The sequence below is a fragment of the Sarcophilus harrisii genome, chromosome 3 (genome assembly GCF_902635505.1).
Source record: "Sarcophilus harrisii chromosome 3, mSarHar1.11, whole genome shotgun sequence".
NCBI classification, from domain to species: domain Eukaryota; kingdom Metazoa; phylum Chordata; class Mammalia; order Dasyuromorphia; family Dasyuridae; genus Sarcophilus; species Sarcophilus harrisii.
This window is the reverse complement of record NC_045428.1, coordinates 529,678,870-529,823,048: the sequence shown is the minus strand read 5'-3', so window position 1 is coordinate 529,823,048 and position 144,179 is coordinate 529,678,870. Positions and strand designations below refer to the sequence as shown.

The 144,179-nt window shown below is 34.5% G+C and overlaps 1 protein-coding gene across 1 annotated transcript; it reads left to right on the top strand.

The window, feature by feature from the left end:
- The first annotated feature begins 74,901 nt into the window (after window positions 1-74,901).
- RFXAP (regulatory factor X associated protein) lies at window positions 74,902-132,874 on the top strand. The gene is made up of 4 exons (XM_031961464.1): window positions 74,902-74,920; window positions 124,380-125,482; window positions 127,803-127,910; window positions 130,302-132,874. The coding sequence occupies exons 1-4, from the start codon at window positions 74,902-74,904 to the stop codon at window positions 130,413-130,415; spliced, it is 1,344 nt and encodes a 447-aa protein (XP_031817324.1). The 3' UTR covers window positions 130,416-132,874.
- Window positions 132,875-144,179: the final 11,305 nt, after the last annotated feature.

Sequence of the window (144,179 nt, the reverse complement as noted above, 5' to 3'; positions counted from 1 at the left end):
AATAGAGAGAGGGATAATATGGATTTGAGATTCATTATATTGCCCCTGAATTAAGATGTGAGCTAATTCCCATAGCAAGGTGTGACTGATTAAATCTCCAAATTGAGTATTATTGTTAACATTTTTAGTTTAAGATTGAATAATACTTTTATTTAGTGGATTTTAAGTGCTTGTGCTAGATAAGACTTTAACCATGAGTCTAGGTACAGAGCAAATATGTTTAAAAAAAAAAAAAACAATTGAAGATATTAAAATACGCCTGTGATTTCATTGATTCAAATATCTTTTGTAGTACAAATCACCACTCCTCCTCCATTCCTTCACAATTATCTTTCCATATATTGTTCACTAAGGATTTTCACAAGCCACTAGACATCTTAAGATTTTGGAAAATGAAGATCAGTCAAAAGTGAAGAAAAAACATCTGCAACAACATGATATAGCAGCACATATGGAAGATTTATATACAACTTATCAGGAATGCATCTTTGCATCAGTTTCACTCAACTAATATTTAGTTGTTACCTATTATGTGTTGGTTCACTAGCTAGGCATTGCAGATGAAAAGATGAAAACAAAAAATCCCTGATCTCAAGAGTTCACAATCTACCAAGATGCAACAGATATAAAGAGAAGTATAATTCAAGGTATTAAAAAGGGAGAAAGCTCCAAAAAATTAATGTATCAGGAAAGGCCTCAGAAAAGGAGCAGTTTCTCTGCTGGTGAGTCAATTCTCAATGAAATATTTAAGTGTAGCCATTTGGCCTTGAGCCCCAGCTCAGGATTTTCACTGAATTAGGATTTATACCATCTTAGGAGAATTTTTACTTTTATTAATGCAGGATTTATATAGTCTTGGTCAGGATTTTCTATAAAAAAGAGGGTATTGTTAATTTCATGCTTCATACATATACAAAGACTAGCCCAGAAATAATGAATACAACTCTTCTTCCCTCTATGGAAAAGCCCTCCCTGTATACTGAATGACATTCACATGAAGAAATTTCAAATCCATAGTAATGTCATGCAGTAGTCAAACCTCAGTGTCCACAACCTCAACAAGTCTTGGGTGATTGTTCAGTTTCTCGTGAAATCAAGGAAAAGTAGAAAATAAATATATGTACCAATCTCATTGCATCAAAGGTGTTCCTCCCTACCAGGGTAATAGTTGGCTCTCACACAAAGTCACACTGAATCAAAAGGCCCTGTTCAGAAAGGGCAGCACACACCACTGAACACCTCAGTCATGACATTTTCAGTGAGATTTCCAATTGTTTCTGTTTTTAAAGGAAGTTTCCGGAAAATTATCACTAAAGAGTTAAAGAATACAATTATTCACTTGTGAACTAATATCTCCTATTCATTAATATATGATGTGAAATTCAATTTTTGACTTGAGATATTTATAAATTTCATCTAGCTTGGTTAAGGACTACTTCAGCAAAAATGAGGGTAATTGACTACACTGAGTTTCATTTTTTGAGCAAAAGCTGGGAATCTTAATGGAGCATTCCTATAGATGAAACAGTCAGCCACATCAAATGTGAAAATTCTCCAGGAGGTGATATTCTATCAAATTACAGCAACTGTTTCCCTTGGTGAAAGGACTAAATGATCTCTTTTGCAAGAAAGTTGAATGGGAAGGTGATAACTCTTAATTTGCTTATATGAAATATTAGCAGTAGATTATTGTTAAATAAAAACCTAATTCTCAAAATGTCTTCTAGGAAGAATTAATTGAAGCAAAAAAGACATCTTATGGGATTGATGGAATATAGCACCACTGGGTATGATTTTAGCTTAATTTCAAGGAATGGCTACTCTTATTTTAAGAAATAATATTACTGTTGGGACTTCTGGCCAAGATGGTGGAGAGGACACACACACATCTAGCTAAGCTCCTTCTTGCTTTCAGAATACTTATTTTCATGACAAGGCCTCAGAATTAGGGCTTGACTGAAAAAACCCAAAAATGCATTACCAATAGAAGATATCCTCGAAATTCACCAGAAAAGGTTTGTTTTGCTCATGGGTACGGACGGTTAGATCAGGTGCAGACTGCAGGCAGGCAGTGAGAGCACAGCAGACAGGGAGAGCATGGCAGGCAGCTCACACTGAGCAGAACTGTAGGAGATGCATGTGATCTCAACCGTTTCTGTGGGGAGAACTTTACCACATTGTGGCTACTTTGCCCTGGCAGCAAGTCAGTAGATCAACAGAGAAACTATAAATACAGGGGGTAAAGGTTATAACCCCAAAAAGCTAGGGTCTCTCAGGACCTGGCCACACCCACCCAGAGTGACACAATACGCTCTCAGAGTCTCAGAATGCAGGATGCAGTGCAGCCATTGCTGTCTTACTAGTGCCTCACAGCTGCCCCCTGCAATCTGTAGAGGAAGCTTGGTAATACCATGCACACACACCCCACTCCGACTCCATTTGCTTTTTTAGTTAGTTTGTTTTCTTTGATTCTTCTTTGACAAAATGAGCAAAAAATTAAAATGGGCTCTAACAATAGAAAGCTTTTATATGGATAGAGAGCAGACTTTAAAACCTGAGGAGACTAAAAACAGACTGTGTCCAGATGAATCTCCAAATGGGGATATGATCTGGCCCTCAACACACAAGACTCTCAAAGAAGAAATTAAAAAGCTCTTACAAGAGAGCTAGAAGAAAAATGGGCAAAGGAAAGGGAAGCTTGGCAAGGCGGTCTGGATAAGTCATTCCACTCATTTAAAGATAGAGTAGATAAGAAAATCAAATCCTTGAAAAACAGAAATAGTGAATTGGAAAAAATAAACTATTCCAAGGAAAACAAAATTAGTGAATTGGAAAAAGAAAATAGCTCTCTAAAAATAAAATAGGTGAAGTGGAAAAAAACTCCATAGAACAAAACAACTCCCTTAAAAACACAATTGGACAATTAGAAAAAGAAATTTTAAAAGTGAGTGAAGAAAATAATTCATTAAAAATCAGAATTGAACAAATGTAATTGAATGACTGAAGGAGATATCAAGAATCAGTCAAGCAAAACCAAAAAAATTAAACAATAGAAAAAATGTCAAGTACCTTCTTGGGAAAACAATAACCCTGAAAAATAGATCTAGGAGAGATAATCTGAGAATTATTGGACTTTCTGAAAAAATATGATGAAAAAAAGAGCCTGGACACTATTTTCCAGGAAATTATCAAAGAGAACTGCCCAGATGTTATAGAAAAAGAGGGTAAAAAAGACATTGAAAGAATTCATCAAAAATATTTGGGAATCTATCTGCCAAAGGAAAATCAGGAACTATATGAGCAAAATTACAAAACACTTTCCACATAAATAAAGTCAGATCTAACCAATTGGAAAAATATTAAATGCTCTTGGATAGGATGAGCAAATATAATAAAGATGACAATACTACCTAAACTAATCTATTTATTTAGTGCTATACCAATCAGACTCCCAAAAACCTACTTTAATGACCTAGAAAAAATAACAACAAAGTTCCTATGGAAAAACAAAAAGTCAAAGGATCTAATGAAAAAAAAATCAAATGCCGTAGCAGATCTAAAATTATATCATAAAGCAATAGTTACCAAAATCATTTGGTATTGGCTAAGAAATAGACTAGTTGATCAGTAGAATAAGTTAGGTTCAAATGACAAAATAGTCAATAATTGTAATAATCTAGTGTTTGACAAACCCAAAGACCCCAGCTTTGGGGATAAGAATTCACTGTTTGACAAACACTGCTGGGAAAATTGGAAATTAGTATGGCAGAAATTAGACATTGACCCACACTTAACACCATACACCAAGATAAGGTCAAAATGGGTTCACAACTTAGGCATAAAGAATGAGATTATAAATAAATTGGAAGAGCATAGGATAGTTTATCTCTCAGACCTGTGAAAGAGGAAGGAATTTATGACCAAAGAAGAAGTAAAGATCATTATTGATCACAAAATAGAAGATTTTGATTATATCAAATTGAAAAGGTTTTGTACAAACAAAACTAATGCAGAAAAGATTAGAAGGGAAGCAATAACCTGAGAAAACATTTTTACAGTCAAAGGTTCTGATAAAGGCCTCAGTTCCAAAATATATAGAGAATTGACTTTAATTTATAAGAAATCTAAGCCATTCTTCAATTGATAAATGGTCAAAGGATATGAAGACAATTCTCAGATGAAGAATTTGAAACAATTTCAAGCCATATGAAAAGATGCTCCAAGTCATTATTAATCAGAGAAATGCAAATTAAAACAACTCTGAGATACTATTACATACCTGTCAGATTGGCTAGAATGACAGGGAAAGATATGTGGAAATGTTGAGGATGTGGAAAAGGACCAATTTGTTGGTGGAACTGTGAATACATCCAGCCATTCTGGAGAGTAATTTGGAACTAGGCTCAAAAAGTTTTCAAACTGGGCATACCCTTTGGTCCAGCAGTGTTTCTGCTGGGCTTATATCCCAAAGAAATCTTAAAGAAGGGAAAGGGACCTGTAAGTTCACAGATGTTTGTGGCAGGTCTCTTTGTAGTGGCCAGAAACTGGAAACTGAGTGGATGCCTATCAATTGGAGAATGGCTGAATAAATTGTGGTATGTGAATATTATGGAATATTATTGTTCGGTAAAAAATGACCAGCAAGATGATTTCAGAAAGGCCTGGAGAGACTTACATGAACTGATGCTGAGTGAAATGAGCAGAACCAGGAGATCATTATATACTTCAAGAACAATACTATATGATGATCAATTCTGATGGATGTGTCCCTCTTCAACTAGATGAACCAAATTAATTCCAATAGAGCAGTAATGAATTGAACCAGCTATACCCAGCAAAAGAACTCTGGGAAATGAGTATGAACCATTACATAGAATTCCCAATCCCCATATTTTTGTCTGCCTGCACTTTTGATTTCCTTCACAGGTTAATTGTACACTATTTCCAAGTCCAATTCTTTTTGTACAGCAAAATAACTGTATGGACATATATACATATATTGTATTTAACATACACTTTAACATATTTAACATGCATTTGGTCAACCTGCTATCTGGGAGAAGAGGTGGGGTGAAGGAGGGGAAAAATTGGAGGAAAAGGTTTTGTAATTGTCAATGCTGAAAAATTACCCATGCATATATCTTGTAAATAAAAAGCTATAATAAAAAATAAAAATGTAAATCTTGTCAGACTTCAACTTCAATGCATCTAAAAGTAAACTCATTATCTTTTCTGCAAAACCTAAAAAAAAAATAGAATTCATTGATCACCTACTGAAAGGGACCCTAAAATCAAAACTCCAAGAAATGTTGTGGCTAACAGAACTATCAGACCAAGGAAAAAAATACTACAAGTGGCTAGGGGGGAAAAAACAATTTAAATATAAAGGAGCCACAATAAGGATTAATCAGGATCTAGCAATATCCACATTCAAGGATCGAAGGTCCTGGAATCTGATATTCTGAAAAGCTAAGGAACTTTATATGCAGCCAAGAATGACTTACCCAACAAAAATGAGCATTTTTTTTCCAGGGAAGAAGATGGGCATTCAATGAAATAGGTGAATTTCATTTATTTCTGAAGAAAAAACTGGAACTAAACAAAAAGTTTGATCTCCAAATACAGGACTCAAGAGAAACCTAAAAAGGTAAAAAGAAATCTTGGGAACTATATTTCTGTTATAAAGATACATAAAGAACACATGTACAATTTGTTCTAGAAACTAGAGATGGAAAGGAAATTGTACCAGAAAAAGGGTAAAATGGGGGTACCACATCTCACGAAGAGGCAACGAAAACCTATTATATCTGAGAGAAAGAAGTGAGGGGGATGAACATAATTTGTATCTTACTCTCATCAGAATTGGCTTAAAGAGAAAAAATATTAGACATATTCGATTTATGGAGTAACTTCTCCCACCTCATTGAAAAGTGGGAGGGGAAAAGTGAAAAGGGAAGGAATATGCTAAGCAGAAGGGAATACAGAAATTGTGAGGAAAAGGGGTAAGAAAGGAGGGAGGAACTCTAAGGCAGGGGGAGAGATCCTAAAAAGGGAGGGCTGTGAGAAGCAAGTGGGGCTCACGAGTTTACTATTGGGGATGGGGGATAAGGGGAAAGGAAAGGAGAAAAGCATAAGCAGGGGTTAACAAAATGACAAGTAATACATAATTAGTAATTTTAACCATAAATTTGAATGGAGTAAACTCCCCCATAAAGAGGAAGCAGTTAGCAGACTGGATTAAAGCCAGAATTCTACAATATGTTGTTTACAGGAAACACACTTGAAGCAGGGCAATACATACAGATTAAAGGTAAAAGGCTGGAGCAGAATCTACTATGCTTCAGGTGAAGTCAAAAAAGCAGGGATAGCCATCCTGATCTCAGATAAAGCATAAGCAAAAATTGATCTAATTAAAAGAGATAAGGAAGGGCACTATATCTTGCTAACAGGTAGCATAGATAATGAAACAATATCAATATTAAACATATATGCATCAAGTGGTGTAACATCTAAATTCTAAAAAGAGATATTAAGACAGCTGTAAGAAGAAATAGACAGCAAGACCATAATAGTGGGAGATCTCAACCTTGCACTCTCAGAATTAGTTAAATCAAACCACAAAATAAATAAGAAAGAAGTCAAAGAGGTAAATAGAATACTAGAAAAGTTAGGTATGATAGATCTTTGGAGAAAAGTAAATGGAGACAGAAAGGAGCACACTTTCTTCTCAGCAGTTCATGCAAACTATACAAAATTGACCATATATTAAGACATAAAAACCTCAAATTCCAATACAGAAAGACAGAAATAGTAAATGCGTCCTTTTCAGATCACAATGCAATGAAAATTACATTCTATAAAAAGCCAGGGGAAAATAGACCAAAAATTAATTGGAAACAAAACAATCTCATACTAAAGAATGATTGGATGAAACAGCAAATCATAGACATAATTAATAACTTCACCCAAGAAAATAACAATAATGAGACATCATACCAAAATGTGTAGGATGCAGCCAAAGAGGTATTAAGGGGGGGGATTTTATATCTCTAAAGGACTATTTGTATAAAATAGAGAAAGAGAAGGTCAATAAATTGGCCTTGCAACTAAAAACGCTAGAAAAGGAACAAATTAAAAATCCCCCAGTCAAACACTAAAGTTGAAATTCTAAAAATGAAAGGAGAGATTAATAAAATTGAAAGTAAAAGAACGATTGAATTAATTAATAAAATTAAGAGTTGGTTCTATGAAAAAACAAACAAAAAAGATAAAGCCTTAGTAAATCTGATTTAAAAAAGGAATGAGGAAAATCAAATTGTTAGTCTTAAAAATGAAAAGGAAGAATGGGCCACTAATCAAGAAGAAATTAGAGCAATAATTAGGAGTTACTTTGCCCAACTTTATGCCAATAAATTTGATAACTTAAATGAAATGGAATACCTTCAAAAAATATAGCTTGTCCAGATTAACAGAGGAAAAAGTAAAATGATTAAACTGTCCAATCTTAGAAAAAGAAAGAGAACCAGCTATTAATCATCTCCCTAAGAAAAAATCCCCAGGACCAGATGAATTTACATGTGAATTCTACCCAACATTTAAAGAACAATTAACCCCAATACTATATAAACTATTTGAAAAAATAGGGAATGAAGGAGTCCTACCAAATTCCTTTTATGACACAGATATGGTACTGATACCTAAACCAGGTAGGACAAAAATGGAGAAAGAAAATTATAGACCAATCTCCTTAATGAATATTTATGCAAAAATCTTAAATAAAATATTAGCAAAGAGATTACAGAAAATCATTCCCAGGGAATACACTATGACCAAGTAAGATTTATACCAGGAATGCAGGGCTGGTTCTATATTAGGAAAACTATTAGCATAATTGACTATATCAATAATCAAATTAACCAAAACCATAATGATCATCTCAATAAATGCAGAAAAAGCATTTGATAAAATCCAACATTCATTCCTAATAAAAACACTTGAGAGTATAGGAATAAATGGTCTTTTCCTTAAAATAGTCAGGAGCATCTATTTAAAACCTTCAGTAAGCATCATATCTAATGGGGACAAACTGGAATCATTCCCAGTCAGATCAGGAGTAAAACAAGGTTGCTCATTATCATCATTATTATTCAATATTGTACTAGAAATGCTAGCTTCGGCAATAAGAGTTGAGAAATAGATTTAAGGAATTAGAGTAGGTAATGAGGAAACCAAATTATCACTCTTTGCAGATGATATACTTAGAGAACCCCAGAGATTCTACTAAAAAAGCTATTAGAAATAATTCACAACTTTAGCAGAGTTGCAGGATACAAAATAAATCCACATAAATCCTCAGCATTTTTATACATCACCAACAAAATCCAACAGCAAGAGAAACAAAGAGAAATTACATTCAAAATAACTGTAGATAGCATAAAATATTTGGGAAGCTATCTATCAAAGGAAAGCCAGGAATTATATGAGCAAAATTACAAAACACTTTCCACACAAACAAAATCAGATGTAAACAATTGGAAAAATATTAAGTGCTCTTGGATAGGCCGAGTGAATATAATAAAGATGACAATACTACCTAGACTAATCTATTTATTTAATGCTATACCAATCAGACTCCCCCAAGAATTATGTTAATGACCTAGAAAAAATAACAATAAAATTCGTATGGAAGAACATTTCAAGGGAACTAATGAAAAAAAATCAAATGAAGGCGCCCTAGTTGTACCTGATCTAAAACTGTACTATAAAGCAGTGCTCACCAAAACCATTTGGTATTGGCTAAGAAATAAATTAGTTGATCAGTAGAATAGGTTAGGTTCACAGAACAAAATAATCAATAACTATAGCAATCTAGAGTTTGACAAACCCAAAGATCCTTGGGTTTGTTTGACAAAAACTGCTGGGAAAACTGGAAACTAGTATGGCAAAAACTAGGCTGGACCCACACAACATCATACACCAAGAAAAGATCAAAATGCGTCAATGATTTAGGCATAAAGAATGAGATTATAAATAAATTAGAGGAACATAGGATAGTTTACCTTTTAGACTTGTGGAGGAGGAAGGAATTTGTGACCAAAGAAGAACTAGAGATCATTATTGATCACAAAATAGAAAATTGTTATTATGTCAAATTAAAAAGCCTTTGTACAAACAAAACTAATGCAAACAAGATCAGAAGGGAAGCAATAAACTGGGAAAACATTTTTACAGTTTAAGGTTTTGATAAAGGCCCCATTTCCAAAATATATAGAGAATTGACTCTAATTTTTAAGAAACCAAGCCATTTCCAATTGATAGTCAAAGGATATGAACAGATAATTTTCAGATGATAAAATTGAAACTATTTCTACTCATATGAAAGGGTGTTCCAAATCACTATTGATCAAAGAAATGCAAATTAAGACAATTCCAAGTTACCACTTCATACCTGTCAGATTGGCTAAGATGACAGGAAAAGATAATGATGAATGTTAGAGGGGATCCGGGAAACCTGGGACACTAATGCATTGTTGGTGGAGTTGTGAATGAATCCAACCATTTTGGAGAGCAGTTTGGAATTATGCCCAAAAAGTTATCAAACTGTGCATACCCTTTGATCCAGCAGTGTTACTACTGGGTTTATATCCCAAAGAGATATTAAAGAAGGGAAAAGGACTTGTATGTGACAAAATGTTTGTGGCAGCCTTTTTGTAGTGGCTAGAAACTGGAAACTGAATGGATGCCCATCAATTAGAAAATGGTTGGGTAACATTTTGGAGAGTAGTTTGGAACTATGCTCAAAGTTATCAAACTGTGCATACCCTTTGATCCAGCAGTGTTACTACTGGGATTATATCCCAAAGAGATTATAAAGAAGGGAAAGGGACCTGTATGTGCATGAATGTTTGTGGCAGCCCTTTTTGTAGTGGCTAAAAACTGGAAACTGAATGGATATCCATCAGTTGGAGAATGGCTGAATAAATTGTGGTATATGAATATTATGGAATATTACTGTTCTGTAAGAAATGACCAACAGGATGATTTCAGAAAGGCCTGGAGAGACTTACACGAACTGATGCTGAGTGAAATGAGCAGGACCAGGAGATCATTATATACTTCAACAACAATATTATATGATGACCAGTTTTGATGGACCAGGCCATCCTCAGCAACGAGATCAACCAAATCATTTCCAATGGAACAGTAATGAACTGAACCAGCTATGCCCCAGAAAAGAACTCTGGGAGATGACTAAAAACCATTACATTGAATTCCCAATTCCTATATTTATGCACACATGCATTTTTTATTTCCTTCACAAGCTAATTGTACAATATTTCAGAGTCTGATTCTTTTTGTACAGCAAAATAATGTTTTGGTCATGTATACTTATTGTGTATCTAATTTATATTTTAATGTATTTAACATCTACTGTCATCCTGTCATCTGGGGAGGGGTGGGGGTAAGAGGTAAAAATTGGAACAAGAGGTTTGGCAATTGTTAATGCTGTAAAGTTACCCATGCATATATCCTGTAAATAAAAGGCTATTAAATAAAAAAAAAATAAAAAAATAAAAAGAAAATGGTTGGGTAAATTGTGGTATATAAATATTCTGGAATATTATTGTTTTTTAAGAAATGACTAGCAGGATGAATACAGAGAGGCTTGGAAACACTTACATGAACTGATGCTGAGTGAAATGACCAGAACCAGGAGATCATTATACACTTCAACAACAATACTGTATGAGGATGTATTCTGATGGAAGTGGATATCTTTGACAAAGAGAAGATCTAATTCAGTTCCAATTGATCAATGATGGACAGAATCAGCTACACCCAGAGAAGGAACACTGGGAAATGAATGTGGACTACTTGCATTTTCATTTTTCTTCCCAGGTTATTTTTACCTTCTGAATCCAATTCTTCTTGTGCAACAAGAAAACTGTACAATTCTGCACACATATATTGTATCTAGGATATACTATAACATATTTAACATGTATAAGACTGCCTGCCATCTAGGGAAGGGGGTAGAAGGAGGAAAGGGAAAAGTTGGAACAGAAGTGAATGCAAGGAATAATGTAAAAAATTACCCATGCATATGATCTGCCAATAAAAAGTTATAATTAAAAAAAAGAAATAATATTACCAGACCATTGTAATAAATATCTAGGCTGTTTTTCTCGGAGGTTTTTTTGGGGCAAAATGTGAAGCTTTCTCACAACTAAACTCACATATTCTCAGCAGATTGTGTCGGATATAAAGATAACACATTATTAGGATATTTAAACTGCAGAATAATAAGCTCAAATTATTTATTCAAGGAGAGGGACCAATCTTGTTTTTTAACTTCAGTTTTTACAAGTTGATGGGTCATTGCAGTATCCCAGCTGAATCATGAAGGCTGTAACTAAGATGGGAGCAATGATAATAGAAAGGAAAAGATAGACTTGAGAAAGTATGATGATACAGTATTGACTGGACTTATTGACTGATTTGATGCAAGGAGGTAAGAGAGAAGAAATCTTACTTTGAAGTTTGAAATGTGGCTCACTGGCAAAATCATGAGGATATGAATAGAAATGGTGATATTTATAATCTCTTTGCAGCTTCTGACATAGCTGATCACAATTTCCTTCTGGAAATTCTTTCTTTCTTTGGTTTCTATAACCTTGCCCTTTCCTTTTCCTTTGGGAGATTATCATCCATTATGTATCATCTACCCGTTGTTTCATCTTAGGTAAATCCAAAAGCTTTGTCCTAGGGGTTCTTTTCTCCTTTCTCTACAATTTCTCTTACTGATCTCATCTGTTCTCATGGGTTCAATTACTATCTTTATGTAAATGAATTCTAAACTCTCTTGAACTCCAGCCCCACATCACCCTAGTACCTGCTGGACATCTTCACTTATGCCATTACTATCTCAGTCAATAAAACAAACATTTATTCAAAGCTTATTATATCTAAGCATTGTCCTGTGGCTATGGAGACAAAAATAAAACATCTTTTAACCTTAATGAGCCTGGGACCATGCACTTCTGGCTGATATCCATTTACCTTATCTTGCCTGAACCAAGGGTCACCATACAATTTCACAAACATTTTCATGCCATGATATGATTCATAGCAGGCTTCAAACGTCCAAAGAACTGAATCCCTTTTCTCCCCTGCTATTTGCAAAATGAGGAGCAATATGCCTGAAGGTTCATAGCCCCAACTGCTGTTTTCACAGAAATAAAGTAATAAGCTCTTGCAGTCTTGGAAAAAGCAGGGACTAAAGGTTGAAGAACATTCTCACCTCAAGCAAGATGTGATGGTGATATCATTCATAGTCTAATTGGAGGATTGGACAAGTTCTAAGAACCCAATCATTAGGACATGTGTGGATCTGTCCTTCTCAGTGGGTTATACAGAGCATGTGCGATATTTTTTGCCTGGCTCTATTCCAACACAGGGAGAATTCATGAGCCTTCTTCTGGCTATGAGAGACACACAGGCAACAATAGTATTGTGGTTGCCAGAGAACCTGAAAGAAATGATGATGGTGGCTGGGGATGAACTTAAACTAATCCTATACCAAAAATGTGAGATAATGCACTCATTGTTTCCATTTCTTTGTAGCTTTTGAATGAGGAAAAAGAGTTTTGTGAGCTACTAGGTGTGGATATGGAAGGGGGAGGAGAATGGAAACATCCCCCTCCATTTATTTTATCTCCTTTATATTTATTATTTTTCTTTATCTTATATGAATGAGAAGTCAGACATAATAAAGACTGGAAGAGGCAACACAGATATCTTCAGCAAGCAAACTTGATAGCAGAAATGAATGAAGTAGGTATTATTAGTAGCCCAGTCCAGGGAGGGACCAGTGTAACAATCAAGCAATATACTTTCCCAGCCTAGAAGTCAATTAATCTGTCAGCCAAGACACTTGGTCTAGAAAAGAGTCACCTCAGCTGAGCAAGTGAGTGACATTCATTGATAGGTAATGCCTTGCTTGAAATGAAATTGGTGAAACCTCTGAGAAGAAAGAAAAAAGTTCCCAGGACCAGAACTCCCAAGGTTGCCCATGTTCTCTAAAGATATGTCTCACTATCTTTGTAGATTAATTTGGAACCCACTCTCCCAAGGACCTAGAGTAGGCAGAGTGAAGAGTGTGCCCTCAGTTTGGCGAATGTTTTAAAAACATCCTTTTCCTTTATGTTTTCTGTAGATATTCCATAAAGGCTAATTGATTTCTACCAATGGATTGATATGGGGAAGGATCATGCTAGATGGAGACTCTTGGGTAATAATATTAGCCCCAGCCTTCAGAGTTACTTGATGATAAAGCCCTGAGACAAAAAGTAGTCAACTGAAGCTCTGGGGACTCATGCTACCAATATGAATAGTGGCTGGGAAGGTGAGATGAGAGAGAGTGCAAATTGGTACCATTTCAAAATAATGTTACATCTCATTAACTCTTGTTGTGTTGGATAGAAGATATTACTGACAGTAGTTACCCATGATTCAAGACAAGCTGAGAAGACATATGTGCTGTGAGCAAGCCTCTTGATGGTAAGATACATAGAAAGAGTATCTGGTATGTTAAGGCTGGAGCTGCTATTTCTGAAAAATAGCATACCTTGTTTTTAATACTTCCAGACTATTCCTGTTCTACTTTGCAGAGGGACAGCTGCCATGGTGAAATATAGTAGGGAGGGAGGAAGTATGAGGAGGTAAAATGACTTGTCTTGTTTACTGCAGAAACAAAGCAAGGCGTTTAGTTTTTTATAAAAGGAAATGCATGGCACCTTGGATTGGGAACATGATATTTTATCCTAAACAAGTAAAGCTATGTTTACAAAGGCAGTAAAATCTTTAATGGTGATAGTGGTGCTTGTCTTGTCTTTTTGTTTCAGCTGTTCATTTAACACATATCATCTACTCCCTTATATTTTAGTTATCATCTCTTGTATATACTTTCCAGCTCAAAAATAGATTGTTTCCTAAAATTTATTTGTAATTCAGGACACATTTTCTCATAGAAGCAACATTATAAATAGTGATCACAGTCTTAGACTGTCCTGCAAAAGTCCTGTAAAAGTCTTTCTCAATCATAATGTAGCTAAACTGTTTTTAGTGTATTGAGAAGTATAAAGGAAAGAAGGCAACATTGGAAGAAAGAGGACCTGAGTTCAAATTCCAGTTCTATAGCTTGCCACCTTTGGTGATCTATGATAAGGTACAAATCTTTAGATCTGTTCCATTATTTATAAAATGACAAGGTTAAATCACATTAAGGTCTCTTTCAGTTCCAAGGAGATTCCTCCATAAGAGGAATCAAGTGGAAAGAGTAATGGTTTTGGAATCGAAGAACTAGGGTTCAAATTCATCTGTCACTATGTCTGTTAACTTGGGTAGGTCATTTCTCTGTACCTAGTTTCTTCATCTATAAAATGTCAGTATTTGATAAGATGACTTTAAATAACCTTTCTTTCTAGTTTTAAATCTAAATTATCCTTTGCTCATTGATTTTCTTCTCTGGTGGCATGGCAGTGATCTTGGGATTACCAAGGATATAAAAGTTAAGAGGGCATATCTTCTAGGAATAAGGCTGCACAATGTAGAGACACATCAGCAGAATATGGAATGTTGTAATGTCCAGACTAGGTCAAAGATGGAGTCTGGAATCTGGCATCTTCTCTTGTGTCTGTGTCTGAGAGCTATGGCTGAGAGAGCGTTCCCGGTTGTCCCAGCCCTTAAATACTTCAGTACAATTATATCTCTACAACACACTGAGCCTGTGCAACCATTACATCACCATACTATGTAATGTTCTTTGTTAGTTTTCTGGAGATCTTAGAGCAGCCTTCCTTTCAGCAGAGTAATCACCACAAGAATAGCCAGGTGTTAAAGTCCAAAGTCTTTATTGTCTCCTGCCTGGGGCTGGGCAGCTTTCTGGAGAGCCTTTCAGATTGGCCTGGGTCTCAGTAGGGGAAGTGCAGGAGACCAAGCCTGCCACCACTGTGGTGTGAGATGGAGTGAATGAATCTGTCTCTGGGTCTGAGGGCTTGAGCTCCCGCCTCCAGTCCTTTGTCTTCTCTGGCTCTGACTCTGATTGAGTTTGTCCAAGCTTATATACTTTCTTACAATTACATTATCATAGGTGTGAATCTTGTAGAACTATATTAAGTACTAAGTACATGTACTGAACTAGAGAACTATTAAGCATTATGCTAAGCTAGATAACCATTGTTTTATCAATTCCACTGAGTTAACATCTTGTAAGAATCCTTGTTTCAGAGTTCTGGCCCATAACAAAACTAAGTACTAAGTAAATATTTAACTATAAGTACCATGCTGATTTAAGTACCCCTTTTCAGAGTTCTGGCCCTCTACAGAATGTCATTTATGAGAAAAGCAAAATGGTCCACTAGATTAAAATATAGCCTAGACCTTCTTGATCAGGGTTCTCCCTGATCATTATAAGTTTTAGGAGTATTAATTAAAATAATTTAAAGAGTAGAGAATGGATTAGAGAGGAGAGAGACTAATAGCACTCAATGAATATTTGTTTATCAGGACTTTTGTAATTGTTGTTCAGTTGTTCAACTCTTTTCAACTCTTTGTTATCCTCTTTGGGGTTTTCTTGTCAAAGATATTGAAGTGATTTGCCATTTCTTTCTCCAGCTCATTTTTACAAAGAAGGCATTTGAAACAGAGTTAAGTGACTTGTCCAAATCATACAGCTAGTAAAGTGTTTTAGACCAAACTAGAACTCCTCAAAATGAGTCTTTCTGACTTTAGTCCCAGAACTTGATCTACTGTGTCATCTAGTGACAGTATGAAGAATACTGACTCTCTAATAATAAGGACTAGATAAATCTCAAAAACCCTTTCTAGCTCTAAATCTTGTGATTTAAAAAAAAACCTTACTATGAAAGCTCTTGTTAGTGGCAGTCAGAGAAAGGATAAGAAATCAAATGAGAAACCACTATTTGGCATGTTGACTACATCACACATCAGAGAGTATCAAGAAATAAGTTCACACACTGGGATCATGATGCAAAGATAATGAAGAAACAAACAAAAGATATTTCACTCTTCTACTACCCATAAGCCCCCCAGCCAAAGCCCACAAAATTAATACTTCCTCAGCTGCTACATGAGGCTTCTGCATTTTTGTGGTTTATTTTCTTTTTTCTGAACTGATATGGAATTGTTTACCCAAGTAAACACTCTTCTATTTGATAACACAGAAAAACATCAGAGCAGGTGATGTGTAATTTCAAAAGATATGGATAGAGAAAAGAATAATTAGATAGGACTTAAAGTTTTATGGCTCATTTGTAGCCAAAACGTGGGAGGCAATTTCTCAGCTTCTATATACTTCATCTCTCATTTGACAAATAGAATAAACTAAGTTTTTATTAGTGCTTTGGGCTGATCATGACTATATTTTGGCAAACACAAGTTTGCTTTTAAGCTTTTGTGCTGGGAAACCTCTTTGCAAGGATTATGCTTCAGATTAATAAAAGATGACTGGAATAGCAAGATGTTTTCAGCACCATTTCTTGCATAAGTCAGAATACAGAACAAAAATCTTATTGAAGTGTAACAAAGCTCCTTATGGGCTAAATGATCACTTCAAAATCAACTAGGAAAGCTCCACTGAATGCTTTAGAACTAATGAAATTGTTTCTTAAAACAGAAAAATAAAGTAAATTGAAGTGGTCATGTCAGAATAAAATGTTTATTATATGCAAGACACCAATCGAAATAAAAGATGAAGAAGATACAGCTCCTGTTCTCAAGAAACTTATAATCTAATCATGAGAGAGGATACAGTAGAGTATGACTACTTTGAATATAGGAATTGGTTTCATTTTTGGCTTTTTATCCCTACCTCTTGGCACATAATAAGTGTTTAATAAATGTCTTATTGATTGAATATATACTTGTAACCATACATATATAAATGCATATTTGTGGGGGATATATGTAAAAGTAAATTTATAAGATAGGTGAAATGTATTGTGAAAGTTTAGAGAAGATAGAAAAAGAGAACTATCAGGTATGGGAGGGGAATCAAAAGTATTTAATGTTTGAGTTGGTACTGGAAGAATGGAAAAGATTTTATGATATAGAAATCATTATGGAAAACATGGACTATATTTCCTATGTTTTTGAAACATCAAGTATTTCATTTGGAGTGCATGTCAGATATCTAAGGATATGAACAGGAGTGGGAAGAGTTTGTGAGATAGATTTGAATTAGATCATGAAAATCCTTGAACATCAGTCTAAAGAGTGTGAACATTATCCTGTCCAAATGGAGAATAATTTAAATAGTTTAAAAGGAAAACAAATTGATTAGAACTATTCTTTTGGAAGATTAATCTGACACCAGGATAGAGATTATAAATTTGAAAGAATGGTAGGAATATCAGGGAATATATGAACTACTGCAATAGTCCAGGCAAGAAAAACTAAGATGGCAGCAGAGGAGATTAAAAGGATAGATATAAGAATACTGTTGAAATATAATTGATGGAATTTAGCAAAAAAGCAGAGCCAGTCCTCATTTCTAAAATATATAGAAAATTGACCCAAATTTATAAGAATACAAGCCATTTTCCAATTGACAAATAGTCAAAGGATATTAACAGACAATTTTCAGATTAAAAAATTTAAGCCATTTCTAGTCATATGAATGATTACAGAAATGTAAATTAAGACAACTTGGAGGTAAGACTTCACATCTCTCAGACTAGTTAAGATGACGAAAAGATAATTATAAATGCTGGAGGGAATATGGGAAAACTGAGACACTAATACAATGTTGATGGAGTTATGACCTCCAGCTGGGGAGCAATTTGGAACTATTCCCAAAGGGCTATCAGACTGGGCATACCCTTTGATCCAACAGTGTCTCTACTGGGTCTGTATCCCAAAGAGATTATAAAAAAGGGAAAAGGACCTATGTGTGCAAAAATGTTTGTAGTAGCTCTTTTTATAGTGGCAAGGACTTGTCAACTGAGTAGATGTCCATCAGTGGGGGAATGACTGAAAAGTTATGGTATATGAATATAATGGGATATTATTTTTCTATAAGAAATGATCAGCAGGATGATTTCAGAAAGGCCTGCAGAGATTTACATGAACTGATTCTAAGTGAAGTGAAAGAACCAAAATAACATTGTACATAGCAACAATAAAATTATGTGATAATCAACTATGATGGACTTGGTTCTTTTCAACAATGAGGTGATTCAGACCAATTCCAATATACTTGTGATGGAGAGAGCCAGTTGCATCCAGAGAGAAAGCTATGAGTATTGAATGTGAATCACAACATAGTATTTTCACCTTTTTTGTTGTTATTTGCTTGCTTTTCCTCCGCTCCCCTTTTTTCCCTTTTTGATCTGATTTTTCTTGCGCAGCATGTTAAATGTGGAAATGTGTTTAGAAGAATTGCACATGTTTAACCTATATTGGATTACCTGCTGTCTAGGGGAGGGGGAAGGTAGAGAGGAAGGAAGAAAAATATAGAATATAAGGTTTTGCAAGAGCAAATGTCAAAAACTATCTTTGCATGTATCTTGAAAAATAAAAAGCAATTATAAAAATAGGCTAAAAACAAACAAAAAAGACTAGAACAACAAAATGGCCCTTGAAATGCCAGTCTAAAGATTTTATTGGGCATGAAAACTTTCAAGATAAATGCATTTGTGGCTATCCTCTTGAATTTGTCACTGGAACAAGCACTTTAATTGCTTAACAATTTGCTGTTAACATAATAAATCTTATGAAAATAGTTTAAAAGGAATAGAAACAGAACAAGCATGAGGCAATTTGGACTCTTCCCTGAGTATCAACTTCTAGGGAAGATGCTTTATCTAAAATATGGGAATAAATATTTATTAAGTAGCTATTATGTGTCAGGTATTGCTAAATACTTTGCAAATGTTATCTCATTTGGTCCTCGCAATAATCCTGGGAAAGAGTTGCTATGGTTATCCTCATTTTACCAGTGAGGAAACTGAAGCAGATAGAAATTAAATGATTTGCCTAAGGTTGCACAGCTAATAAATTTCTAAGGCTGGGTTTAAATTCAAGTCTTCCTTATTCACTCACAGTCCAGTGTTCTATCCACTACACTACCTAGCTGCCTTCTGAGGGATTATGTTTCCTTTTCCCGGCAGAATGTTAATCTCAGACTATCTACTTTTAAATTGCTCTCTGATTTATGCTGCCTTCTCTCCTAACCCCCAATCTAGTTTCAATGGCTTTCATATTCTTCTTCAAAGTTCTGCTTAGTCAGTTGTTGATGAGCTAAGCCAATGGCCTAAAGTTTTTATGCATTGTAGCACACTTGGGATCAATAATAAGGAGCTGTCTAAAAGGCAATATACACCAGTATCCACTATCCCAATCCAATTCTCACATAGCAAATTTAGATCTATCTCTGCCCAATCACCATTCTCTCCTGCTCTATATCCTATGAACCTTTCCTCTATTGCTAGCAAATTCTCTGCATCCTTGAGATCTTCCCCTCACATTCATTTCTTCTATTTTTAGTGCCTAGTAAAAATCTAGTTTTCTGACAAAAAAGTGAAAGAAATTAATATAATTCTTGCTTCTTATTATCACTTTCAAAACCTTGTTCTCTCATCATTTCTTCTCTATAGATCACTATTTTGTGTCCAAATTCTTGTTGCTGTATTCTATGAATCTTCAGATCACTTCAAATAAATTCAGCACATGATGAGCAGTCTTATTCTCCATTCCAGTCCCTGATCTCTTCCAACACTATGGCCTCTTTGTTCTTCAATCTCTCCATCTTCTATGATTTTTGACTTCAGCCTACTTCAACTACCCAAAACAAGAGGGGTCACCATCCCTTAGACATCCTCATTTCTCCACTCCTCCAGGTGCTAGAATTCCTAGGCTATGATAGGAGGCAAAGGAAAGAGTCAAAGATGATTCTGAGATTTATAGCCTGAGGGGCTGGAAGAATGATAGCACAATGAACAAAACATGAAGAATCTATTTTAGAGAAAAGATTAGTTCAGATTGGGATATATAATGAACTTTCAGGGAAGCCTGGGCTTGTAGACGGAAATAGCTAGATGGTGCTATAAAAGCTAGTTTCCCACCTGAGAATTGGTACCAACACAGTAAATCTCAAGGGACTAGAGCCAGTAAAGAGTGGTCTAATGAAAAAAGCCATGAATTAAAGCCAGGAGACTGGGACTGGACTGATTTCCTTTACTCATTGACTTTACAGCCTTGAATTCATCTGTAAAATGAGAATAATAATATCTATCTCTCTTCACCTTACAAAAATATTGAAGACAGAAAGATAAGAGATATGAATGTGCCTTGAAAATAAAAGCATTATATAAAGCAAAGCATTATGTATGTAAAGTCATTTATTATGCAGGAACCTGCTTGTCTGATCTAGAGAATAGAAACTAACAGCTGTGAAAGCTGAGCTCCCCACCTGGGAAGTGAGAGTGATACAGCTTGCTGTGAGATAATAGCAAAAAAAGATTTGAAGGTGATATTGGGGAATAAGAAGCAACAGTCCTTTTCTGGGTCTTATGTATCATGAGATATGAGAAAAAGAGCAGCCAGTCTTCAAAAGCTTGTGTGGATTGAATGGGATAATATTTGTAAAGAAACACTTTTCAAACCTTAAAATTACTATCATCACATTATTGTGTTATATCATAATTTTGCTTTTATTTCTGTTATGCTTATTATATCATATGTTCTTTTGTTTTTCATTTGTTCTTGAAGAGGACCAATGATATCATGAGTATAATGCCTTGCCTGCATGCAAATTGGACTTGAGTGAAGCAAAGCTAAGCAAAATCATTAGCCTTGCTTTCTCCTCCAAGTCATTGGAGTTCAGTGCAGTTTTCATTTTTCATTTCTTAAAATATTGCTCTGAAAAATCCATTGTGTATATTATATTAAACAGTCAATAGAAAAAGAATAGAATAGAATATGCTTTGAAACTTAACCTTCCCAACTCAGGCTTTTCCCAAGCCAACTTTTCCCAAGCCTCCCTAAGCTACACAATCTTACATCTGCACATACTAAATTCTTTCATTTTGGAGTAGAAGAGGAGAAATAATTCTTATCCATTTTCACTGGTAATCAGGACAGAATTGTAGTTTCCTGGTTCCAAGCCAATGACCCTTTCATTAAATGACTTCCTTATCATCAAATCCTGCAAATTACCTAATTCCATAGTTTCATCGGAGTCTTCCTCTTCCTCTATCATTCTGCAGCATTGTGTTTCACAGTTGACCCACATCACGCTGAACATCCTAATTATAGTGAGGCATAAAGAGACAACCAGAATTGCCTTTCAGGGAGCTAGAACACAACTGATCATGTCTAGATGGGTTCCAGTGAGTGACAGGCTCACTTATGCCAGTTGATGCCCAGCAAAAGCAGCTCCCCAAAGCAGTGTCATTTATTTCTGTCTAATGTCTTCCTATTATGATGCACACAGGCTTACTTCCCCCAATTCTCCTGTCCTTCAATAAAAATTCTTCCCAGATCATTCCTGTTCCCAGCTTCCTTCCTAGTTCACAATTTTCCATGCTGACTTTCTCTCAAATTTCCCTTTCAATCATACAAGTCCAGATGTCTTCTATCATCAGATGGTCTCTAAAATGAGTACTATTGTCATTTCTAATTTCTTAACTTGACATTCTCAATCTTAGGATCAAAGATTCATATTTGGAAGAAGTACCACAGCCATCTAGGCAACCCTCATTTTATAAATGAAGAAACAAGGCCTAATGAAGTTAAATAAATCATCCAAGATCATACATGTAGTAAGGATCAGAGTAAAGAATTTGAACCCAAAACTCTGACTTAACATTCTTTTTTTCCTCCTTTTTTCTACTGTCATATTTTCTTTGTAGATGAGGAATTAATGATGAATTAAGTATATGTTGTTAAGTTTAACCAATGTGATGGTTTGCTTTTGCTTAAATATATTCTTTGCTACTAGAGAAGGTTTTATTGAGGAATCAGAAACTATCTTTGGACTTATGGCCAAGATGGCGGAGAGGAGGCACACAGCTGTGTAAGCTCCACATTTTCTCTCAGAATTCATTTCATGATAAGCCTCTGAATTAATGCTTGACTGAAAAAAACCCCCACAAATAGTTACCAAGAGAAGACATCCTTGAAATTCACCAGGAAAGGTCTGTTTTTGCTCGAGGGCAGGGACGGTTTTAGATCAGGGCAGGCTGAGAGCCAGTGAGAGTGCAGCAGGCAGCTCACAGCCTAGCAGACTGGAGGGGGCTACGGGGGTGATCTCAGCCATCTCTGCAGGGAGAACTTTGCTACAGGATTGGATACTTGGCCCTGGCAGCAAGCCAGCGGACAAGCAGAGAAGCTAAAAACACTGGGGGTGAAGAATACAACCCCAAACAGCTGGAGCTTCTCCCTTTCTCCCAACCTGGCCACCCCTTCCCCACAGTGTCTCAGCATGCTCTCAGAGTCTCAGAGCGCAGGCACAGCACAGTCCTGTTAGTGCCTCGCTGCTGCCCCCTGCAGTCAGTAGAGGAAGCTCAGTAACACCACCCAGCCCCTCCCCCCAAAAAAGCAGATTCCATTTGGGTTTTTTTCTTTTTTCTTTGCTAGTTTGTCTCTGATTCTTCTCTGACAAAATGAGCAAAAAATCGAAAAGAATCTTAACCATTGACAGCTTCTACATGGATAGAAAGCAGACTCTAAACCCTGAGGAGACTAAAAACAGACTTTCTCCAGGTGAATCCCCAAAGGAGGAGATCATCTATTCCTCAGCACAGATGAATCTCATAGAAGAAATTAAAAAGGCTCTCACAAGAGAGCTAGAAGAAAAATGGGAAAAGGAGAGGGAGGCTTGGCAAGAGAGTCTGGAGAAGTCATCCCAGTCATTTAAAGACAGAGTGGATAAAGAAATCAAATCCTTGAAAAGTAGGATTAGTGAACTGGAAACAGAAAATAGTTCTCTAAAAAATAAAATTGGTGAAATGGAAAAAAATTCCATAGAACAAAACAACTCAATTGGACAATTAGAAAAAGATATAAAAAAAAGTGAGTGAATAAAATGCTTCATTGAAAATCAGAATCGAACAAATGGAATTGAATGACTCGAGGAGACAACAAGAATCAGTCAAGCAAAACCAAAAAAATCAAACAATGGGAAAAAATGTCAGATACCTTCTTGGGAAAACAACAGATCTGGAAAATAGGTCTAGGCGAGACAATCTGATAATTATTGGACTCCCAGAAAAATATGATAAAAAAGAGCCTAGACACTATTTTCCAGGAAATTATCAAAGAGAACTTCCAAGAAGTCATAGAAACAGAGGATAAAATAGACATTGAAAGGATTCATCGATCACCTACTGAAAGGGATCCTAAAATCAAAACACCAAGAAATATAGTGGCCAAATGCCAGAACCCTCAAATGAAGGAAAAAATACTCCAAGTGGCTAGAAAAACCCAATTCAAATATAGAGGAGCCACAATAAAGATCACCCAGGATCTAGCAGCATCCACATTAAAAGACTGAAGGGCCTGGAATATGCTATTCCGAAAGGCTAAGGAACTCAGTATGCAGCCAAAAATAACTTACCCAGCCAAAAATAACTTTCTCCAGGGAAGAAGATGGTCATTCAATGAAATAAGTGAATTTCACCTATTTTTGATGAAAAAACCAGAACTTAACAAAAAGTCTGATCTACAAATATAGAACTCAAGAGAAACCTAAAAAGGTAAAAAGAAATCTTGGGAATTGTATTTCTGCTATAAAGATGTATAAAGAATACATGTATACCTTGTACTAGAAATTAGAGGTGGAAAGGACATTGTACCAGAAAAAGGGTAAAGTGGGGGTACTACATCTCACAAAGAGGCAAAGGAAACCTATTATATCTGAGAGAAAGAATGGAGGGGGATAAATATAGTGGGTATTTTACTGCCATCAGAATTGGCTTTAAGAGAAAAAATTTAGATATATTCAATTTATGGTGAAACTTCTCCCACCTCATTGAAAAGTGAAAAGGGAAAAGGGAAGGAATAAGCTAAGCAGAAGGGAATACAGAAACTGTGAGGGAAAAGAGTAAGATAGGGGGAGGAACTCTAAGGCAGGGAGGAGGGATACTAAAAAGGGAGGGCTGTGAGAAGCAAGTGGTGCTCACAAGTTTAATACTGGGAAGGGGGGTAAGAGGGAAAGAAGGGAGAAAAGCATAAACAGGCGTTAACAAGATGTCAAGTAATACAGAATTGGCAATTTTAACCATAAATGTGAACAGGGTAAACTCCTCCATAAAGAGGAAGCGGTTAGCAGAATGGATTAACAGCCAGAATCCTACAATATGTTGTTTACAGGAAACACACCTGAAGCAGGAAGATACATGCAGAGTAAGGGTAAAAGATTGGAGCAAAATCTACTATGCTTCAGGTGAAGTAAAAAAAGCAGGGGTAGCCATCCTGATCTCAGATCAAGAAATAGCAAAAATTGATCTAATTAAAAGAGATAAGGAAGGGCACTATGTCTTGCTAAAGGGTAGCACAGATAATGAAGCAATATCAATATTAAACATATATGCATCCAGTGGTGTAACATCTAAATTCTTAAAAGAGAAATTAAGAGAGCTACAAGAAGAAACAGACAGCAAAACTGTGGGAGATCTCAACCTTGCACTCTCAGAATTAGATAAATCAAACCACAAAATAAATAAGAAAGAAGTCAAAGAGGTAAATAGAATACTAGAAAAGTTAGATATGATAGATCTCTGGAGAAAACGAAATGGAGACAGAAAGGAGTACACTTTCATTTCAGCAGTTTATGGAACCTATACAAAAATAGATCATATATTAGAACATAAAAACCTCAAACTCAAATACAGTAAGGCAGAAATAGTAAATGCATTCTTTTCAGACCACGATGCAATAAAAATTACATTCAACAAAAAGCCAGGGGAAAGTAGACCAAAAAATTATTGGAAACTAAATAATCTCATATGATTGGGTGAAATAGCAAAACATAGACATAATTAATAACTTCACCCAAGAAAACGACAATAATGAGACATCATACCAAAATGTGTGGGATGCAGTCAAAGTGGTAATAAGGGAAAATTTCATATCTCTAGAGGCCTACTTACATAAAATAGAGAAAGAGAAGGTCAATGAATTGAGCTTGCAACTAAAAATGCTAGAAAAGGAACAAATTAAAACCCCCCAGTCAAACACTAAACTTGAAATTCTAAAAATAAAAGGAGCGGTCAATAAAATTGAAAGTAAAAAAACTATTGAATTAATTAATAAAACTAAGAATTGGTTCTATGAAAAAACCAATAAAATAGACAAACCCTTAGTAAATTTGATTAAAAAAAGGAAAGAGGAAAATCAAATTGTTAGTCTTAAAAATGAAAAGGGAGAACTCGCCACTAACAAAGAGGAAATTAGAGCAATAATTAGGAATTACTTTGCTCAACTTTATGCCAATAAGTTCGACAACTTAAATGAAATGGAAGAATACCTTCAAAAATATAGCTTGCCCAAATTAACAGAGGAAGAAGTAAATATCCTAAACAGTCCCATCTTAGAAAAAGAAATAGAACAAGCTATTAACCAACTCCCTAAGAAAAAATCTCCAGGACCAGATGGATTTACATGTGAATTCTACCCAACATTTAAAGAACAATTAACTCCAATGCTATATAAACTATTTGAAAAAATAGGGATTGAAGGAGTCCTACCAAACTCCTTTTACGCCACAGACATGGTACTGATACCTAAACCAGGTCGCTGAAAACAGAGAACGAAAATTATAGACCAATCTCCCTAATAAATATTGTTACTAAAATCTTAAATAAAATATTAGCAACAAGATTACAGAAAATCATCCCCAGGATAATACACTATGACCAAGTAGGATTTATACCAGGAATGCAGGGCTGGTTCAATATTAGGAAAACTATTAGCATAGTTGACTATATCAATAACCAAACTAACAAAAACCATATAGTCATCTCAATAGATGCAGAAAAAGCATTTGATAAAATCCAACATCCATTCCTAATAAAAACACTTGAGAGTATAGGAATAAATGGACTTTTTCTTAAAATAGTCAGGAGCATATATTTAAAACCGTCAGTAAGCATCATATGCAATGGGGAAAAACTGGAATCTTTCCCAGTAAGATGTGGAGTGAAGCAAGGTTGCCCACTATCACCATTATTATTCAATATTGTATTAGAAACACTAGCCTTGGCAATAAGAGTCAAGAAAGAGATCAAAGGAATTAGAGTAGGCAATGAGGAAACCAAATTATCACTCTTTGCAGATGATATGATGGTATACTTAGAGAACCCCAGAGATTCTACTAAAAAGCTATTATAAATAATTCATAACTTTAGCAAAGTTGTAGGATATAAAATAAATCCCCATAAATCCTCAGCATTTTTATACATTACCAACAAAATCCAACAGCAAGAGATACAAAGAGAAATTCCATTCAAAATAACTGTTGACAGCATAAAATATTCAGGAATCCATCTACCAAAGGAAAGTCAGGAATTATATGAGCAAAATTACAAAAAACTTTCCACACAAATAAAGTCAGACTTAAATAATTGAAAAAATATTAAGTGCTCTTGGATAGGCCAAATGAATGTAATAAAGATGACTATACTTCCTAAACTAATCTATTTATTTAGTGCTATACCAATCAGACTTTCAAGAAAATATTTTAATGATCTAGAAAAAATAACAACAAAATTCATATGGAAGAATAAAAGGTTGAGAATCTCAAGGGAATTAATGAAAAAAAAATCAAATGAAGGTGGCCTAGCTGTACCTGATCTAAAACTATATTATAAAGCAGCAGTCACCAAAACCATTTGGTATTGGCTAAGAAATAGATTAATTTATCAGTGGAATAGGCTAGGTTCACAAGACAGAATAGTCAATTATAGCAATCTAGTGTTTGACAAACCCAAAGATCCTAACTTCTGGGATAAGAATTCATAATTTGACAAAAACTGCTGGGATAACTGGAAATTAGTATGACAGAAATTAGGCATGGACCCACACTTAACACTGTATACCAAGATAAGATCAAAATGGGTCCATGATTTAGGCATAAAGAACGAGATTATAAATAAATTAGAGGAATATAGGATAGTTTATCTCTCAGACCTGTGGAGGAGGAAGAAAGTTGTGACCAAAGATGAACTAGAGACCAGTATGGATCACAAAATAGAAAATTTTGATTACATCAAATTAAAAAACTTTTGTACAAACAAAACTAAAGCAAACAAAATTAGAAGGGAAGCAACAAACTGGGAAAATATCTTCACAGTTAAAGGTTCTGATAAAGGCCTCATTTCCAAAATATACAGAGAATTGACTCTAATTTATAGAAACCAATCCATTTTCCAATTAATAAATGGTCAAAGGATATGAATAGACAATTTTCAGAGGATGAAACTGAAACTATTACCACTCATATGAAAGAGTGTTCCAAATCACTATTAATCAGAGAAATGCAAATTAAGACAACTCTGAGATACCACTACACACCTGTCAGATTGGCTAAGATGACAAGAAAAAATAATGATGAATGTTGGAGGGGATGCGGGAAAACTAAGACACTGATGCATTGTTGGTGGAATTGTGAACGAATCCAACCATTCTGGAGAGCAATCTGGAATTATGCCCAAAAAGTTATCAAACTGTGCATACCCTTTGATCCAGCAGTGCTACTATTGGGGTTATATCCCAAGGCAATACTAAAGAAGGGAAAGGGACCTGTATGTGCCAAAATGTTTGTGGCAGCCCTGTTTGTAGTGGCTAGAAACTGGAACATGAATGTATGCCCCTCGATTGGAGAATGGTTGGGTAAATTGTGGTATATGAATGTTATGGAATATTATTGTTCTGTAAGAAACGACCAGCAGGATGAATACAGAGAGGCTTGGAGAGACTTACATGAACTGATGCTAAGTGAAATGAGCAGAACCAGGACATTATTCTATACTTCAACAACGATACTGTATGAAGATGTCTTCTGATGGAAATGGATTTCTTTGACAAAGAGACCTAATTCAGTTTCAATTGATCAAGGATATACAAAAGCAGCTACACCCAAAGAAAGAACACTGGGAAATGAATGTAAACTGTTTGCATTTTTGTTTTTCTTCCCGGGTTATTTTTACCTTCTGAATCCAATTCTCCCTGTGCAATAAGAGAACTGCTTGGTTCTGCACACATGTATTGTATCTAGGATATACTGCGACATATTCAACATATATAGGACTGCTTTCCATCTAGGGGAGGGGGTGGAGGGAGAGAGGGGAAAAATTGGAACAGAAGTGAGTGCAAGGGATAATGTTGTAAAAAAATTACCCTGGTATGAGTTTCGTCAATAAAAAGTTATTATAATAAATAAAAAATAATAATAATAAATAAAAAAGAAACTATCTTTGGGAACTGAAAACAATGTCATTTTTTTTAACAAAGCATCAATATATTTAAATTAAATATCTCTCTTTCAATTTTACCTCCTTTCTTACATCTTTCAGATATCACTGGTATGTCTTATTAATTAGTCACCCTGTTACCAATCTTTCCCAGTTCCAATCTATGTGCAGTGGATAAACAGGTGGATCTGGAATCAGAAAGATTTGATTTCCAATCTAGCCTCAGATACTTACAAACTGTGTGACCCTGATTAAGTGCTTAACTTCTGTCTGCCTCAGTTTCCTCTACTATAAAATAGTGATAATAATATATACTTTAAAAAGCTGTTGTAAGGATCAAATGAGATAATAATGCATTTAGCACAGTGCCTTAGCACATAAGAAGTATTGTATGAATGTTTATTCTCTTCCCTTTCCCTTCTTATCTTTGTCAAAGTGATCTATACAGATATGATCACAATGCTGCCATGCGTAAAACCTTCCAGACTCTAAGATAAAAATACAAATTCTTTAACATGGCATTCAGAGCTCTCAATTTTCTGGCTCCAATCTACCTTTACAGATTTATTTCATTATTTTCATCTACTCTGTTCTCCAGCTAAATTAGGCTATTCTTTGTTCTTCAGAGTTGTTCAGTCTTCTGCTACTTTATCCATTGTCCCATATTCTGTGCCTAGAATGCCCCCAATCACCATATTTCTATCTATTGAAATCCTTTTCTCATTACAATGTCTAATCCACATGTCATTTTCACCACAGATCCTTACCCAATTCCACTCCAAAAGGTTTAAATTATGAACTAGAAAGTCATAAACAAACATAGATATTGTCAGAATTAAAGAAGACCATAAAGTGGACATTTTAACATGAAACCATGACCATGACTCCAGTGCATACAGTTTAATATATATTACATTTAATATAGTAATATCAGCATTCTCTACTCTTCAATATCCTCCTGTGAATCTCCTCCTCTGGTTTCTTCTAAATATATTTTATATATTTTGCTGAATTAGAGAGGAATGAAAAAGAAAGCAGTTATAATAGTTGGTGATCTTAATGTCCTTCTAACCTCCCCTGCTAGACTAGCAATAACAAAATATTTACCACTATAGGACTTTACAGTATTCATCCTCTTTGTATTCATCCTGCTAGTCATTTCTCTTTTTTTATTATTATAGCTTTTTATTTACAAGATATATGCATGGGTAATTTTACAGCATTGACAATTGCAAGACCTTTTGTTCCAACTTTTCCCCTCCTTCCCCTTACCCCCTCCCCCAGATGACAGGTTGACCAATACATGTTAAATATGTTACAGTATAAGTTAAATACAATATATGTATACATGTCCATACAGTTATTTTGCTGTACAAAAAGAATTGGACTTTGAAATAGTGTATAATTAGCCTGTGAAGGAAATCAAAAGTGCAGACAGACAAAAATAGAGGGACTGGGAATTCTGTGTAGTGGTTCATAGTCATCTCCCAGAGTTCTTTCTCTGGGTGTAGTTGGTTCAGTTAATTACTGCTCTATTGGACTGATTTGGTTCATCTCATTGTTGAAGATGGCCAGGTCCATCAGAATTGATCACCATATAGTATTGTTGTTGATCTCCTGGTCCTGCTCATTTCACTCAGCATCAGTTCATGTAAGTCTCTCCAGGCCTTTCTGAAATCATCCTGCTGGTTATTTCTTATCGAACAATAATATTCCATAATATTCATATACCACAATTTATTCAGCCATTCTCCAATTGATGGGCATCCACTCAGTTTCAAGTTTCTGGCCACTACAAAGAGGGCTGCCACAAACATTCTTGCTCATACAAGTCCCTTTCCCTTCTTTAAAATCTCTTTGGAATATAAGCCCAGTACTACTAACACTGCTGGATTAAAGGGTATGCACAGTTTGATAACTTTTTGAGCGTAGTTCCAAATCGCTCTCCAGAATGACTGGATGTGTTCACAATTCCACCAATAATGTATCAGTGTCCCAGTTTTCTCACATCCCCTCCAACATTCCACATTATCTTTCCCTGTCATTCTAGCCAATCTGACAGGTGTGTAGTGGTATCTCAGAGTTGTCTTAATTTGCATTTCTCTGATCAGTAGTGATTTGCAACACCCTTTCATATGAGTAGAAATAGTTTCAATTTCATCTTCTGAAAATTGTTTGTTCCTATCCTTTGACCATTTATCAATTGGAGAATGGCTTGATTTCTTATAAATTAGAGTCAATTCTCTGTATATTTTGGAAATGAGGCCTTTATCAGAAGAAAGGTAAAGTTTTTAAATATAGGCTCCTCAATCTTTGAAAGCAGGAACTGTCTTCTATCTCTTTTTGTATCCCATTAAGCACTTAACAAATGTTTATTTATTAGTTGAAGATTAATAGGGTAATGAACTTGAATTCAATTACCAGAAAAATATCAGAATATATTATTCAAAAGATGACTGAAGAGATTTATAAAAGCAAATGTGATTTCTATGAGATACTATGAGCTCATAAGGAATAAATCAAGTCAAACTAATTAATAGCAGTTATTTCCTGTCCTTCCATCTCTCCATCTATCTCTCCCTTCCTAAACTTATTTTTTGATCTTCAGCATGATTTTATTCCATCTTCACCTTTCTGTTCTCCTGTGTTTATGATTATTAATTAGCCATCTTACAATATTCACTGTCCCTCATCTTGTATAAAGGTTGCCAATCAATTAATTGTCATTCTTTATTGATTGTACTTCTAAAATATTCCTCACTTCTTCCAGTTTATACTATGATGACCTTACTTTCCTCCTTTTAAAATCTTTTTCCATGTAGTTTAAGTAATTAAACTTTGTTTCTCTACTTTCAAATCATTTGCCCTCTTTATATTGTCATTTATGCCAGGCCAAATCCCAGTCCTTGATTATTCCTACTATCTGCTTTCCCCCCCCCCAATTCATATGCTACTGAATGCCATTAGAAAAAGTAATGTGACAGTGATGACTAAATCCACTATAAATTTGTCTAACTTCATTTAGGTCCTCACGGCTGCATGGCAATCATTTATTTTTCCATGATCCACTCTATCACACTCTCCAACACAAATATTCCAAACTTTTTCTTCTCTCCTCAAGCCTTTTATGTCATCTTCTCTCTTTTCCTTTCCTCAGAGATGTGTTGGAGTCTATTCATACTGGCTCTCAAAACCCAACTGTTAAATTTTCATGTTCAATGAACATGTAACTTTTACAATGGAAAAATAATACAAATCAGGGTTTGACTATTTTGTTGATTGTCTAGACTTTAAAAGTGTTGGACAAAATATTAATAATGCAGCTTAAACTTTTAAAATGTATCTTGTGTACATTTTTCTTCCAAAGAACAGGTTGTTAAACACTTACTATTTACCCCATTGTCCTTCCATACACACACCCATTCCATCCTCAGCACAGCACTTCAGCTCCTACTTTATTGGGGGGGAAATTATGTGCCATACAATTTGAACACCCTCTTCTTTCCACTTGCCATGACTTAAAATCTCATTAATATCACCCCCATTATCTCCTTTGCTTCACTCTCTAAGGAAGATTGATGACCTTTTCCCTTGCTCTAAAGTCTCCTCCAGAATGTTGTCCTCATTATCATTGCCTCTATTTTTCTCATCCCTAATCTCTCAATATCTACTAGCTCCTATTCTGCTATCTATAAATATTTCCAGTTCTCTACCATCTTTAAAAAGCTTCATTTGATCCTGTGATTCCACAAGTTGTTGTCTTATGTATCTTTTCCCTCTTACTGCCAAAAACCTAAAAAAGTTATCTACATTTATTGCCTCTATTTCCTCACTTCCCACTCACTTCACAGTCCCTTGCAATCTGGCTTCCAGTTCATTCAATTAAAGTTGCTCTTTCTATGGTTACCAATGATCTTTTAATTGCTAATTCTGTAGTCTTTTCTCAGTCCTTATTCTACTGAACTTCTGCAGTTACCGTGTTCTATTTGTATCACACAATGCTAAACCACCTTCTTCTCTGAGGTTCTTTCTTCTGGTTTCCCTGTCTACCTGAGTGATCCTTTTTATTCTCCTTTTCTTGGATTACCATGTATGTTCTGCCCCCTAATAAAGCTCTTCCCTAAGTCTTTCTTTTTTTTCTACATTGTCTCTCTTGATGACCTTTTGGGTTCAGGGATCATCCTTTGCAAATGACTTCCAACACATAAATATTGAGTCTTTTTTTTATTATAGCTTTTTATTTACAAGATATATGTATGGGTAATTTTTTAGCATTGACAACTGCAAAACCTTTTGTTTCAACTTTTCCCCTCCTTCCCCCCACCTCTTCCCCCAGATGGCAGGTTGACCAATACATGTTAAATATGTTAAAATATAAGTTAAATACAATATTAAATATTGAGTCTTGAAATTTCTTCTGAGATCTAATCTTGTGTTATCCATTTTGTATTATCTTCCTTCCAGTCACACTCCCAATTTGATATATCCAATTCTAGGATTTTTCCCAAGTTCAAGTCCAAAATATTGGATATTTTCAACTGGACGTGTTATCTATGATTCTGACTCAGCATGTCTAAAAGAAAACTCATTATCTTTCCCCAAAAATTCATACTTCTGAATTTTCCAGAGAGTTTTGAATGAATTGCTATCTTTTCAGTCACTCAGGTTTGTAACCTCAAAGCTATCCTACAGTATTCATTGTCCTTCACTTTATTCCTTAGTTACCCTTTCTTGTTCATTCTACTTCTATAATATTCCTCACCGCTGTCTTCTTCTCTTTGTTTACATAGCCACTATCTAAGCTATTGTAGTAGTATTCTAATTGGTTATCTTGCTCCAATTTCTCTTTTCTCCAATCCATCTTCCATACATATAAAAATAATATTCTTAAATCACAGATTTGATTTTACTACTCTTCTGCCTAATGAACTCTATTTATTCTTTTTTCTAAATGAACTCTAGTGAGTCTAAGATCATATATAAATTTTAGCATTTAAAGTCCTTTATGATCTGGCCTCATATTACATATTGCTTCCCTTCACATATACTCATCTTGCCATTACTTACACATGTGATTCTTCTGCCCATCTCTCTGCCTTTACCATATGTGCAATAAATTATCGATTTAAATTAAAAGCATTAAGTGCTAGTATTATGTACGGGGCACTGTGTTTTGTGCAGAGATTACAAATACAAATAAACAAAACTGTCCCTGCTCTAGAGGAGCTTACATTTTAATGGGGGGTGACTACACAAAAAGAAGAGCTAGAAAGAGGAGAGACTACACACTCGGTGGCATCTCTTGGAAATGACCTACAAATGAAGATAATGGACTCCCTTTGCACCACCACACACTGCTGCCCCCATCTCTTAGAATTTCTAGTTTTCTTCTTACAAGAGACCTTTGTAGATCCACAAAGGTGAAGTCTGTTTCTAAATTGTGAGGGATGGTAGAAATAGAATCCTTAAAAATTGTACCATATTTGATGTCCAAAGATGTGACTTCTTGTAAATATATTGTTGAATAAATACAGACAGATTGGTAAAGTCTAGTTAAGCTACTTCATCACAGATGAACCCTCCTCTTTTACTAGGTCAAGTGACAAATATTAAGGACTAGATATATTCTACTAGAGCTCTTTCCTTTTATTGGGTAATTTCAATTTCAAGAGGAAAGGATGTTAAAAGATTCTCTTAACTCTTAAACTCTTAGAGGCACCTCTCCACACTGTCAAGTAAGGGACTATTTTCTATAGCCCTGTAGAAAGAGCATCATTAACCTCATCAGGATACTGCAATAGTTAACCTGGAAAAGAAAAAAAATGTAGGAAACAAATGAGAACTATCTTCAATTATTTAGAAGAAGGGTTAAATTTGTTTTTCTTGGCCAAGGCAGAATACTTCTTATGTGATTTCTTAATAAGGGCTGCAAGAGAGGATAAAAGAGAGAATCTGGAACTCAAAATTTTAAAAACAAATGCAAAACATTGTTTTAAATGTAATTAAATAAATGAACTATTAAAAAAAAAGAAAATCCCCAATGGAAGGCATAAAGAGTTGGACATGACTGAAAAGACTGAACAACAACATGGCGAGAAGGGATAAAGGCTGCAAAGAAATGGAATTCAGAAATACATAAGGAAAAACTTTTTAACAATTAAAATTATCTAAATATGTGATATGCCACCAAGAAGTAGTAAGCTTCCTATCAGTGAAAACCTCCAGATCTGATAACTAGTTTTTGAGATGTCACAAATGAACTATTATCAGGGATGAGTTAGACTAGATTACCCCTTCGGTCCTTTCAGATGATCAGAGTCTATAACTTTGAATTATAAAATAAACATAGGCTCCCTGCTTTCCTGAAGCCAGATCTAGAGCCTATTGCTCTTATTTGTTCTTTGCAGAGAAAGATGAGCTCTTTTTGTTGCTAACTTAAGATGTAGAATTATAGAGCTGAGTGGGCCATACAGATCATAAAACACAACAAATTCATTTGAAAGAGAAGGAAACTGAGGCCTAGAGAGGGTAAGGGATATATACATCCTAGGTTGCACCATGTATTAGCACAGACAAGGTAAGAATCTTAGGATTTCAACTTCCAGTCCAACTCCTTTCCACTTTACCACAGCTTGTCATTGCCATGCTTCAGTTCATCTTCAGTAGTTGCTTGGATACCTAAGGTTGCCCATTAAAAATATTATTTGTAAAAATAGGTTTCTACCTCACAGATTTTTATGAAGCTTAGAATTTTCTTTCTTTTCTAAGTTAGGGATATTAGTCCAATCTTTGGGCAATGGCTAGAATGCAGTAAGGACTTTATTAATGCTCATTAATTGATTGATTGAATAAATATCAGGATTAATACTGCCTTTCCATGGTACAGTATTTTACATTTTATCCGCATCCTGTCATTTGAATCTCACAACAAACATGCAAGTTTTGAAGAACAGACTTATCCATATTTTATAGATAAAGAAACTGAGCCCAAATGTGACATTCAAAGTCATACTGCCATAAGTAAAGAAATGAAGTCCCAAGGCCAGATCTTCTAACTTCCAGTTCAGGGCAATTTCTCCTCCTATCTTTTTTTAAAATTCCTCTTATATATAAAAAGATTGAACTCTATTTATCCTTTCAATGTTCTATTTAATTAAATTTCCACTATTATTTTTTTCCCCTGGACAGAAAGAGTCCCATATGAGTTTAGGATTTTTTCACATTTCTAGAGCTAAATGTTTTATTTCAATATCCTTTTCCAGACTGGGTAACATGTTTATTACACAGAACAAGGTTTGGAAAGGGTAATTCCTGCAAGAACACATTATCATATGTCAATTAGCAAGTATTTGTTGAATTTCTAGGCAAGCTTCAAGAAAGATAGCTCTCTGAGGAACAGTTACCACGCATATAGGGATAGACAGCTAAAGCCCATGTGATCTGATATCCTATCTTCCCAAACTCCAGGACTTAGTACTGTACTAACAGGAAGAGAATTATAAGCTGGCTTGACTACCTCTACCTTACAAGGAGCCCACACTTTATTTGAGGCAATGGAATTATAGACCCTAAAGGAACAGGTATATCTTATATGAGCTCTTTAAGGAAATCAAATATGTTTTGTTTTTGGGTTTGGGGGAGTTTTTTGGGGGAAACTTCAACTTTAAGGGAAAGGGGTGTCAAATGTTTTACTTGAACTCCTTAAGGAGGCCTTCCACACTGTCCAATAGAGCAAGACTTTCTAAACTTTTCCCACTTGTGACCTCATTTTATCTGAGAAATTCTTACATGACTTGGGTATATAGGCATATGAAATAGGTAAATAAAACAAACATACATGGATAAGAAATCATAATTTCATTACCCCACATTCAGTTATACAATCCCATATGAGATCATGACCTACAGTTTAAAAAGCTGGGCAATAGAGAAATATTTTCTGGAAGGTAGTGGGTGGCCTATCAAGAATATCATGAAACCCATCTTGCAGGGATATTGACCCCAGAGAAGGAAAGACAGGGGACAAATGCATATATCTTGTTTGCACATAGTTATTTGCATGTGCAAATGCAAATGCAGATCCTCCATTAGACTGAAATCCTTGAGAGTGGGGACTATTACCTTTCTTTGTATGCCCAGCAGTTAGCACAGTGTCTAACACAAAGTAGGTACTCAATAAATGTTCACTTACTGATCGATTATCTGGGGAATTTCCATGGCTATCCAAGTTCAACATAACAGCAACAAATTGCTTGCACCTATATCTAGTACTAATAAGCTAATAGAGCAGTCAGGAATAATACATTAAATAGCAAATTCCTTAGATGAGATGAATAGCTAAATATTTAAAAGAGAAAAGTCAAGTAATAGTATAATTTTAAGCTCCATAAACACAAATGAAAATAATCTCATAGATTCTCATGTTGGTTGGTGGTGAAGGGTTTAGGCCCTCCTCCGAAAAGAAAATCCCTCTAAAATCCATGCTCTAAAGCATTAGGTATAAGCTTCAATGCTGTCTGTTACACTAGAGCTGGAAAATTCTCCTACATGAGTCTTCATGACTTTTCCTAGCATCCAATTTCATTTCTCAGTGCTTCTTGTGTGGAGTCCATTCACTTCTTTGCCACTTCCGCTCCACCTTACATCTGTTCCTATCAAGCTCTCCATTTGTTGTCCCTACTACTAAACTTCATTTCCATGCCTACCATCTATGGAAAAATCTGCTTCAACTGTAGCTATGACCCTCCTCTCCCACTCAAAAAATCCTACTCTCCTCTTAAATACCTTCTCACCTCATTTCAAATGACATCAAGTACACCAGTATAGTTATAGATCTAATGTCTGCTAACTTGTACTAGGCTTTAGGGTGACACACATACAAAAAAATGGAATTCTGAAACTTGAATCAGCTAGACCTGAGTTAGAATATGGACTTAGACACTTACCAGCTCTGTATCATCTAACAAATTATTTAATCTTTACTGCTGCTGCTTTTTCCTCTGTAAAGTGGAAGGGGGTGGAGAAATGGCACCTACCTTCCAGTTTGTAGTAAGGATAAAATACGATTTTATTTATAAAACATTGCAAATTTTAAAGCTATAAATCAGCTAGCGACTACTATTATCATTATTACTGTTATTATTATTGTAATTGAAGTCATAGTTTGATGATATATAATAACACAAGATCCATTTGGCCCACAAATTAGAATTGCTCACAGTATAGCAAACACTAAGTCACATATAAGTACATAGTATAGATTCGGATTTTATACAGTAGACTAAGCACAGAGATCTGATGTAAAAATAAAGTACAAAGTATCTTATAGAAAAATTAAATGTGGTAGACCAAACAGGTTGTAATTGGTGAAATGATCTAGACTGATCTATTTGTTTAGAATCAGTTTTGGAATAAAATGAAATACTTGTAGGTTTTTTTTAAACAGTTAATAAACTGAAGCTTATTTAGCCATAGTATTGCAAGGATATTCAACTGACACAATGTAAGACTAGTTTGGGTAGACATAGACTCTCTTGTTACTACATGGAAATGTAACTAGTTAACTCAATAGCATATGATGATCTGGAGGGGTTGCCTGCCAAATCCAAAGAGCCTGGGCCACCCTGCCAGTAGTCATCAGAAAACTGTCCCAAGGAAGGAGTTGTTTGAACCTCAGCACCTTAGGTTAATCAAGTTCAAGTGATGGCTCTAATTTTATCCTTATAACAAAACTGGGAGATAGGGACTATTTTTTCCTCCACTTTACAGAGGAAGGAAGGCAGTAAAGATTGTAATTTGCTAAATGTGTTGCCTCTAAGGGTAAAATAAAAACAAAAACAAAAACAAAAAACAAAAGAAACAAACTAGCTTAAACTATATGTAGGGGAGGGGGGAACTTTGGTAGATAATAGTCTTTAAAAGATAATATTCTTGAGGACTACGACTATCTTGCTTACTTGTATTTGCAATTTGCAATTTGTATCTGTAGCACTTAGTGTAGTAACTAGCTTCATAAATGTTTTTGCCTTAATTGATTTAATCATGTCAGAATTAAATCGTACATATTATATACATCCCACTAAAAGGTTTACTTAATGATGTGTGTGTGTATACACTGTGATGTAATTCTGGAGTATTATATGTCTTTTGTTCCCTATTCAGTAATCTCTGCAATTTTGTGGCATACTGCTTTCAGCCGTGCACTCTTATTATCTGCAGGGCAACTGACTACAATTCTAATCTATTAGACTGTGAGCATACTAGTGGAAAAAAGAGTAAGATTACAGGTCAAGTTGTCTCATGTGGCACATGCATAAGATATGTTCAGGCTTCAGCTGAAAATATTTCAGTTGAAAATTTCTGATTTTATGTCAGAACATTTGGTCCCAGAAACCTTAGATAAAGCATTTAATCATTAATCATTAATCCTCATATGTAAAATGAAGTTAATTTGGGGGCCTGTCTTTAAGAGTTTTTTTTTTTTAGCAAAAAAGATCATATAAATACAAAATAATTTATTCAATTTTTAGTTATTTAGATCAGAGAATTTTTTTGAAAGCCATCAAGGAGAGAGGGACTGAGGATTGTCTTTTCATTCAAAAGCTAGAAATTATTTCTACTTCACCGCCCCTCAGCTCAAGGAATTTGGTCAATGTTTATGTCATATGTCATTTTTCTTTGATGAATAGAGTTGACAGCTTGACAGTCAAGGGAGGCCCATTCCTGGTAATATTCAGTCACCAAGCGTAAGCACATAGTGACAAACAAATTCACAGAACTACTATTGAGTTAATTTTGGGAAAGCTTTCCAGGATATGACAGAGCACAAGGGCTTTTGGTCAACATTATGAATAAAATGTTTTCTTTGATGGCTCTAGTCTTATGATTGAGATAATGATTTCATGTAATTCATTCACAAACTATCTTTTTATATTTAACGCAGAAGCAGCTAGGTAACACAATTGAGCTCAGAGACAGGACAAACTGGGTTCAAATCTAGCCTCAGACACTAATTGTATGGCCCTGACAAAGCCATTTAATCTCTCAGTTTGAATTTCTTCATCTGTAAAGTGGGAATAATAATAGCACCTTCCTCACACTGTTTCTGTTAGGATCAGATGAAATAATATTAAAACCTCTTCAAAAATTACTAGATGTGACTTAAAATTTTTTTAAAATGATATAATGCAGCTGTGCATTATTGCACAGCTTTTTCAGTTGACTGTGATCTCATTTGGGGTTTTCATGCCAAAGATATTGGAGTGGTTTGTCATTTCCTTTTCTAGCTCATCTTAAAGATGAGGGACTAAGGCAAACATGGTTAAGTGACTTGCTCAGAATCATACAATTAGTGTCTGAGGCTGAATTTGAACTTAAGAGGATGAGTCTTTCTGATTTCAAGTTCCATATTTTATCTACTGCACCATCTAGCTGCCCCTCCATGTTTTAATATGGAGCTTAAAATCAAGAGAAAAAGAGTCTTTTCCACAGTTATTATGTGTATTATTTTTAGAATTCAGTAATATAGGGGGAAAATTAAAAAAGAGACAAAATTCCTTCTCTCATTTATAAAACATTTCTATTCCAAAGCTCTTTGTAATTCACATAGCTCTGTGATGTAAGGCAATATTAACACATTCTTTATGTTATGAAAGGAAATGGTAAGTGAATATTTAGGACAACTTGGGTTGTTATGTTTTGTTTTTTAGCTCTCTGAATTTAGTCCTGAGGTTGGGGGGAGGTTGATAAGAAATTGAGCAATGAAGATAAATCACAATCCGGTTCATTAGGCACCAGAAGGGAAAGATATTAGAAATTCAGAGCAATTGAAATTTGTCCAGGTGGTCTGGTTGTTAATGCAATACCCTGGCAACACAAAAAACTGCTGGGGTTTTTTATAACTTTTGCAGTTTCACACCTTGTGCTGGCATAAATTGAGAAAAATTATAGATCAAAGATAGGAAAAATATGATGGCTTACTTTTCTAGTGAAATTTCAAGAGAATAATTGAATATCAGTCTAATGAGCTTCATACCAATTGGTTGGCTAAAGCAAAGTCATAGAGGGCTTAGAAACATTACCCAAATAACTTGAGTTCAGGGAGATAGAATATGAAGGATGCCTAGCTTTTAAATCCAGACACAATCTCCTTCAGAGGACTTCAATAAATCCCCTACATACTTATTAAGGATATATTGACCATTTATCCTTATATCAGGTACAGCGTGCAGAGATATAACTAGCAGTGTTTTCACCACAGACAAGTAGTTAAGGTGGAAGGAAGATAGGATGAAATGAGGGTCACAAAATATGTGACTTGAAAGGAAAATGCACACACTAATACATTCCAAGATTTTCTATATAGATGAACGTTGCAATTGTGAAGGGATGCCATCTGCTGACATGAGCTGTATTCAATTGAGAAAGAAACATCCCAGTGGATAAAACTAGAGATGGCTGCCATCACTTTCAAGGTTAGAGAAAAGAAACTTCCCTTCCCCACAAAATTGTTGTTAACCTCTTCTCATTTTCCCCTTTAACAAACACCATATCTATCCCACTCTAGTTATATATTATTCCAGAGGATTTCAACCACCAGCTAATAAACATTTATTTATTATTCCCTATGTGTCAAGCTCTGAACTAAGTGCTAGGAGAGAAATGCAATGTAATAATAAATATTTGCACTCAAGGGGCTTCTTTTCTACGAGGAAATATACTAAAATTGGTACATATAAGATATATACAGAGTAAATTCTTTAAAAAAGGATTAAAGAGGAAAGTATAGTACTAACAACTGTAAGAGAATGAGGGATGATCTAAAAGAAAAACACCTTCTGTTTTGAATGGCTGTAGCATTCAAGTTTAGTACAAAAGGAAGCAAGAGATTCTAAGATGTAGGTATTAGGAAGAAAACATTCTGGGCATGGAGGAGAACAAAGTTTAGAAGTGTGGAGACAGGAAATGCCATTTTTGTGTGCCAGAAAAAAAAATATGCAGAATAACGTTTTAAAAGACTGGGAAATAGGAAGGGACCAGGTTGTAAAGGAATTTGAGTAATTAAGGAGTTTATAGTTTATTTTAGAGGGAGCCATTGGAGTTTATTGAGTAGGTGAGTGATATGGTTATACACGAGTCTTAGGAAAAACCACTTTGGCTACTGTGTAGAGAAAGAATTGGAGTGGCAAGAGATCTGAGGCAGAAGTCTAGTTGAAAGATTATTACAATAATCTAGATTTGAAGTGATAAGAGCTTGAAATAAGGCAATAACTGAGTGATTGGAGTGGGGTAGGAGGAGAAAGAGATATATTTAAGAGATATAGAAAAAAGAAATTATAAGAGAGCAGCCAGGATGGTAGAGTAACAAGAAGTAGAGCAGCCTAGCTTCCTCCCCTAGCTACTCCACAAAAATCTAGAAAATTCATCAGCTTATGTCTTGATCAAGAAGATATTTCACTTTCTGAATGGGGGAGTGTCATAGGTTTCTAGATTCAGGAATAGTCAGCTATTAGCTCTGTCTCTCATACCCTAGAATTGTAATATCAAGGAGATGTTACAGAACTGATACTGTATACTGGATAACTAACAGGAATAGGAGCTAGCAGTAGTTTGTGACTTTTACATACAAATGGAGTGAAGATTCAGATCCATCCTTCATTCTGATATGACATTTTCAGTAGAATAACTAAGGCAGGGAACTTAGATCAAAAGAATCCATAGTTTTATTGTTCTGAACCTGTAGGCCCTTTCAGTCTGGCAGTGACTTGAACCAAAAGCAGTCTACTTGAATTCCAACCGTGGAAAAGGCCATAAATGTGTTGCCCAAACACAAAACTAGGTCAGGAGCCTGCAGAGTTCAGATGAGGATAGCAACCTGACTACTATATCTTTGAGTACAGTCAATGATTCAGATTCAGAGCCTGAATTATCCATATTAAATTTGAACATCATAGCTCTCAATACCCTAAGAAAGCAGCAAGGCTCAGACATTTCCTCTAGAAATGCATAGATTCTGGCTCTGGTAAAAAGTCCCCATTCAAGTTTAATATAAAAACAAATAACTTCCCTCTCTCACCCCAAAAATAATTGCACCAAAAATAACTATTGCAGTGACAAGATCACCCAAGAAATAAATGCAGAAGAAGAGAATGACTCTAAAACAAAGCCTCAAAAATAGCTTGTACACAAGTTCAACAAGAATTCCTGGATGAAATTAAAGAAAAGGTTTGGTTTGGTTTGGCTTTTAAAGAGTATGAGATGATTTTATAAATTATAGGGAAACATGTAAAAAAATATTTGTAGCAGCTCTTTGTAGTAGAATGAAATTGAAAATTGAATGGATGTCCATCAATTGGGGAATGGCTGAATAAATTATGGTATATGAATGTAATGGAATATTATTATTCTATAAGAAATGATGAGCATACTGATTTCAGAAAAGTCTGAAAAGACATGAGCTTAGTGAAGTGAGCAGAACCTGGAGAACACTGTACATAATAAAAACAAGATTATGTAATGATCAATTATGATAGATTTGGCTCTTCTCAGTGATGGGGTGATCCAAGACAATTCCAGTAGATTTGGAATGGAAAATTCCATCAGTATCCAGAGAAAGAACTATGGAGACTAAATGTGGATGGAAGCATAGTATTTTCACCTTTTTCACTTATTTGTTTGATTTTTATTTCTTGTCATTTTTTTCCATTTTGGAACAGAAAATCTTACAAAAATGAATGTTGAAAACTGTTTATATGTATTTGGGGAAAATAAAATATTATTGAGAAAAACAAAATAATAAATAATAAATGATAGGGGAATGGTAGAAGAAAGGGGAAAAAGCAAATAAGTATTTTGGTGGAAAGATGTGGAAGGAGAATTAAAAGCTTGGCACAAAAATTACAAAACCTCACTGAATCCTTGAAAATCAGAATGTGCCCAGAAGAACTTAATGACACCAAGAAATCCTAAAACAAAATCAAAATTCTGAAGAAAAAAGAGGAGGGAAGGAGGGAGGAAAAGGAGAGAGGGAAAAGAGAGGAGGAGAAGAAAAAATGTAATATATCTCATAATAAAAGAATAACTGATCTAGAAAACAGTTCAAGTAGTGATGATTTATGAATCATTTGACTCCAATTCAAAAAAATCAAAAATCTAGGCATCATTTTAGCAAATCATGAGGGGAAATTGCACATTTTTCTTAGAACCAGAGGGCAAAGTAAAAACATAAAAATCCACTGGCTATCTCCTAAAAGAAACTTTAAAATAAAGATTTCCAGGAACATAATCAAAATTCAAAGCTTCCTGGTCAAAGTACCAAAACAATACCACAAGCATCCAGAGAGAATTAAAATATGAAGGAGTCATAACAAAGATTTCATGAGATTTAGTGGACACCAATTAAAGGTGAGGATAGCTTGAAATAGGATATTTCCAAAGGCAAAAAAAAATTCCTAACATGCAAGAAAACTATATACTTCTATGGTGGGGAGTGGAGTGAGGGATGCTCCTCTAATGAAATAGAAAACTTATAAGTATTTTCCATGAAAAAACTTCTTTTCTCAGGACGAAGGTAAAGGAATGTATTCAGTATAAAAGAACTGAAAAAAAAATGAAAATTAGCACACAATTAGCAATCACAATAGTGAATGTGAAAAGGATATATATATATATATATAATTGGTTTTAATATATACTATATATATTGGGTTATAATAAAATAATGGGTTATAAAGTAAAATCCAATAACATGTTATTTACAAGAAATGTGCTTGACACAGATTCACACAGAGTTAAAATAAGAGACAAGAGCAAAATCTATTACATTTCAGTAAAAGTAAAAAAAAAAAAAAAAGAAAAGAGAAGAAATAATGTCAAACACAGATTTGATAAAAGAGAGAGAGAGGGAGAGAGAGAGAGAGATAAACAGAGTAGCCACATTATGCTGAAAAGTACCATAGAAAATAAATCATTATTAATATATGATATATCTTTACTAAATAGTAGAGTATCTAAATATATAAAGAAAAATGTGAATGGAGTATAGGGAGAAATAGATAGTAAAATCTCAATTTACCTCTTCCAGAGTAAGACAAATCAATTTAAAAAGAAAGAAGTTAAATATTTAAACAGAATTCTAGAAAAGATGAAAGACCTCTGAAGGATTTTGAATGGAAAAATAAAGCATATTTTTTTTAGTAGAATATGACACTTTTCCAAAAACTGAACATATTTAGGGGCTAAGAACCTGACAAACAAATGAAGGTAAGCAGGAATATTAAACATCTTTTCATGACTGCAGTGTAATAAAAAAAATTGTATTCAATAAAGAGCTACAAAAGAAGTTATCAAGAATTAATTGGAGAAAAAGGAAAGAAGGAAGGAAGGAAACAAGGTAGGAAGGAAGGAAACAAGGTAGAAAGGAAGGAAAGAAGGAAGGAAACAAAGTAGGAAGGAAGAAAGGAAGGAATTATGCTGGGAAGTGTGGTCACTACTCCTCAGGTCTTCATTCTTCCCTTTACCCAGGAAGAACTCCTACATTCACAAACACTAGTGCTCCTTTTGGCCTTGGAACTGTGACCAGAGACTGTTCCATTGTGATCAATCACAAGCACTCTTCTTTGCTCTGGAACTATGAACCAGAACTGTTTATGGGCAATAAAGTTACCAAATCAGTGCTACTTGCATACTTACCAGTATAACACTACATGGAAGCACTGAAAACTTACAGACATCCAGGACTAGCTCTGAAAATAAGCTCATGAAAAAGCCTAAAATAATGCAATGCTTCCCCATCCCTAGGAGAGCAGAGCCCAACTTCAATATAAATTTTAAAGTGATGAAATAGATTGGGGAAAATTTTAAAAAGCAACAAAATGAAAACTTGATCATAAAAATCTACATGGTAGCAGAGAAGATTAAGACAAACTTAGAAGGCAATACTGTGAAAAGAGATAAAAGCAAAGCCTCAAAGAAAAATGCTAATTGAACCCAAGGCCAGCAAAAATTCCTAAGACTTAAAGAAAGTGATAAGAATGGTAAGGGTAAGATGACAGGAAAAAATAATGATGATTGTTGGAGGGGATGTGGGAAAACTGGGACATTGATTCATTGTTGGTGGAGTTGTGAACTAATCCAACCATTTTGGAGAGTAGTTTGGATCTATGCTCAAAAAGTTATCAAACTGTGCATACCCTTTGATCCAGCAGTGTTACTACTGGGATTATATCCCAAAGAGATTATAAAGAAGGGAAAGGGACCTGTATGTGCACGAATGTTTGTGGCAGCCCTTTTGTAGTGGCTAGAAACTGAAACTGAATGGATGTCCATCAGTTGAGAATGGCTGAATAAATTGTGGTATATGAAAATTATGGAATATTACTGTTCTGTAAGAAATGACCAACAGGATGATTTCAGAAAGGCCTGAGAGACTTAACGAACTGATGCTGAGTGAAATGAGCAGGACCAGGAGATCATTATATACTTCTACAACAATACTAGATGATGACCAGTTCTGATGAATCAGGCCATCCTCAGCAACGAGATCAACCAAATCATTTCTAATGGAGCAGTAATGAACTGAACTAGCTATACCCAGAAAAAGAACCTGGGAGATGACTAAAACCATTACATTGAATTCTAATCCCTATAGTTATGCACACCTGCATTTTTGATTTCCTTCACAAGCTAATTGTACAATAATTCAGAGTCTGATTCTTTTTGTACAGCAAAATAATGTTTTGGTCATGTATACTTATTGTGTATCTAAGTTATATTTTAATATATTTAACATCTACTGGTCATCCTGCCATTTAGGGAGGGTGGGGGTAAGAGGTGAAAATTGGAACAAGAGGTTTGGCAATTGTTAATGCTGTAAAGTTACCTATGTATATATCCTGTAAATAAAAGGCTATTAAATAAAAAAAAAAAAAAAAAAGAATGGTAAGGGAAGGGCAACTACATGGCACAGTGGATAGAGCACCAGCTCTGAAGTCAGAAGGATCTGAATTCAAATCTGGACTCAGACACTTAGCATTTCCTAGCTATGTGACCCTGGGCAAATCACTTAACCCCAATTGCCTCAGCAAAAAAAAAAAAAAAAAGTAAGGAAAAAATTGGGAGAAGAAATTAGTTATGCAGAAAATTATGATTCAGAGGATAAAATAGAAATTGAAACAATCAACTTGTCATCTGAAAGAGATTCCAAAATAAAAATTCCCAGGAATATTATATACAAATTTTAAAACTCCTAAGTCAAGGAGAAAATATTAGAAGTAGCCAGAAGGAAACACTTCAAATATTATGGAGCCACAATCAGGATAACAGAAGATTTATTAGATTCTACATTAAAGAAACAAAGGGCTTGGCATATGATATTTCAAAGGGCAAAGGAGCTGTGATTATAATCAAGAATAACCTATCCAGCAAAACTGAGTATAATCCTGTGGGTGAGTATGGGGCGATGGCCATTTAATGAAACAGAAGACTTCTAAGCATTCCTGATGAAAACACCAGAACTAAGTAGAAAATCTGACATTCAAATAGAAGATTCAAGAGAAATATAGAAAGGTAAACACTAACCAATAATCATAAGGGATTCAACCTCTACGGCAAAATGATACATATAACTCTTAAGAACTTTATCATTATTAGGTCAGTTAGATGGAGTCTCCACCATAAGAGAGCATGGTTATGAGTTGATTATATGTTAGGATGATTCCCCTCCCCAAAAAATGGGGTGGGAAAAAGAGATACATTGGGAGGAGAGGAAAGGGACAGGTAGAATGGGACAAATTTTCTCATATAAGGGAAACCCACAAGGAAGAATTTCAATAATGATGGGGAAAATGGGCAAGAGGTTGGTAGGCAGTGTTTGAACTTCACTTTCATTAGAATTGGTTCAAAGAGAAAGAATAGATAGATATTCAATTGGGCAATCTATCTTACCCAATAGGGAGATTGAAGAGGAATGGGATATAAGATATGGGGAGAGCATGATGCTGATACAGGGAAGAATGAATTGAAGGAGATAATGTTTGCAAACAAGATTGACATTTGAGGAGAGAGAAGATAAAAAAAGAGAGAAGAAAAAACAAGAAAATAGAATTAAATGAAATATACTATTAGTGAGCATAATTATTAATGTGAATGAATCTAAACTATAGAATGAAGGAGATAACAGAATAGATCTGAAACCAGAATTCAATAATATGTCATGTACAAGACAGAACCAGAGCTGAAATGAAGATCTGGAAATGAGTCAAATATGTTTCAGCTTAAGTGAAAAAGATAGGGATGGCAATCATAATCTCAAACAAAGCAAAAGCAAAATTAGATCTAATTAATAAAAAAAAATTTTCTAAAAGATACTGTAGACAATGAAGTAATATAAAATTACAACAAGTTTCTCTGATAAAGGCCTCATTTCTCAAAAATTTAGGGAACTGAATCAAATTTATAAAAATAAAAGTTATTTCCCAATTGATAAATGGTCAACAGATGTGAACAGACAGTTTTAGAAGAAGAAACTAAAGCTATTATAGTCATATGGGAAAATGTTCTAAATCATTATTGTTTAGAGAAAGGTAAGTTAAAGCAATTGTGAAATATTACTTCACACCTATCAGAAATGACAAATTCTGGAAAGTAAGTGGGAAAATAGGTACTTTAAGGAATTATTGCTGGAATTGTGAACTGGTCCAACTATTCCAAAGAACAGTATGAAACTATCCCCAAAGAGGTATAAAACTGTGTATATTCCTAGATCCAGTAATACCATTACTGGGTCGTACTGCACTGTTGTGTTCTGTTAGAGCCCCCAAGATGGGGTGACAAAACATACCATTGCTTTCTAGAGCCCCCACACTGGGGTAATTAAAATATACCTTCCTAGTAAAGAAGTGATGAAGCAGGACTCCTGAGAATGGTGGAAAAATGGAGTCTGTTTATTACAAGGACTTTTCCTTTTTATACCCTCATACCCTTATGTAACAAAAACACTGGGCATGTGCCCAATACATAATGTGCACAAACAACTTGCTATTGTATGTAGTTTGCCACCTGGTATCACTCTGCTTCAATCACAGCATAGGCTGTTACCAGCCCCTGACTTCTCAGGAAAGCTGAGAGAGCTTAGGAAAGATGGGGAGCCAAACCAGACATTGTTAGCAGGTTCCCTCTGGGCTGAATGGTCTTATACCTCATCCAGAGTTTCCCCACTGACTGTGACCCTCTACATTTTGCCCTTTCTTTTGTTTTAATTGAAGCAGGTATATACTAGTGGTTAAATCCATCACCATGGGAGGAATCACATAGTTGTAATTTCATACAAGCAAGTAGTAATATAGCAAACAATATGAATAAACAAAATACTATAAAAGATTTCCATGAGTCCCAGAAGGAAGGTGTAAAAAATAACTATCAATTCACAACCACATACACCTCCTTTAACAGCCAAGAATAGTCAAAAACCACTCTATTGTCCATCAATTCATATGTCAGTGAATCCAATGATTTCTGCAGGTTTTGAAGTCCTGCATCAGTCTTATTGAGAATTATTTTTGATGTTCATGATCGGTGGGCACAGTCAGCGATGGAACCACTTGATGTTTCTGGGGTCTTCTTTGTTTAAAGGGTCTTCTCTTTTTCTGTCTCTCTCTCTCTGATGGACAAGGCAGGTATGGCTCATTAACACCCATTAGTTCATTCTCCATCTGTTGAAATGCAAGCAAACCCTCTCCACCAAGTAGTTAACCTATCTGGTCCCCTCCATTCACTACATTCTGGATCTTTCCATGTTGTGCCACAATTCCCTTTTATTGTCCTGCCCCAGTTTCCCTAAATGATCCTGTCTCAGTTTCCCTAAATGGTCCTGCCCCGGTTTCCTTGAATTGTTCTGCTTCAATTCCTCTGGTTGCAACCCCCCTTTTCTACTCATTAGAACTGAGATAATTAGGACTGTGGAAATCAGTCATTCCAGAAGATAAGACTCTAGATATCCTATCTCAGATACCTAATTGGTATTGTTTGTATCTCTAAGTCCCAGACGTATAGCTCTAATTGAACACCTCCTAAGTCCTACCAATTTGTAAGAATTTATGGTCTTAGCCCCAACCTGTCAGAAGCGGATTGATGATCCCTACCTGGAGATTCCCACTCCCCAGAGTTTGGGCTCAACATCCCCTGCTTTTGTGTATCTACCCAAGCTTAGAGTCATACATATTTCATGGAAAAGTCACATCCCCTGCCGGATGCTTGGAGACTTCAGCCCTGGGGGCAATATGCCTCCAGCACAATCTCTCCCTCTCAAATAAAATATTAAAAACTCTCTAATCTCTTTCTTGACTCAGTTCTAATATCTCGATGGGAAGTCTCCAAATGTAATGCCTGAGAAACTGAGGCAGGACCATTTAGGGAAATTGAGGTAGGACAATAAAAGGGAACTGTGGCATAACATCCACATCACCTAGCAATTATCTAAATATACTGGACCTGCTTGCACTGGACACTGCCCTTCCAGTAGGTTATGAAACCTGTCTCTTGGAACCAATGCATCTCCATCAAAAAAGTAAAAAACAATTTAATACACAAAGTTAAATTTAGAAGTTCTCTAGAGTCACCTGTGGCTCCCTCTTTCTTTTATTTTTGGAGGAGTATTTTGATGTCTTCAAATTTCCATCTCAAAGGGGTAGCACTAAGTTCAGCTGCTATTGATCCTCCTATGCCAGACACTTGTGGGATTCCTCAATCAATTTTATTCAGTTAGTTGTTCTCCCACTAACTTCCATATCTCTGGCTCCAAACTCTCATTCTTACAAAGCTACAGAGATGTGCACTCCAGAGCATCTGAGAACCCAGTGATCTGCTTCTGAGTTACCAACAAACCTTGCTTCTCTGTTAAGTTAACTAAGCATGCTTTATACTTCCCTGGGGGGGGGGAGCCTCATTTCTTAGTAATTGCCTTTTTTCAGTTGAAAAAAATGAAAGTGACTAGATTAGCCCTTATCAATCCAGGTCAAGGGAACTTCTCCACTGAACTGGGCCAATCACGAGCTGAAACCTGCTCCTGTAAGGTCTATGAAAAAAAAAAAAAAGAAATGAAATAAATAAACACAGACAAAGAGAAAATAAAACTATCACTTTTTGCAGATGTTATGATTGTGTACTTTGAAAACTCTAGGGACTGAAACAATCAATCACTTTAGCAAAGTTTCAGAACATTAATAAATCCATATAAACCATAAACATTTCTGTTTATTACCAACAAATTCACAGCAAGAGCAGATCAAAAGAGAAATTCCATTTAAAATGACCACAGCATGTATAAAATATTTGGGAGTCTGGAAACCAAGATACCTAAAGAAATTATGTAACTACTGTGAAGATCGCGTATTTATAAATCGACAGGAGTCAGGAATTCAGGTTAGGGGAAAACCGTCAGTCTTTATTCTCAGTGAAGAAGGATCGGAGGTGGAAGAGAATCGCCGATAGCAATGTGTGTAGCTGAGTCAAGAAGCTAGCTCGACCAGCAGCCACACAACCAGCAGCTTGGAGTCTCGAACCCAGGCCCAATCTCTCCGCTTCTCTTCCTCTCTCTCTCTCTGCCTCCACCCACCAAAATCGTCATTTCATATACAACACATCAGGACTTGCACGGAGAGTGGGCAGGGACCATTCTTTATCCAATCATGTATATTAATAGAGTATAGCCCAATTACTATTTAGCCTCACGTACTTGGGACCTCAGTGCATCAACTCAAACTTCAGCCCATTACAAACTACAAGTACAAAACACTCTCCATACAAGTACAGACTGAAATCCTTGAGAAATGTTAATTGTTTGTAGTTAGGTCAAGCCAATAAAATAAAATGACAATATTATATGAGTTAATTTACTTATTTAGTGTCATACCAAGCAAATTACTAAATAATTATTTTGTAAAGCTACAAAAATCGGAATGAAGTTCATCTGCAGGAATAAAGGCTCAAGAATCTCGAGGGAAACATTTTATAAAAGTGGAATAGATGGGGACTTAGAAGTACTAGTTACCAAACTATGCTATAAAGCAATAATTATCAAAATGATTTGGTCCTGATTAAGAAACAAAGAGATTAATCTATGGAATAGATTAGGTACAAAATATACAGAAGAAGAAAACAAATACAGTAAACAAGTTTTTAATAAACCTAGTTGCTGGGGCAATAAATCACTCTTTGCCAAAAGCTTCCAGGAAAAATGAGAAGTGGTTTTCCAGAAACTAGATATAGACTGCCATCTCAAACCATATACCAAGATAAGCTCCAAATTAATAGATGATTTAGAAATAAAGTCTGACAAAAAAAAAGAGGAACAATTCTCCTTTCCTTTGTTTAAAGAAAGATTTCATGACAACAAAGTGACAAAAGGGATCACAGAAACTAAATTGGATAATTTTGCCTATGTAAAATTTAAAATATTTTACATCCATATAGATTTCTACATGTATACATGCCTGCTCACACATGCACACACACATGCACACACACAATAATATAAAAATTAGAAAGGAATCATTCCTGGGGAGCAACAAGTTTCTCTAATGAGGGTTCCATTTCCAAGATATATTTTTAAGAAACTGGTATAAATTAATCATTTCCTAAATGATAAATGGTCAGAAGATATGAATAACATTTTCAGAGAAAAAAATTCAAGCTAACAGTCATATAAGTGAAAATGCTCCATTTTGTAGATGATTAGAAAAAGTTAAATTAAATAACCCTGAGGCTTTACCTCATACCTACCAGACAGACAAAGTAGGCAGAAGAAAATGAAAACTCTTGGAAGGGCTATGGGATAATAGGCATTTAACACCCTATTGATGGAATTAGTCCAGCCATTGTGGATTTTCAATTATATCCCTAAATTTACTACATTATTTATATCTTTTGAACCATGGATATCCTCATAGAAAAATATTAATAACAATTCTTTTTGTTATGGTAAAAAACTGGAAACTAATAAGATCAATTGGAGAATGGTTGAACAAATTGTAGTTTATGAATCTCATGTAAAACTATTGTTCGGTAAAAAATGATGAATAAGATGTTTTAAGAGAAATATGTGTAAACTTGAATGAACTGGTACAAAATGAAGTAAACAGAACCAGGAGAACAATTTATATTATGCCAACATTTTAAAAACACAATTTAAAAAGACTTAAAAGCTCTGACAAACACAATAATGAATCACAATACTAGAAAATTCATGATAAAGCATGCTACCATCCTGAAGAAGACATGATAGATGGAGGGTGCAGATTAAGATATGGATATAAATAGATGGGTAGGTTTTAAACATGAAGGAATTTGTTTTGCTTGACTAGGAATATTTGTTGTTGAAATAGTTTTGTTTTTCTTTATTTTTTTCCATTGGAGAATGGAAAAAAAGAGATTTTTTTAAATGAAAAAATATGAATTAAATTTTAAAAAGAATGAAATTACAGTATATGGGAATTTTGCCTCACAGAGGCATGTCATATATTAGATAGACATAGCACTAAATGCAGACAAAGAAGGTATCAATGGCTGAGGAAAGGAAATCCATTTTCTTAGATCCTAGGGGTTACTACTTTCAGATTTTTTACAATTTTCTGTTGTGTCTGAATAGATGGTTTGCTATAAAGGCTATTTTGTAATGATAATGAAATAATAACTATTGATAAAAATAATTTAAATCATATTTCTAATATAATTAAGATGGTATCTTCATTTTATATATGAGAAAATTAAAGCATAAAGGTTAAATAATTTTCCTAAGTTTACATAGCCAGTCATTAATGGAACATTTAGAAATATGTATTTCCCCATACTCCTAAATCTTGATCTTCCCAAGAAACTTATTATAACTATAAGTTGCAACAGAATTGTCAGTGACTATGAGTTTTCTATGTCAATGGAATGAGAAATCCAAACCGAAAATCAGAAAATAAGAAAAATTCCTAAACTAGTATTTTCTCCATTGGACCACAAACAAGGTTCCCTAATACTTTACACTATAAGATGTCATCATATAAAGACATCCTATTGCCATTTATCATCACTATCAGAGAAAGAGTCTTTTATTGTCTTTAATTGTCCTTATACTATACTCAGGGGGACCTGTAGTTCTATTGTACAGTTGACCCAATCTCAAAACCATCAAAGGAATCTGGACCTACTATATAATAAACTGAGACCTCCTGGTAGGGATTAGAATTGCTCCAATATCCTGTGAGTCATAAAATTAAAGATTTAGAGCCTCTTGTCTAATACTCTAATTTTACAGATAAAGAAACCCAGTGGTAAGTGACCTGTCATAGTTCACAGAGATTACAAATGTCAAAGTAAGCTTTGAAAACTTCATATTTCTGTTAGAAAATATAAGAATTAGATAAAAATCTCAGAAGTCCCCTAATCTATCCTATATCTGAGAATTTGGGGTGGGGAAAGCCCTCTGCTTGAAGACCTCCAGCAATGGAAAACTCAGCTTCTGAGGTAGTCCATTGCATTTTATACAATATTTTAAAAAGAGAAAGCAAACAAATAAAGAGAAAATGAAGGAAATTGTTGGAAATTAATGTGCCAAATCATATGTCAAAAAAATTGGTAACTTAAAAGAAATGTGAATACCTATGATGATATAAAATACAGAGATTAAAAGAACGAGAAATACAAAATTTGAACCGCTCAATCTTAAGGCAAAAAATTGAATAAATAATAATTTAACTCTCAACAAGAAAAGAAAAAGCTGGAGGCCTAAATGGATTTTACAAAACATTCAAAGACTAATGAACTCCAATACTACATAAATTACTTACATAAATGAAGATGTTTTGTCAATGTTTATGAAACAAATATGACCTTGCTACCTAAACTGAGGCTAGATAAATCAAAATAAAAGAAAAGTATATCTTAGTATCTCTAATGAATAGTAATTCAAAAATATTGAATGAAATATTAGTGAAAAAGCTACAACATTGTCAAAAGATTTTTAGTATGATCTTACTAGATTTATATCAGGAATCAAGGACTGGTTCAAGACAGGGGAAATTACATATATAATTAATAATAAAAATAATTTTAAATAACATGATTATATCTATAGATGCAGAAATAGCTTTTGTCAAAATAAAATGCTTATTTGTAGTAAACATGCCAGGAAGCATAGGGATAATGGTGCCAATGTTACCACTACTATTTAGTAAAGTTCTAGAATGCTAGCTATAATAATAAGAAAAGAAATCAAAGAATTAGCAACATTCTAACATAAAATTATTGCTTTTGCACATGACTTAATAACTTATAGAATCCTAAAGATTCAACTAAAAATTCAGGGAAAAGATGACTTCTACAATGTAAGAGACATGAAATAAACCCACGAAATTATTAGCCTTCTAATACATTCATAACAAAACTGATAAAGAAGACATAGAAAAGGAAATCTTATTCAAAACTGATATGTATAAAATATCTGAGAGATCACCTGCCAAAAAATACTTAGGGCCAAAATGAATACGTTGACAAAACACTTTTTGTAGAAATAAAAGACTTAAATAAGAGTCAAGATATTGATAGTTCATGGAAACACCATGATAACATAATTATAAATAAAAAGATAATTCTACCCACATTAATTTGCATAGTCAATGTGATAACAATTAGATTAACAAAATATTATTTATAACTATAAACAAAATAATAACAAAATCCATCTGGGGAAGTAAATTTAACCTCCAAGGAAAAGTTGGTAATAATGTATCACATGTCAAACCATGCTATAAAGTAGTAATCATCAAAAAGTCTTTTATATTGGTTAGAAAATAGAAACTTGATCACTGTGACAGACATCCCCAGAGGCAACTTAACATGAAGTATAGAGTTCAATAAATAAAAGATAATAATTGTTGAAATAAAGTCCTCTTATTATACAAAAACTGCTAAGAAAACTGAAAAACAATCTAGTAGAAATTAAGTTTAGATCAACATCTTCTGCCATATTACACAATAAAGTGCAAATGGATAAATAACAAATATATGTCATGTCATTAAAAAATTAGAGAACAAAGAAAGGAGATATCTTTCACAGTGATGGCCAAGGGGGAGAGTTATTACCAGTATAAAGTGAAGAGATGAATAGCAAAAAGAATTTTGATCCCATGAAATTAAAAAGCTGAACATGCAAGATATATATAATTAAAATTATAACATAATCACTTAACTGGGAGAAATTGTAATATCTATCATCTCTCTCTCTTTCTTTTCCCCACACTATACATTATGTATGTTTGTCTCTGCACAATTAAAGACAATAAAAGACTCTTTCTCTGGTAGTGATGATAAGTGGCAATAAGATGTCTGATGACAGCTTATAGTATAAAGTATTAGGGGACCTCATTTGTGGTCCAATGGAGAAAGTACTAATTTAGGAATTTTTCTTGTTTTATGACTTTTGGTTTGGATTTCTCATTCCATTGACATAGAAAGCTCACTGTCACTGACGATTCTGAATAAAACATTTTGTGTATATCTCTGTGTGCGTGTGTGTGTGTGTGTGTGTGTGTGTAATTGAGACAAATGAACAAGAATACAAAGCATTCCACAATAGGTAAGCAGCCAAAGATTATGAGGCAGTTGTCAAATGAAGGAATGTGTACTATCAACAACTATAAGAAAAATGCTGCAAATCATTAATGATAAGAGAAATGTAAATCAAACAACTCTGTGATTCTATCTCACAATCATTAAACTGGCAAAAATGCAAAAAGGAAAAAAAGAGTAACGGTTGGAAAATATGAAAAAAAGACAAGAATACCAATCAATGCACTATTGGTGGTGCTATGAATTGGTTCAAACATTCTAGAAAACAGTTTGAAAAACGGTACCCAATACTAAAACATTATTGGTGGAACTGTGAACAGATCCAGCTATTCTGGAGAACAATTTAAAACTATGCTTAAAAAGTTATCAAACTATGTATTCACCTTTGATCTAGCAGTGTTTCTACTGGGTCTATGTCCCAAAGAAATCTTAAAGGAGAGAAAGGGATCCACATGTGCAAAAATGTTTGTAGCAGCCTTTTTTGTAGTGGCAAGAAACTGGAAACCATTAGGTGGAAAATGGCAGTTATGGTACATGAATGTTATGGAATAGTATTGCTCTATAAGATATGATAAGCAGGATGATTTTAGAGAGGCCTGGAAAGACTTACATGAACTGATGCTAACTGAAATGAGTAGAACCAGGAGATGGCAACAACATGGTAACAACAATATTATATGGTGATCAATTTTGATAGTCATGACTCTTTACAACAATGAGATGATTGAGGCCAATTTCAATGATCTCATGATGAAGAGAGCAATCAACACCCAGAGAGAGGACTGTGGGAACTGAGTATGGATCATAACATAACATTCTCATTCTTTTTGTTGTTGTTCATTTGCATCTTGTTTTCTTATTAATTTTATTTCCTTTCTGATCTAATCTTTCTTGTACAGCAAGATTAATTTTACAAATATGTTTACATATATTGGATTTAACATATTTTAACATGTATAACATATATTGGATTACTTGCCATCTAGGGGAAGGGGTGGGGAGAATGAAGGGAAATTTGGAACACAAGGCTATGGAAAATTATCCATGCATATATTTGAAAATAAAAAGCTTTAATAAAAAAGGGAATAAAAGGCCCCCAAAATTGCTAAATTGCACGTGCTTTTTGGTCCAAGAATGTCAGAAACTGTCAGTCAAGGAGGTCAAAAAAAAAAAGGGAAAGGACTTGTATTACAGTAATATTTATAACAGCACTCTTTATTGTGACAAATGGGAAAAAAAAGGTTTTGCTTATCATTTGGAAAATAGCTAGACAAATTGTGGTATATGAATGTAATGAAATAATAACATTAAAATGATTAATATGACAGATTCAGAGAAAGCTGGATAGATTTCTGTGAACTGATGCTGTAGAATAAAAAAGCAGTATCAAAAGAATCATTTACTAACAATGATATGATAGAAATTAATGATTAAATACTTAAAAACTCCAAATTAACCATTTCTGCCATAGTATTACAAAGATACCTCAAGTTGTTTGAATATAAAACTGAACTTAACCTCTTCCTCCCAACCCCCAAACTTCTGCTAACCTACCTTCCTTTTCAAGCAGAACTACATTAAAATTGTAGTTTTAAAGTTTCCAGAGAAAATTCTAGAAATTTTCTGGAGAGTCTGATTTCACTAACCCAGATGATGGCCCAACCAAAACAAAGAAAAAAAAACTGTCTGTACCTGCTCACTAGAAGATTTTGGTACCAGCTCGAATCCTGATCATAGGTGAGGAGTGAAGGGATGCAACTCATGAATATGGCCAAACAGGAGTCCATTTATTCAAAATTTTCTCAGCCTTACATATCCTAATAGACTTACATAACTATAGTACATTGCACATGCACTAATTATAATATACTGCATATGCGGGACCACATAAACAACTTGCTATTGTGTACAGATGTTTCTTTGCCACTTTAGTGTATCTTTGCTTTAATTACTACATAGGTTGTCATGCCACCTGACTTCTCTGGAAGACTGAGACTCCCCTAGGGAGGATGGGGATTCGAACTAGACATGTCAGCAGGATTCCTTTTACTGGACTAAAGGTCTTATATCTCTTCTAGAATCCCCCACTATCTGTGGCCCTCTACAAAAAAACAAAGAGAATTCTCACACTTAAATCCAGATTCCTGTAATCTAAAAGCACTGCTAACAAAATTTTTTTTTTGTTTCACAAATCATGAATATAGAGGAAGGCAAATGGACTGTTGTAATAAAACAAACTAGGCTTAGTAGGACCAACTGGAGAAGTAATTAAATTAGGTTACCCATAAAAAATTCAGAAAGTTAGTATCTACAAAAATGTAAAAAAAAAATACTATTAGGCTTATTGTGTTATTTCCATTCATTTCCTCCACTGGGAATTTTCCAGTAAAGAGTGCTAAAGAGTTTGACACCATCCCTGTCATAGTTTTGCTTTAAATTTTCATTTTCTGATTTTATCCTTTGTGAAATGTATTCTAAAAAAGAAAAGATTCCCATTAATAGGAGTGAGTTTGAATAGCCCTTTAAATGCTTTGAAAATAATGCATCTTCTTATTTTAAATTGCTGGCTGTCTCTTTGAATAAAAAAACCCCTCCAGTTAAAAAAGTGGATAATAGAGAGGCCAATAGTTCCTGTTTCAGAGAGCTGATTTCAAAGAAAGAAAGTTCTGTAATTAAAATGAAAATGAAAAAGTGAAAATGAAAATTGCTAAATGTGTGACCAGCAACTTCACATTTACATTTAAAAGGACCTCCCTGTCAGGTTATATATTTCACTCCAATTACCTAGTGGGCCACTTCAGTCCTTTCTCTGCTATCCAGAGATGGCCTTAGGATTTCAACAATGGCAATATAAGTCATCATTTTTGTAAAGTAAGGCAAATCAGTTTGAAAAAAAAAAACAATTAGCAAATCTAACACTGTAAGGAAGGTTGAGGAATGAAAAAAGGAAAGCAAGAGCATTCAACTTGCCTGCAGCCATAATTGTTTAGGAGGACATAAGAGCTAAAAGTGACCTGAAAGATAGTCCAAACTTTCTTTTGTGTAGAAAAGTAAAGTGAGACCACCAGAGATGAAATGATTTGGTCAAGAACAAACAGGCTGCCTAGGTAGAGCAGTTGGCATCAGGAATACCTGAGTTCCTAGCTGTGTGATTTAGGGCAATGGTGATAAAATAGCTCTCAACTCCCAAGGTTTTTGTGAAGATAAAATTAAATAATATATATGTCAAACAATCTATAAACAAAGTACTAAAATACTAATATTAATAAAAATGATCATCATTGTTATTGTTATTATCATTATTGTTTTATTATAATTATCCTGAATCCAGATCCGGAATTTTTTCATTGGTATTGCACACATTTTTGCTTCTCCCTCCATGCATTTCTAATATGCAGAAATAGCACTTACACTATAAAATCTTTAAACTTCCCTCTCACCAACTTCGACTTCAGGTCTAGAAATAGGAAACTGACCTTGACTTCTGTTCATCACAAATTGAGATTTATTTCTTACCCTGTTAAACTAGCCAAAAGTGAAAAATCATATTCCTTGGCTATTTCTTTCTATAACTACTCCTACAAACTTCTCATTATACAATAAATTTAGACAGAAGTATTAGCTATTTTGTTATGCTTGGAGTTGGTCCAAATTCTAAGACTACCCAGGAGAAACACCAGAAAAAAAAATAAAACAAGTTGAAGTGGAGGCTTCATGATCACTAGAACACATAGCAAATAATGGCCAACCAAGATTTTTGAAGCATGGGACACAGAATCTCATTAGGTCAATCCTAATGTGTCACCTACTATGGCAATGGGATTAATGCTGGCTACAGGAAAGCAACCTAACCTTTTCCCCAATTGGAATTCAAGTTAATTTAAAAATATGACTATTATATTCTTAACTTGATATTCTGTCTGCCACAGAGCTTATAGATAGAAATATATAATTGTGAGTAAGCCATGGAAGCAAGCATACACAAAAAAAAGAGTATTAAGAGAAAATAGAAAGAGTTCACATCTGAATAGTGTTTTACATCAACCATACCTCAACTAACATTGTCATGGAGGTCTATGAGAAAACAATTTTGGGAGAAACATTACAAGGGGCTAGTTAGTGGCATAATAATGATGCTAAAAATAGAAAGAAGGTACATTATTTGGATGATGCAGGAGATGTAGAAGAAGAGTGAAGCAGTGAGAAATAGAATATTGGCAGATATCTGGTGATGATATTGGCAGAGATAATGGATTGTACATTGTACATGATGATAATGTACAAGAAAGTGGGAGAAACTGGGCTAAATTCAACAAAACAAGAGAAAATATCTCGGGTTATTCTGACTCTAAGGCATCACTTAGTTGAGATGAGTTGATTAGAAAATGGGATAGAATTGGTGACCTTTTGTTGGGGTATTACAACAGTAAGATGAATATTGTAATATATTAATATTATCGAAAAACATCTTTCATAAAGCATTACTATGCAGAATATGCCAGAGAGTCAACTAGTTGGCACAGTTTATACCCCAGTGAATCTAGAGTCAGAAAGAAGTGACTACCAAATCTGGCTTCAAATATTTACTAGCAATATGATCCCAAGCAAATCAATTAACCTCTATCTGCCTTAATTTTCTCATCTGTAAAATGGGGATAATACCTACCTCCCAGGACTGTTGAGAAGATAAAATAATATTTACAAAATGCTTTGTAAACTTAAAGCACTATGTGAATGATATTTATTATCCAAGTTTTTCCTTGAACATTGCTATTACTATTATCCCCATTTTGCAAATGAGGAAAATGAAGTTCTCAGAAATTAAGTGACTTGTTCAAAGTTAGAGAGTTAATAAGTTTGGGAGCCCTCAATACCAAGTCCAGAGTTATTTAATGTGCTTCAGTTGGGGAGAGGGGAAGGAGAGGGAAGCATTTTTAACAGTCAGAATTCTAGGGCTCAAATCTTAGCTCTGATATTTACTAACCTTGGATAACCTTGACTCTCCCTGGGCCACAATTTCCTTATCTAGGAAATAAGGTAGCTGGATCAGAAGGCTTTTGGGAGGTGTTCCATTTTAAATCTATGATTTTATGAAGTGCTTTTTCCATTACCAACTTTAGAAGATATGTTCTTTAATAGTTCACCTTTCTTAAGTTATGGCAGTATAAGGCTGAGATAGTCTAGTACATTCAGCTTCTCAGTTAATTTAATTTAATTCTGTCGCAAGAAAGAAAATGAGGATCATAAATTTGTAATTGAAAAGGATCTTAGAAGCCACATAATCCAACTCCTTCATTTTCAGATGAAAAAACTGAGACACAGAGAAGTTAATCAACTTGCCCAGGGTTGTCTAAGGTGGGATTTGAACTCAGGACTTCCTATCTCCAATTCTATTGGACCAATCACTTCCTATTGTGCTATCTATCCATTCCAGATTTAAAAAGAAAATCAAAATGTCTGGTCTACCTTGTCCAATCAAAATTTCATGTTGACCAATAGGAATTTAAAAATCAAATAAGAGATGTAGGGGGAAAATTGGGAAAAGAAATGATATGCTGCAAGAGGATCACAAGAGGAAAGTTAACAGCTTGAAAAAGGAGGCACAAGAAAAAAAAAAGAAAAGAAAAAAGAGGAACAAAAATTTACTGAAGAAAATAACTCCCTAAAAAAGAATTAACCAAATAGAAAAGGATGTAGAAAAGCTTACTGAAGAAAACAACTCCTTAAAATTATAATTGGATAAGTGAAAGCTAATGACTTCATTGGACATCAAGAATTAATCAAAATCAAAAGAATGAAAAATAGAAGACAATGTGAAATATCTCATTAGAAAAATAACTGACCTGGAAAATGTATCTAGGAAAGATAGTTTTTTTTAAGTTTATTTTCAAAATACATGCATAGATAATTTTCAGCATTCACTCTTGCAAAATCTTGTGTTCCAAATTGTTTTTTCTCTTTTCCTTGCCCCCACTCCCTCCCTTAGGCAGCAATTAATGCAATATAGGTTAAACATGTACAAAGCTTCATACATATTTCTACAATTATTATTCTGCACAAGAAAAATCAGATCAAAAAGGAAAAAAAATGAGAAAGAAAACAAAAAGCAAGCAAACAACACAAAAGAGGTGAAAATACTGTATTGTGATCCACACTCAGTCCCCACAAATCTTTCTCTCTCCATCACATCCAAATGACTCTCCATCACAAGTCCATTGGAACTGGCCTGAATCATCTCACTGATGAAAAGAGCCACGTCCATCAGAACTGATCATCACATAATCTTGTTGTTGCTATATACAATGTTTTCTTGATTCTAATCATTTAACTTAGCATCAGTTCATGCTATTATCTCCAGGTCTTTTTTGATATTCCATAATATTAATATACCATAATTTATTTAGCCATTCTCCAACTGATGGGCATCCACTCAGTTTAGAAAAGATAATTTGAAAATTATTGTATGACCTGAAAATATCATCATAAAAAGGGACCTGAACATCATACTTCAAGAAATTATCAAAGAAAATTTTCCTAAAACTCTAGACCCAGAGAATAAAATAGTCATTGAAAGAATAGATGATTTCCAAAACTCTGAGCCCAAAGAGAAAATATTGAGAGCAGCCAAAATGAAACACTTCAAATATTATGAAGCCATAGGATTAGATATGATTTGGCAGCTTCAAAATCAAAAGATCAAAGGGCATGGGATATGATATTCCAGAAAGCAAAGGAACTAGTACTACAATCAAGAATCACCTCCCTGGCAAAATTAAGCATAAGCTCTGAGAGAGGAAAGAAGGGGATATTCATTCAATGAAATAGAAGGTTTTCATTCTACCTTATGAAAAGATCAGAATTGAACAGAAAATTGTTTTTCAAATTTTAAGACTCAAAAGAATCACAAAAAGTTTAAAAGGAAAAACAATACATATTCAATAGGAATGAACTATTTACATCTCCACACAGAAAGATGATCTTTGTAACTAAGAACTGTATCACTCTTAGTGCACTTAGAATCATACATAGAAAGAAGGTAATGGGTTTAAGAAGACTGTGAGGGGATGATATAAAAATATTAAAGATTGAGAAAGAGCATTACACTGGGAGTAGAAGGAAGGGAAAAGTGGAAGGAGTAAAGTATCTCACATGAACAGGTACAAAAGATCTCTTACAATGAAGGAATTGGAAGAGAAGATGGGAGGGTAAGAAGTTGGTATTGTTTGAACCTTAATCTCATCAGAATTAGCTCAAAGAAGGAATAATAAGAGTGTAGAAATCTATCCTATCCTATTCTATCTTGGGAACTAAAAGAGAAGGAAGCTAAATAAAGGGGACAAAGACTGACAGAAGTATGGGAAGATTTGGAAAAGTAGTGATTAGAAGAAAAAACACTGGTAAAGAGGAAAAGGATGAAAGGAGAAAAGGAAGGATAAACAGGAGGGAAAATAGGATGGAAAGAAATACATAGTAATCATAACTATAAAGGTAAATGGAATAATTAATTTGATTTTTTTAAAAAGAAAGCAGGGAACCAAATTTTCAGTATCATTAATGAAAAGGGTAAATTCACCACCAATGAAGAGCAAATTAAAGCAATAATTAGGAAATATTTTGCCCAATTACATGCCAATGAATCTGACAATCTAAGTGAAATAGAATAAAATTGCCAGATTAACAGAAGAGGAAACAATATTTAGCCCCATTTTAGAAAGAGAAAATGAACAACTCATTAACAAGCTCTCTCAGAAAAAATCCCCAAGTCAGATGAGTTGACAAGTGAATTCTACCAAACATTTATCTCTAATGAGAATAAGCTAAAAATCTTCCCAATAAGATCAAGGGTAAAGCAAGGGTTCCCATTATTACCACTATTATTCAATATTGCACTGACAATATCAGCCTTTACAATGAGAAGAAAAGGAAATTAAAGGAATTAGAATAGACAATAAAGAACCACAACTATCATTCCTTGCAGATATAAATAATTGGAAAAAATTATCAGTTGCTTATGGGAAGACCAAGCTAATATAATTTTTAAAATACTGCCTAAATTAATTTACATATTCAATGCTTTTTAGTCATACTACAAAAGAGCTAGAAAAAGTAACAATAAAATCCATCTGGAAGAATAAAATGTCAAGAATATCAAAGAAATTAATGAAAAAATGTAAAGGAGGTTTGCCTAGCTACATCAGACCTCGAACTCTATTAATAAGGTGATAATAATCAAGACTATCTCTTACTAGCTAAGAAATAGAGTGATAGATCAGCAGAATATATTAGATAGAAAAGACACACTAGTAAATGACCATAGTAATCCCTAGTGTGTGATGAATCCAAAGACCCCAAATTCTGGGGGGGGGGGGAACTTATTTTTTGACAAAAACTTCTGGGAAAATTGGGGGGAAATATGGCAAAAGCTAGATATAGACCAGTACCTTACACCATATGCCAAGATATTGGTACCGGATTTAAACATAAACCTTTATATAATAAGCAGATTGGGAGAGCAAGAAATAGTTTACCTGTCAAGTCATCAAAGAAGGACTGAATTTATGGCCAAACAAAGAGAACATTATGAAATATAAAATGGATAATTTTGACTATATTAAATGTAAAAGATTTTCCACAAGCAAAACTAATTCAACCAAGAAGGAAAGCATAAAGCTGGGGAGCATATAGAATATCTGTCTGATAAAGGCCTTGTTTCTCAAATATATAGAGCATTAAATGAAATTTATAAGAATAAAAATATTCCCCTATATATAAATGGTCAAAGGATACAAACAGGCAGATTCCAGATGAAAAAAGTGCTTTAAATCCCTATAGGTTAGAAAAATGCATATTAAAAACATCTCTGAAGTAGCACCTTACACTTATCAGATTGATTATATGACAGAAAATGAAAATGATAAATGTCAGAGAGGACAGATAAAATTAGGAATACCAATGCATTGTTGCTGGAGTTGTGAATTGATCCATCTATTCTAGAGAATAATTTGGAACTATGCCCAAAGGGCTATCAAACTGTGCATATTCTTTGATCCAGCAATCCCATTACTAGGTCTATATCCCAAAGAGATCATAAAAAGGGGGAAAGGACTACATATATGAAAATAATTATAGCAACTCTTTTTTTTTCTTGCTATAAATTTTTAAATAGTATTTTTTCCCAAAATACTGAAAAGATAGTTTGCAACATTCACCTTTGCAAAATCTTGTGTTCCAAATTTTTTTCTCTCTCTCTCTGCCTTTCCTTCTCCTCCCCAAGACAGCAAATAATCCAATATAGGTTAAACATGTGCAATTCTTCTAAACATATTTCCAAATTCATCATGCTGTGTGTGTGCACACACACACATACATACACACAAAAATAAACAAACAGAAAATCTGGTCTAAAGTTAAAAAAAACACAAGAAAGTGAAAAAAAAAACATTCAAACAAGCAAACAACAACAACAAAGATAAAAATAAATACTATGCTTTGATGAACATTCAGTTCTTCATAGTTCTCTCTCTAGATGTGGATGGCACTTTCCAACACAAATCTATTGGAATTGCCATGAATCATCTTATTATTAACAACATTTTTGTGATGGCAAAGAATTGGAAATTGAGGGAATGCTCATCAGTTTGGGGAATGGTTGAATGAGTTGTGGTATATGAATTCAATACTATTGTGCTATTTGAAATGATGAGCTGGTGAATTTCAGAAAAACCTGGAAAGATTTTTTTTACATGTCCAAACAGTTATTTTACTGTACAAAAAGAATCAGACTCTGAAATAGTGTACCATTATCCTGTGAAGGAAATAAAAAATGCAGGTGGACAAAAATAGAGGGATTGGGAATTCTATGTAATGGTTCTTCGTTATCTCCCAGAGTTCTTTCACTGGGTGTAGCTGGTTCAATTCATTCCTGCTCAAATAGAGGGATTGGGAATTCTATGTAATGGTTCTTCGTCATCTCCCAGAGTTCTTTCACTGGGTGTAGCTGGTTCAATTCATTCCTGCTCCATTGGAACTGGTTTAGTTCATCTCATTGCTGAGAATGGCCAGGTCCATCAGAATTGATCATCATATAGTATTGTTGTTGAAGTATATAATAATCTCCTGGTCTTGCTCATTTCATTTAGCATCAATTCATGTAAGTCTCTCCAGGCCTCTCTGAAGTCATCCTGTTGGTCATTTCTTACAGAACAATAATATTTCATAATATTCATATACCACAATTTATTCAGCCATTCTCCAATTGATGGGCATCCAACTCAGTTTCCAGGTTTTTTTGCCTGATTCACTTTGAATCAGTTCATATATTTCTTTTTAATTTTATTTTATTTTTGCCGAGGCAGTTGGGGTTAAGTGACTTGCTAAATGCCCAGGGTGACACAGCTAAGTGTCTGAAACCAGATTTGAACTCAGGTCCTCCTGACTTCAGGGCTGGTGCTCTATCCACTGCACCACCTCGCTGTCCCAAAACCTGGAAAGATTTACATGAACTGATGCTAAGTTAAGTGAAAAGAACCAGGAGAACATTGTATAAAGTAATAGCAACATTGTACAATGATCAACTACAACTGACTTAGCTTGTCTCAGCAAGACAATGATCCAAGACAATTCCAAAAGACCCATGATGGAAAATGCAATTCACATCCAGAGTGAGTGCACATGTATAACCTATATCAAATTATTTGTTTTCTTGGGGAGGGAGAATAGAAGGGAGGGGAAATGGAAGGGATGAAGAAAAATTTGCGACTTAAAATTTATTTTTAAAATGAATGTTGAAAACTATTTTTACATGTAATTGGAAAAAATAGAATAATATTTACTTTAAAAAGGAAGATATAACAAGCAAAAAAGGTTTCTACAAAAATCTGGAAAGAATTAATGAACTGATATAAATTGAAGTGAACACAAACAGGAGATAGCAGTGACAATAACAGTCATATCGTACAATGATCACATATGAATACCTTTACTCTTCTCAGCAATACAATGTTCCAAGATAATTCTGAAGGACTCATGATGAAAAACCCTACCAATATCCAGAAAAAATAATGGAGTCTTAATACAAATCAAAGCTTACTATTTTCACTTTTGTTATTTTTTTTCATGGTTCTTTTCTTCTAACCTGTTTCTTCTTTCACAACATGACTAATATGGAAATACGTTTTACATGATTGCACATGCCTAATCTATTTCAGTGCTCATATAGTGCTACCTATTCACACCCACCATGCAATCTGCGTTGTCCATTGCTTGACCTGAAATATGAATTCTTCAGAGATTGTGGAACTCTGTGACTTATAACAATACAATAATGATTTTTTTTTTAAAAAATATGGTTCTTTCAAGGAGAAGCACTGCATCTTTTCCCAAAGGCAAAGAAGTTTATTCTTTTCTCGGTCAATTCTGAATTTTAAAATTTTAGATGTTAAAGAAAATTTTTAAATTTATGCTAAAGAAAATGTTACAGAAATCTATACTAATTGATGGTATCATCATAAAAATATTAGGAAAAAAAATCAAGTCAACTGTTAGCATGGAGGAATGTGCCATTCTATTGGTTTCTTTATGTTCCAGTGGGATCTAATAATCTAGCCTTGTAATATTCTCTGTTTTGGTTTTCTTGGGGTCTCTGGGAGCAGCTTTCCTTTCAGTTCAGGTAATCACCAGAAGAGTAACCAGGGTTTAAAGTCCAAATCCTTTATCATCTCTTTGCCTGATGCTGAGCAGCTTTCTGGAGAGCCTTTCAGTCTGCCCTTGGTCTTAGTGGGAGAAGTGCAGGAGGCCAGGCCAGTCACCAAGAAGATCAAAAACCAAATTGAATTTCTCCCCTTGGTTCTGAGAGCTTAAGCTCCTGCCTCCAGTCCTTTGTCTTCTCTGCCTCTGTCTCTCTCTCCTTGGTTCCCAGAGCTTAAGCCCCTGTGCCCAGTCCTTTGTCTTCTCTGTGCATTTGAGACAGCTAAAAACAGCCCTCTCTTCCTCCAGTTCAACCTTTGCTCTGTTGCCATCATTATGATAAATGTGATCCTGGCGTCCCAGTCTTTGAAACTTCTTGATGGCTTTTCAGTGTCTCTTAAATAAAATTCAGATTCCTGGCATTCATGGCCTTCCATAATCTGGTATCAAGCTACTTTTTCCATCTTTAGCTCACACTGTTCCCTTCTCCAGTGTTCTCTGTTCTCAAAACTATTCCCCTGCCTCTTTCTTATCCTGAACAAAGATCAACCTGGAATAATGTTCTGTAAAGTACACTCCTTCACCCATTGGTGAGTTCCTTCTGAAGTCTCCATTTTGTGTAAAACCTCAGTCTTTGCCTTCACTCTCCGGCTTCACTCTCCTCCTGGCCCTATTTATGCATGCCTTTTGGTCTAAAAAGCCAAGCCACTGTACCAGCTACCTTTATCCCTGCGCCTACTTTCCAGCTACCTTTTGTATGCTCCTCTCTTAGAATGTAAACTCTCTGAGAGCAAGGACTTTTTCCTTTTCCTTGTATTTCTATTAACAGTGCTTTGTTCAGTTCCTGCCTGGCACAGAGTAAATGCTTAATAAATGCTTGTTTTCTTTCTTCTACCTATAGTAAACTGTCCCCTGCACATGGTTCAATCTGCCAACCCCTGCCAACACTTGGTATACATCAACTAGCCATCCATATTTCCGTCTGATGATGGTTTTTTTTTCACATGTTAAAGCCCAGTTCATATTCTTTCTGTTACAAATCCTTCATTGATCCTCTGGGTCAGTAATAGTGTAGATTGTACTAGATTAGATTACCACTGAGATCCATTCCAACTCCAAGACCACCTTCCACGGGAAATGAACCTCTCTTTGGCATTTAGCACATATCCTTTTGTAGTATGTGTATCATATCCTCTTACCAGATTATGAGTTCCATGAGCACATATATGGAAATTGTCTTACTTAAACTACTTCACTCTCCTAGTGCCATGCATATTACTTTGCAGAGAATAAGCATTTAATATGTTTATTAAAGTCTGAGCTTTTTTTCACCCCAATAGTTTTCATCTTTTAGGTACAGTCACACTCATCAAAATAATTAAAAATAACTTTTGAACAAAATAACTTCATTCAAAAAGCTATTTGGAATGCCTGTAACTGGCCAGCATTGTGTTGGATGCTGTAGAGCACATGGCCTCTGTGTTAAGGAAGCTTATGAGTTCTATGAGGAGACAAGACTTAGGTAAACGAAGCAATCAGGGAATAATTACCAAACACTACAGAAGCAAATGCAAGACAAGGGGGTACATAATTCCTATTAATTCTCCTGTTTCTAGTAACATAAAATAAAATAAAATATCAGAATCTTTGTGGTATTAAATGCCATTTAATGTTCTTATAGAAAATAAGTTATTTCTCAGTCTTCATTCTGATTGGTCTCTCAGTACCATATTATAATGTTGACCATCTTCTTGTCCTGGAGAATCTGTCCTCTCTGGGTTTTCAGGATACTGCTCTGTCTGTCTGTCTGTCTGTCTCTGTCTCTGTCTCTGTATCCATGTATTTCTGTCTGTATCGCTCTCTGACTGTTTTTCTCTGTTTCTCTGTTTGTCTGTCTGCCTGTCTCTTTTTCCTTCATGCTGACTACTCCTCAATTTTTGTTACTTGAACTTCACCCATGTAACTTCTCCCTGTGAATGTCCCCCAGCACTCTTTTTCCCCCTCTGTATGCTATATTAGCATATGATTTCAGTTCCTTTGGGTTCAGTTATCATCTCTCTACTGATGATTACCAGATATTAGATATATATATGTGTGTGTGTGTACATATATGTATAAAGTGTATAGGTGTGTGTAACATATGTATACACATACATACATATGTTCATATACATAGGCACACTTTTTTCCAGTATTTTTGTATATGTCTAACTGGATTACTGTAGGCAATTCATGTTCAAAACAGAATTCAACTTTTGCACTAAATCCATCCCTCTGTTGATAGTACACAAAGGAAATCATCTTTCCAGTCAGTCACTAAGATTCACAACATTGGTAGCATTCTTGACACCTCACTCTTAGTTGCCTTAAATAGCAATCAGTTTGCCAAATCTTATTTCTGACTTCATACCATCTTTTGTAAATGTTCCCTTCTCTCTACATACATAACCACCTTCCAAGTTCAAGCTTTTATCACTCTAGCCTGTATTATTGCTACAACCTCCTGTCTCCTTCATTGGTTCAAGTCTCCCTGTTTCAATCCATCCTCCATAAAGCTGCCAAAGTAATTTCCCTAAAGTATAGGTCTGACCATATCATCTACCTACTCAGTAAATTCCAATGGTTCCTATCCTATTGTCTCTAGGATTAATATATACTCCTATGTTTGTCATTTAAAGCTCTTCACAACCTTACTCCTTCCTTCCTCTGAAACTTTATAACACATTATTCCTTTCCATGCATTCTACAATCCAAAACGCTGCCCTACTTTTTGTTCTTAACACACAACATTCCATATTCATTTGAAGAGGTTCTTCCCCTTCTCCTCCCCCCCCCACTCCACCTTACCTGCAGTGCTCTCCCTCTCACCTCCTCTTCCTAGACTCCCTGGCTACATTCAAGACTCAGTTCAAATGCCATCTTTAGGAGACATTTCAGGTCCCCTGACTGCTAGTACCTTCTACTCTGAGACTGCCTTGTATTTATTATCTATGAATCTTATAGGTACCAATTTATATACATGAAGTTTCCCCCACTAGAATGTAAACAAACTCCCTGAGTCCAAGGACTATTTTGTTATTTTGTTTTATATCCACAGACATTAGTCCAAACATTCAATAAGTGTCAATTGATTGATTTCTTATCACTTCCTATGGTTCATTTCTCCATGGTTGTTCCCTTAGGCTAAGTAGATGTTCAGATTTCAAACATTTTGGGATGCTTTTAGGGTTTCCATTTACGTTACATAGAGATTCTCTCATTAAATAATAGAACTAACATTTAAATTATTATCATAATACATTAGGAACTTACCAAATTACCATCCTTACAGATTATATTGTAGGATATTGAAACAATGTTACAATGAAGCCATTTGGGAATATTTGCTTGTAAATGACCTTGAACAGCATTCAAGACAGATTCCTATCATATTGATTTTCCATCCCATTATTTGTTACACCCTTACAATAATGTTCCATTTCTCATGTTTTCTATATTTATGGAATACTTCTTAAAATACTTCTTAGAATAGGAGGAACCAAACTCAAATCATTATGAAAAGTTTCCTTTGACTTTGTAATTCACCTCTTTAATAGTTGTGTTTCTATACCCCACAGGAAATCTGTTGTCTGATATTTCAGGGACCTTTCATCAGACAGAAAAGATTCAATTATCTTCCTGGGAAGGGATGTCAGCAGATTTACAGAGCTAGAACAATAGATTTTCTGAGCCCTGCAATGTTTCCCTTCCCTTGGAAAGTCTAGCAGCCAAACAAAGAGCTTGAGACAGAAAGACAGAGACATGGCAGCTAATGGAAGCAAATTTCACCTTTAAAAAAACATGCAGATAAGTTTTATGAAAAATTTAAAGCTTCAGAGTTATAATGGCTAATGCTTTTAAGAATAATGACCTGCAGTTACAACATGTCTGCAGACTATATAAATAAGAACTTAGAATAAAGCACACCTGTCATAATGAAATATGATTTAAGTGTACCACAGGGGAGATTAGAAGTAGAAGAGCTTTCATTTCATTGAGTTTCTGAATGAACTTTCTCCCTGATTAATAAATGCTAATGTGTCTAGGGGGTGCTTGCAAAAAGACTTGAACAAAAATCAAGCCATATGATTTCAGAGATTTTTTTTACATGCCTGTGCCCACAGAAACCTACTGTAACATCATCAATGCCTTTGCATATGGATTGCAAATTGTCAAAGTGAGTCAAGCAGTATCATTTTTCAAATAGTGACATATAAATAGTAGCTAATTCCCAACTGATTAGAATCTGACATTTTCTAATCATTTAGATCACTGGGTCAAGAACTACAAAAAGCTTTAAAGATCATATAGTCCAGCCTTCTCATTTTTCAGAAGAAGAAATAGAGGCAAAGTGAGGTGAGTTCACCTCAGGTAATGCTGGATTGTTTTTTGTTCTTCATCTCAGAGACAATCTTCATATCAGGTTGGTGGTGACATGACATACAAATGAACTGGATTTGAGTGAGGGATGGCTATGCAAAGTCACCAGCCTCAATTTTTTTTTCCTAGAATCATCTGGTTCCAATGGCAAAATATATATTAGAATGCTTGAAGATGACTCTGGATGCAGTGAGAGATCTTTTTAAGCTAATGTCTTTAATAGGTCTCAATTTGACTGAGGCAGCACCCAATCAATGATTAAAGCTATGTAAGAAATGAGGCAGAGATTGACCTCTTTTAACTAGTCAATAGATAGATAGACAGACAGACAGACAGACAGAAACAATTGCTGCTTTCATTCACTCAGAGCCAGTTAGAGCCCAAACAATGCCCAATGAGGTGTGGCCTGTGATGTATTATTGCTCAATCAATATGAATCAGAGTGATTTGGATTTGAAGCATGGTTCTAGCCCATAAACCCCAAAATATCTTGAGAGATTTCATCAATCCTTTGAGCAGAGTACCCACAGGTAAGGATATGATACCCAAGTGAACAGAGGAAAGGAGAGCAGAGCAGAGGGCAGAAGAGGAGAGGAGAGGAGAGGAGAGGAGAGGAGAGGAGAGGAGAGGAGAGGAGAGGAGAGGAGAGGAGAGGAAAGGAGAGGAAAAAGAAAAGAACTAAGTTACCCCAACTGGTCAGTTCCAGTTGGGTCCTCAATCAGGCAGTTCCCACTTCTACTCACAGAGGTTATTGTTTCTTTTTGTTTGTCCTTTATTCAAAGAGGACCATAACATCAGGGAGGTGATGCCATGGCATGTACATGAATTAGATTTAAGAAATGGAGAGCTGTATAGAATCAACAACTTCATTTTCTTTTTGGCGTTATCTGAGTCTAGTATCAAGATATAAATCAGCATAACTGGAGATGGCCTCAGATGCAGTGGGAGATCCTGGCTTTTTTAAGTTGTTTGTTTGTCCAGAAACCTTGAGGGTCTTCCTTTCTCTGATTGATTTTTTTGACTAGGTAAAAAAAAGCCATTCTCTGCCTCATTTATTAACCTAACCTTAAGCACTGATTGATTAGGCATCACCTCAGACAAACAGACCTATTAATGGTGGATAGTAAGTAGTAGATATAGACTTTGAACTTAGATCTTCTAACTACATCCAGTGTTCTTGTTATTATAAGTATTGCTTCAAAAAATGTGTGCTTATTTCCACTAAAAAAAACTAGTTAGGGAATAAACCCTCCTTTTTTGCCAAGGCAGTTGGGGTTAAGTGAGTTGCCCAGGGTCACCTACCCAGGAATTGTTAAGTGTCTGAGAACAGATTTGAACTCAGGTCCTCCTGACTTCAGGGCTGATGCTCTATCTTTTGCACCATCTAGCTGTCCCAGGAATATCCTTTTTTAAAAAATATTATTTTGTAACTGGGCTTATATCCCAAAGAGATCTTAAAGAAGGGAAAGGGACCTGTATGTGCACAAATATTTGTGGCAGCCCTCTTTGTAGTGGCCAGAAACTGGAAACTGAGTAGATGTCCATCAATTGGAGAATGGCTGAATAAATTGTGGTATATGAATATTATGGAATATTATTGTTCGGTAAGAAATGACCAACAGGATGATTTCAGAAAGGCCTGGAGAGACTTACATGAACTGATGCTGAGTGAAATGAGCAGGACCAGGAGATCATTATATACTTCAACAACAATACTATATGATGATCAATTCTGATGGACATGGCCATCCTCAGCAATGAGATGAACTAAATCAGTTCCAATAGAGCAGTAATGAACTGAACCAGCTATACCCAGTGAAAGAACTCTGGGAGATGACTAAGAACCATTACATAGAATTCCCAATCCCTCTATTTTTGTCCACCTGCATTTTTGATTTCCTTCACAGGCTAATTGTACACTATTTTAGAGTCCGATTCTTTTTGTACAGCAAAATAACTGTTTGGACATGTATACTTATTTTGTATTTAATTTATACTTTAACATATTTAACATGTATTGGTCATCCTGCCATCTAGGGGAGGGGGTGGGGGGAAGGAGGGGAAAAATTGGAACAAAAGGTTTGGCAATTGTCAATGCTATAAAATTACCCATGCATATAACTTGTAAATAAAAAGCTATTTTAAAAAATAATATTTTGTAAACACAGCAGCTCTCAAAGGACTCCAGGTATTTGTATTTGCCTAATTGTCTCACTATATCCTAGTCTAGTTTGGAATAAAGATATGACGGCATTTTTTTAAACCACCTCTATGGCAAAGTAACATGACATAGTTAATAGTGAGCTGTCCTAGATACAAAATACACATTGGCTGAGTAATCTTGGATAAGTCACTTAAATATGCCTAGTTCCTCAGGCAACTTACTAAGATAATATGTTGAAAAGCAGGTATAGTAGCTTCATTGACAGAGTAATTTCTCTCCAGGAGATCCACATACAGGTGAAATTACAGGTTCAGTTTAAAAAAAAGTTCCTTCTAAGATGGTAAATTTAGGCTGCTTCCTCATTCATCCACAAAAGGATTTTTCTCAATTTATTCTTTTCACTTCCCCTTGCCCAGGCTTACTCCCATTCCCTTCCTCTCCCAATGGGCTTCCCTGGGGTTGTTACCATGAGCTCCCTAGGAGGATCTGTTGTACCTGGGGTACTGCTGCTTCTAGAGTCCTACATTCAACATGGGGCTCATGAGAACAGGTAAGCACATCCTCCAGGAAACTGTAATAATGGCACTTGTTCTATGCCTCTAGCCTGTGCCCTGTGAAAATGTGCATCTAGGTTCCCAATGCCTCTATCAAGTATCATTACATACAAGAAAAGTATCTCAATCCTTTCTTGATTCCCACTCTCAAAAGTAAATATTAGTGAAAAAAATATATCCCAGCCTACAATCCAGATGCAATCTTAGGATAGGGGACAGGGCATGAAGCACACTTGGCAGAATCTGATGAAAAGATCATTTACATGGTAGATTCACCTGACCCAAACCTTTGTCAATAATGGAGACTCTCTGGAAGATAAGATAGGTAGCTTTATATTCTTGACCTCTGGCAGAATTTTTGTAAGACAGAAGGTCAGTGACACTGTAGCACAAAGAAGAGGATACAGAGTGGAGGTACCCTGATTTGGACAGGCCTTTGAACTATAATACTACCATGACAGGAAAATTTCAAATTATCTTGTCTTGACATACTAAGACTAGAAGGCAAATCAGAGGTTGGAGGGAGGGAAGCAAAGAGAAGAAGAAAAAAAAAAAAGAAAAGAAAAAATTTGGCCTAATTAATGACATCATCTACTGGAACGGTAAAGAACTATAGACAGAGAGATGCAGGAGAGTTAAGCAGTTTGGAAACAGCAATCATCAATCACTCAACAAGCATTTATTAGGTATTCTGTGCCAGACATTATGCTAGGCATTAGGGAGACAAAGACAAAAATGAAATAGTCCCTGCTCTCAAGAAGCTTATATTCTATTGGGGAAGACAATATATACATATATAATATGTTAGGTTTATTCAAAATAAATACATAATTACAACATAATGATGGGGGAGAGGTTATCTCCCTCTGGTCCTCTGAATCTACTAGCTTCTGGAAGAATCAGAAAAGTTCTCATGTTCAAGTTGATGCTTGACCTGAAATTTCCAGGAAACTAAGAATTCTAAGAGGTTGAGTTAAGGAATTTTTGGTAAAGGTAGAGAACCTGAGAGGACTGATGACTTGCGCCACCTACTGGGAAGTAAAGAGATCTGCAAAAGAGATCTGCAAACATGAAGGAGCTACTTAATGAATAATAGTGTCCAAAGTGAGAAAGATTTCTGCGGGAAAGGGTACTGAGGAATGAGAGTCAATATTTTCCATGACCTTTCACACTAATTCTTTTTAGTTTATTTGATCTGCAAATATATTCTTCCTAAAACTTGGAGAATTTTGTATTTGCAAGAGGAGTTGATAACAACTCACTGTTCAGTGTCATTTAATGAAGTTCCTGTAACAGCTGGGTGGAGTCATATTGAGAAATATGAAAAATCCCTCATAGTCTAATGGACACTTTCTGTCCTATGAAAGGAAAATCTGACCACTAATTTGGAAGTTTCTGCCCAATTCCCCACGTGTGAGTTTTGAGACTTTCTGACTAATTTGTTTGAAATTTTTGGGATCAAATATTAAGAAGGACATGTACAGAAGTATTGGGGATATAACATTAGCTTTTATTTATTTATTGTAGAGGGCTGGAATTCTGGAAAGATATACTTGAATCAAGGACAGCAGGGTACTTATAGTTAAGCACCTACTCAGTGTGATTGATGGGATAATGGTTCTCTAGTTAAACATAAAGTTAACGTGATGTAATGATGTAATCATTCTAGTTGGTATATAATTAGTGTGATATGGTGATGTAATGGTTCTACAAGTTGGCACATGCTCAGTTGTTGTAGTGATGTAATTGTACTGAGGAATTTAAGGGCTGAGAGGACTGGGAATGGAGGGTCTCAGCCACAGACACAGAGAAGACTCTAGACTTCAGATTCCAGACTCTGAACTCCATCTTTGACCAGTCTTGTGGTGGCTCTCCTGGCTTCATCACTTCTCCACCTAAAGACCAAATCCTGTCCAGAGCTCCTCCAGAAAGTTAGCCCAGACATTACAATTTATGTAGTTTTTTTTTTTTTTAAACTGGGGTAATCAGCCTAAAAGGTAATGAAATTTAAAACTCAATGATGTTTATGCCCATCTACCTTAAGATGTCTGATTGTGCTAATGGAAAATGTCAAAGGAAATCATTTTAGTTTTTTTAAAAATCACTTAAGAGCTAGAACAATAATACTTTTGATGACAAGTCTGTGAAGGGAAAAAAAAGCATCAGAAACTGCATCATGACATATTATATTCTGATGTTTGGAAGACAATTAATTTCATTCCTTTAAATTAAGTAAGCAGATAATTTACAAACGTTATAGAAATCCTCTGAAATGGGAATAGGAGGAGGGGTGAAGATGATATTCAAATGAAGTTAATGTTTTATAATTACATCATTGCATATTTTCATAAACTGTAATTGTTTAACAGCTTTGCTTACTCAGGTGCTAAATTTAGAATCTCAAGAAAGGACTGAAATTTAATAAGAAGGAGGGAAAAACAAGTCTGACTTTGCAATCATTTTAATTAATAGTAAGCAGGAACTGAAATGGTTTTAGAAAATAGACAACTAAGAATAAGTAAAAAAAAAAAAAAAAAGAAGAAGAAGAAAAAGTGAAAGAGAATATAGGAAGGAAGGCAACCAGGATAAACAGGGATTAGATATGTATCACGAGATACAGAGGTAAAACCCCCACAATGCACCCCAGGCCATTGTGGAGCTATGAGAAACATGAAAATCCTCATCTGTAACTCTCTACAATTTTACTACCATTTTCATCTTGAAAAACTTCACATAATGTGGTCCATATTACAGGTGCAGAGGGAGTGGATGTTGTCCCACTGCAGGCATGCTTTAAGTATTTCTTTGATAGCAATCAGAGAAGTAGAAGGAAAAGAAGACATAAAGCAAGTATAAAAGCCATTGTACCATACATAAATAGAGAAACTTATGGGATTGGAAACAAGTTATGAAAATGTAAGGGCACAGAGTTAGAAGTTATTCTTGGGAAATTGTCACTGATGTTGACCAGTCTAGAGTGGCAATGCAATAAGAAGAACATGGGATCTAAATTTACCTGAGTAACTCACTTGCTCTATGACCTTAAACAAATCCTTTATTTCTCTTTGCGTTTTATCATCTCTAAAATGGAGCTAGTACTACTCATCAGATTAAATGAGAATCAAAATAAATAATGCATTGCTTTGTAAACTGAAAATAGGATAGAGTTATCAGCAGAAGCAGGATGGCATAAAAATAAAAGAAAAGGTCTGATTTTTGAATCAGGGAGTCGTGGCTCTGTAATCTTTGTCGATTTGAATAACTCACTTAACTTTTCAGAGTCAATTGGAGTAAGATGACCCCTAATCCTTCTTCAAATCAGATGATCCTATTATTAATGTCATTGCTTGAGGTTCTTTTCTCTTTTAAAATTATTCTTACCTTCTTATAGCATCACAAAAATGTCTGATAATGAAGGGAAGAAGGTGGATCCATTAAATATGAACAACAATTGCATGGTGGCAGTATACTAACTATAGAACTTTTTTCCTTTTAAAAAAGCATTATAGGATGTCTTGAGATTTAGAAATTCAGTGATCATCATATGCAAATATCAAATGACTTTTTATAAAGTCATCAAAAAATGTAACATGCTCTATTCAGTAGAATTACTGAAACTTAGTCCTAGAACTAAGTGTTAATGGGCAGAGATGGCTCCAGCATATCCCCCAGGGATGAAAACAATATTACTATACTTGATACCTGAACTATTAATGGATTTTCTCTCTTCTCTATCCATTTACAACTGGAAAAGTCATTAATAAATAAAGGATGAGGGGACAGCATCATATTTTCACTGAACTTCTTAATAATTAGTGCTGCCATTATGGCACTACAAATACTTTTGTTAATGGAATTATTGAGGTGTAGACCACATGTTGAGGTCAAGATTTGCGGTACCTAATGAAATTAGGGTTTAGTTAGGTCTAGTGGCGGGTTTGGGGTACAGGGAGTCAAACAGAGTTCCCATGCAACCCCCTTGGATTCAGTGCAAGGATACAGCAGCAAATGAGGTGTAGTAGTGGCATGGAATTCCCAATAAAAGCATTTATTGGCCCAGAGAGCTAGATTGATAAAAGAGGTTTATTATTGAGTTTAGAAGTAGGAGATAGGTGAAGGTAGAGATAAGGAGGGCACTGGACAGGGGGTCAGTGGACAGAGGGTCCTCACATGGCTGGCATGTTTGGAATCTCTGCAAAGAGGGGTTCCCAGTGTGGTCCTTTTAAGTCAGAGACTTAGCTCGAGGGGCTTTTGGGTGTAGTCCCAAAGTTGGCTCAGATCCAGTGGGGTTGGGACAGGTCCAGATCTTCTATTGGAATTCAAAGGGACCAGGATTTGTGAGTCAAAGGGTAATTTACATTAACTGGGGGGGTTGGGAATCAAAGATTGGAATCTTTCCCGCATCAGAATAACAAAAAACAAACAATTCATTTTTTACATTATTGCACTGTTTTTTTTTTTCCACTAATTTAAAATTCCAAAACCCAAAGTCAGTATGTTTTCTAATTTATGTAATATTTTATCCATTCTACGTGGAACTCAGGCTACAATTAAAATGCAGGAGGTCACTAGTACAATATGAGTTTTAGAGCACTCAAAATATGTACTCCCCCCCCCATTACCTCTCCTGTTTTTTCAATTTTGGAAAGAAACAAAAATTTATTAAGCATCTATTATGTGCCATGTCTTATGTTAAGCACTTTACAAATACTATCTCATTTGATCCTCAAAATCCTGAGGAAAAAAATGCTATTGCTATATCTTTTTTTTTTTTTTGAGATTTCCAAAGATTAATTTATTTTTTTTAATAACTTTTTATTGACAGAACCCATGCCAGGGTAATTTTTTACAACATTATCCCTTGCACTCACTTCTGTTCCAATTTTTCCCCTCCCTCCCTCCACCCCCTCCTCCAGATGGCAAGCAGTCCTATACATGTTAAATAGGTTACAGTAGATCTTGGATACAATATATGTGTGAAGAACCAAATAGTTCTCTTGTTACTCAGGAAGAATTGGATTTAGAAGGTATAAATAACCCGGGAAGAAGAACAAAAATGCAAGCAGTTTCTATTCATTTTCTAGTGTTCTTTCTTTGGTTGTAGCTGCTTCTGTCCACCCTTGATCAACTGAAACTAAGTTAGATCTTCTCTTTATCAAAGAAATCCACTTCCATCAGAATACATCCTCATACAGTATCGTTGTTGAAGTATATAATGATCTCCTAGTTCTGCTCATTTCACTCAGCATCAGTTCATGTAAGTCTCTCCAATCCTCTCTGTATTCATCCTGCTGGTCGTTTCTTACAGAACAATAATATTCCATAACATTCATATACCACAATTTACTCAACCGTTCTCCAATTGATGGACATACATTCATTTTCCAGCTTCTAGCCACTACAAACAGGGCTGCCACAAACATTTTGGCACATACAGGTCCCTTTCCCTTCTTTAGTATCTCTTTGGGGTATAAGCCCAGTAGAAACACTGCTGGATTAAAGGGTAGGGGCACAGTTTGATAACTTTTTGAGCATAGTTCCAAATTGCTCTCCAGAATGTGTTCACAACTCCACCAACAATGTATCAGTGTCCCTGTTTTCCCACATCCCCTCCAACATTCTGCGTTATCTTTCCCTGTCATTCTAGCCAATCTGACAGGCGTATAGTGGTATCTCAGAGTTGTCTTAATTTGCATTTCTCTGATCAATAGTGATTTGGAACACTCTTTCATATGAGTGGTAATAGTTTCAATTTCATCATCTGAAAATTGTCTGTTCATATCCTTTGACCATTTATCAATTGGAAAATGGCTGCTATTGCTATATCTGAATTTTTATAATTGAGGAAAATAAAGCCAGAAGTTAATTAGCTTGACCAGGATCACGCATAGTAAGTGGCTGAAGTAAGATATGAACTCAGGTCTTCCTGACTCCATTCTCACAAAATTCTATCCATAGTACTTCCTAGCTACCTCTAACCATTAAGATGGTGATGTCATATAGCTTCTTGGAGAGAAGCCATGATTTTGAGGTCCCCTGACCTTAGGGGGCTTCTGTTCTAACAATGTCAGTGATTTTAAATCTTTTGGCTTTGGAGTCTGCCTCAGGGAACTCCCACAACAAACTAAGAATAGCTTCTGTCTGACAACAAACATTACTGTCTGTTGGTCAGTGATAACCAAATTCCAGAGACCACTCCTTAGTCATTCCTCTCAGCCATAAAATTAGCATATCTATAACATGAAGAACTAGATAAATGTGTCTTTTTGCTTCTGTTTCTTTGCTAAATTCCCTTGTAATTTAGTCCACTTGTAATGGCATTACAATTACAATAAACTTTGTTCCTTGACCAGGAAATTCAAGCCTGCAAATTTTTTTGACACAGACACCTCACCACATTAGTCTGTGACCCCAAACTTTTGGGGATCCTTTCCCGATCTCAACAATAATATCTGAAATTCTATAACAGAAAATAGAGCATTTGATTCAATAATGAGATAAATCTTTCAATGAATATATTCTTTAATAACAGAATCACCAAATTACAGAATTGAAAGGGACTTTAGCATTCAGTTAATCCAAACCATACCTGAAAACAATCCCTAAAGTAGCATACTCAACAAATATTCATTCAGCCTGCTTAAAGAGTTCAAATAAGAAGGAATCTATTGCTTCCTGAGACAATGTATTATACATCTGGACAACTCTAATTGTTGAGAAGTTTTTCCTAATATTAAACTTAAACTGGCTTAACCTCTTTGGAATATATATATCCTTCCATTGCTCCTATTTATTCACTCATTGCTCCTCACTCTGTCATCTTGGTGGGATCAAATTGAGTAATTCTAATCCTCTCCACCTTCCATGTGATAGGACTTTAAATATTTGAAGACAGTTATGATTCCCAACCCCTGCCTGATCTTCCCTTCTCTAAACTAAGCAATCCCAGGTCCTGAAACCTATCCTCATATAGCATAGCTACAACATTAAGACTGATATTTTATATATTACTTTTTGTCTATAGCAGGGATTTTCCTCCATGTGAAGTAATTAATAGACATTGCTTTACCGCCTTCTTTTTCCAGTGTTTCAGGAAGCAGGCCTGTGTAATTTTAATAACTCATTTTCAAAAGAGTGTGGAGGGACCATTGCGGAAGAATGAGTTGTTCACTCCCCAAATTTTTGGAATCAAGCAGAAACTGCTAACACAATCAGATAACATGGTAGTCTAAGAGAAGAAATAAATGATAATGATTCACTATGAGCAGATTTAAAATTCGAAATAGAAACTCACTTGCAAAATCTAAGACCTCTTGCTAGGACCTCTTGGACTTCTGCTAGAGCCAGGGAGGGGGAGCAGGGAGAACTAAATGCAAAAAAAGCAGTAATATAAGGTAGCAGAATTTTTGAGTCAGAAAATATGCTCAAATCAGTTCTCCCATCCCAACAAGTTAGTATTGGAAAACTAGTTTTTGGGGAGAAAAAAAATCACCATATCCTGTATAAGAACAAATAGAATAGTGAAAAACTATACAGGTCTCTGGGAGCAAAGTTGGCCACTGAGCTGTATTGGAAGCAGTGTGATATAGCAAAAAGAATACTGGGTACATAATTTACATGTTATCTATATCATTCAAATATGAGCACCTAGAAAGTAGGGATTGTGATTTACCTTTTTTTCCCTCTTTCTTCTCCTCCTCCAATTCTTCCTCCTTCAAAAAACTGAAACAATATACTTTTTGTCCTGCATGGTTTTCATTTTTGATTCTCTGAAATATAGCTCTTAAAAGACCAACTTTTAAATGCCCATTATATTTTAAATGGAGCTACTTGACTCTACTTTAAAACCCAAATCTCTATGGTTTTCAGTCAATCACCAATAATAACCCCAGTTTAACCCTCTGTAGCCCTTTATTCCGGTTCTTATAATAAACATAAAGAATAATTGTTTTCTGTTCTGGACAGAAATTGCTAGGCTCTTCTCTTCCTAGATTGATAACTTTGTGATGATAAATTGATCCATCTTTTTTCTTAACTTACTCAGTCCTTCATCTTTGAATAGATATGACTCAGCAAACTGAGACCTGAGAAAGATCTTAATTTAGAAAGTCCACGGTGACCCACTATATTCTGGGCCATTACCAGTTGTCTTGTCCTTTGTCTTACCATTGAACTTTGATGACTCTGGAGGAGAAAGTGAGAGTGATGAATATGTGTAACTCTTCCCAACTCATATCCAATTCATGTGCAACTCAAAATATCATTCTTGGGATGTCACTCTAGAATAAAAGATGAAGCAGAGAGTGGAGATTTATCGGAAATGAAGTTCTTCACTCAATCTGGTGAATGCAATAAATCTGAGAAGTAAGAGGTTCCCAAAGTGTTCTCAAGTCCTTTTTGTCAGGAAAGATATGAGTGATATCATACTTTCCTGAAAGAGAGACTATAGAGAATATAGTGAATTTCTCCTAAAAGGGGGGAAAGAGGAGACTGGTGTCTACAATAAAAACATAGGCAACTAAAGCCATTTAGGATTGAAATTTTCTGGTTCAAAAACTTTTCCTTTTAAAATGTCATGATCTCACTGTGTGAAGTTAAGTGAATGAAAACACTGTCATGTGAATATAACCTTAAACTATACTTTAATTGTGACTTGAGACTTTATAACAAGTAGAGTTATAGCTAAATAAAAAAATTGTAGATGTTTCTCCCCTCCAGTTTCTCACCATTTCTTAATTAGCATTTAAGTATTTCTGATAGCTACTTGTTTGCTAGTTACTAGGAAAATTTAAATTAAGTTTATTATTTTATTTTATTAAAGCTTTTTATTTACAAAACGTATACACAGGTAATTTTTCAACATTGACCCTTGCAAAACCTTCTGTTCCATATTTTCCCCTCATTCCCCCCACTGCCTCTCTTAGATGGCAGGAAGTCCAATACGTTAAATATGTTAAAATATATGTTAAATCCAATATATGTATATATATATATATATATATATATATATATATATATATATATACAGTTATCTTGCTGCACAAGGAAAATCAGATCAAGAAGGAAAAAAACTGAGAAAGAAAATAAAATGTAAGCAAACAACAACAGAAAGCATGAAAATGCTATGTTGTGGTCCACACAGTATAATGTGTTCAAGTTTATGGAGCAGCATGTATCCTACTAGGGACTTTACTGGTCTTATTCATCCTACCATTGTACAGAAAACAGTTCCAGTGCATTCATTATATATTTTCATTGTTTGCTTTTAAAATTCAAGTTTTGAGTTACAATTATGTCCCCCCAAACCTAGTGCAAGCCCTTTGGGCTCTAAGACCAAGCATGCACAATCAGTGATGGAGCTTAGTGAGAAAATAAAAATATTAAATAAACTTTGTGCCATAATGTCCTTCAGCAGCTGTCTGCTGGGAGATCCTTAATGATTCAAATGGAGCAAAAAGCAGATATAGTCTATGAATTATATCATGTTGACGTGTTATACATAACCTCTAGTGCCATCCTGCAGTCATGAAGATGAGAGAAAACTATTAATATATGACAGAAATTATTAATACTAATTGTTATATGGACTATAATGTATATTTTTTGTAATGTCAGAATATCAATATTGTTCTTACATTCATACTCTCAAGATTTTATTCTTGATTAGGTTAAATTGAACCATACCAGAAGTCCCCAGACTTTACATCCTAATAAGTTTCAAAAATCCACTTGATAGATCTTGTAAGTGGGACCCCATATGTATGCCATGTATAATATATCTGCAAAGCATGAGATGTACCAGCCACCATTTTTAATCTTCTCAACCAATTATTGAGGAAAGACCCAAAGATTCTGAGGCAGGACTCCCTTAATCAATTGCGGTATTCAAAAACTAACTCACAATTCTTGAAGTCATGAATAAAAGATACACTGCAAAAAACCCAGTTCCCTCCAAAGTATACAGGCGCACACACACACACACACACACACACACACACACACAAAGAGCCATCACACACATTGCTCTTTCCATAGACAAGATGCATTGTGCTTTGCACCAGAAGTTTGAGAAATATGCCCTAAGGGAGAATGAAGATAAACCCAAATTGGGGAGGGAATAAGGAACTGTCACATTTCAGAATCAGTGATAAATTCTTAATTCAGGAGCTCAGTGGAAGATGAGGCATATATTATATTTGATATGTTACTGAACTAAAATAAACCAAAGAACACATAAATGAGAGTGTTGCCTTTATTTTCCTGATGAAAGGAGCCCGAAGCATTTTTCACTGAAGGACAGAATTAAAAGATCCAAAGTGACCACTCACCTTCACTCATCTCTGGGCATGAATTTCACACTTCCTTACTTAGAAAGTTTGGTTTTAAATGTTTCTGGATATTTGGTTATTTATTAATTCAATCCTAATGATGGCGTCATTATGGGTTTTACTGGATAAGAAAAATGTATACATATACACACACATATATATGTATACATATATATATACATATGTGTATATATTAAATTAGTAAAAGTTAAGCTTAGTGTCCAGATGTTTTTGTATAGTACAATTGCTCAAAAACAGGGAATCATGAACCATCCAAGTGAATAAGTAAAGTGTGATCTATTTAGAATTCTGTGTTCTACTCAAGTTCTCTTAAAGATAGATCTGACTTCTCTCTTTTCTAGACATGGCTTTGAATGTGTTCCTCAAATCCACGATATCCTTTATCAAATCATCAAATCATCCCTAACCTCAAATTTAATACTTAACAGGCTATGAATAAGTCTATAGGCCAAGAGCATTCCCAACCCTACTAAAGTAGGGTTACTACAGTTACTAAGGTTACTAGGTTATTAAGGGTTACTAAGGTAACCCAATATATATCTTTCCCCGAAGCCTAAATAGTTCTCCAAACTTATATTGTTATCCTAAAGGCTGAACTGAAAGGGAATTTTGCATTTGAGATTATTAAAGGGATATCTGCTTCCTAACAGACCAGCAGTAACCAAAGCATTCAAGGTAATAGAAGAAGAGGTAAAACTCACTAATTCCTAGGGTGGTATAGAGAACAAAGTCCTAATTTGTTCCTCCATATAGTGGCTTAGACCCTTGCTGCTCTTCCCATTATGTAACTTCACACTTCATTCTCTTTTCTCCAAGAAGTTTTGCTCAGGGATTTAAATGTAATTCCTCCTTTTGTGTCAGAAAGTGTTGGTCTAAAAATTTTCCTTATTTAATAACTACTTCTAGCTATAGCTATTTCAGAGGAAGGTTCTATGTGTTTTCCTACTCTTTCCATGATTATATCATTTCCCTCCGCAAAAAATCATTGATCATTCTGCCACTCTATTTCCACAACTACTATCTCTAAGACTAAAGCATTTCTGGGAATGAGGATAGGAGACTACAAATGATCTAGCATCACTCCCTCACAGACCCAGTTCTATTCTTTGAACTTGGTTTATTCACTCTTTCAATAAATCATTCATTTGCTTACCATTATTAACACATTGTGCCAAGCAACTAGGGACACAAAGAAAAAAAAAGTGTTCCTGACCTCAAGGAACTTACATTCTATAGGGATAAACAATGTGTATACAAATAAATCAATAGACAATAAATACAAAGTAATTTGGGAATGTGACAGGGCTCTAAAAACTCTGAATATCAGGAAAGGTCTCATATAGCAGACATAAAGCAAACTTTGGGTTTATCTTTGAAGAAACTAGAGATTCTATCAGAAAAAGATGAAAATAAATATGTCCAGGCACAAGGGACAGATGACCTGTGCTTCCATTTTTTTAAAGATGAGTACAAGGAGTCTCTGAAAATCAAAATTGTATGGGATAAATTGAATATAGCCTTAAACTATACCTTAATTGTGACTTGAGACTATATAATAACAAGTAGAGCTATAGCCAAAAAAATTTTTTTAATTAAAAAAATATTGCAGGTGTTCTTCCCCTCCAGTTCCCCACCACTTAGCATTTAAGTACCTCTTTTAAAGGCAATTTATTCTTTTACGTATGGAGTAGATTTCCACAATTAGAATGTGTGTGGACTCCCCCAAACAATGGGAGAAAAGACCAGCCTGGGGATTGGGAGAGCTTCTGTGTTCAAGCTATTTAGTCTTGTGTTTTGCAGTTTTTACTTCACACTCCTTTTATTGACAAACATCTTGTCAAATGGGAGATTCTTTTTCTTGCAAGATTGATATAAGCCCCTTTTTGTTTTTTCTTATTCTGAGAATCTCTGATTGTTTTTCTGGTTGCTACTGTCCCACACAATAATCATGTAAATAAAGAGTGGCAGTGGGAAATCTGCAAGGGCAGAGGGGAAAGAGGATATTTCTAATTAAATAAATCTGTATTCAATTCTAGTTCTCCAAATAACAGATATATCTTCCTTTATAGACATGGTATGTCTCAAGTCTACAATATCCTAGACCAATCAAATCATTCCTAGTGATTCAGACTTAATTTCCAATGAGCTGTGAATGAGTTTCTAGGTCAAGAGCATTCCCTACTCCCTACTAACGTAAATGATCAAAGTCCCAAATAACTCAAAAAAGAGATTTTGGCACCTATGAAGAAGATATAATCAGAGTCCCAAAGAGCTCACCTTTTGACTTTATTACGTTAACCAGGCTTCCTTCTCTTCTCCTCTAAACTATTGCTGCCAAAGAATTTTCTGATCCCTTAATTCCTGTGGAATCAAAGTCCCCATCCACTAAGATGAAAACTGTGCTCCATTATTAATAAAATCCCTTCCATCCTATGTCTCTTCCCCTCACATTCATTCCATTTAAGTATACTCAAGAAGTCTATCTTTCTTAAATATATTGTATGCCTGGCCACTCTCCCTAACAGAGGTTGATCCTTTTTTCATGCTCTATCACATACATAATAATAATAGTAATGATAATAATAGTTAAAATGTATATATGTCCTAGATGCTACGTGAAGCATTTTATAGTTATTATTTCAATTGGTCGTCACAACTATCCTGTGAAGTAGCTTCTGTTATTATCCCTATTTTATAAATGAAAGGCAAATAGAAGTTTAAATGACTTTCCCAGAGTCACAAGGCTAGTGATGTCTGAGGTCATAATTGAGAAGAAGAAAATGTACACTCCCTATTCCTCCAGATTTTTTTTTGTTCTTTTATAAAATGTGTTTTCTTTTTACATCAAATATTTATAGATTATCTCTGCTCCATGTGAGCTTTCCTGCTACTAAAATGGTTAATCAAAACTAATAATACAACAAACTCATCTGAAAATACAATGTTACACATCTCCAGCACCCTCTAGTTCAAACAAAAAATTAACCCAAACCGATTTTCTCTTCCTTTCAACACCCATATAATGAGGGTAAGAATAGGGGGAAGGAAAACAAATAACAAATTACTCATAATAAATATTCATGCCCAAGCAAAACAAATTCCCTCGATGGCGGTATACAAAAATTATTTCATTCTATACCCTAAATCCATCATCTTCCTGTCATAGATAATAGCCAGTTGAATCAGCCATACTTAGAAATCATGAAAAGATCATTGAAATAGCTGTGTGATGTTGGGCAAGTAGTTAACTCTGTTTGCCACTGTTTATTTATCTATAAAATGAATTAGAGAGGGAAATGGCAAATCACTCTCCTATCAAAAATCCAAATGAGTCATAAATGACTGAAACGACTGAACAACATATATCTTATATGTACTTGGTTTATTTGAAAATATTGGAGGGGTAATTGGATCCTCTGCCTTGGACATCTTCAAGAAGTCACCTCTAATGATCCATTTTAGGAGATAGGTATTATTATTATTTTTATCCACATTTTATAGGTGGGATACATGGGCTCTGGTCACAGTTACAAGGGAGAGAAAAGTGGTTTTGGTGGGTCACAACCCAGAGAGTGCTTGGATAATACCACCTTGGACAAATTGAGAACTTGCAGAATCAACTCTGAAAAAAGTGCCTGGCAGAAATGCAAGTCTCTCTTAGAGAAAACTGGAGGGAAATAAGGTCAGAAATGTCTATTCTGCCTCCCTTATAGCCACACAGATCTAAAATCCCTCACCACATTTGTTCTCCTCCCTCCACTTGGGGTTCCATAACATTACATGTGGGTGCTCTGTTTATAGAAATACAATTTTTGGTTGCTTATATTTTGTAAGATATTTGGGAATTTGGGGACTAATTTTTTTTCTAAAAGCTGAGACAATTTACTTTTTGACCTCTGCAGTTTTCATGTATGATTTCTTAAAATAAAACAAAAAAATTAGTATTTAAAAAATAATGGTTATAAAGAAGGTCAGTGATTCTCTGAACCAATACATCCTGTTTCAAATAGAGCTATTAGACTGGCCCTTAAATCCAATCACTCTGGCTTTAATTGCATAGCTAATAGTAATCCCCAGTCTATCCTCTGTGGTTCATTGTTTAGGTTTAATGGCTTACAATGAGTGAAAATAGTAATTGTTTTTTGTTTTAGTCAGAAACTTCAGGGTTTCCTCCCAAACTGATATTTATGTGATGATAAATTAAGTCATCTTTTTCTCAATTCTTACCTTAGTCACTGAATGGATTGCTTCAGACAAATTGAATTGCATTCTGGGTCATGGGCCAGTTGGTTTAACCTTTGTCTTGCCATTGGACTTTAATGATTCAGGAAAGGAGGATGAAACTTATGACTTTCTGCAGTTCTGTCTTACTTAAATCTAATTCATGCACAAGTCAAGACATCACCCTATGATGTCATTGGTCCTCTTTGAAAATAAAAAATGAACAATACCATTCATTCTAGATCCATGTTGTTGTATTACATCAGCCTCCAAGTCACTCTCCCTCCTTTTTCAAAGAGATCAGTACTTGGTTTACAGTCTTCCCCTCCAAACCATACCTTCCTCCTTAAGGACATTAATTACACTTTTATTTTCCCTAGAACACCCTAAGTTTTTAGTTACTTCCTAACTCTCATGACTCACATTTTCACACCACCTTAGATGTCACCCTATAACTATGCCAGTCCATGATCTAGAACTTTGGATTTCCCTTCTTTGATCATAGTCACTTTTCCTTTTATATTTTTCTGTCTGCTACATTCTTCGTGAACCTATTTTTGATCTTTACTATAACTTCAAGCACCTCAAACACTCCCTCTACATATTGCTCTAGATTCACTTTTTTTCCTCTTCACAATTTGATTCTATAATTAATCAGTTCAATTATATATGCAAATGAGTGACCAAAGAAGATTCTGATCATTTTTACGAGTTACCCAATCAACCCCTTGATTACATGGAATAGGCCTTGGAAGAGTCAATTCCACATATAATGTGAACATGTCCACTGGCACATATCCTGCTTAGGATTCAGAGAGGGGAGAACCTTCCAAATGATCAACTAAATGAGAATCCATAATCATGATCAATCGAAGTGAATTGACCAGACTCTTCTCTCTTTTTCTATTCAGGACTTATTCTTCATCTTTCCCATTTGTACCTTCTTCTGGAATATAGCAAGGGAGGGTATGTCTAATTTTATATTTGTATATTTAATTTTATATCTCCCTTATTAAAACTTAGATTCTTGGATCATCATATAATTATGTTGTAAAATATTATAGAACTAGAAGGGAGAACCAGCTTCCAAAAAGATGTTTGGGATCCATATGCATAAGAGATAGATCATTTGTTTATTCCAAAGGCTCAGTGTCTCCTTTTGTGTCTGCTAATGCTCAGACTCCTCCACTATGAGCCTGTTCTGATGCCTTATCCTGGCATAAAGTTAATTTGGGTGTATTTTTTTTTAAAAAACTGAGCTCAGAGTTAGGCAAAATCACAACATGTAATTTCTGCTTCTGACACAAACTATGTGATTTTATGTAGATCAATTCCTCTTTTGAGTCTCATTCTCAATCATTACATGATTGCATATGTATAACCTAGATCAGATTGCTTGCCATCTGAGAATGTGCAAGAGGTAAAGAGAGAAAAATTTGAAATTCCTGTTTTTAAATAAGACAGGTATGTTGGAAACTATCTTTACATGTAATTAAATAATAAATAAAATAGCATTTGCAAAAAAAAGGGAAGGATGACAGTCATTGCCAAAGAAGATAACTGTAAATTTTTTTTAAATTAATAAAGATCTAACTTTCCTCCATAAGAATTTAAGTAATGTCTTTGAAGAAACCAAGCTCCCACTTGAAAAAAAAATTGAATCTACACTGTTGGAAAATGAGATTATAGGAAACTCTTTGCTCTTCCTAACCTCTTTTCCACACACACCTATGATTCCCAAAAATACTGCTTTTGCTGTTGATATTATTGTTGAGCTCTTTAGGGGATGGAATCCTATGACCTGTGGTGACAGGAGTTACTGAGAGTTTTTGGTCTCCCTTTGAGAACAATCAGTAAAGGAAGAGGAAAAACTTGATATTGTGATTTGGGGGGAATTCTGGGAGTAGGGGCATTAGGGTTCTGATGAAGATTGCAATTTGCTATTAGAAGGATCAGCTATGGTATCTTCATTCTCCAGAGAGATAGTTGCATCTTTTATTATCCGTCCCCTGGCCCTAGTGGGAAGAAAATGGAATTCAATTATATCCAAGAAATATTTATCTATCAAGTGCCCACTATGTACTTTTCCAAAGCAATTGGATGGCTTAGTGGATAGAGCACTGGACTTGGACTCAGAAAAATCTAAATTCAAATCAGTCCTCAGATACTCATTAGCTGTATGACCCTGACCAACTCACTTAACCTTTATTTGCCTTAATGCACTGGAAAAGAGAATGGTAAACTACTCCAGCAAGAAAATGCCAAGAAAACCCCAAATGAAATCATGCAGAGTCAGACATGATTAAATGATTGAACAACAACAGCATATACTATCCTAGTGTGTTAAGCACTAAGGATATAAAGACAGAAAAAGAAACAGTCCTTGCACTAAAGAAGCTTGCATTAAATTTGTAGAACAACACACTCATATTACTAAGTAAATATTAAAAGTATATAAGATAATTTAAAGAAAAAGAGAAAATGTTTAAGAGGATCAAAAAATCATAACTTAGGAGGGGAATTTTTTTCTCTTTTTTCTTTTTTTTATATTAAAGCTTTTTATTTTCAATACATATGCATGGATAATTCTTCAACACTGGTCCTTGCATAGCCTTGTGTTCCAAATTTTCCCCTCCTCCCCCCAGCCCCACCCCTAAATGGCAAGCAGATATGTTAAAATATATGTTAAATCCAATATATGAAAACATTTATATAATTCTCTTGCTGCACAAGAAAAACCAGATCAAAAAGGAAAGAAAATGAATAAGAAAACAAAATGCAAATAAACAACAACAAAAAGAGTGAGAATGTTATGTTGTGATCAACATTCAGTTCCCACAGTCCTCTATCCATCATAAGATCATTGAAACTGGCCTCAATCATCTCATATTGGAAAGAGTCAGGTCCATCAGAATTGAGTCATATAATATTGTTGTTGCTGTGTACAGTGATCTCTTGGTTCTACTCATTTCACTTAGCATCAGTTGATGTAAGTCTCTCCAGACCTCTCTAAAATCATCCTGATGATCATTTCTTATAGAACAATAATATTCCATAACATTCATATAGCCTAATTTATTCAGCCATTCTCCAAGTGATGGGCATCTATTCAGTTTCCATTTTCTTGCCACTAAGAAAAAGGCTGCCACACATTTTTGCAAATATGGGTCCCTTTAGGAGAGGGAATTTTTGAAAGACGCCATAGATTCTTTAAATTGGAGGTGAAAAAGGGAGAAATGGGGAATCATTTGTGAAAAGATATTAAGCTTCCTAGTTGTGTGACCCTGGGCAAGTCACTTAACCCCACTGCCTCAGGAAAAAAAGATATTAAATCAGGAATGACACATATGGAGAGCAACTAGCAGATTTATTTGACTGGAATGAAAAGGGACCAAACAAAAATGATGTAAAATGATTGGAAAGATAAATAACAACCAGTAGACTTAAAATGCCAGCTGAGGATTTTCTTTATTTTATCCTAGAGTCAATAGAGATCTATTGATGAGAGGGAAACATGATTTTTTCATAATGTTAATTTGGCAGATGTGTGAAGAATAGATTGCTAAGGGGAAAGATTAGATGTGGGGAAACCAACTAGAAATTTTTTGCACTAGTCCAGGCAAAAGATAAATGAGGCCCTGAACTACAGTAGAGGTTGTATGAGCAGGCAAAAAAAGAATATATGGGGGATCAGTAAGAGTTAATAACTGATTGAAATTGAGTGGTAAGAGAAAGTAAAGAGTCAAGGATTCCTCTAAGGTTGTTGACCTGGGCAACTAAAAGGATAGTGATACTGCTGACAAAAAAGGGGCAGAGCATTACTGTCCTCCTGAGGCCCACAATCTCAGCTATTCACCATCTCTCAGTAAGTGCTTAGGAAATGCTCTGTATTCTATCATACTCCTGCATCTCTGCCAAATCTCTGTAAATGGGTCACAAAGAGTTGGACACAACTGAAAAACAACTCTACAACAACAAAGAGTTAATGCATTGGTTAGTTTTGCTGGACTGCTTTGTATTTTCTCTTTTCCTTTTTATTCTTTGTTGCAGAAGATAACTCACTGGGAGGAACAGGTTATATCCAGAAATTAAGATTATATAAAAACAAATTATAACAATACATATCTTTAAATATGTTTCCAAAGACAAAAATTTTCTCCTAATGATTTCATTAATTGCAGCCTGAAAATATTTATGTGTTGTCTCATTGGTATAATTTTGATATAGTTACATAGTTTCTATAATTTTAATACATTAATTATTTAGCATAACATTATTTGATCTCCATTTAATTCCATCTCTTTTGTTCATATATCCCTTGTTAGTACAATTTTATTGTGTTATAATCTACAAATAATTCACTTGACATTCTTACCTTTCTTCATTTGTTAAGTTATTTATTTATTTATTTTTATAAAGGTGCTAAATAAAGCTAAATCTACTCCTTAAAATTTCCATTCCAATGATTGCCATGGATCTGTGGCATCTAATTTTTCTGATATTCTTTTTTAAATACTTTTTTTCTTCTATTTGTTAAGTCTGAAAGAAGTATGTGAAATTCTCCAGGTATTATTTGTCCTATTCCTAAGAAGCATGATAAAGTGAATAGAGTACTGGACTCAGAAAGCCAGAATGACCTGGATTTGAATCTTGCCTTACATTCTTATTGTCTGATCCTGCACAAATCAATTAACTTATCTGAGCTTTATTTAATTCATTCATAAAATTGTGATAATAACAAGAGCTACCTCACAAAGCAAATAAGATCAAATGTAATAAAGTATATCAAATGCTTTGTGAAATTTTAAGCACTATATAAGTGAGCTGTTAGTATCATGGTTATTAAAATCACAATCCTCATTTCTCATTTTAGTCATCTTTCAGATAGAATCAGTATTAGAACAAGTCATTATCCTATTCTTTCTCATTTAATATTCTGTACACTATCAAGAAGGTAGATGAGAAACTATTTAGGGTGGTAGTATTTAAATGACAAAATTGGGATATAGGTTCATTTTCTGTATTCCTGAGGAAAATATTGTCAGGACAACTCCAAAAGCAGAAAAAATAAATGATAGAACTAGTATGTACTTCATTATTTACCCACCTGGATTTGTTTTCTTCTGTTAAGTTTGTATATTTTGAGAGTGTTTTACTCCCTGTGACTTAAAAATTATGAGATTTTCTATGGTAACATTTGCTAAGAAGGTTCTTAAATTTTTGTGGATTAATACTACATCCAGGATATTCTGGACAACATGTATATGTGTAACAATTTCTGGTTCTAGTTCAGTTTATTTGGTGAATTCTAAAGTATATTTGAGAGTTTGCATTTGTTGTCCAGGGCTTTAGCATGTTTTTAAGTATATCAAGCTTAGCACAATGTCTAACACACAGTATGTGCTTCTTGTTGTTTGTTCTTCATTCTCAAAAAGGACCATGACATGATGGAGGTGATAATATAACATCTAAGTGAATTGGACTTCAGGGAGGGAGGGAGGTCACCTGCCTCACTTTCCCCTCCAGAGCTACCTGAGTCCAGTAGCAAGATATAGATCAAAAAGATGAGACACGAACCTGGACTTGACTTGCTTTGATATCTGGAGTATAATTCTGGCCACATAATACCTACATCAGAAAGTTATAAAACAAATGGCTATGTGAGATCAAAGGGGATCGGGTAAGGCTGATTTTGAACTGGCCTGAATCTGAAGGTTTTTTTTTTTTTTAATAAATATAAAATGCCAAGGTATAAAGTTTGGAAATGAGGCCTTTGAACATGGATCATTTTAGAAAATTAAAACGATCTAAGCTTACTAGCAGAAATTTAATTATCTTTTTAGTATTGCCATTAGACCTCTTCCTCTGGATAATTATTGATAGCTCAATTAAAATGATCACCAACAAATCACAATACTTTTCAGGGCCTCAGTTTCTTCATTTATGAGACATTTGTCATCTCTATAAGCTTATAGTGAATAAAACTTTATAAGCTTTAAAGTCCTTTATAAATGAATGACTCAGCTCTTCTCAGAAGAATTATAAGAGAATTACAAAAATCTCACAAAAGAAAATGCTATCCATATCCAGATAAAAAACTGATTGCCTCTGAATGCAGATCAAAACATACTTTTTCATTTACTTTATTCTCTTTCATGTTTTTTTCTTTAGATTTGTTTCTTTTTTCACAACTGTGACTCATGAAAATATGTTTTACCCGATAATACTTGTATACCCTATAGCAAATTGCCTAAAATTTAAGGAAGAGGGGGAGGGATAAAAGGAAGGAGGGAGAAAAAAAAATTGGAACTTAAAATTTTGTAAAAATTAAATACTAAAAATTTTCTTGACATTTAATTGGGGAAAATAAAATACTATTAAAACTAAAAAAAAACCTGGGCTACAGGTGATATCTGCATAGTATGAATGATCTTTTGCTTTTGCTTTTATTCTTTACAATATATTTGGAGAAAAATATGAAAATTTTCTTTCAGGAAATATAACAAAATCCAGACTCTATCCTCAAGTAGAATTCAATAGTGAGATCTGATAGTGTTGCAAATTAAAATTATTTTAAAGTTACAAATTTGTATTTACTTTTTATAGAAAAATATCTAACTTTTACAGGCTCTCATAAGATCTCTTACAGGAAAGAATAGCACTTAAATAAAACTTCAAAGTTTACAAAGTAGTTTACAAATATTACATATTTCTAATATAGCAATGGAAAAAGAATAGGAAAACGTATACCTTTTATCATAAAAGGATTACTAAAAGATAAATGAGGGTATTGTGTTGTTGGTTTTTTTTTCACAATGGTTATATATTTAAAGCTTGGAAAATTTCTATAATGATTCAATAGAATTTGACAGTTGAAAAGCAAGGTTGCCAACTGATTGTGAACTGAAAAATCAGGAGAACTAGGAGCTAGGCTCAGTTCTGACACCGATTTATTTGTGTAATATTAAGCAAGTCACTTTGTTCCTTCATTTTCTCATGTACAAAAGAGAAATGAAGAGGAACAAGAGAGAGTAGAGGGAGGAAGGGAAGGAAAAAGAGGTAGAGACAGAGAGAGGAGAGACTTTTCTTCCCATTCTATTATTCTGAGAATATATTTTTTAATCCAGAAGTTTCCACACTTAAAAATAAAATTTTAATGCATTACTATTTAATAATATGAATGTAACATTATTGTTATTCAATTGTGTTCAACTCTGTGACTTCATTTTGGAATGTTCTTGACAAAGATACTAGAATTATTTGCCACTTCCTTCTCTATCTCATTTTACAGATGAGGAAACTGAGACTAACAGGGTTAAGTGACATGCTCAGGGTTATATAGCTAGTAATTGCCTGAGGTCAGATTTGAACTCAGAAAGATAAGGCTTCCTGCTTCCAAGGCCAGAATTCTGTGCATTATAGTGCCACCTAGCCACGAATATAACATTAGGAGAAACATTCCAGAAAAGGAATTTTTTTTTAACTTAAAACATTCCTCACTACTGCTTGTGAATCATGAAGAAAAACAAAAAAACAAAGGACTTCCCTAGAAACACCTCCCATATGAAAAATACTTAACATGAAGTCAAAAGGCAAGAATTAAAAACAGTTGCAGGGAAAAAAGATATAATCAGAAATTACCATTAAAATGTTATCTGAGATTTTCTTCACTTAGATATTACAATAGTATGGGAGTATGTGAGTTCTTTCCTGCACAAAAATCATCAGAAAGATACCCTGGTTTGAAAAATTTTCTTGTGTCAACATTAACTCAAAACCATTGAAGAACCATTATTAATAGGCTTATTATATTCATTCAAAAAGTACAAATCAAGCATCATGGAAAAATAAGATTCTCTCCATAAGTAAAGAAAACCATTCTCTCATGTTACCAATGATATATAGAGTTAACCACATTGTACAATGGGAAAAACACTCTATTTGAAGTCAAAGGACCTAGGTTCAACTCCAGAATCTCATTTATTACCTGAATAGTTAATGAGACCTTAAATAATATGTCACTGTAGTAACTTATACCTTAAGTCACTAAGCTTCTTTGGGAATTAGTTTCCTCATATGAAAGAGGTTATACTTGACAATCTCTAAAGTTCACTAGATAGAAGGTAGCTGGGAGCCTGAAAGTTTTTATCTTTCTGTGTAGCTAAGGTTCGTTCCTTCCAGCTCTTTCTATAGAAATAGCTACAGTTTTTTTTGTAAATAATAGACACTTAGGACATGTTTCAAATCTAGAATGTTTATTATTATAGATAATGGAGAAAAGGAAAAGCATGAATTTGAAAAGGTAATGATAGATTTAGTTGATAAAGCTAATGGGATCTAAGCCATGCCCAACATAGAGGAAGGTCACCTGTAAAAAGTGAGTAGAACTTTCCCTGGGGTACTTCTTGTTTACAGTATCATCAATATTATGATTCTATAATTGCCTAATTTTCAATTGCATAAATTTGTAGGAGACAATTGATGAATAGGAGAGAGATAACCTATGTTTTTCTCCAAAATAAACGTTTGAAATAAATGAACCATGAAAATAAAAATTCAATATCCTTATTTATTCCCCGAAGAAAATCAAGTAGGCCTGATGAAAATCAACGCAATAGGAAGCTGCTAGATGGGCACTGGCCCTGAAATCAGAAGGAGTTGAGTTTAAATCTAACCTCGAACACTAGACATATAACACTTACTAGCTGTGTGGTCCTGGAAAGTCAATTAACCCCAATTGCCTCAAAAAATATAATGTAAATATCAGATCCAATAAAGATTTATTGGATATGCTCTAGCTTTTATTTCTCCTCATTTTTGCATTTATTTTTCATGGAAACTTGGTGTAGGAATTCTAAGTAAACTTGCAACTAGTCAGAATTAGACGTACAGATTCCCAAAAATCTTAGTGCTGTTTTAAATTTGAATAATTTCACTAAAATAAACTATAAATTTACAAAAACATCATTTGAAAGTTTACTTATTTAAATTTCTTTAAAACATTTAGCTTTGAGAATTTTTAATAATTGATTTTAATTTTAACAAAACCAGCACCTTGTCATTATGAATTGCATATATGACAGTTTCTGAATGATATTTTCTCATTCAGTAGACTATCAAAGGAGGTCCTCTTTCTTGGGCATTTTGATTATCTGATCTATCTCCATTACACTTTTCTTGTGTGGGGATCACATTGATACTATTGTATATGCATCAAAATCTAATTATTTGGAAAATTTTAAGAGTATGGTTATAAATGCAATCCCTTTAGTCACTGAGCAGGACTGAATGAAATTTTTACAAAGCTCAAAAAACAACCAGTGATGTATGACATGACAGAGGATAAATTTAACTTTAGTAAGAAATATTTAAATAATATAAATAACTTTTTAAATGTTGTTTTTGGTAAATTTGTAGTATTTATATTTCCAAAGTTACTAAAGCTTAAAATGCACAAAGACTTTTCAGACATACTGTAGGTGGCAACTAAGGATTCAACACATAGGAGGTAAAATGAAACTCATTTATTATTATTACTTTTTTAAAATGCACACTTCATTGCCAAAAGATTCTATTCTGACACAAGATTCTACAGACTTGTGATAATTCAAAGTCACATTTATTACACCAATGACTAAAAGTCTCTAACATACAATAATACAAAGAAGGTGAGATTTATATATGTAGGAAATTGCTTTGCCTAGAATATATATAAACATCTTCTTGCTGCAGATAAATGTGCTGTATTCCTTTCTAACATACTGATAGCAGTTTAAAGTGGTAAAGATGAGTAGGAGGGAAAAAGGAGCCCAAAATGAATATGGGCAAATTAAGACTAATATAAATTTTGCCAGTCAAATAAAATTGGAAATAGAAAGACAATTAATTCTAAACTTTATTCTTAAGGTTGAATAACATTTTAATGGTTTTTTAAAAATCTTCATTAATGAACCCTTTATATGTATGAGTCCTTTTCTTCTTTCTTTGATCTCTTTTTGATATAGGCCTTGTGGTAGGAGCAATAATTTAACTCCTTCTATGTAAGTTAGACTTGTTTTTTCTTTTAAAAGTATTGAAACAATTCTCAAGACTCAGTTGGATCAAAGGGATAAAGGCTAAAGATAATTGCATCATTTTCAGGTCATCTGAGTATACAATAGCCATGAGATGTAAATTCTAGGTGACTTGAGGTACCAGGAAATAACATCAATACTCAAGGTCTTCAGTCTCCTGAGCCATCAATTGTTGAAGATGACCTCAAAACCTTGTAGGGGAAAATTAGCCTTATTTTCATGGAAGCAGGTGTTAAAACATTGCTTCAATTATAGGCCTCATAATGATATTCCATAGTGATACAAAAATAAAGTTTTGTAACTTTTGAGACATAAATCTAAAGTATTTTCCAAAATGGCAGTAACAATTTGCAGTTTCACAAACAGTACATTAATGAATCAGTTTTCCTAGAGTCACTCTACCATTGATCATTTTCCATTTTTGTCAGCTCTACAGACCTAGTAGACATGAAGTATAATCTTGGGATTGCTTTAATTTTTATTTTTTTTATTAGTAATTTGGAGCTATTTTCCATATGGCTATTGATAAATTGTTTTTCTTCCTTTGAAGAATATCTGCTCATATCCTTTGACCATGTATCAGTTGGAGAATGGATCTAATTGTTTTTCAAAATAAATGTTTATTAATGTATTTAAGTTTTATATTGCCTAAATTTCATCTTTTATTCTTCTATTTCCCTTATCTAAGAGAGCTATTCCATATATTACAAAGGCTTCTTTAAGAAAAAAAAAGAAAAATGGGGCAGCTGGAATAGAGGTCTGAAGTCAGGAGGACCCGAGTTCAAATCTGGCCTCAGATACTTAACACTTCCTAGCTGTGTGACCCTGGGCAAGTCATTTAACCCCAATTCCTCAGCAGAAAGAAAGAAAGAAACAAAGAAAGAAAGATAGAGAAAGAAAGAAAGAGTGAGAGAAGGAAAGAAATCAGCAAAATTAATCAGTACATCAGAAAAAGATAATTATGTTCCATACCTCTGAAAAATGAGTGGAGTGGAAAATCTTATATCTCTTCTTTGGGGCCATACTTGTTCTTTTTAATTTTGTACCACTCACTTTTGGAGTTTAGATGACTACTCATTTCATTTATATTTTGTAGTAATTGTATATTTTTTTTGACTCTGCTTACTTCACTCTGTACTTTCTATTCTTCTCTGAAGACAACACCTCTATTGTGTCTAATGGGTAGTGATAAACCATTACCTTCCAATACAATTTGTTTAGTCATTCCCCAAATGATGGGAATCTAATTTTTTCCAAAAAAATAGTGCTACCATAAATATTTCAGGGTATATAATGACTTTCTCTTGAGTGACCTTCTTGAGATATATGCTTAGAAATATAACCTCCTAATCAAAGTTTATGATATTAAATCACTTTATTTTATTACTTTATTTGCATAAAGTTGCTTTCCAGAATAGTTTTACTATTTCCCAGCTCCACCAACAATGCATTGTGTGTCTGTCTTTTTGTATACTTTGTCCCCATAATTTTTGTCAATTTGATGAGTATGATATAAAACATCAGGATTATTTTGTTTTGCATGTCTTTTATTGTTAATGGTTTTATGTATTCTTTTATATACTTGTTAATCATTTCTGACTCTCTTCTTTTTTATTGAAGCTTTTTATTTTCAAAACATATACAAGGATAATTTTTCACCAATGACCTTTGCAAAACCTTGTATTCCAATTTTCTTCTTCCCCCCATTCCTAGATGGCAAGTAATATAATATATGTTAAACATGGCAAAATATATATGTAAATCCAATATAGGCAAACATATTTATACAATTATCTTGCTGCATAAGAAAAATCAGATCAAAAAGGAAAATAATGAGAAAGAAAATGAAATTCAAGCAAACAACAACAAAAGAAGTGAAAATGCTGTGTTGTGATCGGCACAGTTCCTACAGACCTCTCTCTGGACGTAGATGGCTCTCATCATCATAAGATCATTGGAACTGGCCTGAATTGTCTCATTGTTGAGAAGAGCCACATCCATCAGAACTGATCATCATATAATCTTGCTGTTGCAGTTTCGATCTCTTGGTTCTGCTCATTTCACTTAGCATTCTGATTCTTGAGAATTATCATTAACAATATTAAGAAATGGGCTTTTGGTTATATATGTTTTTCTTAGTTATTCATAAGTCATGAACACCAAACTCTCATCCAACAAATTCAATAGGAAGATTCTTTTCCCATTTGATTTCTTCCCATCTTATCTTAGATATGTCAATTTTGTGGATGGGCTCTTAATGTTATATGCATGTATCAGTTTCTTATATATCTCAGAAATTAGACCTTTATCAGAGAAACTTGCTGGAAAATGTTTCCCCAGTTACTTACTTTCTTTTTAATGTTAGCTATATTGGTTTGTTTTTTTTCTCTGGGGGGGGGGGGGAATTCTACTCAATTCTAGTCAATACTTATATATTTTCTCATTTGTAATCTCCTCTATCACTAGCTTGATTATGGCCTCTTGATCTAGAGTTCTCTAAGCATACCATAATATCATCTGTCAAAAGGGATAATTTTGTTTCTCTTTTGCTTATGTCTGTTGCTTCAATTTCTTTTCTTGACTAATTGGGATTGCTAACATTTTTTTCATTTATATTGAAAAACTAATGGTGATTAAATGAATAAATAAGCAAAAGGTAGGTAGGTAGGTAGGTAGGTAGGTAGGTAGATCTGTCTGCATTCTGTATCTGCTACTCTTCCTGGTTTCACTTCCACAGAATAAAATTTCCCCCTTCTCTGCCACACCACACAATGTTAAACTGCTCACTTTTAATCTCACCATCTGGCACATGGTAAGTATTTAATAAACTTTTTTTGGATATTGGATATGTAAATAAGTAAATGGACAGATAAATAAATAATGATTGAATGAATGAGCCAATTAAAAGATCAAGGGGGAAAATTTACTTTTAATTCTAAAGATAAGGAATAAACTATGATTAAACAAATGATAATGAGGATCACTCAATATGAAAGTAAGCAGTTTTCATTAATGTTTTTAAATGTTGGCACAAACAATTATAATACATTTTTAGACATGTTTCATTTGTGAATTTATTTTGCCAAACAATGTAAACATATGTTTATGGATTTATTGTTGAGGGCAAGTGGTGGAAGTAACAAGTTGCTTCTTTTGTTAATTGAAATTTTTTAAATGTAAAAATAAATGAGAAAAAGTTTTGATATGTATACTTTTTGACCAAGACATCCTACTTCTAAGTATCTATCACTAAAGAAATAAGTGTTTCATATACACTAAAATAATTATAACAAAATTTTTTATTTCAGTAACAAAAAATAGGAATAATGTAAATGACCACCATCTGGGGATCATTTAAACAAACTGTGGCATGTTGTTACTAAGTCATAAAAAATGAAAACAAAGAATACTAAAAACATGGAAAGTTTTGTGAACTGATGCAAAATGGCTGAATTATGGGACCCTGCCAAAAGGAAGTGCCGAGGCCACCTCAACCTTGGTGCACAATAAGTTTTCTGTCACGTTGCAGAACTGCCTTTGTTGAGCAAGGAGCAGTGATTTGTGATCATGGGAATGAGTGTAAGCCAAGGGTCACAGCTAGTTGCTCATGAGCAGGGATGCCTTGACAGGGTCTCTCACTTGTGAGCGAGCTGCTAAATTGCTAGATTTGCTCTCCTCCCATTTGCAAAGACCATGTAAAGCTCAGGAACTGCTTCTCTGAATGGTGATTGGGGATTGCCTACTGTTCACACACTGATTACACTCACAAAAATGTATATCAACAAGGCTGTGCTGCATAATAAACTGGAGCTCTTTTCACACTCTCGGAGTCTCCTGCCTCATTCATCTCGCCTCTGAAATCAAAAGGCTCATATCTTTGAGCTCTTAAAGATGGCCACAACACAAAGTAAAATTGGAAAAACCAAGAAAACTATATCCACAATGACTACAATACAAAGGAGAGAAGAAAAAAAAAAAAAAAAAAAAAGAACACCGTGTAATTATAATTGCACAGTTGACCTTGAAGAAAATATAAGTAAATATATATCCTTTTTTCCTTTGAAACAATGGGTAACTATGATGCTGAATATTTCATACATTTTCAAATTCATCCAATGTATTAGCTAGTTTTACTGCACTATTTTTATAACCTTTATTTTTATTTATAATTACAGTATAAATAACTTTCTGAGCAGCAAAGAGGAACATAGCCAGAAATGAAAAGTGAAATAAAAATAAAAGAAATTAATAACAAATTTTTTAAAGCATCAAAAATAGCAAAACTGGCAAATCTTATACCTCCTTTAAAACCTAATTGAATACATTTCCTCCAGGGAAAGCCTTTCTTGACTTGCTCACTTTAATTACTATTCCCTACATTACCTAATTTCTCTTTCAGGGATCCCTATCACTATCTTCCTTCCCCCAGATATTCATTTCCCTCATGCTACCACCAGCTGCTAGGAAACTCCCTGGGCTCAAACAGGATCATCAAATTTCACATTTGGAAGGGATCTTAGTAGAAATCTGATCCAACCTATTCCTGAAAAAAAATCATCCCCATTGGAGAATCATTAGCTGAAGAAGGAATAGAGATCATATAGTAAAAATGAAATGATCAATTTTGGTTACATATAACCAAAAAGCTGCTGCATAAAATATCAATGCAATTATAAGGGAAGTGATTAACTGGGGAGGAGGATATATTGGTAACAAATTTATCTGACAAAAGTCTATTATCCAATATATAGATAGGGATGATGTAGACATAAATATACATATATAGAATTGTTACAAATACATAATAATAAAAGGCTTTCCCATTATAGAGAAATGTCCAATGGATATGAATAGGCAGTTCTCAAATGAAGAAATGAAATTACACCTTATAACCATCAGATTAACAAAGATTACAGAAAAGAAAAAGGGAAATCATCAGAAGAACTGCAGAAGAACAAGCTCACTAATGCACTCCATTGCCAGAAGAGATGGGAATTATTGTAAACATTTTGGGACCCAATTTGGAAATAGACCCAAAAAAAATCACTAAAATAGACATATATTTTGACCCAGTGGTTCTATATCTATGTTTATACCTCAAAGAAGTAAAAAAATAATGGGAAAAAACTAGGATATACAAAAAACTTCTATAGCAATACCTTTTTGTTATAAATTGAAAGCAAAATAGGGACATATTATTTGAGGAATGGCTGCACAAATTAGAATATCTTAATGTAATGGAATCGTATCATATAATAAGAAACAACAAATATAATGAATTCAAAAAAAACATGGGAAAACATATAAATGTATATGGAATGAAATGAGAACTAGGAGAGAATTTCCATTGATAATCCCAATAATGTAAAAGGAAAAATGGAAGGATTAAAGAACTCTGATCAATGCAATGACTAATTATGAATTCAGAAAACTAATGCTAGCGAGAGCCATTTGCAGAATGAGAATGAGAATGAGTTTTTAAAGATAACTAGTGTGTTGAATTGTTTTACTTGATTATAGTTATTTATTGAAAGACAGGGCTCCTATGGACTATGGAGGAGGAAGGGAAGAGATAATGATAGAGTTATGAAAGAAAGAAAGAAAGAAAGAAAGAAAGAAAGAAAGAAAGAAAGAAAGAAAGAAAGAAAGAAAGAAAGAAAGAAAGGAAGGAAGGAAGGAAGGAAGGAAGGAAGGAAGGAAGGAAGGAAGGAAGGAAGGAAGGAAGGAAGAAGGAGAGAAAGGAAAAGAAATAGAGGAAGAGAAAGAAAGAAAAGAGAGGGGGGAAAGGGAAAGGGAAAGAGAAAGGGGGAGAAGAACACAAATGGATGAATTTTATTTGTGCCATGTTAAATTCAGCTTTTGGTATAGAAGGGAAAAACATAGTAGCTGAGACCAGTGTATTAGCCTAGATTTGTTTCTCTGACATATCACTACTCATTTTCACCTAGGTGAGAATAATAACCTTATAGATCTTCTACTGTCAAAAAGCCCAGGTATTTGAAATCAACTCATTCATCTCTAAGTAAACTGTCTTTCTCAACCCTGCAGCATGCAAAAGAAAAGCTAGAAATCTTTTTGAAAAGAATGCAGCTCCAGTTTTACACTTCTCTGGTTTGGATATAACTATAGTCAAAACAGATTATGAAGAACAAATAAAGAAACTGCTACAATAATATAAAACTCAGAACTAAAGAAAAATTCTAGATATAGTCTGAATAGGACTGAGTATGAAAAGACCATGACCTCTTTTTTCCCAAAAGCTATACCTTTTAAAAATATACCCCAAGATCACCCTTGCTTTTTTTGGCTATTATATCTCATTGTCAACTTTTATTAATTTTACGATTCCTTAAAAATCCCAATTCTTTTCCAGACAAACAGATGTTTAACCATTATCAGTGTCCCTTGCTTCTGACTTTATCCTTTTTCCTCCTGCCACAAATAGAATTTATCTCTACCAGATCCTGCTGCTTCAATGTTATTATCCTCAGTTAGGTGACAATGAGTATAATAAGCCCAATAAAGAATCTAGCCTAAGATATTAGCCAACCAGTATATATATATATATATATATATATATATATATATATTCTCTTTCCATAACAGATAATAACTTATATAACATATAATATGTACCCTAACTCAAAAGCCTTTAAAGAGAGAAATAAGACAATTTTTATACCTTAGGGAGAAATATATTTTAATAGGACCTTCAAGGTTCCCTAAGTGATCCTTTTTAAAAATCTGTTTCTAGGAGCAGCCCTGTTCTTTATGTGCCCTCAGAATAAACTATTTTCACTAATATATAAAGAAAACTTGGCTTCAAATAGCTCTAATTTCAAAGATTATTGTTATATTTTTTTCCTTAGTTTATGTCAAGACTTTGGTAGAAAGACTGTTGCAGGTAGATGTTGAAGTAAGTAGAGTACCAAGCCTGGAATCAGAAAAACCTACTGAGTTCAAATCCCACCTTAGACTTATTGGCTCAGAGTATGAGACTCTGAACAAGTCATTTAATCTCAATTTACCTCAGTTTCTTCATTTGTAAGACGACGATAACAATAGCACTTATCTTCCAGAATTGTTGTGAGAATCAAATGAAATAATAATTATGAAAGTTGTATAGCATAGTATCTGGCATATAGTAAGTATTGTGTAAATGTTAGGTATTTTATGACTCTATTGTCCTTGAAGAAAATATTCTGTTACAAAAATTTTTGCAAATCTTTTCTGTTTATATTCTGTTTATAATCCTCCCTTATTTTCATCCCTTAATACATTCAGAATGACTATGCTAAAATGAATATCTTGCTGAATTCTTAAAAAACTGATTTTACCTTTCTTTCATTGCATTACCACATTTTTCATAATAATTCATAATCTCTCTACATAAAAAGCAAAAACTCATAACCGTAATACTAAGATCCTACTTGGTATTATCACTAATGTTACCATATAGCAATGAAACATGGCATACAACTGCCTCTGAATAATTAAAAAATGTCTATCACATAGAAGGCAATGGAGAGAAGACCATGGTACACATGATCAGGCTGCCCTATGTAACCAATGAGGAATCATGAAGATGACAAGGAGCAAAAGACATCAGGAGAGAATTGTAATGGACTGGTCATGTGATGACAGGTGGATGGTTAAAATGCTTCACTGGCCTCATAAAAGCAAAGAAGACTTCTGGCACATTGGGTAGATCTGATGTAGCCAACTTGATAGGGCAGGAGTACCAATGGGAAAATTCCAAATCAATTAAATTATAATTATATTTGAGAATTTGGTATTCATACTTATTTCTGAATACTATTGATCTTATTAAGCATTTATAAAAACTTACTTATGAAACACAAAATATTTTCACATTACTACTTTGGATTTTTTAAAGGGGTTCATCATTCAAAAAAGGATTTTTTAAATTCATTTTTAGTTTCTTTGAAAAGTTGGTTTCCTTGTATTATTCAAAGCCATGTTTAAACATCATAAACATTTCACTTGACCCATTTATTTTAAAATGTTTTAATAAGATAACAAGATTGTTTGCATTTAAATTACCTTTCTATTTTAGAATCATTATGACATTAGATCATTTTAGTCTTAATTCCAATATTTTTAATTTACAGATAATGTTTATGTTCACCTAAAAGTTAAAAGTATATTGCCTTTTTACTTACTTATAAAACCAACATTTGTATCTCTGTATTTTATATCTCTGTATCTTGACTGTGTCATTTACAAAATGCAAGTGAATGAGTGGCATTGAATCTAAGAGAAAACATATAACTTTGTTTTGAGAAAAGTCAAGGACACAGAAACAAAACATATGTTTTTTATTTTTCTATAGTTATTAAATATGAATATAGTCAACCAGTTCTTACTCTAACATTCTCATTTGGTTTTAGTCTCCCTCTCCCCATTACTGGTTTTATTGTAAATGAGTTACTGAAGATGATGGCATATCCTGAAGTACAGAGTTTCTATCCCATAAAGTGGCTGAGTGCCAGAAATGGCCAATAGATAACCATTATTTCTCAATATTCTTGATATCCTTTTATTTTTCATATTATTAAACAGAACCAAATGTTTAATGTGCCCTGTATTTGCTTATCTGTTGCTTCTCTTGAAAGAAGTCTATTTATATTGCTAATAGCCTAGTTTTTCAAGTATGCTGTCTCATCTTTTTTTTTGCTTTTCCATTAAGTAAGCTATTAGCAGCAAGTCACTGTTCTGGGACTGGGGTGCCTTAGATTAATAAGAATTGTGCATGAATGCCTTTCAATCATGCCCTCACTATTTGTACATACCTGCTCTGAGCAGATATTTCCAAAAGAAATTCCTTACAGTAATTTTGCAAAAAGTCTATGGCTTATATATTAATCATAGTGACTTCTGTGTATCATTAATATAATTGTTTTAATCTCTTCAGAAATGTCCTTCACATGAAAGGACCAGAAAAAAAAAAGATCAGTTTTTAAGAACTACAATGAAAGGGTTCATCAGGTTGCTGAAAAGCAATGGTCCCACCTTCCCTTATCATCAGGCAAAGGTTACATATTGCATATTATTGATTCCTTACTAATTTCTTTGTCCTGTCATGTAGTAGAAATATAGATTCCAGAAATAATTATAGTGTTTTGCTTACTAGGTAATTCTTTTCCCCTCTACAAAAGATGATTTTTTGTGCTTTCCTCAAGGTATCTTCAGTTACCTCTTACATAAAGGGATATTTGATATTTCTTTAGGTCTCTCCTAACAACTGATTTCAATGATATACTAGAGAAACTATCCTGAGTTTGAACATCATTAGTTAAAAAAAAAGATTTCTTTATTGTTCTTGTACCTAATATGGGGTATGTACTTACAGTGGAGAGGTATAAATACCCATAACCACTAATATCTCCAAGTCCTACAAGACTAATGAATGCTATATGCTCAAGAGAACAATGGATTGAAAGTGTTCATTGAGAAAAAGTGTTGGCACTAAGAGGAAAATAGAATTATATTATTTTTCAATCAGTTTTTCTTATTTCTTAAAATTAAAGTATATACAACAGTGTATGCTTACTTTTAAAAATATGTACATAGTCAACACTTGTCAATAAGATCTATTTCACTCTTGTTTGTCTATCTAGGCCTTGAAAAGAGCTTATATTTTTAACTAAACTTTCATATTCTGTATAACTGTACTCAAAGGGAACAGAGCTATGCATCTCAAAGCAAGATGAACTTTTTACCTAGTTGCAGTGTTAGCAAGTACTATTGTTTGAGTGTGAAACTAACAATCTTCACATAGCAATCAAGATTAGCTAGACAGTTAGGTAGCATAATGGTTAGAGACTTGGAGTCAGGTATAACAATAATGATGATGATGATGATGATGATGGTGATGGTAACTAGTATTTACATAGTGCTTTAAGGTTTTCAAAGCACTTTACAAATGTTTCATTTAATCCTCAAAATAGTCTTGTGAGTAGATGTTATTATAATCTTTTATTTACAGATGAGGAAACTGAAGCAGGAAAAGACTGAGTGATTTGCCAAGAGTCATAGGGCTATTAAGTATCTGAGGTAGGTTTTGAGTTTAAGTATTTAGGTAGCACACTGAGTAAAATGTTCATCCTAGCATCAGAAGGACCTGAGTTCAAATCTGTTCTTATGAACTTACTGTTTGAACCTGGGCAAGTCACTTAATTTCTGTTTGGTGAACAAGGGGAATAATAATAGCATCCAGGGTTGTTTTGAGAGTAAAATGACATAATTTGTAAAGTATTGTGAAAAACTTAAAGCACTGTGTAAATGCTAGCTATTGTTATTAATGCTATTAATTGTCAACAGCAAACCTGGTAATGCCAGAGAAATTGAGGCAAGACAGAGATTAGTTTTTTAATCATTTTAATAGTAGAGAATTTGGGCTAGCAGAAATTAGCTGGATGAATGGGACTCTTGTCTCAAAGCATCCAGCAGTGAGAAATTAATTCCAGAAACTTTTATAGGACTCCAGCTAACAAGGAAACAAAGGCAAGGGGAGGCAGAACACTGGGTAAATCATAATTTAAGAAAGAATCATAACTTTTAAATTCTGATACCTTGGGGGTCAAAAAGGTTGAGAGCAAGAGACAGAGAGTCTGGGGCAAGAGACAGTGAGAACTATCTAGGAATTTGAGATAAGTCATCTGAAGTTTTATGACTCACCAGAATGTGAGAGTGACCAGAGCTTAAAGGAAATGGAGAGTGGCCATAATAATTTTATTCAAAGTATAGCATAATAATTCAGGGAAACTGAGGTATTACAATTCAGAAAAACTGAGGCAGGGAAACTGAAACATTACAACCTTCCCAGAAGTAATTCACAATACATTGTGATTTAGAGATAGTTTATTAATGAGATTAAGGTGAAGCCCTTTACATTAGAAAGAATCCAATCTAAAATGCAATCACTGGAAAATAAACTATAAAACTGGATTGGTAACATTGTGAAAGTATCTCTTATATGTGCATAGCTGTATGCATGTTTTTCCTTCCATTACAAGGTGAACACCTTGATGGCAGAAAATGTGTTTTTGCATTTCTTTAAAGTCTCAAAACTTAATGCATATATGAGTATTTAATAAATACTTATTGATTGGCTGACTAACTGAAAGCACATTAGAATCATTGAACTGTAACATTTTACAATTTTGAAGAGACTTTGTTTCTAAAGGCAAATACAGATGAGTTGCAGATTGCATCTTTACCAAGAAGATTCAAATCAACAAAACAAATAGATCCATCTGTGTATTTGAGTATTAATGGATTTTACTTAGAGATATTCAGTTCAATCTTGGGGTAAAAAAAGTGATACAATTACATATATGAACCTAATGGTCCTGAAAGAGCTTTTAAAAAGGAGAGAAAGAATTTATCAGTTTTCTTTAGTATAGTCAAAGAGAAAAAAAATGCTCTGATTTTGGATAGCAGGTCCAAATTTCTTAGCCAGAGAGCCATTTTTAGCCTCTAAAGAAGAGAAATTTGATAGTTAGTAGCTTGAAATGTATTTCAAAAATATCCAACTCCTTTTCCTTGAATTCTATATTCACTAAGTGATTTTCTGATACATTATTTATTATTGTATCAGAAAGGTCCTCTAAGTAAATGACTGTTTTTGGTCTCCATTTCATTTGTATTGCTGATGATTGGCTTTTAGAAAAATACTAAACACATATATTTAGGAGATGTAAGCCAGTTTCACAAGTCCTAATGAGTCTTGAATAACCTGTTTATTCACAGATTCTCTTAACCCACAGAGCAGAAAATTAAGAAATATATAATCTCCTTTTGACAACATGCCAATTTAGTTGTTGTTATTGGCGGGTGGTGTTGTTGATGACAATAGTAATAGAGGTGATGGTGGTGATGATGGTGGTGGTAATAACAGTAGTAGTAAGATCCAAGAAGGCTCAAAAAACCCTCCATAGACAACACCCACATGCATTTATCAAAGAAGCATCAAACAAAAGACAGAGTGATATACATTTGATAGAAACAAAATTGTTTGTGTTAGTAATTCGGGACCAGGTTATTATCCTTTATCCTTAAGGATAATCCTTAATTCTTAAAGAACCTGGATTTTCTAATGAATGCAGCAAAAATGTAACACCTAGGCAAAGAATTGAAGATTTAGGGAATGCTCACTAATTCTGGAATGTCTGAACAAGTTGTGGTATGTATTTGTGATGGAATTCTATTATGCTGTAAGAATATGAGGGTGTGGTTTCAGAAAAACCTGGAAAGACATAAATGAGCTGATACAAAGTAAGGTAAGCAGAACTAGAAGACCATTGTGCACAGTAGTAACACTATTGTACTGTGAAAGACTTAGCTACTCTGATCAATGCAATAATCTATGAACATTCTAAAAAATGCCATCTATCTTCAGAGAACTGTTAAATCCTGAGTACAAATCGAAGATCTTTTTCCATTTTGGGGGAGGGGGGTTTATAATATGCTTAAGGATTCAAATAATAATAATTTTAATAGTATTTATTGGTGAGCCAATCAAGAACACGAAGTTGTGATTTATGAAAATAATATAGTTGCTTGATTATACAGCATAAGTTTTTAAATGAATACTTTGATACTAAAATGCATCTACGATTTCATTGGTTTGGGTACTTTCTTCACTAGTAGAGATCACAACCTACTTGTCTTATTTTATTCAACTATACAGTTCTTGTCCATCATCTTTTCAGAAATCTTCTATTAATGTACTAGGAGCCTAAGAACCTTCCTCTATGTCTTTTAATATTTCATGGATACCAGAGCAATACGAGCCTGTTTAAATATTATCCCTTGCTATATGGCTAACCCAACACCATTTCCAGTCATAGATGGACAATCTAAAACTGATTATGTTATCCCTGTTCTAAACTAGTTACTTTTTCTCTTACTTCTGTAATTTGTTGAAGACAACACTATCATTTCAGTCATTCATGTGCACAACCTTGGAGTTAACCTTGATTCTTCCCCTTCCTCATTCCTCTTCTGGCTCTATTCCTGATTTCTAGATTTCAAAAAGCAAATATATAGCCAAGATCAGAAGGAAGCAAAAAATTGAGTGGGGAAGATGATTTTATACACAGTTTCTCAGATAAATGTCTCATATCTCAAATATATAAAGAAGTTTGTCAAATCTCCAAGAATTTGAATTATTCCCCAATTGATAAATGGTGGCAGCTTTCCAGTAAAGAAATTAAAATAATTTATAGTCATATGAAAAAATATTCTAAATAAATTTTAATTTGAGAAATGCCAATTAAAACAACCTTGAGATATCATTTTATGCCTATCTGACTGGCTAAAATGATTGAAGGGAAAGCAACAAATGTTGGAAGAGGTATAGAAAAATCGGGGCACTAATTAACTCTTAGTGGAATTGTGAACTAATACAACCATTTTGGAGAGCAATCAGTAATTATACCTAAAGAGTTATTGAAACTATATTCTTTGATCCAGAAATAACACTAGTAAGTTTTTTTCAAGAATAAATAGGGGAAAAGAAAAAGAATCTATATGTTCTAAAATATTCATAGTCTCTCTCTTTGTGTAGCAAAGAACTAGAAATTTTAGGGATGCCTGTGAATTGGGAAATACCTGAACAAATTTTGGTACATTATTGAGAGAGAATACTACAATGCTATAAGACATGAGTTATGTCATGTTAAAAAGATATAGATAGACTTGCATGAAATAATGCAGAGCAAAACCAAAAGAATGCTGTTCTTGAACATTATTATTTTTCTAACTCAGTAAAACAAAATTTTTAGTAATTTAATCAGTATAGCACTGAATATAGATTACTTAGGCAAAATTTTCATTTTTATTAAATTGGCTTTGTCTACAATCAATGAACAATAATACTCCAATTATTTAAATAACTTTATTTGTATAAAGAATGTTTTATTATGTTCATGTAGTTCCTGGGTCTGTTTTGGCAGGTATCTTGTATTGTCTACAATGGTCTAAAACATTATTTAATAATATTGGAGACACATACTGTTTATCTTTTTTTTTTTTATTTAAATCTATTTTAGCTTTAACTTTGTTTAAGGTCATGATTGCTATTATCTGTCTTTTTTTCACCAACTGAAGCATAATAAATTCTATTCCAGTCTTTTATTTTAATTCTATGGGAATAATATGGAAGGAAATATTCAACTAGTAGTTGTAATTTTGTTTCACCCACTCATTCTTTAGGGTTAGATTATTTAGTTTCCAACTAATTTTGGTCTATTTTTCCACAGCTCTTTATTACACTATTTATTTTCTGTAGTTGCATTGGAGGTGTCACAGCCAGTCTGCTTATTCACTGGCTTTATAGGACAGAATAGCCATTGCTTCTATATTTTGACTAAGAGCCTCCCACTAGACTCCCTGTGCAGGGCCTCTCTACCTTGGACCTTCCTGCATCACACCAACTCTGGGCCATGTCACCTCCCTGCTCAATTGATACAGGCCTTTCCTAAAATCCATCCAAGATATCTTCTACTAGAAATCTATTACATTCTAATATTTGTGGGTTCTGTCACTCCCAAATCCATTCAGAGGCTTGATCTAGTGTTGATTCTGAGAGAAGCCAGGAAGAGCTCAGGCTCTCCACCATCTTGGCTCTGCTCCATAATTGTAATTTTGAAAATGAATGGGATGAATTTATGCATAAAATGAAAACAAATAAAATGGATTATAAACATGTTTATTTTAAAAAACCACAAAAATAAGACACACAGGTATTATTTCTAATCTAAATCTTGCCCTCCCTTTCCTTACTTACCATGTCCTCCTTTATCTTCTCTCACACTCCCCTAGTTCTTAATCTATTCACCCTTCTAAAAGTCTCTTTGCCCCACCCTTTGCCCTCTTATTTCTATAGATTTAGAATTTAAATACCCTTTTAGATGTAGATATTATTTCCTTTTAAACTCATTTCTTATGATCAAGATTCCAGCACTACCAGTCCTTCACCCCCCACCTGCTTCTTCCTTTCACTTATGTGTATGAAATACTTCTTCCTTTTTACCTATGTCTATCCAGTTTTATTTTTTTAGAATCACCTCACCACATGCAGCTCAGCTCAAAACTTTTTTTTTCAAAAATGATTTTTTTCAAAATGATTTTTCAAAACCAACTATGATGATAATCATAAGGATTTGTACATATTAGAAGTAAAATGTTTGACCTTTTTGAGTCCCTTATAATTGATGTTAATGTTTCTCCTGGATCTTATATGTTGAATTCTCCATTAAGTTCTGGTCTTTTTGACCAGAAAACTGAAAGACTTTCAGTTTGTTAAATGTCTTTTGGTTATTCTTCAGGGTCATTGTTAACTTTTCTTGCTAAGTTATTTTTTGTCATCCCAGTTTTTTTAATCATTGAAATATAGTGTTCTAAGACCACATCTTTTGATGTAGAAGCTGTGAGGTCTTATGTCATCCTGACTGTAGCTCTGTAGTATCTAATTTGTTTTCTTCTTGTTGCTTATAAATCTTTCTCCTTTACTTGGGAGCTTTGAAACTTGGCTATGATATTCCTGTAAGTTTCCGTAATGAGATCTCTTTTAGGTGATAATCACTGGATTATTTTTTTCTATTTTTACATTACCTTCTTGTTCTAAAACTTCAAGACAATTTTCCTTAATAGTTTTTTTTATGATATTTTATCAAGATTCTTTTTTATTATAACTTTCAAGTAGTCCAACAATTCTTATATTGTCTTTCCTAGATCTGTTCTCTAGATCAGATGTTTCACATCTCTTCTATTTTTTTATTTTTTATTATTTTTGTTTTATTTTTTCATTTATTATGTTTTATTATTTCTTAGTATCTTATAACATCTAATATCATTAACTTCCCTTACCCAATTCTAGTTTTCAAGGAGTTATTTTCTTCCTTAAATACTTGCATCTCTTTTTTCAATTGATCGACTTTCTTTTCATAATTTTCTTGATTTTCCTGGATTGCTCTCCTCTCCCTCTAATTTTTCCTTAATCTCTTATTTGCTTTTAAGTCCTTTTAAGAACTTAAGAACTTTTAAGAATCTTATAAGAACCCTTTTTGGTCTTGTAACCATTTAATGTTTCTCTTTGAATAAAAGAGTGACTTTTTTTAACTTTACTATCTTCCTCTGAATATGAACTTATCTCCTCTCTATCACCATAGTAGCTATTTACAATTAGGTTCTTTCTCTTTTACTTCATTTTTATTTTATATTATTTTATTTTTATCAGCCCACTATTATAATCACGTTCTAGTGCTGAGAAATAGGGACTGGTGCACCAGGCTTCAGGTCCTTCTTACTGTTATTTTCTGAGCTCTGTTCTAGAGTCCAATCTTGAACACTATTCTCCACCCCTAAGCCATGGCTAGGGTCCCCAGGCATACTTTTCCATAACGTTCTCTCTCTGACAGCTACAGATTTTAACTCTCCCCTTTGCCGGGGAACTAAAACCAAGGACTCCACTCTCCTGCAAGCACCCACAGCCAACAAGGTTCCTACCCCTCTATTACTGCATTCACCAGGCATCTACTCATTCCTTTTCTCCCACAACCATAGCCTAGTCTGCCACAGCTGGAGACAGAAGACAGCTCTTCAGTCTTCCCTTTCTAAGCCTTCCAACTCCCAGGTGAAAGGTTCTGAGGCTAAGGCTGTGGGTCAATGCAACTGCCCATAGAGTTTATTAGTTGATTCAGTGAAGTCTGCCTGTAGGTGTTTGCACTTCACTCAAGTAAAATCTCTAACCCTGGAAATGGGGTCTTCCCTGAGATCCTCTCAAATTGTCTGAGGAGGGCAATTGACTTACCTCTACTCTGATTTATTTATATCATTCTACATTCACTTTAAGGTGTTGTTCTATCTTGTTTATGAAGGAAATTTGGAGAGCCTAGAATTTTCTGACCTCTGCCACTGTCTTCTCAGAATCCTCTATCACAATTTCATATATGAAAACCATTGTTGGTGATATGCAAGAACCACTTTATATACCCCCATGCATTTTCCCATTGAACTCTCTTTTATTAATCATTTGGATTCTTTAGAGATCATATTGTTCCATAATTTTCTTATATATAGGTATAAGAGACTATTAGTGGTCTTTTTGTCATGAACCTCAATTTAAAGTCAAAAGTCCACCTAAAACTGGGGAAGGGTTTCCTTATTTCCTCCTAATACTGCTACAAATAGACTTCTAGTTATTGCTCAGTCTTGCCATGTGGCTATCACCTTGTTTTTTACTCAGATTTTCATTTGATGGCATCTTTGACTTAACTTTTTATTCAAAGCTCTTAAATGATCACATGGTATAGTCTGATCATACTATCATGTACCTTTCCATTACTTAAACTTTAACAATCATCTAATTTTTCAGAAACTGTAGCATTCCATGACTTGCAATGGTATGACAAAATTGGTTGAATATTGGTTAAAAGACAGACTTTGTTGCAACAAGTTAAGATTAGGAACTTTAAGGAAGTTTTAAATTTAATTTGTGGGAAGCCAGGTCAAATTCTTTTGAGTAGTTATTTATCTTTTCCAGGATGCAAAGTATAGAAGCTTAATGTGACCAGCTCGGTATTATGCACAAAGAAGAGCTTCTAGAGGACCTCACTAACTGTAAGTTGGTGACTCTATATATAGCTTCTATTTGAAAAGGATTTCATTGAATACTAAGGTATTATATAGCAAAATCCATAGCAATACAAAAAAAAAAAAAAAAAAAAAAGACTAGCTTAACTATTCACCCTTCAAAAAGAGATTGAAAGACAAATACATATTACTTAAATCAAGAAGTTATATGGCATAGTGGATAAAGCACTAGACTGTATTCAGAAAACATGTGCTTAAATCTTGTTTGATTTTAGAAAATTTGTATTTGTGTGATTTTAGAAAATCTGCAATAACTTTCAGAGTTTCTATCACATTTGTAAAATACAGACAACATATTTTATTCTCTACTTCATAGAGTTATTTTAAGGAAAGTTATTTACAAACCTTAAACTCCATGTAAATGATTATATTGTTATTTAAATTTAAAGATATATCATACTATGATAATCATTCAGTTAGTCTATATATATATATATATATATATACACATACACATATGTAATATGTAATACACATATAAATGTACATATATACATAAATGAATAGATAGATAAATGGACAGATATAGAAAACCTTGACCAGGGAAAATAAATTGGATCCAGAACTAAGTAGAAAAAAAATCATTATATGGGACAGCTAGGTGGTGTAATGGATAAAACACCAGCCCTGAAGTCAGGAAGACCTGAGTTCAAAACTGACCTCAGATACTTCACACTTCCTAGCTGTATGACCTTGGGCAAGTCATTTAGATACTTTATAAATATTTAGCTAAATGAACTTAAGGTAATGAAGCTACAGGACTTAAAAAGAGAAATTATGAAGACAAAACAAAAAGCTTTCCAGAACCTCCAGAGTTTAGTCATATTATGATTTTGTACTTTTGTTTAATGCATCATACTTATCATTCAAGCACATAAACTCATATTCAAAATTAGAGAAGAGAAAATTTAAGGTGTTCATGATCCCTTTAAGTATTTTAAGGACTATCGAGTCAAAGAGAGTTTAAATTTGCACTGCTTGGCCTCAAAGAAAAAGTACTAGGAAAAATAGATAGAAAATATAGAGGAACAGTTTCCGGCTTGATGTAAGGAAAACATTCCTAACTGTTAGAACTGTCCAAAAGTGATATGTTTCCTTCAGATGTACTGAGTTTTCCTTCATTGGAAACTTTTAACTAGCAATTTTGGTGATCATAGAAACATAAATTTAGAGCTAGCACTTAGCACAGTACCTGGAATGTAGTAAAGCTTAATAAATGCTTCATATATTTAATTTAATGCTAAGCACCAAAGGTAGAATTTGAACCCAGATCTTTAGATTCTAAGGATAGTTTTTATTTCAATGTGCCACTTTCGTTCAAAGAAATACTATATAAATATGGGTTAGTATAGATTGCCTCTAAGGTGCCTTCCAATTCTTAGATTTTATGAAACATTTTAGAAATTCATTCCTAGGCCAAGGCAGACAGCAAGACATGGCTTCCTGTGACCTCCTCTGACTTTCTCTCAAACCAACAACAGAGTAAGCCTCTGAACTGGTTTTGGAGTCAAAGAACCCACAAATATTTAGAGTACAACACATTTCTCAAAGAATATACTTTGAAAGAACTTCAGAACAGATCTGTTTCAGTCAGGTAGAAGGAGAGGATACGGAGCCCCAAAAAGAGCCCAGGGCAAGGAGCTGGGGCAGAGAGCCAGAGTGTCTCAGCATCCATGTGAGGCTCTTAGACTACTCTGTCCTGGTTGCAAGTAGATGGTTTAGCAGATTTGCTGTAAAACACCTAAAAGCAAATACAAAAGACAAATTGTAAAACATTGAGCCCTGGGAGAATGCAGAATCTGGCCATAATTACCCAGCACCAGAAGTCAGTCAGCAGAACTTCCCCAGGGAAAACTAAAGCAGCTGTCACCTCTTTGCCAAAAGAGCAGACCTTAACCCTTTAAAAATGAGCAAAAAAAGCAAAAAGAACTCTTGACCATAGACAACTTTTATGTAGGGAGAAAAGAACAGACTTCAAACCTTGAGGTTCCTAAAGGCAAATCAACTCCAGATGAAGTCCCAATGGGAAATATCAGCTGGTCTCCATTTCACAAGGCTCTCTTGGAAGACTTCAAGAAGGATCTTAAAAGACAGAAGATAAATGGGGAAAGGAAAAATAAAAATTATCTGAAGAAAATGCCTTAAAATAGATATGATGAAATGGGGAAAGCATATAACTCCTTACAAAAATAGATATGAAAAAGAAACCAATTCATTGAAAAACAGAATTTGTGAAATGCAAAAAGAAAAAATGCAATGAGCAAAACAACTCATTTAAAAATTCACTTGGCCAAATACAAAAGGAGATAAAAAAGATAACTGAAGAAAATAATACACTAAAAATTAGAATTGAACAAATGGAAATTAATGACTCAATAAGACATCATGAATCAATCAAACAAACCCCACCAAAATGGAAAAAAATAGAAGAAAATGTGAAATACCTTACTGGAAAACAACTGACTTATAAAATAGATCTAGGAGAGATGATCTTAGGATTATTGGACTTCCTGAAAACCATGATGAAAAAAGAGCCTAGACATCATCTTTAGGAAACCATCAAGGAAAACTATCTTATTGTCCTAGAACCAGAAAGTAAAGTAGCCATTGAAAGAATTCACAGATCACCTCCTGAAATAGATCTCAAAATGAAAACTTCAATGAATATAGTAGCAAAATTTCTGAATTATTGGATCAAGGAAAAAAATATTACAAGCAACCAGAAAGAAACAATTCAAATATCAAGGAGCCCCAATCAGGATTAAACAGGACCTCGCAGCATCCACCTTAAAGGATTGAAGGGCCTGGAATTTGATATTCTGAAAGGCAAAGGAAATTGGATTGCAGCCAAAAATCAACTATCCAGCTAAATTGAGCATTATCTTTCAGGGAATAAGATGGACATTCAATGACACAAGTGAATTTCATTTATTTCTGATGAAAAGATCAGAACCAAAAAAAAAAAAAAAAAAAAAAAAGATCTTCAAATACAGAACTCAAGAGAAGCATAAAAAAGTAAAAAGGAAAGAACTGTTGAGAACTTTGTGGATACACTTAGAGAGTGTTGGTATAATTTGATTTTATTATGATAATATGAAAAAGTAACTAGAGATAGAAAGGGGATTGTACTAGAAAAAGAGAAAAATGGAAGTAAAATGAGGGAAAATACAAGGCATTTGATTACTTGAGGGAAAACAGGGAGGGGGATGAGCTTGTTGTGAATCTTATTCTCATCAGATTTGGCTCAAAGAGACTATAAGACATGTTTGGTTCCCAGAGAAATTTGTCTCATATTATAGGGAAGTGGGAGGAGAAAGGGGAAAAGAAAGAGGAAGGCTAATAGAAGGGAAAACAGAAATAGTATGTGAAAGGTGTAAGAAAGGATGAGGGGCTCTAAAAGGGGAGGGCTGTTTGAAGGAGGTAGTGGTCAGAAGCAAAATACTGGGGAGGAAGGAAGGAGGAAAGGAAAGAGAAAAGCATAACTTGAGGTAAATAAGATGGCAGGAAATACAGAATTAGTTCTTTTAACTATGAATGTGAATGGGATGAATTTTCCCATAAAATGGAAGAAGATTGCAGACTGGATTAAAAGCCAGAATCCTACAATATGTTGTTTACAAGAAACATATTTAAAGCAGAATGATACATACAGAGTAAACATAAAAGGCTGGAGCAGAATCTCTTATGCTTCAGATTAAGTTAAAAAAAAAAAAAAGGCAGGAGTAGCAATCCTGATCTCAGATCAAGTAAAAGCAAAAATAGATCTAATTAAACGAGATAAGGAAAGGAACTATATCTTGCTAAAGGGTACCATAGATGATGAAGCAATATTAATATATGCACCAAGTGGTACAGCCTCCAAATTCCTAGAGGAGAAGTTAAGAGAACTGCAAGAAGAAAACTATCCTAATGGGGAATCTCAACCTTGCTCTCTTAGAACTAGTTAAATTGAACCACAAAATACATAAGAAAGAAGTTAAGGAGGTATAGAATTTTAGAAAAGTTATATATGATAAGATCTTTAAAGAAAATTGAATGGAGACAGAAAGGTGTGTACCAGGGGTCCTCAAACTTTTTAAATAAGGGATCAGTTCACTGTCCCTCATACTGTTGAAAGACTGTACTATAGTAAAAACAAAAACTTTGCTTTGTGGGCCTTTAAATAAAGAAACTTCATAGCCCTGGGTGAGGGGGATAAATGTCTTCAGCTGCTGCATCTGGCCCGGGTCGAGTATACTTTTTTCTTGGCAGTTCTTGTCAGTCAATAAATTGACCATGTATTAGGGCATAAAAACCTCAAAATCAAATTTAAATTTGTAGAAAGGTAGAAATAGTAAATACATGTTTTTCAGATCATGATGCAATAAAAAACACATTCAATAAAAGGGCAGGGGAAAGTAGGCCAAAATTAATTGGAAACTAAATAATCTAATCTTAATGAATGAATGGGTGAAACAACAAGTCATAGATACAATCAATAAATTTATCCAAGAGAATAACAATAATGAGACAACATACTAAAAATTGTGGGATACAGCCAAAGCAGTTATTAAGGGGAAATTTTATATCTCTAGATGCTTACTTGCATAAAATAGAGAAAGAGAAGATCAATGAATTGGGCTTACAACTAAAAAAGCTAGTAAAAAGAACAAATTAAAAACCCTCAATTGAATACCAAATTTGAAATTTCTGAAAATAAAAGGGTAGAATAATAAAATTGAAAACAAGAAAAGTATTGAATTAATAAATAAAACTGAGTTAGTTTTATGAAAAACCCCCACAAAATAGATAATCTTTTAATTAATTTGATTAGAAAAAGAAGAAAATCAAACTGTTAGTCTCAAAAATGAAAAGGGAGAACTTTCCACCCATGAAAATGAATTTAAAGAGCAATAATTAGGAGTTATTTTGCCCAACTATATGTCAACAAATTTGATAATCTAAGTGAAATGTAAGAATATCTACAAAAATATAGATTGCTCAGGTTAACAGAAGAGGAAATAAATCATTTAAATAGTTTTTAGAAAACTTTTAATATAGTTTTTAAAATAGTTTTTAGATAGTTTTTTAGTTTATTTTTAAAAATAGTTTTTAGAAAACCATTCTAGAAAAAGAAATAGAACTACCTATTAATCAACTCCCTAAGAAAAAAATCTCCAGGTCCAGATGGATTTACACTAAATGTTCTACCAAATATTTAAAGAACAAGTAATTCCAATACTATATAAGCTATTTGAAAAAATAGGAAAAGGAATCCTACCAAATTCCTTTTATGACAGAGATATGATTATAGATACCTAAACTAGATAGGACAAAAACAGAGAAAAAAAATTGTAGACCACACTGACCCTTGCAAAACCTTCTGTTCCAAATTTTCCCCTCCTTTCCCCTCATCCCTTCCTCTAGATGGCAGGTAGTCCAATACGTGTTAAATGTGTTAAAATATATGTTAAATCCAATATATGTATACATATTTATACAGTTATCTTGCTGCATAAGAAAAATCAGATGTAGAAAGAAAGAAAAAAACCTGCAAAGGAAAACAAAAATCCTTGCATATGTTTTGAAAATAAAAAGCTTCAATAAAAAATTCATTCCTAAATCAAATATAAATGATTTAAAAATTATCTACTACATATTATTATCCAAATTTTGGTTTCCTTTCACAATAGAAATGATTGATTGTATATACTCTAGAAATATTTGTTGAAGAAATGAATTCCAAATGACAAAATTAGGGACATTTTTGCACAAGACACTGAATGATTAGAATACAATAGGGTACAGTGGGTGAACCCGCTATTTATTGAATCTGTGTTGTGACTTGGCATACAAAATACCATACCATCACATTCCCATCTTTGGGGATGCAGAGATAAATGAAAAAAAGTGAACATCCTGGGAGCAGTACAACAAATGAAGAGAAAAACATGCAGTAGTTGTATTCTTCGGCAAAAGATTGGTGGTATTGATTTTTCATCCTCTGGAATTCTTTTTCTAGAGTTGGTAATCTGTTTTAGACCATGTTCTGTGTGCTCTATCATCTCTTGGAATTAGGAGAGAGTCCAATAGCTAAGTTTTTATTGTTGTTTTAGGAGACAAGACCCACAATTTCATTTGTTTAGGAAAATGTAAGCAAGGAACCTTCTTTCACATAAGTTTAACAGAGTTACTAGGATCTTTAGAAGTTAAAAATCTTACATAGTTAATTTGTCAGAGATGGGACTTGAATACATCTCCAAGGCCAGCTCTCTCTCCACTATGCCAAGAATTCATTATATGAAAGGTCTAGAAGTTGTTAAAGGGGAAAGTAGACAGAGAGATGTGGTCAGTTTTGAAAAGAGATTAACTTATTTTGTTTAATTGTAATCAATATACTATATTAAAATTTTGGTTCAGCCTTTTTGTAGGTAGGGATTCCAAGGAATTTTTATGTTATGGACCCTTTTGGTAGTCTGGTGAAAGCTAACGACCCTTCTCATAAGAAGTTTTAAAATATTTTTGAATCATTTTTTTTTTTATTGAAGGAAATGCCACGTTTCAATTAAAGATTAGTAAAAATAACTATTTCCCCCCAAATTCTGGTAATCCCTGAAATTTATCCTGTTAGGGATCTAAGGATGTCAAGAACTAACCTCTAGGGAGGGAAAATAGGGGAAATTAAGAGGGCCATACTTTTATGGTTTAATAGATTGATTAGTAGTAGGGAGAAAAAGGAAGCAAAATGGTCCCAAACCACTAATGCTAACCCCAGCTGGGAGAGGAAGACGCTTTTAAGTTGCAGAAGTGAAAACTAGCATTGGAGTCATTTACAGTTTAATTTAATCGAAGTAAATTGCATAAGGAAGCGATAGGGATAAGGATTGATACAAAGACCATCAAGGTGAGGAAATTCCTTCCACTCATGCCAAGAATAAAAAAAGGTCCTGAGCCATCTTTCCCACTTTAAACATAACGAGAGGGGGACGGGGGGGGGGGGGGGGGGGGGGGGGGGGGGGGAGGGGCAGGAATAAAGAATTTTTTCAAAGTCAGAGAAAGCAGGATTTACTTTACTAATGTAATTTACTTACTAATTTAATTACTAATAATGAGAGGACTTGATGGAGTATTTTCATTTGAGAAATAAAAAGGAAAGGTAAGAGGTGAGAGAAGCGGAGTACGGGCAAGGGTGAAGAAACCACAGCAGCGAAGTAAAGCCGAAGTTCAAGGACTGGATGACGAAAACGCCTCGAATCTGCATCCCCCGGATAAGATTGTAAGAGTACATCCGGGTAACCCCCTTTCTTGGTTCACGGTGGCCTCTAGAAGTCAGACGCCTTGTTGCCGCACATGCGCAGTCGCTCAAGCCTTCCTTCTGCACGCAGTCCCTCGGAAAGTCTCGCCGCTTTGTCCCGCCAGACTTTCAAACGCCCGCCTCTCTGACCCTCGCATCCCGCTTCCCAAGGCCGCGCAGGCGCAGGGAGAAAAGCTGCTCTGTGCCCGACTCCAGGCCCTGCCGGGCGCTGCGGGTGCTGACGTTGGGTCTGTCCAGGCAGTTGCAGGGAGAGGGCCGGGTTGTCCGCTTCCGACGGTAGCCCTCGGGACGGAGGCCCAGCAGGGCAGAGAATCGGCGGGGACCGGCGGCGCTGCCGCCCCCCTCGCCGCTGCTGCCCCAGCCCCGCAGCTCACCCTACTGGTCATGCAGCCCTGCGGCAGCCGGGAGGAGGCGGCAGGGGTGGGAGCGGCAGCGGGCGCCATCCTGCGGCCGAGCCCCGCTCCTGCGGCCTCGGTAACCCCGACCCCGACCGTGACCCCAGTCCCGGGGGGCGGCAGCGCCGCCGAGAACCCCGTGCCCTTGTACGAAGTGGCGGGAGATGCGGAGGACGAGGCCGCCGAGGACGAGGCGGACCTCCTAGACACCTCAGACCCGCCAGGGGGCGGCGAGAGCACGGCCAGCCCCGAGGAACTGGAAGACGAGGAGATTCCGTCCGGCGGCGAAGGCGGCCGGGCGTCCGCCGGGATCGCAGGCGGCGGCGGCGGCGGGGGCTGCGTGAGCAAGACGTGCACCTACGAGGGCTGCCGCGAGACCACGAGCCAGGTGGCCAAGCAGCGCAAGCCGTGGATGTGCAAGAAGCACCGCAACAAGATGTACAAGGACAAATACAAGAAGAAGAAGAACGATCAGGCCTTGAGCTTGGCCGGCACTGGGGCCGCCGTGGGCGCCGGCGGCGGCACGGGCAGCGTCAAGCTCGAGGTACCGCCGCCCAGCCGGGCGTCCCCGGGGCCTACTGGGGCAGGTGTCGCGGCGCCGGGGCCCGAGATGCGCTGGCCGGGAGCGCAGCCCGGGCGGGAATGGATTTCTGCACAAGCTTATGCCAAAGTTTGCAGGCTCAGAGCGTCTGCGTATTTGTTAAGCCCTTGATAAATGCTTATCGACCGACCCGCGGGACAGAGGATGGAGTGTTTGCTGCACCTGGAGTCGGGAAATCCGAGTGCGAATCTGGCCTCAGGCGCTAGGTGTCGTGACCTTGGGGCAAGTCGATTAGCAATCGCCTTCTGCCTCAGTTTCTTCTCCTGCAAAGGGGGCGTGGTAATAGTACTTCCCCCGAAGCTTTGTTAGGAGAGTCAAATGAAATGAAATGAAAGCGCTTCTCACAGTGCTTGGCACATAGTAAGCGTTTAGCTAATCAGTATTATTGAGTGTCCCAAAAGGCTTAATGGAGATTAAAGTTATAAAAGCCTAACCTGCAATTTAAAACTTATTAAAGCTGAGAATCGCACCAAGACTTATGGGACACGATCATCACCACTAAAATAATGACGCATTTTAAGGTGTGCCTACGGGATCTCGTTTTGATAAAATGATACAGTGAATAGAGTGCAGGACCCATCAGAAAGACCGGAGTTTTAATCTTAAGAGAATTAAAAGCTGTGAGAACCGTTTCTCTGAATCTTATGAGTTACTTTAGATAAATGGCTCAGCAAATCACTTCCTGCTTCAGTTTTCTCATCTGTAAAATGGGCACCTCCTTCCCAGGGTTATTGTCAAATAAGATAATTATTGTAAAATGTTTAGTTTAGCGTCTGATACATAGTAAGCCTTATATAAATGCGAGCAATTATTATTAAAGCTCTTTGCAAATCTTAAAGCACTATGTAAATGTTATATATTATCAGAGTGTGTGACAACGGAAAAACAGATGTTTCACCTGGGAAGAGGAGTATGAGCTAGAATATTTTGAACAGATTATGATGAGAATAATTGTTGAAGGGTTGAGCTGAAGGTCTGTAGAAGATTAAGTGCAATTGACATGTTAGAAGCCTAATTGTCTTCCTTTCTGTCAGTAATTTGTGTTATTTAAAGAAACATTTCAGAACATATCTCAATGTATTTGGATTGTTTGATTTGAGTTTACCAGAAAGGCTTAAATTCTTAAAGGCAGCAGATTTTGCTCTGTAGAAAGAATAATTCTCAGTGAGCTCCTTAACAGCAAGGAGTCTTACTTTTCTGTATTCCCAGTGCTTAGCACAACAAGTGACATATAGTTTGTATTTAATAAATGCTTATTGACTTAATGACATCTCTATAGCTCTTCCCTGGCAAGGATTCTATAAAGTAGGAAATGCAGGAATGATGATCTTTACAGGTCAGGTTGTTGAAACCCAGAGATGATCCTGTAGCAGTTAAGTGAATGGTTCTTACAGACTTGAAGATAAATGATAACCAGTCCAGAATGTTTCAGATTTCTGCATGTTATACTAGTTCATTTTTAAGCTCCCTTCCAAATTGATTTAGGAGATTTTTACTAATGAGGAATAGTCAAGTAGAATGAAGAGATCTATTACTTGTAATCAGGAGAGTTCAGTTTAATACCTGTCTCAGATAACGTAGTACCTATGTGACCTTTAGTAAGTCATTGAAAATCTTTAGAACCTCATTTATCTATGGGGATAATATGAAGGTACTTGATTGATACTTATTTTTTATGTAGACTGGCTTTTTGAATAGGCCACAAGGACTTTGAAGACACGAATCTTATCTTCAAAAAGTTCATATTGTTGAGAAGAGATGAATATAAAAACCATTTAAGTTTCATGGGAGAGGTGTTTAGTTACAAAGGGAGATCACTGGAATGTTTATGAGAGGCATCATGACAAAGGGAATACTTGGCCTTAGGATTTGAAGGATGGATAGGATGCAGGTTGGCAGCATAGAGGCAGGCATATAGTCAATTAGGAGGAAGATATGACCAAAGATAAAGTAATAGTGAAAAATAAGAAAAATTATGAGTAATGCCTTACATTATGTGTAAGGCTTAATGTCCAGATCTAGTCTAACCCTGTAATTTTTAACATGGGGACAGTGAGATCTCCAGTACTAGAAGAAAAGTGTCTTCATGTCCAAAATTAGAGGGTTGGACTAGGTCTAGATGTTAAACTTTGATAAGATTGGTGTCAGATTGTTTAGGGATACCATGTAATGTTTAGATTTGACTACAGGTGCTAGGAAATAGGTCAGACTATAAACAAAAAAGATTAATTTTTAAAATATTTTATTTTATAATTTACTCTAGGAAAGCACAGATGGCTCCTCATCCACTGGAAAACAAAGAACTGGTTCTGTTGGAGATCGTCCTGCAAGACCCACTCTCTTAGAGCAAGTGCTAAATCAAAAACGGCTGGTAAATATGAATTCTTTTGTAAAATTGAAGGTCTAAAACATGACTTTTTCTCTTTTTTTGTTTTAACCTTTGAGAGATAACTGAAGCTTTATAAACTTACTGGCAGTTAAATTTGTTTTATTTTTACATACTGGAACTTTGATAAAAGAATATCTTTAAGGACCACATCATAGACCCATCATGTTGGGAAGATTTAATTTAATTGGAAAGTTTAATTCTACTTTAGTGTTAGTTTCAATTATGTTGGTCTAATATTGAGTACTTCCATTATAAATTTTTATCTAGTTTCAGGAGATATCAATATCTCTTCTTCTAAACTTTCTTTTTCTTTCTCCTTTTTTTTTTTTTTTTTTTTTGATCTAGGCACTACCTTTTTCCCAGTCTGCCCGATTTGTAACTTCAGTATTAGCCTCAGCTTTTCATTCTTCCTTTCCCTATATATCCATTCAATTGTCACATTTTGATATTTCCACCTCTACATCTCTAATAGAGCCTATCTTTTCACACGTTAGTTGAGGCCCTTATTACCTCTCTTCTATATAACTCAGTAGCCTCCTCATTGGTCTTCCTGTCTCATTTTTCCCATTTCAGTGCATCGTCTAGTATTGTTAACAAAATTATTTTTTTTAAGTCCATGTCTTGACCATATCACTTTGCTAATTTCCTCAGTTTAACCATTGTCTATAGGAACAACTATTATATTTCACTTTTTAAAGTCCTTCACAATTTGGCCCCAGTCTCTTTCCAGCCTTTGTAAATTATTTTCTCTCCTGTTCTCCCCAATTTAGCCAAACTGGAAAAGACATTCTCCTTAGTTTGTGCCTTTGCTTTTGCTGTCACTTAACACTAGAATTCATGCCCTATTCACCAATACCTGATAGAATCTCTCCCTTACTTCAAGGCACAAATTCAGAAACTAATGTCTTTATGAACATTACCCTGATCCTCCCAATTGCTGTCATCCATTCCAAACTACCTTTCTGACATAACTACTTTTTATTTATTGTCTTAAAATTTTCTTTGTATACTTTTGCCTTTGTTAGAATGTAAAGTCTTTGAGAGAAGAGATTATTTTTTTGAATTTTGATCTCTGTTGCCTGACACACACAGTAGGAATTTACTAAATGTTTGTTAATTGATATCATATATCTTTGATTAGGTCAGGACTAGCCTAAATAGCAGTAGACTTTTCAGAAACATTTATTTTTTACATAGAGAAACTACTACATTCAAAGTTTGTTTGAACATCACAAAATAAATTTTGTGTGCAAATTATCTCATCTAAATTACAATTTCCCCAAATAAAAATTATTAATATCCTATTTGAGCAATTGACAATTTTATTAAGTTAGCATTTAAATTAGTATTAAATTAGATTTAATAAATTAATGGCATAGAAAGTTGTACATTAGAATTTGTTTGGCATAAGGTTCAAAAAAAACTTTTTTCCAGTTGAAATGGTATGAATATTTGTTTGAATGTACTATTAGAAATGTAATAGTAAGAAACCCTGTGGTGAAATTTAGAAAAGAGGGGCAGCTGGGGAGTGCAGTGGATAGAGTACCAGCCCTGAAGTCAGGAGGACCTGAGTTCAAATTTGGCCTCAGACACTTCCTAGCTGTGTGACCCTGGGCAAGTCACTTAACCCCAATTGCCTCAGAGGAAAAAATAGGAAATAAATATTTAGAAAAAGTGGAAATTATTGGTCTTAATAAAAATTTATTGTTTACAATAAATATTAAGTTCATAATCATTTTATGATCTGTTTGAAAATAAGATAGGAACTTCTAAGAATTAAATCTAGCACCAGAGTATTTTTTAGGGTTATAATGGAACCATGTAGAATGATGGCATTATTTAATATTAGAATTGAATGAAACATTAGAGCAAATCCGCTCCAGTCACAACGATTTTACAGTTGATGAAAATGAGATTTTCATCTATTTTGTCTATTTTACTAATTTTTTTTGTTGTTTTGTCTATTTTACTAGATCACAGAGACAAGTATATGGGAATCAGGATCTTGTTCTTTGTTTGAGACTTGTTTTCTTTTCAATACACCATACTGTTTAACCAACTATTGAAATAGCTCTTATTCCTTCAATTTTTAGTACTTGTTTTCTTTTCTTTTTTTTCCTGCTCCTCTAAATGAACTCTATCCTTAAATATCATAATGTATTCTCATAGATTCTGATTTAATGCAAGTGGTGACCTTGTTAACATAGGTATCTAATTTGAGTTTAGCATCAGATATTAAATATAAAACATTTTATTTATTTGTAGATTTGGTTTATGTTGTAATTCTCAATATAAAACCTGGATGATGCTAGATTATGACTATAAAATGAGTATGTAAATAAGTGCATTGTACTATTTTTTTCTTCTTCTAAGGCACTATTAAGAAGTCCAGAAGTTGTACAGTTTCTGCAGACACAGCAACAACTACTAAATCAACAAGTTTTGGAACAAAGACAACAACAACAGTTTCCTGGAGCATCAGTGTGAAGGGACTAATTGAGGCTTTCCACAGATTAATATCTTATTATACTGGCTGAAGATATTTTTATATTGAAGAGAAATAGGTTATAGCAGTCAAATAGAGGACATGGATATGATTGTTATAAAATCTTCTAGAAATACATATATCTGTTTTTTGTGATGGGTTCTTAGATTTTGAAAGAATCTGGTCCTACATTATATTTCCAAATCTCCATTTAACTTTGTTTTTAAAACATTTTTCAACTTTAATTTTAAAAATACCCCAAATTTCTCAAAAAGTTATCAGGCAAAAGATCATAAATATATGGTCGTTCTTAAGTTTATTATTAATGAAGGAAATGAGATACTTTCTGTGGAAGTTGTGAAAGTAATAGATATTGATCTTGTATTGTCTAGCCACTGAGTATGGCAAAATATAGCTTGGACATTCTTCAGAAGGCCTGTGCTCAGGAATAATCTTATTTATGCTTTTCTACATACACCTTGAATTAACAAGGAAGTAAATATTGAGTGTGTGTGTATACATATATAGGAAGAAGGGTGCTAATAATCAGCTGGTTTATGAGACTGGTGTGCTCCTGATTTCAGAAATGTCCTACTATATCAAAAAAAGGACTTCACAAAGGAAATTGGAATGAAGAAAATACAGAAGAAACTGCTTGATTACCTAATTGGCTTTGTATGCGAACTATTAGATGTGATCTCTATGGAAGCAGGTATTCTGAAGTGCAGAATTTATGGTTGATGGAGATTGTATCTGGCTCACCTTGGTTACCAATTCCCTGATAAAATTGGCCCCAATTTATTACTTATTACTCAATTTTTTTTTCCAATGGAAAATTTGAGAATAGGAGGGAAAATTCCTATTTTTTTAATGATTTTTTTTAAAATGAGTCATTTTATGATTGTTACTATTAAATAGATACCTAAATGAAGTGAGATACTTTTATCCTTTCTTCCTAAGTTAACAAAACTCAAAATCATATCTAATCATAGCATCCAAAAAAAGTATTACCCCTACACTGTGTACATCTTCATGGCAAATGTGTACCAGACTGGCTTGTTTGGAAATGTTTGTTTTTTGTAAGATGGTTTTTAAGCCACAGTCTGTACAACCAAAGCTCTCTGATAAGCATTCAGAAAGTATTCTTCATTTTTTATGTATAGACTTTATAATTAAATACTGTTAAAAAAATAATAATAAAATAAAACTTAATGTACTTTTCAATTGTAATTTATTCATATATTTAACCACTTTACAGACATAAAGAGGGTTAGGTTAAACTAGTCATTGTCATGCTGGCAGATAATCATTGTTTATGCCTTTGATTTGGTTGATCAGGAAATCCAAACCCGTGTTGAAGCTTAAAAATTGAAGATAACTTTTGCTTCTTTAGGTAGAATTAGGGAAAGGGCTTTATATTTGAAACTTGAATTTTTTTTTTTAAAAAAGGACTTTAAAAATTTAGATGTTAAGATATAATCTATGCTGCTATTAGGAATTGGGCAATAAGAATTTTATATTGGAATACACATCCCCAGGCCAGAACAGAGTTGGATAAGGGAAAAATGGAAGGTAATGATAAGGAAGAAAAGTAGGGGAAAGGAAGAGAAGAAAAGATTGTGTTCAGATAAAGGAATTTTGGAATTTTTGGACCTTGGACTTGAAAGCGAAATAACTGTGGGTGATGGCAAGATCAAGGGAATAGCCATATGTGACCTTATGGGGAGTTGAGGAGCAGGCCATGACAGTTGAGTAGATTTAGGAACCGGAATCTGGGTATAAGAGGAAACAGCAACATGTAATCTTGAAGATCTCTATTAAGAGTCCAAGTTGAGGTGGAAAGGAAAACCATGAACCAAACTGCATCAGGGAGAATCATCTTATTAAGTGAAATAGTTATCTTCAAAGTTATCAGTAATCTCATGGCCTTTCCTCAGTCATCCTCCCTCTTCATCTCTATGCAGTGTTCACCATTATTGCCCTTTTCTCCTGCATACTTTCTCTTCTCCAGGTTTTAAAGATTAGTTTTTCTACCTACCTGACTTCTCCTTTTCATTGTCCTTTGCTGGATATTCACTCACAATCTTGAGTGCTCCCTTTTCTTTCTGTATTCTCTATTGGTGCAACTGCTTTTGCTTGTCCTCCAACATTACCTCCCATTTACCTTGTAAATATCTTATGTTTCTGCAAATACTTGTTTGCATCTTGTTTCCCCCATTAGAATGTGAACTCTTTGAAAGAAGAACCTAACATTTGCCATAGCACCTGACTAATAGTAAGTTCTTAATAAATGCTTGTTTTGCCAGATGACTATTGAAAAAAGATCCTTCAAGTTTGTAATTTCATTAACAATCAGTAAGTATGCCAGCAATGAGGTTTTTTGCTTTTGGTTGTTTTTTAACCAATTTTGTGAATATGAGATTATAGTTCAAAATTGTTTTATTTTTATCTCTGATTATTATTGATATTGAAAGTTTTTTCAAAAAGTTATTAAGTTGGTATTTCTTTTGAAAAAAATTATTCATATTCTTTGACCTTTGTTCATTATGGACTGGGAATTATTATTATGCCTTAACAAGTTTCTTGCCAGATTGAGCTTGGGAATTCTGAGCTGCAGAATTGGGCTATGCATCTGCACTAAGTTTGACATTTGTAGAGCGAGTCTACAGTGTGAATGTGGGGAGAAGTGGTGCCATTAGGTTGCTTAAAGAGAAGCAAACCAGCATGAGTCATAAACAGAGCAGGTCAAAGTTCCCAAGTTTCCTTATCTATCAGAGTGGCATAGACCCCAGTACTTCCAAGGTGGTAAAAATGAGAAGAACCAGTCTTTTTTTTTTTTTTAATAAGCTTCTTTATATATTTTTAAAGGTCAAGCTTTTACATGTCATATTTACTATGAATGTTTTTCACAATCTTATTATTTTTCTTATTTTAATTATATATATATATATATATATATATATATGTTGTACAGAAATGTTTTGTTCTCATGTAATCAAGCACATCTGTCTTCTCCCTAATAATTGCTTTTGTTGAATTGAAAAAAAAAAAAACTCCCACAATTTCATTTTAATTCATCATTTTTATAATTCTGTGCAGGAGTGTATGATGTAAAATATGGGTCTTTTCCTGACAGATTACCAACTAATATTCCAAGTATAATTTGTTAAATCCGTTCTAAGTTTATATTATCTTTATGTTTATCAAACACTAATCTTTTGTATATATTTGATTGACACTGGTCTATTTATTCTATTCCATTGATCCTCAAAAAGACTATCTATAACATGTATCTCCATTTCTCAATCTTCTTGAAGCCTAACAATCTGACTTCAGACCTTCTTCCATCACCACTACTTTCCTCAAAATTATTCATGATTGTTTTGTTGCCATATCCAATGACATTTTTCTATCCTCAGGCTCTTTTTTTTCTCTACAGTTTTGACATCGTTAATCACTCTCTTCTTCACTATTTCACTTGGTCATCTAATCAGCTCCCAAGTTTTTAATAAACATCTCTATGTTATTGATTCATTTTTTTTCTTTTTTTATTATAGTTTTTTATTGACATAACATATACATGGGTAATTTTTCAACATTGACCCTTGCAAACATTTCTGTTCCAACTTTTCCCTTCCTTCTCTTTACCCCCTCCCCTAGATGACAGGTAGTCTCATACATGTTAAACATGTTAAAGTATATCTTAAATACGATATATGTGTACATATTTATACAGTTCTCTTGTTGCACAAGAAAAATAGGATTTAGAAAGGTAAAAATGACCTGGAAAGAAAAACAAAAATGCAAGCAGTCCACACTCATTTCCCAGTATTCTTTTGCTGGGTGTAGCTGGTTCTCTTCATCACTGATCATTTGGAACTGAATTGGATCCTCTCATTGCCGAAGAAAGCCACTTCCATCAGAATTGATCCTCATATAGTATTGTTGTTGAAATGTATAATGATCTCCTGGTTCTGTTCATTTCACTCAGCATCAGTTCGTGTAAGTCTCTCTCCAGGCCTTTCTGAAATTCTCCTGCTGGTCATTTCTTAAAGAACAATAATATTCCATAATATTCATGTACCATAATTTTTTCATCTATTCTCCAATTGATGGGCATCCACTCAGTTTCCAGTTTCTAGTCACTATAAAAAGGACTGCCACAAACATTTTTTGTACATACTGGTCCTTTTCCCTTCTTTATTATCTCTTTGGGATATAAGCCCAGTAGTAGCACAGCTGGATCAAAGGGTATGCACAGTTTGATAACTTTTTGAGCATAATTCCAGATTGCTCTCCAGAATGATTGGATTCATTCACAACTCCACCAACAATGCATCAGTGTCCCAGTTTTTCCACATCCCCTCCAACATTTGTCCTTGTTTTTTCCTGTCATCTTAGCCAACCTGACAGGTATGTAGTAGTATCTCAGAGTTGTCTTAATTTGCATTTCTCTGATCAATAATGATTTGGAGCACCTTTTCATATGCATAGAAACATGATCTGAAAATTGTCATTGATTTTCACATTTCCCTATCCTGTCCTAAATATTCTGCTGACCCCCCAATCTGACATTTCCAATCACTTTTTAGACATTGTGAACTGGATATCCAATAGATATCTTAAACTTATTATGTCCAAAACAGAACAAACTATATTTTCCCCTAAACTCTCTGCCCCCTATCGCTCCTGTTACTTTAGAGGAACGCCTTGTCCTCCCAGTCCCACAGGCTTGCACTTGTTATTCTGGATTCTTGACTCCCTCATCCTTCATATCCAAGCTATTAATTTTACCTATGCAATATCAAAAATAATTTCTCACCTTTGACACTGCCACTAGTCTAGTGCAGGCCCTGATCATCTCACACCTTGATTTATGGCATAGCCTGTTCTTGCCTGCGTCCAGTCTCTCTTCACTCCAATCCATTCTGCATTCAGCTATTAAAGTGATTTTCCTAAAGCACAGGACTATTTTGTTATCCCCCATCTTCACCCACTCTGCTCAATAAAAGTCTATGATATTTTATTGATTCCAGAATCAAATACAAAATACTCTGACTTTCATTACCCTTCAATACCTCTCCTACTTTTCCTGTCTTTTTATACCTTACACGTATATCTGGTGACACTGACCTCCTAGCTGTTACACTAACATATTCTTTCTCTTGTATCTGGCTGTCCCTCATACCTGGAATGCTCTCCTTCCTCTGCTTGAACTACTGACCTCCCTGCTTCCTTTAAGTCCCAGCTGAAATCGCTCCATCTACCAGAAATCTACCCTACCCTCTCTTAATTCCAGGGTATTCCTTATGTTGTCTTCCCCATTAGACTGTAAGCTCCATTAGAGTGAGGGCTGTCTTTTGCTTCTTTTTGTATTTGGCGCATAGTAGGCACTTTATAAATGTTTATTGATTGATTGATCTATTTCTCTTTTCCCAGTAACAAATATTTTTGATGATTTTGAATATGTTTTACAATCTGGGAATGTGAGATCACCTTCATCAGCTCTTCTCAGTGATATTCTTGTTCACTTATTTTCCATATAAAGTTTGTTGTGAACTTATTTAGTTCTAATAGGAAATCCCTTAGTATTTCAATATTTCATTCAACATGAAAATTAATTTGGGAAACACTGACATTTTATTATAACTTCCAACCCATTACAAACATTGAATGTATGCTCTCCAATAAGAATGTATTTCTTATGTGGCTCTTGTCTATTTTTAGATAGGCTGTTTTTTAAGTATTCGAAAGTTTCTGTTAATGTTTTTATTGTTAAAATTGTTTCTTGGTCATTATTACTAGTAAATAATAATGCAGATTGATTACTCTTTATTGCCCTTTGGGCTGTTTGTATTTGTTGAATTTGTCTAAGATGATTGTGTTTAATGATTTATAGAATATAAAGCATTAAGTAAAAATGGCATAAAAAGATGAATTTTTAAAAATGTTTTATAACTATTTTACATTTGAATTAGTTCATGTCATTTTAGGGTGTATTGCTAAAGAATAGCCAAGTTTTTTTAGTGTCTAATATATGTGTCCTATGTTTTATTTTGTTTTTTGTTTTTTGGAGAGGAATAAAGACTATGTCTCCTCCTCTCCATAAAAGAAGTTATCATCATAGAAAAAAATTTCCATTATTTGATTAGGCTTTCTTTCAGTTCCTCTCATTAAAGTGCAGTTTACAAAGGAATCACTGTAAAACATAGGAATATGTTATAATTAATCCATTCTCTTCTTACTAAAAAATGAATATTTACTGCCCCATCCATAATTATATTAATCAATAAACAGTTATTGCCTACTATGTACTAGACACTGTGTTAAGTGCTAGAGATAAAAAAAAAGGTAAACTAAGACAGTCTCTTCCCAAGAACCTCACAGTCTAATGGGGGAAACAATCAGAAAAGAACTACATCCAAACAAGATAAATACAGAATAAATTTAAAACAATCATCAGAGGAAACACTATAATTAGTGGAGATTGAGAGTCCTATCTGTACAAGGTAGGATTTTGGATGGGATTTGAAGGAAATAGAAGGTAGAGATGGGGTGAGTGATCATTCCAGGCATGGAGAAGATTCAGTAAAAATGCCTGGAATCAGGAGATAGAGTATCTTATTTGAGCAAGGGCAAGGAGGCCAGTGTCACAGTATCTCAGAATATAATATCATGGGACAAAGTGTAAGAAAACTACAGAGGGCAGTAGATGGAATAGGTTGCATTTTTGAATTTTGAATGCCAGACAGAAGTGTGTATTTGATTCTGGAGGTGATAGGGAGTCGCTGGAATTTAGGAGAAGGCAGGGGTGGTGATGCTAAAGTAACATTAGGTATATCACTTTAACAACAGAGGGACAATTATATTTTACATTGTTTTAACTATTCTCTGAACTCCAAGAACTTTTGAATTCTTTTATGATGTTCAGCTAATGTCTGCACCTCATTGAGATGTTCACCAAAAGTGGTAATTAGTCTTTTTTTTTAGTAATGGCTATAAATCTTAATATTTTATAAGAAATATTCACAAGGCTTTCTGAAAACCTGAGTAGTTTTCTGGACCCATGGGGCACTTTGAAATGTTTAATATTGCCGACTGTCTCATGTAGGCTCTTAAAGAAGATTGCTCTTCCTAAAAGTCATTCCCCAGTGGATTGAGGAAGTTGCCAGAGATGAGCAAACAATTCTCAAAAGAAGAATTGCAATTGATGCAAATCACTAATAATAGAAATGAGAATCAAAACAACTCAGATTTCACCTCACACAGCAAACTGACAAAGATAACAAAAAATGGAAGTAGTCAGTGTTGGAGGAATTGTTAAAAGATAGGAACTCTGGTATATTATAGGTAAAAATAGAATTCTTTATTTTTTATTTTTTAAATGTTTTTTTACTTTTTCATAATTATAACTTTTTATTCAAAGAACCCATGCCTGGGTAATTTTTTACAACATTATTCCTTGCACTCACTAATGTTTTGACTTTTCCCCTCCTTCCCTACCCCCCTCCCCCAGATGGCAAGCAGTACTATAGATGTTAAATATGTCACAATATATCCTAGATACAATATATGTGTGCAAAACCGAACAGTTCTCTTGTTGCACAGGGAGAATTGGATTCAGAAGGTAAAAATAACCCCGGGAAGAAAAACCAAAATGCAAACAGTTTACATTCATTTCCCAGTGTTCTTTCTTTGGGTATAGCTGCTTCTGTCCATCCTTGATCAATTGAAACTGAGTTAGATCTTCTCTTTGTTGAAGAAATCCACTTCCATCAGAATACATCCTCATGCAGTATCATTGTTGAGGTATATAATGATCTCCTGATCCTGTTCATTTCATTCGGCATCAATTCATGTAAGTCTCTTCAAGCCTCTCTGTATTCATCCTGCTGGTCATTTCTTACAGAACAATAATATTCTATAACATTCATATACCACAAGTTACCCAACCATTCTCCAATTGAAGGGCATCCATTCATTTTCCAGTTTCTAGCCACTATAAACAGGACTGCCACAAACATTTTGTCACATACAGGTCCCTTTCCCTTCTTTATTATCTCTTTGGGATATAAGCCCAGTAGTAGCACAGCTGGATCAAAGGGTATGCACAGTTTGATAACTTTTTGGGCATAGTTCCAAATTGCTCTCCAGAATGGTTGGATGTGTTCACAATTCCACCAGCAGTGTATTAGTGTCCCTGTTTTCCCACATCCCCTCCAACATTCCCCATTATCTTTCCCTGTCATTCTAGCCAATCTGACAGTTGTGTAGTAGTATCTCAGAGTTGTCTTAATTTCCATTTCTCTGATTCTCTGATTTAATGATTTGGAGCACTCTTTCATATGAGTGGAAATAGTTTCAATTTCATCATCTGAAAATTGTCCGTTCATATCCTTTGACCATTTATCAATTGGAGAATGGCTTCATTTCTTATAAATTAGAGTCAATTCTCTATGTATTTTGGAAATGAGGCCTTTATCAGAACCTTTAACTGTAAAAATGTTTTCCTAGTTTATTGCTTCCCTTCTAATCTTGCCTACATTAGTTTTGTTTGTACAGAAACTTTTCAATTTGATATAATCAAAATTTTCTATTTCGTAATTAGTAATGATCTCTAGTTCTTCTTTGGTCATAAATTCCTTCCTCTTCCACAGGTCTGAGAGATAAACTATCCTATGTTCTTCCAGTTTATTTATAATCTCATTCTTTATGCCTAGGTCATGAACCCATTTTGACCTTATCTTGGTGTACGGTGTTAAGTGTGGGTCAATGCCTAGTTTCTGCCATGGTAATTTCCAATTTTCCCAGCAATTTTTGTCAAATAATGCATTCTTATCCCAAAAGCTTGGGTCTTTGGGTTTGTCAGACACTAGATTATTAAAGTTATTGACTGTTTTGTCCTTTGAACCTAACCTATTCCACTGATCAACTAATCTATTTCTTAGCCAATACCAAATGGTTTTGGTAACTGCTGCTTTATAATATAATTTTAGATCTGGTACAGCTAGGCCACCTTCATTTGATTTTTTTTTCATTAATTCCCTTGAAATTCTTGACCTTCTGTTTTTCCATATGAACTTTGTTGTTATTTTTTCTAGATCATTAAAATAGTTTTTTGGGAGTCTGATTGGTATAGTGCTAATTAAATAGATTAGTTTAGGTAGTATTGTCATCTTTATTATATTTGCTCGCCCAATCCAAGAGCATTTAATATTTTTCCAGTTGGTTCGATCAGACTTAATTTGTGTAGAAAGTGTTTTGTAGTTTTGCACATAAAGTTTCTGATTTTCCCTTGGCAAATAGATTCCTAAATATTTTATACTATCAGTAGTTACTTTAAATAGAATTTCTCTTTGTAACTCTAGCTGTTGGATTTTGTTAGTGATATATAAGAATGTTGATGACTTTTGTGGGTTTATTTTGTATCCTGCAACTTTGCTAAAGGTGTGGATTATTTCTAATAACTTTTTAGTAGAATCTCTGGGGTTCTCTAAGTATACCATCATATCATCAGCAAAGAGTGATAATTTGGTTTCCTCATTGCCTACTTTAATTCCTTTAATCTTTTTCTCAATTCTTATTGCCAAAGCTAGCATTTCTAATATAATATTGAATAGTAACGGTGATAGTGGGCAACCTTGTTTCACTCCTGATCTTACTGGGAATGGTTACAGTTTGTCCCCATAAAAATGGAATTCTTATAATCATTCTGGAAAGAATGTTTAGAATTACACTGAAAGTCTATGCCTTTTGGCCCAGAGATTGCTCTGCTAGGCATATATTCCTAGGAGCTCAAAACAGAAAAAGGTCCCATGAATATCGAAATAATCACAGCAACACTTTTTGTGGTAGGGAAGAACTTGAATTAACTATCCAATAGTTGGGGAAGGAAGGAAAAATTCACATGAATATAATGGAATACTGTTATGTGGTAAGAATTGGCATTTATAAAGACTTCTGGAAAACATGGTTTAGATAAATGGATACCCAAAGAAGGAAACAGAACCAGAAAGACAATGCATTGAGAATATCCATGTAGACTCTCAGGAGGCTCTTAATCTCTCAGATTCTAGGCTAAACTGTACATTGCAGGACTGACCTGGCTGAGGAGAGTTTCCTCCTTTGGGAGTTACTTATAACATGGAAATCACAGGACCAGGCCCACTCCCTACTTTAATTCTCTTTTGCTAATTTTCTTGGTTCTAATTGTCTTTAGCAGCTCTTAGTGAGCAAAGGGCAGTGGTATTTTTCATCTTGTACCTTCAGAGCCTTAGCCCATCTCCCTTTTTAGCATTAGCTTCTGATCTGTGATTTCAATGGGGTCAGAAACTCTTGATGAATTCTATCTGTATTCCCTTTGCAGATTGACACTTTCACTCAACGGTTTCTCTCACAGAGTTGCCCAAGACATCAAGAGGTTAAGTGACTTGCCAGGATCATACAACTAGAATGTATCCAAGGTGGGAGAGAAACTTCAACCCAGGTCTTTTTGGTCCTTAAGACCACTTTAGGTGAAGCTTTCACCTTGTAGTGATAGATGTTTTTTGAAGATTCTGTAGGTTAATACCCTTTTGCAAAGGCTGCCCATTTTTAAATTGGCCCAAGCTATAAATTAGCAGAGAAGATCTGTCAAGAACAAAAAAAAAAGAGACTCAATTAAAATAATCCATTTCAAGTTCAAAATTGAATAAAATTATAATTTTAAATAAAAGTTTTTCTTAGCATTTCAGGTCATTGTACTAATGAACAGATGAGCTATTTCTTCATGTGGACCTTAATTTTTTTTCAAACTAATTGTACTATTCCATATTCTTAAAATATATAATTTTTCTTCAAACATTCAGACATATTTTATTCCTTGTAATTCAGTGGAATATAAGTTGAATCTTCTTTTCTCTTAGGAGGTATAATTAAGGAGCATGGAAAGCACTTAGCTTTTTCTAAGTCTTTTTTTTTTTTTTTAATTTAATAGCCTTTTATTTACAGGATATATACATGGGTAACTGCTTTTTCTAAGTCTTATGAAATAATCATGAAAACTCATTTTCACCACTTATTTGTAGCTTGAGTTTAAGAGAAACACAGGCATGTGGTGAAGTAACAAAAAAGAAAACTGAGGAAAACATCCAGTAGACAAGTTCTGACCAGTAGATTTTTCTGTTCTGTTTATCATCCTAAAATTAATACCTTGTATTGTTGCCTGGCTTCCCATTTGAGGAAGACAGTTGGTGTTGATTGGATTTCATGCTGGTCACCTTTGAAAATCAACTGAGAAGGCTATGTTTTCACATGCCTCTCTTATAAGCTGATTGTGCCTCTAACATTACTAACAGCTCAGCATTAGTGTTGTTTATGGAGTGCCTGAAAAAAATTACTGCCTTAGAATGATAATTAACATTTGAATTGTACCTGCCTATAACCAGAAACCATGGAAACTTCTGAGAACAGGATTTAGGACTTTTAAAAATAGTTCAGAAATTAGATTTTATTGTATTGACCTTTAGGAACATGCTGTTTTTTAATTCACTTTAAATCAAGTTGATTGAAAACTCTTAAAGTACTGGAGCCAAGTCTTATGCTTTGTATCACTCATCTATCAGCTAACATATTTTGCACTGGGTGGGTGTTCAACAAGTAGAATCATGGGATTTTAAAACTGAAGGAGACTGAAATTTTAATGCAGTGTTTTATCATATAAATGAAATCATAAAATGTCACTTTTAATTCATTTAAATCATCTTTCTTTTTACATTTTATTTGTTTAGCACTTCTTTATAGCGCTTTTACTGCTTCAACTATAAGAAAAAATGATTTCCCTATTTTATAACAGTAAAGGCATGAGCTACATGAAGTTGTGCTAAACAACTAACTTCCCAAAATGGAATTATAATCAAATCCCAAAGTAGAGTTCAGTTCCCTCCCTACTGCAAAAAAAAGTCCTTTTTGCCTGAATACCAATCCAATTCAGTCCTGATGCACTTTGTATCTTTATATGTTTTTAAACATTAGAGAAATGTAGAAATAGTTTTCTTATTAGAACCTTGTCAGCAACCTCATTTATAAACAAAATGACATCAGGACAATTGTTCTACCTAGCAGCTACTGGGGCACAAATAAAAGATGGGGGATGTGGGTATTTTGAGGTTTTAAAAATGATTAGCTTAACTTCTGCAAATTCAAAGTCACTGTTTTACTTTTTCTCCAGTCATAATATTTCAAATATTATGCTAGACTGCAGTTCCAATCAGCAGCCTCCCCTCATATTGTTTGGGGGCTTGATATAATTTCTCTATAATGATGACTTGTTATCGTCTCTAACTATGGACAACAGATTTTGTTGTTTTTGAGAAAGTGTTTAAGCTTTCATCTAGGATGCCAAAATAATCCAAATTAGAACAGCCTGGCTGTCATACAATTACTTCAGCAAGAATTTTTTTTAAAAGCATCACAATATGTAATGATAAGGAAATTTAATTAAAAACTACAAGCAAACATATTTTTCTGGCTTAATTACTAGGGCACAGTTAGAAACATGCAGGGATCCAGCCAACAAAACTTTGTACACAGAAGCTTTTCCAGTTCAGAAATTGGGGTAAGGCAGGAAAACCTAAAACCTAGAGTTGTATATACCAGTCAGGAAGTTTGGATTGGGACCAAGTGATCAGAAAGGAAACCAGAAATTGTGGATTTATCACTTTGATCCCAGACCAGGATTGGGAGCCTGCAAAGCTCAAATTGGAAGGGTAGTAATTAGACTAAACTGTAGATCAGACCATGCTCTAGGATCTTGAAAGTTTGTTGTTCACTAAAATGAACCTCCTCTGAGGTCCTTATAAACCAGAAGAAGTAGGGGCTTGAGTTGGACTAGACTCCAGACAATAAAGATCTGAACCAAATGAGATCCCACCAATTTTTTCCAGAAGTACATAGATCCAGTCCCTGACTAAAAAAATGAGGCTGAAAAAAGGAAAGCAATTCAGTGATGATAAAATAATGTTTTTTTGTGCCCCAAGACACAAAACCAGAATAAGAGGATAACTGTAGCAATCACAAGCAAAGCTTCAAACAAAAAACTGTTGTCAAAAGAGTTCAGGTTCCTAGAAGTAATAAAGCAAAAAAATTTAAGGATTTTAGGTGGTCAATGTAAAAGAAAAAAAATGGTACCTAATTAGTACAGCGAGTAGAGCGTTAAATCAGCAAAATGAGTTCAAATCCAGGCTCAGGCACTATCTGGGGCAAATCACTTTATCACCACTTGCCTATTTTTTTTTAATGTAAAAATGGAAATAATAGCAACTCTCAGGGTTGTTGTAACTTAGTATTTGCAAAGTACTTGGTAAATGCTTGTTCCTTTCCTTATTGATGAAATGGGTATTCTAGAGGAAAGAATTGTAAATGAAATGGCAACTTTAAAGCAAAGAATAAGTAAACCCTTTAGTATAAGAGGTGCAAAACCTTTTCTATCTAACAGACTCCTCAGAGGATTAGAATGGACCAAATAGAAATCAGTGACTCCATAAGACAAGAAATACTAGGACAAAATCACAAAATTGAAAAAACAGAAATAAATGTAACTATCACCTAACAAAAACAATTGATTAGAAAACAGGTTCTAGAATCATAGATTTAGAGCTAAAAGAAACATCAGATGTCCTCTAATCAAACCTCTTCATTTTAGAATTGAAAAAGTAGATACAGAAAGGTCACCTAACACCTAGAATTAAAACAACTAAGGCTTTATTTGAACCTAAATCTCCCTAAAT

What these genes read in the sequence shown, in the direction of transcription:
- RFXAP (XM_031961464.1), top strand. An exon ending in CGGGCAGCGTCAAGCTCGAG is followed by an intron (nt 125,483 to 127,802) that starts GTACCGCCGCCC and finishes AATTTACTCTAG; the next exon opens with GAAAGCACAGATGGCTCCTC. An exon ending in TGCTAAATCAAAAACGGCTG is followed by an intron (nt 127,911 to 130,301) that starts GTAAATATGAAT and finishes TCTTCTTCTAAG; the next exon opens with GCACTATTAAGAAGTCCAGA.